The sequence below is a fragment of the Lissotriton helveticus genome, chromosome 4_2, assembly GCF_964261635.1.
Source record: "Lissotriton helveticus chromosome 4_2, aLisHel1.1, whole genome shotgun sequence".
Taxonomy (NCBI): domain Eukaryota; kingdom Metazoa; phylum Chordata; class Amphibia; order Caudata; family Salamandridae; genus Lissotriton; species Lissotriton helveticus.
The window spans coordinates 119,210,331-119,354,509 of NC_136064.1; the positions used below are offsets into that span (position 1 = coordinate 119,210,331).

General features: G+C 43.3%; 1 protein-coding gene across 1 annotated transcript; it reads right to left on the reverse strand.

The window, feature by feature from the left end:
* Nucleotides 1-49,667: 49,667 nt before the first annotated feature.
* Nucleotides 49,668-107,277, reverse strand: LOC144752078 (nicotinamide N-methyltransferase-like). Its single transcript, XM_078640029.1, has 3 exons — nt 107,121-107,277; nt 61,378-61,570; nt 49,668-50,294 (listed from the first exon to the last, which is right to left on the reverse strand). Exons 1-3 carry the CDS (start codon nt 107,275-107,277, stop codon nt 49,877-49,879), a joined length of 768 nt encoding a protein of 255 aa, XP_078496155.1. The 3' UTR covers nt 49,668-49,876.
* Nucleotides 107,278-144,179: the final 36,902 nt, after the last annotated feature.

Genomic DNA, 144,179 nt, shown 5'->3' on the forward strand with positions numbered 1-144,179 from the left:
GAATATCCCAAACTTTGATCAGACCCATTCCCACCCTGGAAATGGTCAGAAACCTACTTTGAAAAAGGGCTGAAGTAACTCATCTTGCAGGATGAGGAAGGGAACGGATCACTCTGTAACTTGCAGGCGATGTAGAGGAAGGAGATAACAATGATGAGATGTGCATTTGCACTTTGGGCACCTTTGCCCTAGTATTGAAGTTTGAACCGTGTATTTTTATACATTGAGCAAGGAAGCTCCAGGAATATGACACTTAACATGTCCACTTGCCCGGCACAGATTTCCAAATTGGTGACAAAGAGTGCCAGGTCCATGTAAAACAGGGGCTAGGTTGGGTCTTGCTAAAGTATGAGCCTCCTCCGCTATACCATTAGATATATTCATTGGAATGCTGGTGAATAACCATCAAAGAATTTGGTTTACTAGAACACATACAATTTTATTGACATGCAAACTATTTATAATCATAGGGAAGAGAACTCATCAAGCACTGATATCATGTCAAAATTAAGCCCAATCGATGTAATAGAACAGCGGATGTGAGGTAAATGAGTTAAACATGCTGTTATACAATATATATACATAATGCTCCTGCTTCACTATTATAATGCAAACATTTCGACCCATAAGTGTTGTTTGTACAGTGTCATCATCAGGACGGAAGAGGGGAAACACCTAAGGGAAGGAAAACACGCATCAGTCGGTATATGCGATAGAAAAAGATGGCTCATGTATCAATTTGACATTGACACGAGAATAAACCTACCAATTGGATAGTGTTCATGTAGTAACTGTAAGAACTTGGCCTGGTATATGATGTTCACTATTCTAGTGAGCACCTTGCACCAGTCCAAACAACCCTTATGGTGATGGTTGTAAAGTCAACCTTATAGACCAGCTATCCTAGTGGTTGCATGGACAAAAGCAGTCTGAGGCTAAACTCAAGAGGGCATGTGAAGCCACCTGTTTTACCATATGTAATCCCTTTAATACCAAATGAAAGGACACCACACAGGTTATATATTCAAAATATATGTATTTATTTCTAAAACAATCCTCTGTACTCTTTATGAGGGCAGAAGCACAAGCGCATAACAAGTAACTCAATATAACATACAATAAGTTGCCCAATATGGAAAAGCCCAGGTGGCCCGCTAAACCATATACTAAAATAGTGGTATAAGAACCACGTCACGAACAATGGTAAGGCCTCAGGCCTTGGGAATCGCTGGGACTACACTGGACTAACAATAGTTAGGAAGCAGGAGGCCCACGGGATGCGTGTGCAGTGTCTAAACACACACGCGTGCACACATAGAAGTCAATGGGTGCGTAAAGTTAGAAAGTTAAAGATTTAGGAGTCTTCCGACTGGACTAGGAACTAACCACTTGAAACTAGGACAGTAGGATAGTCAAGCTTCACAGGAGTACCGGAGTACCCATGTTACCTCACCCACAGGACGCGGGTGCATAGGTCCCACAGTGTGTCGGGTTTCGTCGTGGATTCCTAAGGAGCCTTGGAGAAAAGACGACCAGGAGAGAAGAGTCCGGTTGGATCCAAGGGCGGATCAAGGATGAAGAGTACCTGAAAGCAGAGGTGACAGAGTCTTCTACGTCGAGTAGGATGTCGAAGGTCCAGAGTTTTGTATTAGAGTTTCAGTCAGGATAAATCTAAAGTATTGAGACTCAGCTCCTACCTAAATACCAAATATAGGGGCTGGATTACCTGACAGGTCCCTCCTATGGGTGGGACCCAGGAAGGGGGTGGTAACACCCCTTTCCCTTTGTCCAGTTTCACGCCAGAGCTGGGGCTGGAGTGCCCCAGCACTGGTTTGAACTGGACTATGCATGGGACATCTTGTGTGCCCCAGGCAGTGTCTCGTTTCATTCAGTCTCGGGTGGTGCTAGCTAGGAAACCTATTGTCCAAGCCTCCCTCGCTGGAAGGGCTCCCAGCAGCAGGAGGTCAGACTTGTGTCTGTGGCAGCAGCATCCATTTTGTGATGCTGAGGCTCAGGTTAACATTCACCGAGATTAGTAGGAACAACATGTCTTCCCCCTCTAGAAGGGTGGAATGCTACCCCGTTGCCAGAACTGGTGAGGGGGTAGTATTCCAAAGCATATGACACCTTACACAACATGTTTTGATAACGCCAAACCAAAGTTAGCAATAACCGCGAGGATTAATGCACTTAAGAGTATATGGTATGGCTATATCATAGAACAGCTATAAGGACATGGTTCCGAAAGCTGCAGACAGGCTCAGATCATGCTAGAGCCTCATCTCACATAAAACCAAGCACTTTGCCTTCAGGATTGCTAAGGCCTTCCATAGGAGTGACTTATAGGTGCATATGTGTCTATATATAAGGGTAGGTATAGGAATACTACACCTCAGCAAGGGGTGATTACATCACCTTGCCCCTGCTTAGTGATCAGCCAGTTGTATCAGTTTGGATGGCCAGCCAGGGGTGGCATAATACATGCTGCAGCCCCTGTTAGGCCTTGGGTGCGCCTATGCCTGGGTACCTATGGTACACTATACAGGGACTCATAAGAGTGACGCAAATCCCAATTGGTGATGAACCTAAAGTACATGGTGTTGAATTTAGAGAGAGAACAGCAGGGCTGTGGGTCTGAGTAGCAGGCCCACAGCCACATTAACTTGAAAACCAGTGAAGCAAAAAGCAAAAAGCAGACCCTACTTTCCTACAGTAACTGTCAAACATTAAATACTGGAGTGAATACACAGATACATCTGAATTAAAACATGCATCCATAACTGACTAGATTGTGTTCATAGGCAAATTACTACAAGACACAGCTGCAGTTACATTCTATATTGCCCAAAATGGTAAAGTACTCACCAAAAAACAAATAATTGTCTCTATTAGGTATATGTTGGAAGAATGGTCCATTATTGGTCAAGCAACTGTGGGTAAACCAAATACGACTTATTTGAAATTGAAATGAATCAAATGAAAAGTGTCAACCTCCCTAATATTCTGTTTGTACTGAAAGGATAAAATATGAATTAAAAATAGATCAAATCACTCAATCATGCACCCACAAACACAAATACAAGTCACCCAAAGTAAACATGAATCCAGTCAAAGAGTACACACTTCTGTATGACTCTGTTTGTACTAAAAATCCAGATGTGCCCCCAATGCCCATTAGAGAGCATGAGTAGGAGGCCGCAAAGGAGCCACAGACTGTGACACTTAAATAATGTCTTTTACTTCTTGTTCCTCATTGCAGAATACAGAAAGAGAACACATGCTTAAGATATGGAGAAAAATTGTGAAGGTATATTGTCACTGTGTGGCTGTTGCGATGAATCACAGGCTTACCCATATGATGTTGCCGAATGCCAACAAAGGTGTCCGCTCTGCTGGGATGTGGCAGTGAATGGATTAGCAAACCCTTCCTAAAGACAAAGGAAGCTAGGACATACACATGGAGAAATAACCATTGAACCAAAAAACATGTAATGTTCAACATTAGAAGTAGTAGTCCCCAGTGTGCAGTTAGCAATGTGACCCAAGATGCCCACCCAGCTATGGAGCTCTGTGCCGCACTCAAGGCCACTGATGTGATTTTGGCGGTACCGGTGCCACTTTCAGCTCTTTGAATTGTGTTTTCATGTGTCCTAACACCTGTCCTTCAGAAGGATGACTCTAGTGTGCGTCTCGTTACTCATTGACCCTCAATCAATCAATCAATCAATGCATTTATGTAGCGCACTACTCACCCGGAGGGTCTCAAGGCGCTTGGGGAGAGGGGGTCCGCTACTGCTCGAACAGCCAGGTCTTGAGCTGCTTCCTGAAGGCGAGGTGGTCTTGGGTCAGGCGGAGGTGGGTCGGGAGGGAGTTCCAAGTCTTGGCGGCCAGGTAGGAGAAGGACCTTCCTCCTGTGGTGGCTCTTTGGATGCGGGGGACGGCGGCGAGGGCATGGCTGGTCGATCGAAGCTGGCGTGTGGGAGTGTAGAAGTTGAGGCGGCTGTTGAGGTATCTTGGGCCTTGGTTGTGTAGGGCTTTGTGTGCGTGGGTGAGGAGACGGAAGGTGATTCTCTTGTTGACCGGGAGCCAGTGCAGGTTTCTCAGGTGTCCGGAGATGTGGCTGTGTCGGGGAATGTCGAGGATGAGTCTTGCTGCGGCGTTCTGGATCCGCTGGAGTCTCTTCTGGAGTTTGGCAGTGGTTTCGGCATAGAGTGAGTTGCCGTAGTCCAGTCGGCTGGTGACAAGGGCCTGGGTGACCGTCTTCCTGGTCTCGGTGGGGATCCACCGGAAGATCTTACGTAGCATGATCAGGATGTTGAAGCGCGACGAGGAGACGGCGTTGACTTGTCTGGTCATGGAGAAGGAGGAGTCCAGGATGAAGCCCAGGTTGCGTGCGTGGTCTGCTGGTTTGGGTGCGCTGCCCAGGGCGGGGGGCCACCAGCAGTCGTCCCAGGCGGAGGGTGAAGAGCCCAGGATGAGGACTTCCGTCTTGTCTGAGTTCAGTTTCAGGTGGCTGTTCATCATCCACTCTGCTACGTCTGTCATCCCTTCGTGTAGGTTGGCTCTGGCGGTTGCGGGGTCGTTGGTGAGGGGGAGGATCAGCTGGGTGTCGTCGGCGTAAGAGATGATGTTGAGGTTGTGTTGGCGTGCGATGGCCGCAAGGGGGCTCATGTAGACGTTGAAGAGGGTGGGGCTGAGTGATGATCCTTGTGGTACGCCGCAGATGACTTCGGTGGCCTCGGATCTGAATGGAGGGAGGTGGACTCTCTGTGTCCTTCTGGCGAGGAAGGAGATGATACATTCTAGTGCCTTCTCTTGGATTCCGACGTTGCTGAGGCGCTGCACTAGGGTGCGGTGGCAGACAGCGTCGAACGCGCGGAGAGGTCCAGGAGGATGAGGGCCGCAGTTTTCCCGTTGTCGAGCAGGGCTCGGATGTCGTCGGTGGCTGCGATGAGGGCGGTCTCGGTGCTATGGTTGGCCCGTAAGCCAGACTGCGAGAGGTCGAGGGATCCATTCGTCTCGAGGAAGGCGGGCAGTTGCTTGTTGACGGTCTTCTCGATGACTTTGGCCGGAAACGGGAGGAGCGAGATGGGGCGGTAGTTTTTGAGTTCGGTGGGGTCCGCTGATGGTTTCTTCAGTAGAGCGCTGAGTACGGCGTGCTTCCAGCTCTCCGGGAAGGTAGCGGTGTCGAAGGAGGTGTTGATGATGTCCCGCAGGTGGGGTGCGATGACGGCGTCGGCCTTGTTAAAGATGTGGTGAGGGCAGGGGTCGGTTGGAGATCCGGAGTGAATGGAGTTCATCGTGCGTCGGGTTTCTTCGGTGTTGATCGGGGTCCAGGCGCGGAGGGTGGTGGGGGGTGCAGGTTCGGTCGTGGGGTGCGTTGGCTGTGTGATGAAGCTGTTGTGTATCTCTGCGATCTTGTTGTGGAAGTAGGAGACGAGGGAGTTGCAGAGGTCTTGTGATGGTGTGATGTCGTTGTTTCCGGCGCTGGGGTTGGAGAGCTCTTTGACGATGTTGAAGAGTTCCTTGTTGTTGTGTGCGTTGTTGTCCAGTCGTTCCTTGAATGCGGTTTTCTTGGTGGTGTGGATCAGTTGGTGGTGTTTTTGAGTGGCGAGCTTGAGGGTGGTCATGTTGTCTGGTGTTGGGTCTCTGCGCCAGGCTTTCTCGAGGGCTCGGCAGTTCTTCTTGGAGCTCTTAAGTTCGTCGGTGAACCAGGGTGCTTTCTTACTGCCCGGTCTGCTAGGCAGGGTCCTCAGGGGGGCGAGATCGTCTGTGCAGTTGCTGATCCACTTTGTGAGGTTGTTGGTGGCCTGGCTGGGGTTCGCTGAGCTGGCGGGGGGGTCCTGGCTCAGGGATGCGGCGAGCTGGTCGGCTGTGATCTTGTTCCAGCTTCTGCGTGGACCCTGTTGCTGGTGGTGGTGGATTGTGTTCTTTCTGAAGCTGAAGTGGACGCAGCTGTGGTCCGTCCAGTGGAGTCCGGTGGCGTGGCTGAAGGCGATGTTCTTGCTGGATGAGAAGACGGGGTCAAGTGTGTGTCCGGCGTAGTAGGTGGGGGTGGTCACCAGCTGCTTGAGACCGAGGTTGGCGAGGTTGTCCAGCAGGGTGGTGGTGTTGCGGTCGTTGTTGTTCTCCAGGTGGAAGTTGAGGTCCCCGAGGAGGATGTAGTCAGCGGAGGGGAGGGCGTGCGGGCTGATGAAGTCGGCGATGTCTTCGCTGAATTTTGTGCGTGGTCCCGGGGGTCTGTAGATGAGGGTGCCTCTGATTACTTCTCATTACTTTAGGTGACCCTTCAAGCTATCTAGCGGCCACAATTTTGTGTTCCAGCCTGCACACTTTCTCCTCAGAAAACAGCATGCTTTATTCTGGAATGTGTTTTTTTTTAATCATGTTCATGTACTTTCTCTCCATTTTTCATCATTGAATGGTATTTTTCTAATGGAAGGAACATTTAATGAAAGGTATTCTGCTACCTGTGGGATGCTTACACTAATTACTGTACTTAATCATATAAGTAGTTTTTGACAGTTGTTGTGCTGGTTCATGGGCAGGAACAACAAATTATCATGCACTATAAAGTGACATTCTTCGAACAAACCAGTCTTTTGCTCCTCCCATAATATTTTCTTGTTTAATCACTAACAGCCATCTGAGGAACTGGTGCAGATGGTGTCATCTCGTTCCACAACTTCACCTACCACTGCACATAAGGCACAGTTATCTTCATCTACCAACAAAAGAATTAACTGGACCCACCCTTCTCCTACCAAATCTTTGTCCCCCATATCCTTGGACATTGTTTTGGAGGAGATACGTTTGCTAAGACCATTTATTAAGGAGACAAATACCTGTCTACAAACTCTGGATAACAAATGGTCATCTATGGATTCTCGCTTATCTTTGGTGGAGCAACAGATCTGTGATGTAAAGGATTCATCAATCAGAATTACATGCTTGGAGAAAGGGGTGTTGCAACAAAATAAATCATTGAAGGACCTTGAAAATAGGAAACAACGCAATAATCGATCTCTTCACGTTGTGTACTTATATGCCATTGCAAACTGACAGCTCTAAGATGGCCCCAAAGAAAGGTGCAGCCAAGAGAGTGGCCAACGAGAAGAAGCAGCTTTCCTCCAATGGAGTGTCAGCCCAGACCTTTCTTGGGCAACTTTGTGTGCCTGCCACACTGGTCTCTGGGGCGCAAATTGGGAGCTGCACTCCTTTATCAATGGCCCTACCCCAACCTAGGCCCAAGCTCATGTCTGGTATAGAGGCATTGTTAGAACTGGGATTTCTGGTTGGCTAAGGCTTACGCCAAAGCCAGGCAGAAAGCACCATTCTAGTCAGGGCAAGGGGGTCACACGCCAAGATAACCCCTGCTCACCCCCTTAGTAGCTTGGCACGAGCATACAGGCTTATCCCGGAGGATATGTGTAAAGCAGTTGCGCACGCATACAACAGCAACAACATCCTAGGCACACCACAAAAGGAACTCCACACAAGGTTATATAAAAATAACTTCTGTATTGTCAAAAAACACATCAGATAGTAATCACACAATATACATTGTGCCAACTGGCACGGGCAATATTCACAAGGGATTATGTACAAGACAGGGCCACCTGGACCACTGTCAAAATCAGCACTTAGCTGAAATACTGTTACAAATAGCACTTTGTAGATCATAGAATAAGTGTAGGACAAAAGAACAATTATAGGTAAGAACCCATTACACATGTTGCATCACAACATTCAGAGGTGTAGGGAAGGAAAACAGATGATGCATAAACATACATTCAGCGTTGTAGGTAAGACACATAATGCATAAAACACATTCAGAGGTGTCACAGGCATAATGGTATTGCACATTACGCATAACTCACATTTGGGCCTAACCAGTATAATTACAGTATGCAATCTCCTCACTAGTCTAAACACATTAGACTCTGCCTCCTAAGAATAAATCATATTTAGGAGCTTGACTCACATAGTAAAAAAACATCTCACTAGCATAAACCTACTTAGGTAAAATAACCTCATAGTCACATTGCGCAAACATCACCTTAGGCACTTACTATCATAAACATAGCAAAATCACATTGCGCACAAATCACATTAGGGCCTTGCGCCCTACCCACATACCAGCCCCCTGGCCAACTGGCCATCCAACAAGGGGACTCAAAAAGCCCTGTGTCCAGAATGTCAGGGCGCGTTGCCACGCAGCGCCAGTCAGAGGTGCGCCACCGGCGCAAAACCTAAACATTGCAGCTGCCCACTACTTGCTGGGCAGCTGATGACAATCACAAGGGGCATAAACGCTGCAGCTGGCACTTAGTGCTGCACAGCTGTGGAAGGCCTGGCACCACTGTTCCATCTCTGTCCCACACAGGGACTCTCTCTCCCTTGGCGCCTAAACGGTGCAGCTGCCCACTAATTACTGGGCAGCTGGGAAACAGACAAAACTGCGACAGGGATCTCACTTGCCCTTAGGAGCAAAACTGCGCAAAGGGTTGGAGCCATCTGGGCTCTGCAACAGCTGAGGGGCGTTTGGAGCCATCTGGCTCTATAAATACACATGCCCCCTGAGGGAGCCACCTGGCTCTCAAAATAACTGGGGCCTTCTGAGGCAAGAACACGGGCCCCCGGAGCCCTTGGAACCCCCACTAGGGCTTTAAAACACAGATGGCCCAGACAGAGCCACACAGGCTCTCCAAACAGTCACAAGTGCCCCCAGAACTGGAGCCACGCGTAGGCTCTTGAACAAATATGCCCGCACGAGCCTCTCTGAGCTCATCAACAAATGGGCCGCCTGAGCCTCTCTGGGCTCTGGAACAGATATGGCCCCCTTAGAGCCTCATGGGCTCTACAACAAATATGCCCCCACTTTGACGTTGGAGCCTCTCGGGCTCTGATGAAATACCACGGAGCTTCGGGGCTCTAGAACAAATGCCCCACTTGTCGGAGCGGCCCTCTGCCAACCGGGGCCGCTCAAAGCAAAAGGAAACTGCCCCCGGAGCCGCAAGACCGGAGCAACACTCACCAACTGCTGCTCTCTCCCTCAGGACTGCGGGGCTCACCAGCGAGAGTCTGCTGGCTTCCCCAGACCCGGGGAAGCGGGGGAAGGCATCGGCTGGCCTCCTCTGGGCAGCGCGGGGCTCTCCTCAACCACCGGAGCCCCGCCTGCACCCTCGGCCGCCCTCTTCTCCTCGCGCTGCGGCTGCGGAGGCGGGACTTCCAGGCAGGCCGTCAACACTTCCGGGTCGCCGCGGGCAGCACGGCGGCCCTTTCTTTGCAATCACTGGCGGCGCTTCGGCCCTAGGAGGGGTAGGCTCCCTCGGGAAGCACAAAATGACGGGGGCAATGCGGGGTGGCACCCGCTCAGAAACTGCACAACTACGGGCAAAAAGCGAGGTGGGCACTCCCGTCAAAACGAGCCAAGGGGGGATCCCCACGCCGGGCAATCCTTTGCATTGGATGCATCCCAGCGTGGCAGGTCTGAGATAAGCACTCCCTCAGAAGAAATAAAGCACCCTCTAGAGCTAGGGACCCAATAAGTCCAGCAACAGGTCCTTCAGGAGTCCAGGACACCAGCAGTCCAGGACATAAGGTGAAGCACAGCAGCTCCCAGAAAAGGAAGGTCCATCAGGTATCCAGGGGCTGGGCAGGGCCCAGGGAGGCAAGCCTTCCCCTGGGCCCAAGAAGTAGCACGCCCCTGGCAGGCTTCAAGTCAGATATAAGAACACTTTGTAAGGGGACACAGCCCCTTTTTATACAACAAATCCCTTTGTCTAAAAGTGCAGGGTGGGGGAAAAACCAGGCGCAGCTGGTTTGGGAGCCCCCTTGATGAGCTCAGCCACCCCTCCCATTCACTAGTCAGGCTAGGAACATCAGTCGCACCACAGGGGGCGGAGCCATCCAGACTCCTGGAGCCAGGCTCCAGCCAATCACGTGCCAGCAGTCTCACTACACACGCACACCCATGTCTAGAAGTGGCACTTCCACACTAGACACATTCATGCCGCATACATCATTACGCAGCATTCAATCTCACGAGTTCGCACATACCAAACTCTTCCCTGCACTCCCCACACATCAGGAACTACCATGGTCACACATATTCCCCAAGCCTACCTATGGGAGGTCAGGTCACTCACCACACATACACAGAGAGCTCACGCACTTTACACTGTACCAGAGTGAAAAAGTGCGCAGAGGACTAAAATCACCAATACCAGGTCACAGAAACAGGCTAGGAAAAAGCTAAAAGTTTGGGGGTGAACCTGCCAAAAGGGCCAGGTCCAACAGGCATCTACTTCAAACTCGGTAATGCCAATGAGGAGTGATGTTGAATTGGATTTGTCTCTTTAGCAAAGTAGTACCCGACCCTTTCCGCAAACTCACCTTAGTGAAGAACAACAGCCAGAGTCAGCAATTGTAAATCTTGCTGAAGTAGAAGTAGAACAGAAGATTGAGCTTCCTGCTGAGAAAGTAGAACTCCCGCTTTCAGAAGTTCCATTGGCTACCAGATCTCCATCAAGAAAAAAGAAGTGTACTCAACCATTTTCTCTAAGCCCCCTTCTGATGAACTAGACATGGATTGGAACCTGCCTCAGTCTGATACATGCCTTTAGCTGGTGGTTCTCTACTGGAGTTGGTTGAAGCTCAATTGACAGAAACCCTGCGGCCGCACTACTTGTTTGGCAGTGGAGCAGTGTAGCTAACTTATAGCCATGCTCTTGCTCCGCCACATTATAAAGGACCGACAAAATGATTTTTTTATTAGCTATTTATGTTATTAACTTTTAGGGAGATTGTTATTTAGTCATCTAATTGTTGCTGTCAAATTATTATATGTTGGCAAAGTATCACAATACATGAATGTATTTGTCAGGATAATAAAATCTCAAAAATTATGGATTGCAAATGTCAGCCCTGAGATGGGTGAGGACCAATGTTTGTGCACTAGACTCAGTAAAACATAATACAATTATCTCAAGATTAAAAAAAAAGATTTAAAACAACTTTCTACTGGGATTACAAGAGTGATGGTATTTTCTTTGCTTGGGGTCATAACTCTCAAATAATTTGTATTTCTGACTGTAGTTCTTTGAATGGGGATGGTAGGATTTCCAGCATACACACTGTTAACCAGTCTTGTCATTGTTGGTTCTTTTTAAGTAACATCTGATATTTCATATGCAAAAACATCAAAATAGCCACTTGAGACATTAGGCATGAATACAGAAATTGGGATTATATGGTCACTGTTAGATACAGGTATCACAAAGAGGTAGCATTCACAACTAGTACAGAAGTTGCCAGCTGTTATAGGTCACTACCCCAACAGGAATGTTGACACAGCACTGGCTACACAAATGGGAACAAGAAGGAGTAGCCACAGTGGGGACACTGTTTGGAGATGGGATGCTGCCGAGTCACACAGACTTTGCAAATGAGCAGAGCTGCCTGATTCACTGTTTCTCACACTTGCAAATATCATTAGATATGTCAAACTGCACTGGGTTCCAGGAGGGACAGAGCCCTCAACATATGAAATTGTACATTCACTTTATCTCATGGGTAATGGTGGACACTTGATATGATGACTATACCAATACCTATGCACGCACTTAGCAATATCTCTGTCTCAATTCCAAAGCCAATAGGAACTAGGCATGGGCAGGGAATTATGGGACAAAGAATGGAATTCTGTTGTTGAATTCCACCAGAAAATCTCCTGAAATCCTAGATTCAGATTTATACAATACTCATTTTTACATTGAGCCTACCTCACACCACATAATCTACATTCTATATTTCTCAGTGTCTCTGCGGCTCATCCTAGGTACACTGAACAAGATGCTGAACTATTGCATATGCTATGACCCGGCCTAACCTTTTCATTCTATTGGGCATATATCACATTTTATGAGGTAAAAGCAAGATTGGCAGATCGGACTCTTCTCCTAGAAAACTGTCTAATAACAAAGAGGTATACGCCAGCATCCACCCTTGCTGTCTTGTTGTAGAGAGAGGATATGGAGAGATGGGGAATGGTGAAGAGTGGAGCGCTCCACAGGGAAGAACACCGTGGGTTACGGCAGAGGCAAGCAGCCATGGACTGGGATTCATACTAGAGTTCTTTAAAGTCCTGGACTTGCCTATTTCTGGAATTGGTAGTGTGTGTGCACTGTTTGCAGTTGTACAGCAATAGGACAGCCATGAAAACTCTAAAACATGACCTGGTTCGAAAAGATGTGATGGCATGGATAACTATGCTTGTTGTATTATTGAAGAATTTCTTTTCAAAGCAACACATGCCGTCTTTTCTGATCTCATTCCTCATTGTAGTCAGTAGGTGGGAAGAGGGTACGGAGTTTAGAAGTTCACCAATTTATGGGGTTTCAGGACAGATAATATTATCAAATGCTACTCCTGAAATTACAAATTTTTTCAATGATTATGATGCCCTCTGTTAATCTACATATAGATGCAGTATATGGTACAAGTACGATTGAACACTGTCCATTGATGAAGTACCCAAATGTACTGTTATTTGGCCCATATCAAGCCACCTCATTTGGGACCCAGACATAAGCTAATCAGTTTTGACTCTGTTCCAGTGGGAAACTGCAGCCCAAACAGAAGCAACCCTGAGCCCCGTGTCAATGCGTGCACTCCGGAGGGCATGCTCACATCAGGGACCCTTTCTGCCGATGCCAGAGCAATTCAATGTTCCCCACCTTCTCACTTATATGGATTACTAGAGCGATCAGATGTGTGTCATCGGCCTCTGTAACATGAGCCCCTGTTTGAAATGTTGTGTAGCTCCACTCCAGAGATCACATCCAAGTTGTTTCTAAATGCTGGCTGTTCTATTTAATGTGGAGTGCAGTGTTTTAGGGCCTCCATTTCTGTCCTTATCTGTCACTGCTTTGCCTAATGGTATAAACATGATTACTGAAAGCAACTCCAAGATTCCAGGAAACAATCTTACCTGAGTGAGCAACACTGGAGCGAAACTGGGAAAATTGGGAATTCTGACCTAGGCCTCCAATATAGGTTCAACACGATCAAAAAAACACAGTTGTCTTTGTGCGTTTTGAAGATATATTGTCATTGAAATCTTTGAACTTGCATATTTATGGTCCTACCCTGGTTATCTGACCTCCCAGGGCTATGACTCAGCTGCCCTCCATGCACTAAACCCAGAAGACACAACAACTGCCAGCTGTCAGTGTTGAACACCACTCATGGCCAGTTCTCCTGATGACACTGCCGCCACACCTTCACCCACCTCCGGGCCCCGACAGCTACAGAACACCCACCCACCAGGAACCATCTCACACAAACTCCTGAGATGCATCCTCCACAATGTACGCTCCCTGCACAGACAAGCAGTTGAAATCTGGGACCTCCTAGACACCCTGTCACCAGCCGTCACCTTCCTCACAGAAACCTGGAGCAAGTGCGCTACTGACAGAGCGAACACCTTCTGCTGTCTGAGACTGATGCTGCATAGAATGTACTCTGAGTTTATTGGCAAATTTGATGGCCATGGCTGCTACAACTCTAAAAAAAATGATGGTGCCGCTGCAGCCTGTGGGCCGCATTGATGAAGCTACCATTCAGGCAGCCTGGCGGCTCTAGGTATCATTTTCCCTGTCACAGCTCCATGCCACCAAGTTAAAAATACAATACTGTATTGGAGTTGTTGAGGCAATGGTCAGGAGCGTTGCTTCTCCTTGTTGCCCTGCTCGGTGTCCCTCTGGTCCACGCGGGGTAGTGCGAGTCAGCCTCAGGGCTCGTGATGATGTAGTTTAGGAGGCTGGCATGCCTGACTTGCATCAGGCAGGATGTTTTTAACGAAGTTCTGTCGAGCTTCCAGGAAGACATTGTGTGACTCCAGACAAGGCTCTGAATCAGATCAACGTGTCACGGTGAGTGCTGTCTCTAAAGGTAAAGCTCAGTCTAATAAATCATTCCACGGTCTAGCTCACTCATCGTAACGTCTGCTTCTGGGAACATCTGCCTCATCTGTCCCCGGTCACAGCCCTGAGGTCTCCGGACTGCTCGTCTGACCAGAGCACTGGACTGTCTGAGCAGCCCTGAGCAGAGCAGCTGTCAGCAGCGATGCTCTCCACAGCTTACTGTACAAAACCCTTATTCCTCTGTCCTTGTCTGTCAGAGGCCAGACGGGATCATCTCCTGCTCAAGTGAAAATGCCAATAGAAAGAGTGTGTGCATACGTGCAGAGACGTTTTAAGGCAAAGACAAAGTGGGCCCTGGTCCAGGGCCACAGCCTTTCAGGGGGCCCCCTCCTTGACATAGCCACCTTTGTTCTGCAGTGTTACCATGATGACCGTGGTCAATTTTAAACAGATTGTTTTACACAGCGTTTTCCTTTAATTGAATTTTATCGAGGGCGAAGGGGGGTTTTTACAGTCATTTTTCAGGGAAAAGTTTGTTTTTCAACAATAGCTAGATTCAGGGCCTCACAAACGAGAAATAGGTGGGAGCTACAGAGATTTTTTGCAAAAATATTAGTGAGCTGGCGCTGTATATTATTATATTGAAAACAGGTCACCATCCTTGAGTATTAAATGTAAACACACATAGATTATGGACCAGTGTGCCTGTGCACTTTGAGTGACCTGGCCAGAGAGAGCAGGAAAGAGCAGACATTTGATCATGACCCCAAAGCTGTTCCTAACAGGGGCCCTGAAATTACATTTTGCCCAGGGCCCCGGAACTCCTTAAGATGTACTTCTGTGTGTGCTCTGTACCCTGGGCTCTTGTTGGGTTTCAGTGTGCAGATTGCTGCCCACTCTCTAGTCCACTGGATTAATCAATGCTTCCCTTCTACTAATGACATTAAAAGGCAGACTTCGAGGCGCTGTGTGGCTTTTTGCATTTATGTGGTGCTCGCACTGTGCAGTCGAGGTAGTTAACAGGTTTGCATCAGTCATTGCTTTCTCACCAATTAACATTAAATAAACAGTAAGTAAAGTGGTAATTCTGAAGAGAGTAAGTATGTCGGTGCAGAGTTATATTATTGTAGTGAAGGGAAGGAGTGGATGATTCCAGCACTGAAACTGTATACTTATAACACCACATCTCGACTAAAAAACTACTAGAACAGCGTCAGCCCCAGGCAGCATTATCCCAGCAGCGTGACCTGTTCCAGGCGGGGCAGGCGCTACAGAGTTCAGTGATGTTTCTGTTTACAGAGAGATCCCATAATAAGGTACTGTTTAAAATACAAAAGAAACGGTTTGCAAATCTAAGTTGCAATAAGGTGTTCCAAAGCCACACATGGTCTGGCAAATGTACAAGATGTAATGTGTCTGTGGTTCTGAAAGCAACTGCAATGGCCAGAACAGGTGTAAACTTATGGAGAGTGTGACTGGAGTGAGGTTGCACAATAGTTTTACAGCATGATCAGCTTTCAAAGCTGCAGTAGAACAGCGCCTTTCCATTTCAGGAGCTTTTCAGACATTTCAAGACCTTTTTACAGCTTCTTCTTGCTCATATGGATGTATTTCATATGTTTATCCATTATTACCATGGACGGCATTGCTTGCTTCAGCTGGTGTAGAAGTGTCACTTTAAGGGCCACACAATGAGTGGTTGAATGTTACTCATAAGTACGCGGAAACTATAAAAATGTCACAAATAAGCCATCTGAAAACTTGGAGCTCAGAGTGAGCGAATCATGCCCTCTTTGATTTGTGAAGCGATTGATGAATATAAAAATGTATCTGGACTTTCGTCAATGGCAGAGCCAGTGCCCTCATCTGGATCCCGATGGTGGCAACTTGCTCTTATTTTCCGGCAAAACGCTTGTGTTACTGTGTGCTACAGTATTTCATGGCCGGACAGAGCAGGCCCTGATGACCCTTCCATTTCTGGTGCTTTGCAGCCGTCTTGAGCTCGTCTTAGTGTTTCTTGTTGTTCAAATGGTAATTTATGATATTGATATTTTTCCTGTGTATTCACTGCTTGATTTTGCGTGCGAGAAACTGTCAGACTCATAGTCATTGAAGTTTTACTCATAATTACACGGAGATTATGAAAATGTCATACAACCTTGACAGCTATGGTATGTAATTATGGGCATGTTCAGAACTGCAGATACATAGTGTGTGATAAGGATGTCCAAGTCCCCACAGAGATAGTGTGAGTTTATAGGAATGTCCAAGACCTCACATAGATGGTGTGAGAGGTAATGATGATCAAGTTCACACAAAGATAGAGCATGAAGACGAGGTTCAGGTCTCCACTCAGATAGTGTGTGTGGATAATGATGTTCTAGTTTTCATACAAATAGAACTATTACAGGAGAGTTCAAGCCCTCTCAGTGATTGTTTGTTAAGGTAATCATTTTCAAGTCACCAAAAAGATAGTGGTTGATAATAATGTCTCCATAAAGAGTGTGTTACTGTAATGCTGTTTTAGTATCAGAGAGATATTGTGGTTCTAATTCACAAAGGTAAACTTACACTTTTGTGTAGGTTTACGATTTTTCAAAATTCCCATGGAATTTTACAAGTAGTATCTTTATGACTGAGGAGCATCTGCACTCGCGGCAGAGACAACACACATAACAAGGTAGGGAGTCCTAAAAATACAGCTCATAAGATTGCTCTGTGAATTGCAAAATGTCATAAACTTACACAAAAGTGTAAGTTTACCTTTGTCATTCAGGCCCTGTGTGATTATGGGAATGTTTAAGACCTTTCACAGATTATGCGTGAAGTTAATCCTATTCAAGTCCCCACAGACAGTGTGTGGTTAGTGATATGTTTGAGTCCTCACAGACACAGCATGTGGTTTTTGGGATGTTCAAGCTGTCACAAAGACAGTATGTGTTAATTACAATATTCAAGTACCCCCAGAGATAGTGTGCAACTATAGTAGTGTTCAAGTCCCAACAGTGAGAGTGTTTAAATAATCTTCATGTCCTAACACAGACAGCATGTAAAGGTAAGATTGCTCACATTCAAACAGGGATTACAGGCATGTTTAACCCTGCACATACATAGCGTTACTATAGTGATGTTCAAGTTTCAAATAGATTGCGTGTAAAGTAAAGAATGTTCAGGTCCCCACATAGATACTGTGGTCCTGATTCAGAAAGATATAGTTAAACTTTTGTTTAAGCTTACAATGTTTTGCAATTCACAAAGGCATTTTTACGAGTAGTATCTTTAAGACTGCAGAGCCTCTAAACTCGTGGCAGAGATGCCACACATAAAAAGATAAGGGGGCATATTACCAAGCAATAGCGATAATTATCGCTATTGCTTGGCTAGAGACAAAATTTTACCGCTGAGCTACGGCGATTTTTATCGCAGATAAACCTTGGTATTACCAAGGTTTATCGCAAATGCGATAAAAAACGGCCGCAATGCATGAATATCGCTGAAAAGTCAGCGATCTTCATGCATTACCGAGCTAATGCTCCTAGCCATGTTATCCACCTCCCATTGGATAAAATGGCTAAGAACTGCTCAGGGCAGGTGTTAGCTTTAGGAGATATTCGCGCTTAGCGCGAATATCTCCAAAAGTTGGTAATAGGAGATAGCGATGTTAGCGACTGTTTCCAGTCGCTAACATCTTGGCACGCCCACTTTGCATGTCATTAGTGATAAATATCACTGACATGCAAAGTGGGGCCCAAGATGGTCGCTATCTCCTACTAGCTGTCGCTAACTGGTGTTAGCGACAGCTAGGTAATAGGGACATCATTTTATCTCCGCTCTCTTGGCTTTTAAAGCCAAAAAAGCAGAAATAAACCTCCTTGATAATATGCCCCAAGGAGTTGTAACGATACTTCTTGTAAAATTGCATTGTGAATTGCAAAATGACATAAACTTACACAAAAGTGTGTGAATATAATGGCAAAATCATCCCATAGACATAGTTTGTGGTTACTGATGTGTTCAAGCAGCCACAAATACAGTGTGTGTTTATTATTATGTTCAAGTCCCCACAGAGATAGTGTGCAACTATAGTAGTCTTCAAGTCCCTACAGTGACAGTGTTTAAAGATAGTCGGCATGTGCTTACGCAGATAGCATGTGAAGGTACAATTGTTTGCATTCAAACATGCATTATAGGCATGTTCAGCCCTGCACATACTAAGGGCTAAGCATGGGCGCAAAATGCGTTCCGCTCGTGGATTTTGCAGATTTGACAAATGTGACAGATGGGGCAGGTGGGCAATTACCCAACTCTGTTTTAACAATGTGAAGCTTGTATCCTGTGTTGTGTATGGGCCTAACAAAGAAGATCCTAGAATATTCGAACAGCTAAATATAGCTTTATTAGACTGGGAGGGAGAAGTAATAATTATGGGTGACTTCAATTGCATTCTGAACTGTCAAACGGATACTACACGTCCGGGTAATTACAAACGAATGCCCAAAACTAGAATATCTATTTTAGATCTATGTAAACTACACAATGTCAAAGATGTATGGAGTTCGCTATATCCAAACTCTCCCGGCTACACATACTATTCAGCTCCCCACAGGGTATGTTCACGTTTAGATATGGCTTTTGTTTCAGATTCACTGATGAGATCCACATCAATGGTAATATTTCCACGTATAACATCCGATCACAAGCCTATTATGATTGAATTTACTACTTCTTTGAATCGTAAACCTCCGAGACCTTTTACATTTCCCAGGAATTTAATATCTAATACGACTTTCATTTCACAACGTAAACAACATATTACAGAATTCCTGACTATTAATAGAAATACTGCTTCATGCTTAACAGTATGGGATACATGTAAAGCCAGTATCCGAGGGTTTACGCAAACTTTTGTCTTGAAACAAAATCACGAAAGATTCAAACATAATTTATCCCTGACCTCTGACATCGTCGCCGAGAAGATAAAGCTTGTACAAGCTCTAAGAGATAACCTATCCACTCTGGATATCAGTGCAAATCTAAGCCAGCTAAAATGTAAGACCAAAGAAATTCTCCTAAAAAAAAGAAGTGCACAGATCCATAAATATAAACTCTCACAATATGAGGGTGGAGACAAAATCGGGAAAATTTTAGCATTTAAAGTAGCAGAGGAGAGAGCGGAATCTACGATCTCCCAAATTTTTGGGGTTGATAATAAGAGATACAATCAGCCAGATGATATAATCCAACAGTTTGCTAAATATTATGAAACTCTGTATACACCGGGGAACATGCCTAATGTTCATATAATTGAGAATTACCTAAAATAAAATTTAATGAATAAGATAACAACAAACGAAGCAGAGGAACTGACTATAGAAATAACTAGTGAAGAGCTAAAGGAGGCTATACAATCATTGCCTTTAGGAAAAGCCTCGGGTGAGGATACCATCCCTCTGGAAATCTATAAATTATGTTTGGACGAGTTAACACCCTTTCTTTTAGAAGTAATCATTCATATTGGCAGAACCGGGTCAGCCCCCCGTTCCTGGAATAAAGCCAAAATAATCTTTTTTCATAAAAAGGGTAAACCTAAAGAGGAGATGGGTTCATATAGACCGATCTCCTTGATCAACGTAGATGCAAAGATCTTTGCAAAATGTCTGGCTAGAAGACTTGCACCATTAATGCCTAAAATTGTAAACACGCAGCAACATGGGTTTATAACAGGAAGGGATACATCAGCTCATGTCAACACGGCAATAACAGTATTTGACATAGCAGAGGTAGAGGCTACCCCCCTTGCCATGATAATGCTTGACGCCGAAAAGGCATTTGATCGGGTGGGATGGGACTATTTATGGCATACAATGGGATCAAAGGGGTTCGGTGGAAATTTTTTTAACGGGATTCGGGCACTTTATGACAATCCAACTGCATACACCAGCTATGCTGGTCTCACGTCACAGTGCTTTCCAATTAGGAGGGGCACGCGTCAAGGGTGCCCCCTGTCACCCTTACTATTTGCCCTCTCATTGGAACCATTTTTAAAAGCTTTGGATACTCAGCCAGGAATAATACCCTTTAAGACTGGTAAGCAAAGCTTAAAAATTACTGCGTACGCTGACGATATCGCTATTTATTCGACTGAAGCAACTGAATCCCTAAGAGCTATCAACTTTGAGGCATCTAAATTTGGCATCGTATCAGGCTATAAATTAAATGCTCATAAAACCCAAATAATAGCTAATTTCGTCCCCCCTCAACCAGTGCCTGAAATATGTAAGATCGCGACTTATCTTGGAGTTAAAATTACCTCAAACATTAAAGAACTTAATACCATCAATTATAATGAATTAATGAAAACTACCATCTTGAATTTGAAAAAATGGCATCGACTCCCACTAAATCTAATTGGTAGAATAAATCTGATTAAAATGAAAATCATACCAAAATACTTATATTTATTCAGATCAATCCCTTTGGCGCAGAATAGGCTTTTTTTTAAACAATTGGATAGGATCTTTTGTAACTTTATTTGGGGGTACAAGAAGGCTAGGAGATCGTTAAAGACATTGAAAAATCAAATTGGATCTGGCGGTCTTAATTTTCCCGACATGAAATTATACTTTTGGGCTTCATTTGTAAGACGTATACGATCATTACTGAATGCAGAGGACTTGCTTTTCTATCATCATTTACTATTAAAGGGAGATTCTAAACAATTTCTATTCCATATCACAGATCCCAACTACTACAAACGGGTTAAATTCAAGACTGCACGGGATATAGTAAGAATATGGAAGGATATCCTCGGTTATTGTAAAACCACTATATTTCATTCTCAATTAATTTTGTGGAACAACCCTGGTCTTCCGAGCATATTTAGCGACGGGGAATCACGAAGGTGGCAACTGAAAGGAATAATGGTTTTGGGCGACTTATATAACTCTCAAGGCATATTGGATTTTTTTACTTTAAAACACTTATATGGATTATCCGAAATATATAGGTTTAAATATATGCAAATCTATGACTTTCTAGTGCAAAAGAACAGAATTAACACTCTGTCGAGCGGGGGTATTTGGGACTTCTTAAACTCTAAAAAAGAGAAATCTATAATTAGCTCGACATATACATTTTTTATAGGTTTAAGATCTGACGTCAACGATGTACTAGCTAGTAAATGGAATAGAAAATTTGGAATGAATTTTACAGGAAAACAAATAAGTGAATCTTACATTAATATCCATTATCACGTACGATCATCTAGCCTACGATTACAACAATATAGAACCATATATATGTTATATTATACCCCAGAAAATTTTTCTAAATCGTCCTCAAATAATATCTTGGGAGAGAAAACCAAATGCCCGAAATGTGCTGAATATGCGGCAGACCTTGTACATATGCTGTTTTCATGTCCAAAATTTAGGAAATTTTGGGAAGAAGTGGAAAAAATGTTAGTTGCAAAAAATATTCTTAGCTCTCCAATAACGGCACCTATGGTAATACTAGGCCCACATTTGACAAATAAGCCGCATCAGATACTGTTATCAGTTCTATTTTCATGTGCCAAATTAACCTTAGCCAGGGCTTGGATTGACCCTAACCCACCCAATGCTTTGGAATGGTGGTACTTGGTCAATGAAATGAAAATTATGGAGTGTACGTTGGCAGAACTTAGGGGTGCTCGATCGTTAAAGAAATTTGAGAAAATTTGGGGGAACCTAGAATTGAACTGATGTATCCAAAGACTACTTTTAATTGTTTAATTGTCTATTTGAGCTCTCTGATTTGACTTAGCGTTTATACTTAGTAATTCGAAAAGTGATCTATTTATGTTTGTATTATGTATGTCATATACTTGATGGATTGGAAAAACAAAAAAAAAAAAATCTTTTTTTTGAATGTTTTGAAGTCTTATACCAGGTGAAAATAAAATAAAACGTAAAAAAAAAAAAAAAGGATTTTGCAGATTTTCGGCAATTTCGCGATCCGCAAATCGCGCGAAATTGCCGAAATCGGCCCGCGAGTGGATTTGCGGATTTTTTCAACTCATCAGTGGCATCTTCGTGGACAAATATGCAGGGCAGGATTCATTCTGGCACGATGCTCCTGTCACAAAAAGTAAATCTCAACAGGAAGCACTTACAGATAAAAGCAGTTTCCCTAGTTGAAGCTCAAATTCGGTAACGTATCAATCAGCCCTAAAAAGTAGTGATCAAAGTCGAGGCTGGGCAAGTGTCCTTTATCTCCATATCTGTCGTCGAAAATTAGCTGTAATTTTCCATTTTCCAATTATCCATTTTGGCACCACTAAATATATATATCAGGCATGGCAGGAAGAAACGAGTCTAGTACATACATTTTACACAGCTGGATTACCTTAAATGAGTCTGCTGATGATTATATACTTCTGTACTAGTACTTATTTGTTTGAATAAAAATTAGCTGTAATGACTGTCTGTGTGTAGTCAGCTGATACAGGGCCAGGCGGAGAAGTGGTGTTGAGAGCATGGAATCAGCTCTGGAGCAGCATCTGGAGGAGACGTGAGGTCGGGGCAGGGGGAGTTAGGGGGAGGCAGGGGAATGCAAGGGCATGGTAGCAGTGTCTGGTTGAAAAAGGTGTGCGGCAAGTGAGGGATAGATAAATGAAGGTAGAGGGAGGAAGAGTGTTGGGTGTGATGGGGGTGAGGAGTGATGGAAGCGTTTAGGAAACTGGAGAGGGTAACATAAAGGAGATGAGGTGCAGGACTACGCTGGAGGAGGTGTGAGATTGCGAACAAGTTGGAAGTCAATGGGGCATTAGGTTAGCGGATTATGGGTAGGACGGAGTACTCGAACCGCAGAAATGAGAGCACCATGCAGGCAGCTCTAGTAAATGTGTTGTGGAAGGAGGCGGCTGAAGAGGATGAAGAATCCCTCCATTGTTGGGATCTTGTGTACTGACTAACAAGGGCTGAATCTGGGTTGCCGAGGGAGCCTTTCAGATGAGCATGCTGGTGTGATCTCTGTTCTTGCTCAACAAGCGGCCCAACTCACCTCCGACCCTACTGATGTACCGGTGGTTTGTCTTAAGTCGGATAGTGGAAACATCATGATCCAGAGACATGACAGCATCACAGTGGCAGTTCACAAAGTGGCATCCTGAAGCAACCACCTTCCTCACGTCCTCCATTTCTCAGCTGTTTACATTGTTTTTGGTAAATTAAAATGCTTTGCTCAATATTTTAAAAAAAAAGAAAATTAGCTGTAATACTTGAGGGAGGTCTTTGCATCTATGAATTTCCCGAGTGCCATCCCCCTGTAGCTCCTGTGACCAGGAGGCTGCTTTCTCTTCATCTGCTGCTCTGCTCACTCTCGGACCCTTTATACACAAGAGGCATGTAAACACGCATAGAAGCCCCGCCCGTTTGGCCCCGTCCACCACACACTAGAGGTACGAAAAGTCTTTCTGCCCATCCCCACTATGATGGCCAGCTCACTCAAGGGACCTCGGCACCTTTGGCGTGCTGGCAAAGTTACAGACACAGGTGGTCACATATTTGTGCAAATGGCAAAAATAATCGGCGAATTTGCGGGAACATTCGCGAACGCGTGACTTTTTTTGTCATTTTTCGCGAATTAGCAAATTTTGCCCATACTTACTAAGGGCCTCATTATGATGTTGGTCAGAACAAAACCACCCGACTCCTTGTTGGATTCAGTTCCGACTGACTCGCAGTCAGTGGTTCCTCCCGACTGATTACGGTGCTTCCAAACACCTTTCGGAAGGACTCCTATTGACATCAATGTGAGCCTGTGTTCCGACCGACAACACAGGCTCCTATTGTGAAAATGGGTGTCTGCTGAAAACCTTGCTCCCTGTTGCGGGCACCCCATGGTGCCTGCCACACTGTGCATGGTTTAACAGGGGTGTCCCTTGTATATCCCCTCGAGCCCTAACCGGAGGACTCAGGATGAAGGGGGGCTGCTAGGGGCCCCCAAAGTCAGTTTACAACAGCCTTTTTTTGTCAGACAGACCGAGTGGGAAAGGCTGTTGGAATCCGACATGGAAATCGGTCAGGCAGAAATGCTGGCAGTTGAGCTGTAGGAATTGGTTCCGACCGACTCACATTCTCCAAATGCCGGTGAGAACCAATTCGGAATTCACCTTCCGACTGCGAGCATCATAATCGGGATTGTTTCTGACTGAGTTGGGCGGATGATTTCCAACAAGGTCTAGGGGAATCCGACTGTCGGTCAGATGCTTCCGACTGACATCATAATGAGGATTATAGGAATGGTCAAGGCTTAAAAAGATTGTGAAGTAAATGATATTCAGTTACCCACAGCGATAGTGTTTGATTTTAGGAATGTTTAAAATTTCACAGAGATTATGTGTGAAGGTAATCATGTTCGAGTCACCTCAACAATTGTGTGTGAAGATTATGATGTTTAAGTACCGACACAAATAGTGTGTGATGATAGGACTGTTCTAGAGCTCACACAGATTGTGTGTGAAATTAATCTTATTCAAGCCCCCACAAAGACAGTGTGTGAATATAATGTTCAAATCTCCTCATAAATAATGTGTGGTTACTAACATGTTCAAGTCTCCAAAGAGATAGTGTGTAGTTTTTGGAATGTTCAGCCACTCTTGAAAAGTCTTCCCTGGCTGGCTGCAAATCCGCAAACACACCTGTTATAGATGATCATAGTGGGCAGTCTAAGACTCCTCTTACTCATGTTACATGCTTAAGTAAGAAAGGGATATCATGCTGAAGGGAGCAGGGTACCCATTTTGAATTAACCCAGAATGTCTATGTGGGCATGCAATAACTTGATAAGTACACATTAGTGAATAAGCTGGAGCTAGTACAGCTCAGAAACAGTGGTGTTGTGTTGCTACAGCAGGTACAACGGGGACTGTAGTTCTTTGTGCTCCTATTCTGTCTGTACCTGGGCAGACAAAATGTCATAAATAATGCAATAAAGTAATATTTCCTCAAAAGAAAAGCAAACAAGAGAAAGGAAGAACAAATGATGGATAAAGAGAAAAAGGAAAGAAAGAAGGAATATTTAAAGGAAGGATGAGTGAAAAGAAGGAAGATGGGTGTATGAGTGGGTGGATGGATGAGTGGGTAGATGGATGAGTGGGTGAAAGGATGCATGGAATGCATGGATAGTTGGATAGACAGGTGACAGGATGGCAGTGGTAAGACTAGGATGGATGGCAATGCGATGGATGGATAAATAAATGGAATTATAGGTGAAAGAATGGCAGAGTAAATGGCTGTATAGATGAGAGAGCGAATGAATAAGGTGGATTGACATGTGAAAGGATGGCAGAGGTAAGACATGGAAAGATGGCAGAGTAAAGCTGGATAGATAGGTGAATGGACAAGTGATGTATGGCAGAGTGGATGAATTAATGAATGGATGACAGAGTGGATAGATGGCTGAATGGATTACAGAGTGGATGGATGGAGGAGCGGACTGATATATGATGGATGCTGGATGGATGGCTGAATGGGTATGAATGGCACAGTGGACGGGTGGATGGATGATGATGGATGGCTAGAGGGATGGATGAGTGAGTAGATAGATGGTAGAGTGGATCATTGGATGGCAGCGAGAATAAATGGAAGAATGAATGGATGGATGGATGCACAGCAGAATGGATGGATTGCACAGTGGATTGATGGCTGGCAGACTGAATAGATGGATGGCTTGGATGTAATGGGGAATAATGAATGACCGATGAAAGACTGAATGACTGATACAATGTAAAGGTGAAATAGTGGGTATCAATAGATAGATAGAAGGTTGCAAGGATACCTTTTTTTTTTTTGTCCTCATATATGCCACCAGTTAATGACTGCTCTATAATAGGCGCTCTTCAAGCCACTGTCACAAACTGTCCTTTCCAGCCCTCGTGTTTGTGGATAGCTGTAGAAGATTGCCCAGAGGAATGGTCGTTACCCGTGCAACTTCCTTTCGGGTTGGTACTTGCTGCTAAGGAAAGACAGGACCACTTACCTCTGGCATAATCATTGGACTATTGTTACTTTTCGATCCAGGCATTCATTGCTGACCACAACCTGACAGCTTTCTCACCCCCACATAAAATATCAAATTTACTCACCGCGACGATGTATTTGTTGTTGTTGTATAGCTTTATTTCAAAATATTTCATTTCATAAAAGCATTGCAATAAAAACAAGTACAAGATAAAAGCAGTTATACAGTTTAAAATCAAGAGAAGAAATCATTTAAAAAAATAAAATATACAACAATGCTAAAAAACGTCCATCTTGGGACAATCATACGGACACATACTTGATCAACCTTAGGGGATGGAATGGGACACAACAGTGGGTAAGTGGGCCGATGGATTATAAATTGGAGCCATTACTGGAGGATCATCATCCTTGCGGATCTTATCCTCCAGGCCCACCCCAGGTATTTCGCCAAGCCACAAGCAAACAAGGGTTGGGGGTCTGATCTTAGCAGATATAGTGCCTCCGCATATGACCGTGTGCCCAGCCTCAGACAAAGCGGTTTCAACCATCTACGGCGGGGACTAGTATATGCGGGACATACAAACATTAGATGGAAAATGGATTCAACACTGTTCGTACAGAAAGGGCAAGTCGATACAGTTTGCCAGGGGGGTTTCCAGTTTGCTGTCCATGATCCCAGGGGCAGAACTCCAACCCTGAATTTAAAATACAGCGCCCTATCTGTTGGGTTAGAAATCACATCCAAATAACGTTCTCTATAGGGGCGGCCTTTAATCGACAAAAACTCCACCGCAGATCTACATAAGTTGGTTTGTTTAGCTCTCTCATTATCCACCCACGCCCAAAATAATTTCTTTAGTAATTGTTTGGGTGGCGAAGATCTGTTGGCCCAGGCCTCATCCAGACCGAGTTCACAAAGCAGACGCTTTACTTCCGAGAGCCAACCGATCTTATACCAACTCGAGGTGGAGAGGAGCTCACGGAGAGCATCTGCATAACTCGAGAGTTCAGGAACATTCCATATACGGGCCCACAAGAGAAGGGGGCGTAACTTCGCCTGCTCAGCTATGGAACGTGTACCAGTGTCAAATAGGAGAGGGAGAGTTGGGGAGCTATGAGGAAGCCTCATTAAATCTTTGTGGAATTTGTTCTCAAGATGGAATAGAGTGTCAAATTTCTGAGTACCCCACAACTCCGCCCCATACAGTGCCGCACTCACAGCTTTTGCCCTATAAATGTCTAGTATCACCCCGATAGGCTTAAGGGAAGAGGCACGATGTTCTTTTAATAGGGCGCCCGTGACCCTCCTATGAGCCAGAATGATCTTTTGATGGTGCGCCTTCCAGCTCATAGAGTCACAGAGGCGAATTCCTAAATAATCAAATTCCCTTACCCTTTCTAAGGGAACTGAGTCCAAAGATGGAGGGTGGACTGTCTTCCTAGGGGGATTCAACACCAGGAACTTGGTTTTGCTGATGTTGATAACCAAGCCCCTGGTGGCACAGAAGCCCTGGAACCTAGTTAGCAAGGTTTGAAGGCCCACCGGGGATTTCGAGATCAGCAGGGTATCATCTGCAAACAGGAGTGTTGGTATCTTCCTGCCCGCCAGGGAAGGGGCGTCTGCTGGTAGCTGGAGCAGATGCTCCACCACTCCGTTTAGATATAGTGAAAACAGAGTGGGGGCTAGCACACACCCCTGGCGGACCCCCCTGTCTACAGAGATGCGAGGTGTTTTTTCGCCCTGCGCACCCCATCTGATACGGGCAAAATTTTCCTCATGGAATTTAATAATTAATGCCAGCAAGTAAACGGGCATACCCAGACCCTCAAGGACAGCCCACAATTGGTTACGTGGGACTAGGTCAAAGGCAGTCCGCAGATCTATAAAAGCAAGATACAGACTGCCCTTGCCCAGTTTAACCACTTTCCAATACAGCATAAGAAAGCGGAAGGTCTGCTCAATTGTGCCGGTACCGGATCTGAAGCCGGCCTGAAAGTCAGATAAAACCTGCGCTTCGTCAGCCCATTGGAGAATCCTCCCTAAAACCACCTTCCCTGCTACCTTCTGGGTGGAATCAAGCAGACTTATGGGTCGGTAGTTGGCAGGATCGTCCCTACACCCTTTTTTAAAAATAGGGACAACTTCCGCGCCCCTCCAGGAATCCGGAAATCCACCGCCCTCCAAGGCCTCATTTAGGAGTTTAGCAATAAATAGGCTCCACTCTTCTATATTAATCCGTAGCAGGTCGCCAGGGACTCCATCTGGGCCCGCTGCCTTATTGGGCACGATACACCTGATTGCTACTTCTACCTCCTTGGGTGAAAAGGTAGAGTCAAAGTGTAAGCTGTTATCCGGTATTATGTAGCTATCGCCCCTACACTGACCCCTGGCCCCCAGAGAATTGGAATAGAGTTTTGAAAAATGGGCCAGCCAAGCATCCCCTGTGATGTTGCAGGTCAACAGTGAGTCGACTGGCCTATCCCTGCCTCTAAACAAGGCCCAGAAGGCCCTTGAGTCCTTCCTGGACCCAGCATCCATTAATTCACTCCAGAAATTAGTTTCGTGGGTAGCCCTTGCCACCTCTTGGGCTTTTCTGTATTCCTTCCTAGCGGAGGAAATCAAACCAGGATCTTTGAGGCCTACTGCTCGGATAAGGTTGCTTTTGGCCAGACGACAGGCAGATGAGTACCATTGATCTCTGCCCCTTAATGCAGTTCTCCTCTTGGCCCCACCCCCTCCCTGGGGAACTAAGAACAGGTTGCCAAGTGATGCGATGGTCTCCGTGAAAGTTGTTAGAACGGCTTCATCGGAGTCCAACGTACCCAAGGTGCCCTTGGCTTCCAACATTATGGTTCTTGCTTGGGCCATTCTTGATTCATCTAAAGCAACTTTGGCCCATTTCAAACGTCTCCCACAGTTGGAGGGGACAACTTCGTTAGATGATTTCCAGGTGGACCGGGGCGATGCTAGATCCCCTGCCTCCCATGGGAGAGCAAGTGATAAAACCAAGGGATTGTGATCACTGTCCGATGTTTGTAGGACCTCCATATCAAGAAAATGCTCCCACAAATTGTGGTTCAGCAATATATAATCTATTCTAGAGGTGTGGCCCACCCTATTGTAGGTGTGCGCACCCCTTGTGTCTGATTTGGAACAGCCATTTGTGGCTCTTAGGGCATATTCCAAACAGAGAGAATTGATATCGATAGCATTCTGTGACCATTTTTTGATGGGGTCTAGAGCAAGCAAGGGGATACCTCTCTTGGCATCGTCCTCCCAGGTATCCAAAATGTCTTCACAGGCCAGCGGTTCGAAGCAACAATTAAAATCACCAGCCAAAACAATAAAGGAATCAATATCACAACCCCGAAGCTCTTCTTCAACTCCAGAGGAGGATAGAGGAGAAGAGTTCCCCCCCCGACCCCCCCTAAGATACAGGTTAAACAATTCCATAATCCTACCCCCCGGGCACCGAATGGTAAGTCTCAGGAGATCTGGCGATTGAGTATTTATGTGTTTTATGGTAAGCCCCAGAGAGATACTGACCCAGACAAGAAGGCCACCAGAAGGGCGGCCTTTGCTGCCTTTAGACTTGGAGGCCGGCACTTGGTACGTCGCAAAACCAACCCTATGCACGGGCTCCAGACACCAGGTTTCCTGTAGGAGACAGATCCCAAAAGGCTCCACAAAGGAATTCCAGTCGGGTTTATTTAGGTTACGCACAAGCCCTGCCACGTTCCAACTTAGAATCTTAAACGAGGAACTGCCTACCGAGGTTTTACAAGGTTGGGCGGCAGTAGCTGGGTAAACAACATGGATACCGTCAAGCCGAGGATGCTGAGGATGGGCCACAGTTGTCAGCGAGTCCTGGGCTAACAAGATCGCTGCTGAGGAAGTACTGGCATTGCCATCGGGCAGGGGAGAGTACAGCAAGCCCTGAACAGGGGTGGCCTGGGGCATAACCTGGAGCAGGGGAACAATGCTCCCCGTGTCCATGGTAGTCAACAGTGGTACAGACTCAACCTCCACCTGCGTGGTGTTAGGTTTGAGTAATGGTACCGGCGCAGGGGATGTTACAAGTCACTCCACATCTTCAAGGCTGGCAAACCTATTAAAGGTTGTAATACCAGGCCAGCCACTAGTTGGATTGTGCTCCTTAGGGGCAAACCCCCAGCTGAACTGCTGGGGAACCAGAGTCCAATTACCCCCCTGAGGATGCACAATCCGGGGTGGATAGAAGAATGACAAAGGCCTCGGGGCAATAGAAGAGCCCCCATTCTGGCTCACCCAGGAGCAGATGTGGTTGGCCGTAAAAACATCATCAAAAGTTACGACTATGCAGTCCCCTGGGATTGATTTCCTAGTTGTTCCCACCCACGGGACTCTGCGAACCATTGTAACTCTGCTCATCCTACCATTAGAGATAGGTCTATAGGTATTGAGCCAATGCATAACTTTATTATGGAGGGATTGCTGGTGTTCATAAAAGCCATTCTCTATTTCCGGCACACCCGTCAATACTGCCACATAATCGTTGGCTTCAGGTGGAAGATCGATATATCCCCCTCGAAAGTTGCTCTTAAAACTAGGACCCCCCAAAGAACGGGTGTTAAATTTGTTTTGGGAGGTATGAGCAGAACGAGAACTAGACCTAGTGGGATTCTGCGTTCTCGCGTCGGCCGGGTTGACACGAATATGTGGTTGAGTAGTAGGGGCGCTTGAGGTGTTGGCCCTGGGCTGGAGAGCCGGGATTGCAATGTCAACTCTCTTGGTCCGTGGTTTGGGGATGGGCTGGGTGGAACAAGGCACGGTAGGATTAGGCTGCAAACCTGGGATGACCGTGGGGGGGGTGGTAGCAGCCTGGGCAACTCTATTGTTGTCTATCAGACCCTGGTGTTCAAGGCCTCTCAGGCCAAGAGTGGCCAAAGCAATAATGCTTTTCTCCATCTCTAGGAGGTTGTTCTCAATTCGAGAGAGCCTTAAATCCAGGGGAGACAATAAGCTTTTTAGGGTGTCCCAAACCACTCCAATAAATTCTCTTTCCCTCCCTTCTTGGTCATTTGGGGCAGAGTCTAATCTCCTGCTTGGTGAAAAACTACCAGATGCCCCAGAAGCAATCCCCTCATTGTTAGCGCACCAAGAGGCCTGTGGGGCGGTGAAAGGCGTCCCTGTACTACCATCAGCTGTTGTGCTACCAATAATAGACAAATTACCACCCCTATTTAAGATCTTTTTGTGTGGGGAGGATATGCTGGGTGAGCGTTTTCTTTTATTTGGGTTGCCAGGGATGCTGTCTAGTCCTCCATAAGTAGTGGAGGCAAAAGAAGAATCTGACGAGTTTAGAATGGAGATAGGGGCAACAGGAAGACTACCCACATCAGTTAATTGACCCTCAGGCAAAACAAATGGGCACAAAGGTATGAGGGGGGTAGGTGAAGCTGGGATGTTATTGACATCAACCTTAATTTGAGCTCCCTCTATGTTATGAGCACGAGTAGGAGTAATAGCAGATGCAATATGCCCAAGAGAAGATTTCTTATGGGTAGCAAAATCGAGTGACAGCTTTCTAGCAGCTTCTAGGTCAAGAGACACTCTAGTTTGCAATTTGGTGATTTCTTGGTCTATGGCAATGTTCGTTCGTGTAATAAAGTCATCCATAGGTCCATTCGGGGCCGGCCCCCCCTTGGCCGCCCTGTTGCGAGTTACACGAGTACACATGTGGGCTAACAGTGACTAGCAGCCAGGACCACGCTAAAGAACAGCCACAGATACCAACAACAAACAGATGGCGGGAAAAGGGTGACAGAGGAGGGGCCCAGACCAGACCACTCAGACCTCGAACGGCCTCAAACGGCCCGGTCTTTGCCCTGTCTTCGCCCGGGCTGCGTCCCGCGCTGCGGGAGTAAGGTGATGTTATGAGGCCTCAGGAGGGCGGGGGGCGGGCCAGCAGGGAGAGCGGACCGGAAGCTCTCCGTCGGTCTGGCAGGGACTTCTGGGAATTGAAGTCCCTGCACGCTCGCAGCCCCGCTGCAGCCACACGCCCGGTACAGCTTACCTCCTTGCCGCCTCGGTGCTCCTCAGGAATGTCAGGTGAGATGCCCGCCTCAGCACAGGGACGGGTGAAGGGCGAAGGGGCACCCGCGAAGCGGGTGCGCCGAGTTGTATTCAAATGAGCCGCTGTTGCTCTCTAGCAAATGACGCGCTGGCAGTGTGGAAATGCTCCGTTTGGCAAAGTGTCCCGCTAGTTTGGAGAACAAGCTGGTGTTTTGAGGCCTCAGGAGGGCGGGGGGCGGGCCAGCAGGGAGAGCGGACCGGAAGCTCTCCGTCGGTCTGGCAGGGACTTCTGGGAATTGAAGTCCCTGCACGCTCGCAGCCCCGCTGCAGCCACACGCCCGGTACCGCTTACCTCCTTGCCGCCTCGGTGCTCCTCAGGAATGTCAGGTGAGATGCCCGCCTCAGCACAGGGACGGGTGAAGGGCGAAGGGGCACCCGCGAAGCGGGTGCGCCGAGTTGTATTCAAATGAGCCGCTGTTGCTCTCTGGCAAATGACGCGCTGGCAGTGTGGAAATGCTCCGTTTGGCAAAGTGTCCCGCTAGTTTGGAGAACAAGCTGGTGTTTTGAGGCCTCAGGAGGGCGGGGGGCGGGCCAGCAGGGAGAGCGGACCGGAAGCTCTCCGTCGGTCTGGCAGGGACTTCTGGGAATTGAAGTCCCTGCACGCTCGCAGCCCCGCTGCAGCCACACGCCCGGTACCGCTTACCTCCTTGCCGCCTCGGTGCTCCTCAGGAATGTCAGGTGAGATGCCCGCCTCAGCACAGGGACGGGTGAAGGGCGAAGGGGCACCCGCGAAGCGGGTGCGCCGAGTTGTATTCAAATGAGCCGCTGTTGCTCTCTGGCAAATGACGCGCTGGCAGTGTGGAAATGCTCCGTTTGGCAAAGTGTCCAAATGTATTTGTGACACTCTGCAAATTTCGGGGGGGATACAGACTTCCATGCTTTGCATATCTCTCTTCTGGCAATGGTCATTACATAGAAAATAAACTGTGACAAGTTACTATTAAACACATAATCAGGTAATAGGCCGAAGAAAACCAATCTGGGTGTACATTGAATTGGGACCGACAGTACCTCTTCTAAGAATTTGCGCAATTGTTCCCAAAAATTAGCTATGTTAGGACATTCAAGAAACATATGAATGTCATTTGCGCTCATTAGGTTACACCTAGGGCAGAAATAACGCGCCACTGCAATCTTAGAGAGTTTCGCTGGGGTCCAATATACCCTGTACAGTGTGTATAAGTGATTTCTTCTTAGATTAGAAGGTTTGATTATCTTTTGGGATAATGAAAAAGAATCAATCCATAATTTCTCTACATCCTCAGCTATCTGAACTGTGGAAGGGTCCCATATTCTCGCAATTTCTATCTTCAAATTTTCTTTGTTATTCAATAATGTATTATACCATTGTGCCGTTTCCCTTTTCATTACTCTAGGCTGACTAAATAGTTCTAGAAATGGTTCCTCATCATTTATATCCCAATTTTGACTACCCCACCAGGCCGATAGTTGATAGAACTTAAACCTTGTTAAAGTCCCTCCAGTTATGCCCTCTAGAAATTCCCACTTTAAAGCTTTTGTTTCGTCGCATAAGTCCCCCCATTTCAGAAGGCCTGCTCTTTTTAAGGGGAGAGCCAATTGGTCCATTAAACATTCCGGGGTGCCTGGTGAGTCCCAAATTGGGGAGTATTGATGGTAGTATTGAATACTCAGCAACCTACACGTCTGCGACCAATAGTGTAGAGCCGCCTTTAGAACCTTCAGCCTAACTTTTTTGAAAATTTTTTTGTCACCAAATTTAAACAGAAAATAATCAGTACCAAACGGGAGATCTTGCAGCATTGCCTGGAATAGTATACTATTTGATGTGAAATCCAATTTATTAGCTAGTATCCTAAAGTTTTTAAGCTGGAAAGCATAACAATAAAATAATAAATCTGGGAGAGCTAAACCACCTAATTTTAATCCTCTCCTTAACTTCTTCCATGCTATCCGTGGAGATTTTGTTGCCCATATAAACGAGCCTATTCTACCTTGCAGATTAAGAATATCTTTTCTGCTAAAGACTAAGGGGATAGAGTTAAACAAAAACGTAACCTTGGGGAGAATGATCATTTTAACAAGATTCACTCTGCCGTAGATGTTTAAAGGCAGAGTGTTCCACCTGGACAGGAGTTTTTTAATCTCCTTTATCACTGTTTCCCAGCTAACCTTCGGGGTATCATCTATATTCTGGGTTAAATAAATACCTAAATATCTCATCTTACATTTAGCTTCGGGAATGGGAAGTAAGTTATTCCAACACATTACCTCGGTTTTCTCCTTGTTAATAGAATAACCTGAAATTGAGCCAAAACTCTCCGCCAGCTGAAATAGCCTGGGAATTGCTACAAGGGGATTTGAGGTGTACAACAGAAGATCGTCTGCATATAGTGCTGTCCTAATTAATAATTCCCCAATTTTAAATGAGGAAATAATAGAATCATGCCTTAAAGAACAAACAAAAGGTTCAATATAGATATCAAACAGCAGTGGAGACAAGGGGCATCCTTGCCTTGTTCCTCTGCCAACACTGAACCATTCAGACAAACCTCCGTTGACCAGAATCTTGGCCTCAGGACCTCTATATAAAGACACCACACTATTGATAAAAATTTCAGGAAAGCCAAATTTCTTCATCGTTGACCATAAATATTTCCAGTTTACTTGGTCAAAGGCTTTCGCAGCGTCTATTGCGACAATGGCCAATGTTTTTTTATTTTGAACTGCATAGTCAATAGCTCCAATTGCCTGAAATGTAAGTTCATTCAATTGTCTGCCCGGGATAAATCCGCGTTGGTCCGGATGTATAATGGATTTAATCACCTTAGCGAGCCTGTTTGCCAGGATACCTGAATAAACTTTTAAGTCTGAGTTCAGTAAGGATATGGGGCGGTATGATTCTATCCTTTGCGGGTCTTTGTTTGGCTTCGCAATTAATGAAATGGTTGCTTCCAGCCAAGAAGACGGAATTTGCTGGCCTTGAATGAAGATTTCATTGAAAAGTTTGCGCATTGGAGCAATAAGTTCATCCAAATTATCCCTATAGATTTCTGTTGGAAGCCCATCTGGACCTGCAGCTTTCTTTCTTGCCATTTTCTCAACTTGAGATCTGATTTCCCCCTCGGTAATTTCTTTTCCTAAAAAAGATATTTCTTCATTACTCAAACAAGTTAAATTTTTCAGAATGTCCAGGTTTTCTATTTCCTCCGATGAAATATTCAATTTTTCACGATAAAGATCTTCATAGAAAGATCTGGCCTCCTCTTTAATATCTTCGTCCTCAGATAGAACAGCGCCAGTTCCTCGTTGTATTAAAGTTTTAATGTTGTTTCTGGTCCTGTCAGATCTGGCTTTCCAGGCAAGTAATGATCCACATTTCTCCCCATATTCAAAATTGCGCAACTTGCTTACCTCCCACTTATCTCTTAATATTTTTTCAGAGTGTAATCTATGTTGAGTTCGTAAGTCATCTAATTCTTTTTCCACCCTCGATATTTCAGTTCGATCATTAGAGATGGCATAGAGAAGTTGCTGCTCTTTTATTTTAATTAAATTGAGGTTGTCTACTTCTTTACCTTTAATTAGCTTTCTATTCAAGGCCATTTGAGAACCGTATATACCTCTTAAAAAAGATTTAAGAGCGTCCCATATAATCCGGTTCGGAGCTGAGTCATTGTTAAATAGGAAGAACTCTCCTATACTTTTCTTAGTGCTAGTATTGAAATCTGTTTTTAGTAAAACGGTCCTGTCCAGAGTCCACCTGAATTCTGATAAGTTCCTTTTTTTCATGCTAATACACAACTTAACCACCGAATGGTCTGATAATCCATTCGGAATATATGCAATAGAATGTATATCTGATAACATTGCTCTATCAAGCAAGAAATAATCTATCCTGGAGAATTGGTGTTTTTTTTTGCTATAGAACGAGTACTCTCTCTGGGAGCCATGTTTGATTCTCCAGACGTCACACAGCGCATACTCCTTAATGATATTATGTAGCATACAAATCGATTTTTTTGGGCTATTATATCTGGCCTTTGAAGTGCGGTCTAGCTCTGCATCCAGTAGCAGGTTAAAATCTCCCCCTAACACTATAGGGATAGAAAATTGTAATAAGTAACTTGCTAGTTTATGGAGAAAACATGGGTTATCTTCATTCGGGCCGTAATAGACCCCACATAAGAGTTTAACAGTGCCCACTGATACCACTACCGCCAACCACCGCCCTGTCTGATCTGTAGCCCAATCATGGACAACTATTCCTTTATTGGCCCGAATAATGATTGCCACCCCTCTCGTTGTACCCAATTGTTTTGAGCAAAAAATGTCCTGAACCCACTTGTGTTTTGTAAAAATATCTCTACATTTATTTACTTCCAGGTGAGTCTCCTGTAAAAAAATTAATGATGCTCCAGAATTTTCTAAGAAGTGAGAAACGTTGAATTGTTTCTTATAACTCCCTAATCCGTTAACATTCCAGGAGAGGATTGTAGTTTGGCTAGCTTGCATCATATACTAATTTTAAATTTTGACTGTGGCTAATAACAAAACGTAGTACCTTATAAAAATGATAGTTATTAACAAAAGTAAAAGGCTTTTTTTATGGTGCATGAGGACATTTTTTTTTTTTTTACCCCTACCCCTGGAACACCCACCCACCCTCCCTTGGGGAACCCTTCCCTCCTAATTGGCGAAAATACGCCCTAAGAGGCCCTTTTCCCTGATTGCCCTACCCTAAAAAAAATAAAGAAAAACATATGTACGGGTCTCATTCCCCTATCTCACCTATTGTTTTCGTGCAAGCTCTTAACTTAATTATGTGTAGTGGAAACATTATATATATATATATTTGTTTTTATATTTTTTTTTATATATTTTTTTTTTTTATTATTATTTTTTTTTTTTTCCCCCTTTCATCTTTCCCTTTCTCTCTTTTTTTTTTTTTTTCTCTTTCCCCCTTCTTTTTATTATTTTTGTTCTTTCTTTTTTTCCCTTCCTCTCTTTCCCTGCACTTCATTACAGACATACTCTGCCCTCCGCTAATGGTAGATTTTTGGGGAAAAGAACCTATGAACTGTCTCTGATTAAACTATTCCTCTTGAGCCTTCATTCTATCAAGAATAGCATCTACTTCCTCTGGGAATTGGCATGTGTACATTTTATTGTTCCACATAATTTTTAAGAGTGCTGGAAATTTCATCTGTACATTTGCCCCCATGGAACGTAATTCTGGCATTCTAGACCCTAACTCCCACTGCCTTTGAGCTGTTTTACCGCCAATGTCAGATCTAATGTGATATGGGTTAGCTTGAAAGTGTAGGGAAGTACGTGATAAGCATCTATTCAGGATCAGTTCCTTCACACTGTATGTTTGGAAGTATACCAAAATCTTCCTGGGAGCCTTCCTGTCTGGATGTAACCTAAATGGGTCTCTATGTACCCTCTGGATTTCTGCTTCTAGGTCAATATCCGGATGATCCTTGAGAATATCTGCACGTAGTAATCTTCAAACAAAACCTTTTATGTCCTCCACCTCGGCCCCTTCCGGAATTTTTAAAATCCTCAAATTGTTCCGGCGAGATTGGGTTTCCAATCTCTCTAAATCCATAGACAGAGATCTATTCTGGGCCTTCAAGACTGTTATATCTTTCGAATTGATGTTTGAGGTCTCTGAGAGTGTTGAAACCTTCCCTTCCAGCGTACTGGTTCTAATATTGATACCATCAATTTTTGCCTCTAGTAGATCAAATCTGTCATGCAGACGCTGTTGGTTTTTTTCGGAAGTCTCAAATCTACTTAGTAAATCTCCTCTTAAAGACTGCAGAAGAGATCCAAGACTCTCGCTGCCTCCACAAGCCCCTTCCTCCTCAGTGTGTAGAGGTTGGGGTTCGGGTTCGGCATCCCGCGTGATGGTTTCCGGCTGCTCCCTTTCATGACTCAGTTCTCGGTTAATGGTGCTTGGTAAACTAACTGAGGTTTGTGCAGTTACATCAATTACATCGATTGCCTTGGTTGTAGAGACTGCTTCAGCTGTTCCTTCTAACGTGTCAGCCGACTCCAAACCCCCGTATTTATTACTCAAGGGGAAAGAAGCTAAAAGCGAGGAGACTGCTACCTGAGGCAAATTATTTAAACTCTGCCCCTTTTCGCTCCCTCTTTCCGTTCCAGCGCTATCCGACTTGGAAGACAGTGCATGCTCCATTATCTTGAAGTAACTCTTAAGTGACGGGGTACCCCTAGGCAAATTAACTTTGGATTGTTTTAAGTCTTTGGTCTTTCCCTTCTTCGCTCCCCCTTTTCTGCTCTGTTTGCCCGGTGAAATTGGCTCTGGACCCTTACTACTCGCCTCGACCAAGTCCGCAGTGTTTAGGACCCCTTTTATCTTAAGCTCCCTTCGAGAGCGAAGCTGGTATCTGTTTTTGGTAGCCCTCTTCTGTTCGCTGATAACTACTCCCACCTTGGGAGGTTGTTCAGGTGGATTCACTGAAACGGGCCCTTTCGCTGTATCTCTCTCCCTGGAGGGGCTCACGTTTCCCAAAGCAGATATTACAGGAGGACCCCTATCTGCATCCATGCAAACTGTGGACTCCCAACAAGATACTGACACAGGGAGATATGAATAGAGCTCTCTGCTTACAGCCCCTGTCAACCGATACCATAGGGCTGCTCTCTTGCGGAGCCCGATACTATAAGATCTTACCCTGGGTTTTAAACAGACTGCAGTCAGCTCTGCCGGGGGTCGTATAATACTGCCACTGCTCCCATTCTTGGTGCACTGAAGTCCTGCACCCAATGCCGGCAATGACGCTTCTCCAGAGACCCGGTGCAGCTGACCGGTAACCGGCTCCCTGGTGTACCGCCGCTCGTGAAACCAATCTTGCTGTTCTCTCATCTGCCAGGTGATCCGCGTCGGTCCTAGAGCCCTCTCCTTTCCGTCGCAGAACTCACTGCTCCCTGCTCCCTGCTCACGGTTTCAGCGTTCTGCCTCTCTGCCTCTCCGTAGTCACTCTCGATCCGTTTGGCGCAAGGGGAAAAAAAAAGGTAAGAGGGAGAGCTTAGTTGCCGTACACCCGAGAGGGAAGACGAGGTACGACTTCTCACTCACCTATGCACTCAACATGATCCGCTGTAATTCCGCTGTAATCCGCCAAAAGTAGAGGGAAAGAGACCCGTAGAAAACTCGGGTTAGGGCTTCTGGTTCAGAGCCTCGCAGCAGCCGCTAGCCTGCCGCCGCCATGTTCCCCCCGACCGTTTCCACAGCCGTTTGTTGCAAGAATACCTGAATAAAAGAGACAAGGGAGCTCTTCTAGGGCAGGTTGGGCTCACTTACTTGGTGCCATCAGAGCTTTAGTTTAAAATCGACAAGTATGTTCATTTTCTGGCTACTCTCTTGTTCAGAAACATAGAGCTGTGTTGCCACCCTGTGAACATGGGGCAGTGCTATATAAACATTTGAAATATTCCATTGCACTCCCTTGGATAAACAGTAAAAATGGTACAGCACCATATTTTCAAAGAGTCGCAAGCCAATGATGTCTTTTTAGTGTGATTCTAAGCATTGAACGACAGTGCTAAGGCAATCTAGTAGTGTCTTTTGTGAAATTTATATACAACGAAGCCCTCTAGTACAAACTTCAACACAATGTCAAGAGGCTAAGGGTAAGCTGTGTCAAGTGGATATTTTTGCAGAAATTACATCTATGTCAGCAAATATCCTAGGCTTTTCTGTATATCCATTGTTTGCTCCTGGTTTCATCTGGTGGTATAACGTCATGCAAAGGCAGGACACATTAGTTAAGTAGATCTGGCTTTGTGTGGATTACAGTTGTGTGTGCACTGTTCCCACCCTGATAGTGGGTTTGTGAGTAAATCATGGCTGTATTTATTTAAAATACTGTCTTCAGCTTAGCCACTAACTTAGACTATTTCCATGCTCGGCTGTGAATTTTCACTTTGTATATTTAAGCCTTGACATTTAATGACTCAGGAGAATTTCTGATCACTTTTGACTGTGAAATTGTAGCTGTGTTTACCATGTTGGACACTTATGGATCATGAGGATGTTTGGACACCTATGACTGTGTAATTATCACTTCATTTATTTTCTCTTGCTCTGATATTTCCTTCACGTGTTACTCTTGGTTGTTTACATGTACCCTCTTGCCACATATATTGTAAACTACTTTGATACGCCCGGTGGTCATGTTTGCGCTATATAAAACTTTATAAATAAAGAAATGGTGAAGCAACAGAAGCCACTTCTCACATACTTTTGTAAATGCCTCATTCCCACCAGTGTTGTTCTTGTGTCACTCCACTTTAAAGCACTTTACATGAGCACCAGTTAAGTCATGTACAATTTCTTTAGGCACAGGGTGATTAGGTGATTTGACCAGAATCACAGGATGTCAAGCTAACATCAAGAACTGAGTTTGAAGTTTGCAGCTCTAGCATAACGCCACATCCTCTCCACTCGTCCGGAATGAAGACCTTCTCACTCATAAGGCAGGTGGTTGAACACAGCCTATGCTACTGCAGTATATTGTAGTTAAACTAGTATGATCTTGGAAGGCAAACTATATTTTTGTGCACCACAGAGCAGAGCAGAGAATTTGGTGCTGCACTTGTGTTAATGTTGGACACAAAAATGCATTTTGTTGGTAAAGTTGATTGACTTCCCCCATGCCACACAAGTACACAATCAAAATGTGAGTAAATCATGGCTGTATTTATTTAAAATACTGTCTTCAGCTTAGCCACTAACTTAGACTATTTCCATGCTAGGGTATGAGCTGTAGGTAATGTAGTGCAATTACATTCCAAAACAGACACACTTCTACTGTTTTCTGCACGCGCCCATATCCATGCTATGGTTGTTTCTTCTTAAATGTAAATCAATAATTTTCTAGGCTCACCCAAAATGTTAACTGTAGTGCTTCATTTTAAAAAGTACTGCCTTACTTAAATGACAGTCAAATTGCATCAACATTCATGCTTTAATTCCTATATATGTGTGGTTGATTCCTTGCTTAAGGTAAGTTTCCAAAACTTATAAGCACTCTTAATAGTCTGCAGTTAAGCGAATCCCACAATGTCTGCTCCCAAATGCTGACCAATATGATCATAGACAACATATTATGCCAAAGAATTATTCACTTCTAAACAAGACATTTTTCACCCCCTAAATGTGATATACTTGTCCATTCTTTATGCACTATATGTCTGCGGAGAAAGCCCTTTTTCTCTTAGTGAAATATGAGGCTCTCCAGGAATGAGTCGGTTTTATACAGAATAAGTGTATAGTCATGTTAAGGGCTTGGAGTAGCTAAAAGAGTTCAGCTGTGTCCATCAATTATGGGCTCCGGACGTTTTGATATTTATGTATGTTATGCCGTTAGCAAATGTTTTTGATTGGTGAGGCCCTCTGTTTTAAATGCTTCATTCCCTGCCTAGTTGCTTTCATGGTCCTAGGTCAGGCACAGCTCATACCGCTTCTCTTTCCAAAGGTGCGCTCTTACCAGCAGGGCTCATCTCCCACTATGGGAGTGGAATCAACTTGAGGAGGTTCAGGTACACCGGCCTATTCACTTGTTAATGGGAAATGTGTTATGTGCATGGGCCATTGCCCTGAAGCCCTGCCTGAGTTTCTCTTCCAGGCAGATGATGGTAATATTCCCAATTGAAGGAAAGAGTAAGGAATATGAGCACACAGGCAGTTCATCTTCTCAGTAGGTCTAGACAGCCTGCGGCTACCTCATGACAGATCTTGAGACCTGAGCAGTAGTTTATATCATCCTCATCCATGGCTGTGGTTTCATTAGTAGACTTGACCCTCACACAAGTTCTCATGGTAATCGTGCCTTCTCAAGGATCTGGAACTCCCTCCACCCAGAACTCAGGACACATCCTTCCACGTTCCTCTTCAAGAAAGAAGCCAAAAGGCTCCTAATGAAGAAATTCTTACTTCAGTCTGTCCTCCACACTTGATGCCATGCCCTAGCCGTTGATCCGTGGCCCGGCGGCCTGGACCATTTGAATGCTCAGACTTTTCATGTCTGTGAATTTTCACTTTGTATATTTAAGCCTTGACATTTAATGACTCAGGAGAATTTTTCATCACTTTTGACTGTGAAATTTTAGCTGTGTTTAACATGTTGGACACTTAAGGGTCATGAGGATATTCGGACACCTATGACTGTGTAATTATCACTTCATTAATTTTCTCTTGCTCCGATATTTTATGATTAATATTCCTTCTCTTTGGTTACTCTTAGTTGTTTGCATATACCCTCTTGGCTCATATATTGTAAAGCACTTTGATACCCCAGGTGGTCATGTTCGCACTATATAGAACTTTATCAATAAATAAATGGTGAAGCAACAGAAGCCGCTTCTCACATACTTCTGTAAATGCCTCATTCCCACCAGTGTTGTTCTTGTGTCACTCCACTTTGAAGCACTTTACATGAGCACCAGTTAAGTCATGTACAATTTCTTTAGGCGCAGGGCGATTAAGTGATTTGACCAGAATCACAGGATGTCAATCTAACGTCAAGAAATGAGTTTGAAGTTTGCAGCTCTAGCATAACGTCACATCCTCTCCACCCTTCCGGCATGAAGACCTTCTCACTCATAAGGCAGGTGGTGGAGCACAGCGTATGCTACTGCAGTATGTTGTAGTTAAACTAGTATGATCTTGGAAGGCAAACTATATTTAAATACACAAGAAGGGCAAATTGAAGTGGACATCATCATGAGGGTGCCCATTTTACAGCAGAACATTGCACCTTAGCTGAAGCACTAAATCCAAACTGTAATAAGTGTGGGTGCCAATGCAGTAGTAAGGGCACTGTGAGACCAAATGCAAGCTAGGGATTTGGTCTCCTATCCATCTCCCCTTTTTTTGTTTTTGAAACATACCCACTCATTAGGGTGAACCAGTAGTCTGTGCCTCTGCACCTACTTCACTACGGTTGATATATATCAGAGTCTGCATTTTATATTTGAATAAGGCCAAGGAGGCTCTGACAACTTCTTTATATACTGTGATCAGCAGTGGCAGCGTCAGTGATTTTCCTTTTCCCCACCCCCTCCGTTGATAGTGTTGACCCCTCACAAGCCCCCCCTACTGCCACCAATAAAAATAAGTGTCATGATGTGGTCTTTTTTGGCTGCATCATAGTGCTTTTACAATGTTTTAATTTCAATTTCATTCATGAGGCAGAGCAGGCACTCTGTGTACAACAGGGCAAAAAAACTCTGTCAAAGCCAGTAGCTGTCTCGTAGGTGACACCTGTTGGCTTTGCCATTGCTTGTTATATGATCATTCTTCACCCTTCTATGAGAATGAAGCTGATTTATTTTGTAAAGCATTAGGAACAGTTTGTAAATTAAGGAATTCAATTAACTGTAATTTCACCTAATGGCAATATTTGAATATATTTTCTTAGAATGTCACTAATTTTCTAAGAACATGCTTTCTCTGTTAAAAGTAAACTTCTCTTTGCTGTGGGCATGACATTACTGCAGTTCGGCATCTGATAGAGCATAGCTGTTAGCATAATGCAACTCTAGGCACTCACTCATATAGTCATCATCTTAAGAACGTATTCCAAAGTGCATATTAATATGTAATCAAATCAAATCAAATAAGCTTTATTCGATTGTGACATACAACCATAAAAGCACAAGATATACATAACAAATTTACTATAACTCTTAACAACACACATCCATTTAAAAATTAATAAGTATGGCGAAAGCCATCACTTTAGGATAGCGAGTTAAACAATTGGCGGCTATTGGGTACAAAATCATCAACAAGACTTGTTTAAGAAAAGAAAAAACACGTAAAACATGCTCAATCCCAGTATGACAGGGCAGAGCTTTAGCAGTGGCATGAATATTTAAAAACTCAAGAGTATACATTTTAAAGTGCATGGTGCATAGATCATCATATCAGTCACTAACCTTCTATATGGGAAAAAAGATTCATGGAATCATCATGCTTTTTCTGGCCTTAATTGAGCTAAGGATGAAATTAGCAATAAACAAGCAAATCCATCGTTAGTAATAGCAACATAGCAGCTTTAATAGTTCTAACCCCGTGTCTCTCAAAAAGTGGTTTGAGAAACATAATTCTGAAAGACAGAAACAGGTCGCATAAAAGTAGAAAGTGCATAGTGCTCTGCTTGGAAATCCCATCACATGGGCAGGGTAAGGACGGATGCTGTTTCAAAGTTGGAAAGGCAATCAGGTGATGCACTGAAACCATCCTTAATCTAATCAAAAGAAAAAGATGTGATGGTCTAGTAACAAAAGAAAGATACGCTGGGAAGCCCATCGTATCTATATACATGTGATAAAACTGATACGTAGACTGTTTCATGACTTTCGTTTTCCTGTTTACTATCACTCCCGAAAGATAGGTACTTTTCAAATCCGGTTTAGACATTAATTGAGAGTCATTAAAATTACCCAGACATGATATCTTAAAAAAGTCATCATATCATCTGGTTAAGTATCTGAGCCATGGTATCTTAGAACCATACTCCAGTTTCAAACAATCATTTATAATTGCTTTAGTAAAAGAAGTTTCATCTTTTGACCAGATTTGTCTCCAAAGCTGTAGGGGTCGCAGGGCTGTTAGTTCACACAAATACTTCGCCCTACTTCCCTATGTACAAATTCCATTGGGGCCGAAGCTGAGAGGCACAAAAGCTTCTTTAAGAATAAATTCTCTTCAGTTTGTAGATTTGCACATGCCTGGAGGCCCCATATACCCACCCCATATAATACAACCGAGGTGCATCTGGCCTTGTAAATAGCAATCATGTCCTTAATCCGCCTGTCTACTAAATTAGAAGCAAATTTAAAAACACTATTTATACTCCTTTTGAGTTTGGCCTTAACGTTTAACTTCTCATCATTCAAACCCCCATCAGAGGAAAAAGAGATACCTAGGTAACAAAAAGATTTCACCTTCTCTATCTGGTTACCCTCGACTGTGAAAGGTTTTAAACTTTTAATTTTGGGTCCACACACCATGGTAAAAGTTTTGGACTTATTTATCAACAACAGCCTCTTGTTGATAAAGGCTGCAAACCCACTGAGGAGCTTCTGCAGGCCCAGCGGGGTTCTTGATAGCAAGCTGGCATCGTCCGCATAAAGCAGAACTGGTACCGCAGAACTGGTACTGCCTTACCATCGATCAACAGACAATATTCCTGAATAGTTTTAAGGGCTGCATCCACATCGTTAATAAATAAAGTAAAAAGCAAAGGTGCCAGGACACAACCTTTGGCGTATGCCACGTTTGACCCTAAAATTAGGTGTACAATCACCCAGCTGACCATACCTCACTTTAGTTGACAGGTTCTCATACAGCCTAGCTCAAAAATATATGATGGCTTTGGGGGCACCGAGGTTAATTAAAACAGGCCTTAGTACCCCATGATTCACCAATTCAAAGGCACTGCTTAGATCTACAAAACATAAAAACAGCCGCCCCTGTTTAGCTTTTGTATAGTTCCCAATTAAAAGTTCCAGGTTGATACTCTGCTCTAGAGTACCAAGACCTTTTCTAAAACCATACTGGGATTGACCTAAAATATCATTATCCGAGACCCACTCCTCTAACCTTATCAAAAGGACTCTGCTCATTAACTTTACCGAGAAGTTAAGAGAGAGATGGGTCTGTAATTCTTTGCTTCTGATTTCTCCCCCTTTTTGTATATAGGGATAATAACGGATTCACCCCATGAGGGGGTACATCCCTCCTTCACTGCCGCATTGAAAACCCTAGTGAGTATGGGTCCCCATAGGTCCCCATAGGTCAGGAATTGATTTATATACGTCACTCACTCATCTAGTCATCATCTTAGGAACGTATTCCAAAGTGCACATTAATATGTAATCAAATTTATATTGTATCATGTTTTAATGCACCATCATTCTTTAATTGCCTATAAGGATCAAACCACAATAGTGATGTAATCTGGGATCCAAATCGTATCCAAATTGCTTGTCACAATGTTTATCAATTTTTAAACTCAAATAGTCTGAATTCAAAATTTTCATGTAAAGAAAGTTTTACTTTATTAAATTGGGAAAATGTTACTTTGCATGAAAAATATTTTTTAACCCCGGGTTTTGCAGCTTTTCCTTTGAAATATCTGTGCTTTCTGCTGCTAACTTGTGTTCCTGGTGAACAAAGTGTGTTTAAATGCAAAGTGTGTTTAAGGCTGCAGTACCGCCTCCTGTCTACGGTGGCAGAGCTGAGCAAAAATATAAACACACTTTATGAAACACAGGTCCCCACAAGACAATTGTTTTTAAAGTTGTACAAATTGACACAGATGTTCCTGAAGCCATTTCTTATCATTTAAAGGACATTGCCTTGTGGGGACCAGGGTTCAGGTCCCCACAGTGCAATCAAGTCCCCACAGCGTGAGTGTATTATCACACCCAAGTCCCCACAAGGATAGTAACACAAACCCACACACACACACACACACACACACACAGACACACCCAGACACACACACACACACACACACACACACACACATATATATCTGCTTACTTCATTTAGCTCATGAACTGGAATTTTTGTGTGTTTGCAGTGCCTCTCTTTAGGTTTCCTTCATGGATACAAGCATGTGTCACTCCTCTGGAGAGTGTTCTGTCCCCCTGAGGATAGTGTGTGTTTATCCTGTATCCATATGGTATTTTTTTTCCTTCTGAAGATTAATTGATTTATTTTATATTGCAAACACATGTGAAACCAGTCCAATTAGGCCAGAGAAACAGAATTGAAGTCACAAACATGTATAGTGATAAAGCATGTCTGTTTGTCCTCTTTGAAGGAGCCAGATGATGCAGTGACCCTATACATCGTTCAATGCATTCGATGAGTGGGCATGCAGTGGAATTTCTATTCAGGATACTGTGAGAACATGATGATGCATGGAGTGTTGAACCAGGATGTTGTGAGAATGTGGTAGTGCGTGGAATGTTGAGCCAGGATGCTGTGAGAACATTGTTGTTTATGGAATATTTAGCCAGGATGCTGTGAGAATGTGATGGCTGGGTCCAAACTGGGGTGGTGTGGTGAGAAATAGAATTATGGATTTAATCCAGATCCTTGTGACTGGGGGTGAATGTATGCATTGTCAGCATTCCGCCATCAATTGTTTTTTTTTGCATATGACACCCTAACTGGGAAGGGTGAGCCTAGACATAAGTACTGTGTTCACTTCACCACTGAATTCAAGCTAGCATGGCTGATGAAGGGTGATGCCCTGAAACCTATACCAGGATGCTTGTTTCCGGTCTAGGGAGGACCTGGCTTGGCAGTTCGGGCTGGTCTGTTCCCACAAGGAACAGGGTCAATACTAATTTGCATATGGCTGGGTCCAAACTGGGATGTGTGGTGAGCAAAAGAAAGATAGATTTAACCCAGATCCTTGTGACTGGGGGTGAATGTTTGTATTGTCAGCATTCCGTCCATCAACTGTTTTTTTTTGTTGCATATGTCACGCTAAATGGGAATGGTATGCCCAGACCTGGGTCCCGTGCTCACCAAACTACAGACTTCTATATAGCCTGGCTGATGAAGGGTGATGTCCTGAAACCGGTCCAAAGATGCTTGTTTTCGGTCCACCGAGGACCTGCCTTGGTAGGTCGGGCTGGATTGTTCCCACAAGAAAGAGGGTCAAGACTGATTTGCATTTGGCTGGGTCAAAACTGGGGTGGGGTGGTGAGCAAAATAATGATGGATTTAGCCAAGATCCTTCTGACTGAGGGTGAATGTTTGCATTGTCAGCATTCCGTACATCAACTGCTTCTTTTGCATATGTCACCTTAAGTGGGAGGGGTATGCCCAGACGTCGGTCCCGTGCTCACCACACCACTGGATTAAGGCTAGCCTGGCTGATGAAGGGTGATGCCCTGAAAACTGTTCTAGGATGCCTGTTTCTGGTCCAGGGAGGACCTGGCTTGGCAGTTCGGGCAGCACTGTTCCCACAAGGAACAGGTTCAAGACTGACTTGCATATGGCTGGATCCAAACTGGGGTTGTGAGGTGAGCAAAATAATGATGAATTTAACCCAGATCCTTGTGACTGGGTTGAATATTTGCATTGTCAGCATTCTGTTCATCAACTGTTTCTTTTGCAAATGCCACCCTAAGTGGGAAGGGTACGCCCAGATGTGAGTCCCTCGCTGAAAACACCACTGGATTCAAGATAGCCTGGCTGATGAAGGGTGATGCCATGAAACTGGTCTCAGGATGCTTCTTTCCGGTTTAGGAAGGACCTGGCTTGGAAGTTCGGGCTGGACTGTTCCCACAAGGAACAGGGTCAAGACTGATTTGCATATTGCAAGGTCCATACTGGGATGGTGTGGTGAGCAAAAGAATGATGGATTTAACCAAGATCCTTGTGACTTGGGTTGAATGTTTGCATTATCAGAATTCCGTCCATCAACTTTTTCTTTTGCATATGTCACTCTAGGTGGGAAGGGTATGCCCAGACATTGGTCCAGAGCTCACCACACCACTGAATTCAAGCTAGCCTGGCTGATGAAGGGTGATGCCCTAAAACTGGTCCAAGGATGCTTGTTTCCGGTCTACGGAGGACCTGGCTTGGTAGGTCGGGCTGGACTGTTCCCACATGGAACAGGATCAAGACTGATTTGCATATGGCTGGGTCCAAACTGGGTTGTTGTGGTGAGCAAAAGGTTGATGGATTTAACCCAGATCCTTATGACTGGGGGTTAATGTTTGCAATGTCAGCATTCCGTCCATCAACTGTTTCTTTTGCATATGTCGACCTAAGTGGGAAGGATAGGCCCATACATGGGTCCCAGGATGCTTGTTTCTGATCCATGGAGGACCTAGGTTGGGAGTTTGGGCTGGGCTGTTCCCACAATGAGCAGGGTCAAGACTGATTGGCATATGGCCGGGTCCAAACTGGGGTGGTGTGGTGAGCAAAATAATGATGGCTTTAACCCAGATCCTTGTGACTGGGGGTGAATGTTTGCATTGTCAGCATTCCATCCATCAACTGTCTCTTTTGCATATGTCGCCTTAAGTGGGAAAGATATGCCCAGATGTGGGTCCCGTGCTCACCACACCACTGCATTCAAGCTAGACTGGCTGATATAGGGTGATGCCCTGAAAGCGATCCCAGGATGCTTGTTTACGGTCCAGTGAGGACCTGGCCTGGCAGTTCGAGCAGGACTGTCCCCTCAAGAAACAGGGTCAAGACTGATTTGCATATGGCTGAGTCCAATCTGGGGTGGTGAGCAGAAGAATGATGGATTTAACCCAGATCCTTGTGACTGGGGGTGAATGCTTGCATTGTAAGCAATCCTTCCATTAAACTTTTCTTTTGCATGTGAGAATTTGATGATGCATGGAATGTTGGTATTTGTGTGCAGGGTGAATCTTGCAGGTTAATTACAGATGGAGGAGAAAAAGGAGGAATATCAGGACCTACCAGGATGTCACTGGAACCTAAAAGCCTGACATGGAGCACAGAACTTTCCTTCTATCTGGGTGGCGCAGAAGATTATTTTATAATGACTTTGTCACCCAAACGCAATAAAGATAGTTGTGTGAGGGAAGCAAAAGTTCATCATGACTTATTTTATTTATCAACTACTCACTAATATGCTTATTCTTTTTTGTTTCGCAACATTGCATGTTTGGCTTATTAAAACACTTGCAGTTTCCAGGCAGTAATCATAAATCTTAAATTATACTGGAGGTTCAAGGGCTGTGATGCTGCCTTGTCCCTCGCGGTTCCCGCAGTACCGCATTTATGTGTCAGAAGACATCTCTCATTCTTTACGAGCTTTTAAAATACAAATAGCAGCAAAATCTGAAACATCATATGACTTGTGGAGTTGCCGATGACAAATGTGAAGGTCCACAACAACATAACCGGCCTCGATGACAGCATTCCTCACAAACTCGTCATCGAGGCACAAATGGGGACACTTAACGGTGCCAGCCATGAAGTACGTGCATCCGAGGGTGATGCTCATTAACAGATGCCCCCCAGTTTTCAGCAGTGAGGACACATTTTTCAGGGCACCGCAGAAGGTCTTCTTGTCTGTCACAAAGAGCTCCATGCAGTGTGTGAGCAGCAGACAGTCAGCCTGCGGCAGGCTTATGGGTGACAACGGGGTACTGCTCAAGACATCACACTTGAGAACTTGCTTGGCTTTTCTGCGGACTATGTTTAGTTTCTCTTCACTAAAAATGGAAACATATAAAAAGAACAGCATGATTAGGTGTGAGAGATAAAAGAAAACAATCTTGTTATTCTTCACACATAGCAGTAAATTCTGACAACTAATTTGCATCCTACACATCTGTTAACCACATCTATGATCAGGACGGTTCCCAACTGTCATGAGTCACGGTAGTCGTGTGCTTATGACAGCCGGGAGCCGTCCGAACGTTGCCGCTCCGCCCATGCTCGATTAATTACCAGCCTGTGAGGAAGAATTCATCAGTGGGCGGAGTTTGGATGGTTCCCGGCCATCATGAACACATGCCCACCGTGATTTATGACGGCCGGGAGCCGTCCTGGTTACCCAAGCGCCACGCCCAGCCCTGCCACCCTTCGCACCACGGGGAAATTTGACACGCGGTGAAGGGGTTAACAATCTGTGGTACATAAACTAAAGGCCAATAACTGTTGATTCTTCCCTCAGTTGTTTTTTATTCAACACAATGATGTCAGGTTTGACTTTCTGAGTATATTCCAGCCTGGATGTATTTGAGAAGGACATATTTTTGATTGTGTTAAGATAACCCCACATCTTTTTGGATAGGCTTTAATGTGGATTCTTGATAAAGCTTTAGGAGATGTTGCAACACGGGACATTAACCTGATAGGTTAAATTATAGGTTTTGCCATTGGTGCAGTAGGAACAGTGTGCAATGGTCACTAGGCTAATGTGCAAGGTGCAAGTCCTAAAAAATGAAGTGGTGGGAGCAACCAAGCTAGGCATCACATCATGTGACAATGGCACATGTCATCACAGGAAGTGGCATCAAAACCCATGACCTCAAAGAAAGTGACATTACAAGAAGTGTTACCATATTTTAAGACCTCATGAATATGTTTAGCAGGTCTACCATGAGTACATTTGAGACTTAATAAAACTTAACAAATTACACTTGTTGAGTACTTCAGTCAGTGATTTGAGGTCCCTGTCTGAAGAAATGAACAGCTCAAAATTGGGTGAAGTTTGGTGTCTGACTAACTACAGTAGATAAGCCTTCTGAGTGCTACTAGCTGGGTATGCCAAACTTGGCGCCAGAGCAAAGCACAGTCCAATACTAGAAACTGCAACTGTGAATGTCATAACTATAAAATGTGTTACTTTACCCAAAATACCAACTTTATATACGCTGAAAAAAATAGCACACTTTAAAGTTTATAAAAAATATATAAGTTGCACATTGCAGTTGGTATTCTGATCATTGTAAACAATTGTTAGAATTGGATATTTTTCACATATAATAATTCAGGCATTCTGTACCATGCTATATCACCATAAGCTTCTTAGTAACTAGTGAGACCTTAAAGAAATCCTGTGTATCAGGTACTTTTTGTTGTGGTGGGCAGGAGGAGCCACCTTCCAGACTGAGTGTCATACACATGGCGATGAGCACTCAGCCATCTGTTAACACAAGGATTCAAAGGTGGCAGAGGAGGGCCTATGAGATTTATGAACGTTAGTGAAGAATGACGTACAAAACCAAGACACATTTGTAAGGGTAACATGATCAAGTTCTTTGTGAGAAGATATCTTTCTTAGACACTTGTAGTCACTGGTGATGTGTTTATACCACTCAAAATAGGTTGCAGTTTGTCTGTAATCTCATTCCACCGTTGTCAATAGAGTCTTTGAAACTTTCTAATATAAGTTTATAAATAAAATAGTCTCTCGTTCATTTCTTCGAGGGGCCTGCTAGGAGGGTGTTTCTGCGGACAATAGTGTAGCCAAGATTCTAAAGCACTTGTCTAGCATACACAAATTGTCCATGTATGCTCTGTGGGTGCAGCGCCTTCAGCTTTAATCACACAGCATTAAATGTCCTAGGAAAAAGTAGTAAAAGATGACAAAAACAACATGTCTGCATCCAAGAATCAAGTGGTCAACATCAGTTAATGAACAATATAAAGGCCTAACTATAGATAAGGTAAAATATTGAACAGAATGTTGAACTGATTAACTACTCAACTGTTTTAGCTTAAAGTTTACTACTGCAGACACCACTTTGTAGCATGCAGATCTGTTTGAATCTTAGCCACACCGCATTAGAGTTTCACCATTGTGGAAAACTGATGTAATTTGAATTAGGAACATATAAAGTTATGAGACAGGTGTATAGATGGGAGTGAGATCCTAGTAACTTCAGAAAACAGCGCTGAACCTTGTCAGACAGTTCAATTCAATTCAATTCAATTTCATTTATATAGCGCGCTACATACCCAGAGGGTCTCAAGGCGCTTGGAGAAGGGTGGTGAATTATTTGTCGAATATCCAGGTTTTAAGTTGCTTTCTGAATGTAAGGTGGTTCTGAGTGAGGCGAAGGTGAGTGGGAAGTGAGTTCCATGTTTTAGCCACCAGGTAGGAGAAGGATCTTCCTCCCATGGTGGTTTTGTTGATGCGAGGTACAGCAGCAAGGGCTTGGTTGGAGGAGCGTAGCTGGCGGGAGGGGGTGTAGAAGCAGAGTCGTGTGTTGAGACAGTCGGGTCCAAGTTCGTAAAGTGCTTTGTGTGCGTGGGTTAGGAGGCGGAATGTTATCCTCTTATTGACGGGGAGCCAGTGGAGGTTTTTCAGGTGACCAGAAATGTGGTCATTACGCGGGATGTCCAGTATGAGTCTGGCTGAAGCGTTCTGGATGCGTTGGAGTTTTTCTGAAGTTTTGCGGTGGTGCCGGCGTATAGGGTGTTTCCGTAGTCCAGTAGGCTTGTAACCAGTGCGTGGGTGACCGTTTTTCTAGTTTCGGTGGGGATCCAGCGAAATGTTTTTTTGAGCATGCGAAGAATGTTGAAGCATGATGACGAAACGGCGTTGACTTGTCTGGTCATCGAGAGTGAGGAGTCCAGAATGACGCCCAGGTTCCGTGCGTAGTCAGTCGGGGTGGGCGCTTTACCAAGGGACTCTGGCCACCAAGAGTCGTCCCAGGCAGATAGGGAGGTACCTAAGATAAGGACTTCTGTTTTGTCGGAATTCAGTTTCAGACGGCTGAGCTTCATCCACTCGGCTACTTCTTTCATTCCTTCATGCAGGTTGTTTTTGGCGGTGTTTGGGTCTTTGGTGAGTGAGAGGATAAGTTGAGTGTCATCAGCGTAGGAAATGATGTTGAGGTTGTGTTGGCGTGCGATGGTCGCGAGGGGGCTCATGTATATGTTGAAGAGGGTGGGACTGAGTGAGGATCCTGGTGGTACTCCGCAAATGACTTCAGAGGCCTCTGACTTGAATGGTGGGAGGCGGACTCTCTGGGTTCTTCCGGCAAGGAATGAGGTGATCCAATCCAGTGCTTTTCCTTGGATTCCGATGTTTCTGAGGCGTTGTAACAGGGTGCTATGACAGACTGTGTCGAAGGCTGCGGAGAGGTCGAGGAGGATGAGGGCGACTGTGTCTCCATTGTCCAGTAGAGTTCGAATGTCGTCTGTTGCTGCGATGAGTGCGGTCTCAGTGCTGTGTTTGGCTCGGAAGCCGGACTGTGAGGAGTCGAGGGATTTGTTGGTTTCGAGGAAGGCGGCGAGTTGGTTGTTGACAGCTTTCTCGATGACCTTGGCCGGGAATGCAAGGAGCGAGATGGGGCGGTAGTTTTTGAGTTCGGTGGGGTCAGCTGTGGGTTTTTTCAGAAGGGCGCTAAGTTCGGCGTGTTTCCAGCTTTCCGGGAAGGTGGCGGAGTTAAGGGAGCAGTTGATGACGTCTCGGAGATGTGGTGCTATGATGGAATCTGCTTTGTTGAAGATGTGGTGAGGGCATGGGTCTGTGGGGGATCCTGAGTGGATGGAGTTCATCAGGCGGACCTCTATTCCTAACTTGTAATCGAAATTTGTGTCCTATTAGCCGGCTATTATCAATCAATAGCAAATGTAAACTTCTTCAAGTCTACAGAGAGTAGAGATGAGATAACTGAGTATGAGCCGGGTCTTTTTCAAAAGTAAATTAAGAGAAAACCAAGCTCGCGGTATTAGACCTTAAATTAAGCATTCACTCGCAAGGATATTCGAAAACAAAAACATACAACGCGAGAAAGGGAGGCACTGCCCCTTACCTATCTGTCGGTACTCCTAAGTTCGGCATCCGAGCCGATCGGGGAGGTGGCGGTCAGTATTGGTGAAGGGGATTATATCCTAGAGTGTGATTGGTCATAACCCAGTCACATGGTACATGACCGGGGATTCGAAGAAACATGAAATTTGATAGGCCCGTAAGGATGTTGTCACCAGCCTATTACCGAAGTGTATTGGTTGCAGTGTAAACAAAGACTGCTCGACAATTTTTTTCAATCGGCAGATTCTTTTAGTGCAAACTTTATGTATAACCATACAGTGTGCACGTTGGAACATATATTATACTGTCAAGGGACAGCATGAATTTCTACTGGACCTCCAACGCCTGATGAATAAAAACGTGAGGTTCTGTGTGTACCAGCGTGTTCGTGCATAAAATGTCTTTAACATGTAGTGTTAAGTTCCTTGTTAAAGCCGTGTGAAATTAATAAAAAAGTACCTGCTAGGAGAGGTCCCTCTTCAGTGCAAAAGCGAAGGCAAACTTTATGTATAACCAGGGAGTGTACAAGTGGGAAAATAAATTGTACTACCAAGGGACAGCATGTATTCCCAACAGACCTCCAACGCATGATGAATAAAACACGTGAGGCTCTGTGTGTGCCAGCATGTTTGTACAGATAAAGTCTTTATAATGTATTGATAAAATCCTCGTTCAAGCAGTGTGGATTTATATGAAAAAAAGCCTAATTGGACAGGTACCTCTTGAGTGCGAGAGAAAGGGTATACACTAAGACAGGCGTGTACCGATAAAGGGACCTCTCAAACTAGTCAATAAACACGTACTGAGGCACCTCCTTATTATTATGAGTGGCTAAAGGCACTACCTGGCAAAATACCGATGACAAAACAGGAAAACCATCTCACAATTGATTAGTCACAGAGTCGACCAAGGTATATCATCATTCAAACCCGAACGATTAGTGCCCAATTTAAACACCCACTTCTGCTCCTTAATTAACAGAAACCTGGACACATCTGTAACATGGGTGGGGATGTAAGGCTGTTCAATCACAGTCCATTGAAAAGCAGTCGATGGATGACGTGCTTCAAGAAAGTGATTGGTTAGTTTGGTTGCCTGTCGCTTGCACCTGATTGTGCTCTTGTGTTCAGAGATCCTGATCTTTATTTTACGGGTTGTCATCCCTATGTATTTTAACCCACAGGGACAAGTGATGAGGTAGACAAGATTGGTACTATGACAATTCGTAAATTTTGTCTGATTCCATGGTCTGGAAGTACCAATATCAATTTCAGTGGATTTCCTTGTCTGAGGACACGCCTGGCATCCACCACAAGGATGATGCCCGGTGACTGGGGGAAGGTCCAACAGAGAGCCTAGAGCCCTAGGTCTCTCTTCCCGTGGTCGTGTATGGATCACACGATCCCTGATGTTTGTTCCTCTTTTGTATGAGAACAGGGGTCTTTGCATTGAAAAATCATCTGAATTTAAGATGGACCAATGTCTATTTACCATCTTTTGTATGGTGTTGGAATAAGTCCCATAGGTGGTCACAAAAGTAAGTCTCTCAAGTGGAGGTTTTTGTACAGTAGGTTCCAAGAGAGCCAGACGGTTATTGTTGTGTGCACGTTTCAGAGACCGTTGCACTAATCTGGATGGATATTTTCTCAAAACCAGTTGTTTTTTCAGAGCCCCGGAATGTACCTGAAATGCTTCAGTGGTTGAACAGTTTCTTTGTACCCTCAAAAACTGCCCATAGGGTAGATTGTCCCGAAGGGATTTAGGGTGATGGCTGTCAAAACAAAGCAGGGAGTTTTTCGCCAAGGGTTTTCTGTACAATTCCAATTGTAAACCATCAGGAGTGGCTGTAATCAGCAGATCTAAAAATGCTAATTTGTCCCTTCCAATTTCAATAGTGAAACGGAGAAAGTTGTTTCAATTGTTTAGCCATACAAGAAATTCTTTACACCTCTCCTCAGTCCCTCTCCATACCACTAGGACATCATCGATGCACCTTTTCCATGTTTTGATACAATCAATGAAGGGGTTGGTGGCTGCCAGTACGTGTTCTTGTTCAAATGAATGAACATACAGGTTCGCCAGGCTGGGAGCGTAAACGCTCCCCATACTGGTACCTGATACCTGAAGGTATATCGAGTCCTCAAATTGAAAAAAAATTATTTTTCATGGCCAGAGTGGCACAAGCCATGATGAAACTGGCTGGGGTAATGCTTCCAAGGGCTCTAGACTGTAATAAAAGTCGGATCACATCCAAGGTCTCATCCAGAGGTATCGAGGTGTATAAAGCCTCTACGTCAAAAGACACTAGGATGTCAGTACCCATATCAAACTCCAAAGTGGGTAAAAGACGTAAGACATCAATAGTGTCCTTTAGATAAGTAGGCATCTCTCGTACCATGGGACGTAGGAAATGGTCAACAAATGTCGACAATGGTTCGAGGAGTGACCCAATCCCCGAAATAATGGGGCGACCCAGAGGTGGTCTCTGCTTTTTGTGCACCTTTGGGAGGGCATAAAAATAAGGGATGATTGGATGCGTAGTGCAAAGAAAAAGTGCTTCCTGTGATGTTATCCATCCCTCGGATAAAGCTTCTTCAACCATGATCTGGATGGTGGCTTTCAATTCTTCCGTAGGATCTGTCTCTAACAGGCGATAAGATTTAACATCGCCTAATTGTCGCAAGCATTCATTGCGGTAGGTGCTACTGTCCAAAAGGACAATAGCACCCCCTTTGTCTGCTGGCTAGATGGTCAGCTGGGCATTCATAGACAAAGTCTTGAGTGCCAATTGTTCATCTTTAGGGAAGTTGTTGTAACATTCTTTCTCCTGCTGTGTAAAGAGGTTCTCAATACTCTTCTCAATAGCATGTTCAAAAGCTAGAACTTTTGGAGGCATCAGATGGGTAGGTGGATGAAAAGTAGATTTTCTCTTCAACCCAGTGTTGACATCCTGTATTTAATTTCCTTGTTTATTCTTAAACAAGAAATGTAGCCGGATCTTGCGTAGGAATTTCGACACTTCGAGACGAGTCTCGAAATGATCGTTCCTAAAAGTGGGAACGAAACCCAGACCCCTATTAAGAGCCTTCTCTTCAATCTGGGTCAGTACATGGTGGCTCAAGTTGATGACGAGCCCGGTTCCAGAATGGTCGGAGCCTGTTCCTTGTTCTTGGTCGTCGCACTCCTCAGGTTCCTCCCTGATGTTGTTGGAGGGCTGTAGTGTACTTGGGGTTGTGATTGACCTCTTCTCCTGCCTCGGGACCGGGGATGACCTTAGCCAGAGATACATACATTTCTAGGTTGCCTTCAGTGTTTCTGCATTTTGCGTACTTTTCACTTTAGACCCTCAGATATAATGTGTTGTTACAAGTAGATGGGGAACATATTGGAGCTAGGTCTTTAAATCTCCCTTAGGTCCCAACCACTGGTTTGTATTTTTTTTTTTTTAACTCTGAATTACATCAGTCTGCCAAACCTAAAAGCATAATTACCAGGAAAACTACCTTTGTGATTGTTAAGAATACAGTAATTCCCAATCTTTGCAGCAATGGCCAGAATTCCCCTGTGGTGCTGATAAATTTGACGCATGCGCAGTTGGGACGGCCCTCGGTGGTCCTCTGCACATGCCCACCGTGATGTCAGGCGGCCTGGGGCCGTCTGACACATGGAAACGGTTAATCAGAATTCTCTGCAAACCTGAATTTTTGAGAAAGTCATATTTTCCTCACATTTTTATGTGGGAAAGTTACGGAACCACCTTCCCGGCATAAATTTCAAACCACCCAGTGTTCCTCCAGGACTCCTGATAAAGATGCTATCTCACTTGTGCGGGTGGGCCAAGTGCCCGCAATAGGTAATGGCCCAAAACATATTGTGAGGTATAAAAAGTATTGTTCACAAAATGACCTGGCTTTGCAGTGGGGGTCATCTGTGTTTTTAGTCCCGGACTCAGCAGACATCTAGGGAAACCTACCAAACCCAGACAGTTCTGAAAACTAGACACCCAGGGGAGTCTAGGGAGATATAGCTTGCTTTGATCCCCAATGTTTTTTTACCCAGAATGCTCTGCAAACCTCACATTTAGTTAAAAAACTATCACATTTTCCTCACATTTTTGTGTGGAAAAGTTGTGGGATCAGAGGCCCAAAACAAATTTCCTACCACCCAGTGTTTTCCAGGTTTCCTAATAAAAATGGTACCTCATTTCTGTCAGCGGGCCAAGTGCCTGTGACAGGGGAGGGCCCAAAACATATTGTGTAGACATCAAGATGACCTATCACAAAAAAACTTGTTTTGCAAGGAGGCACCTACATTTTTGGTACTGGGCTCGGCGGCCATTGGGCCAAATCTACCGAACCCAGACGATTCTGAAAACTAGACACCCACACGAGTCCAGGGCGCTGTGCCTTGTGTGTATCCCTAATATTTTATTCCCCAAAATCCCCTGCAAACATCACATTTTGTTAAAATAAAATCACATTTATGTATGGGAAAGCTCTGGGATCACCTCCCCAGCACAAATTTCCTACCATCCAGCATTAGTTCACGTCTCCTGATAAAGATGCTCTCTCAATTGTGTGGGTGAGCCAAGTGCCCGTAACAGGGACGCATTGTGGAGACATCAAATTATCTATCACAGTATGACCTGGTTTTGCAAAGGAGGCACCTGTATTTTGGTCCTGGGCTTGGTGGCAATCTAGGGTAACCTACCAAACCAAGACATTTCTGAAAACTAGACTCCTGGAAGAGTCCATGGATGTGTAGCTTGAATTTTCTTACAAGAATACCCTGCAAACTTCAAATTCCTTATATTGTTTACACATTTCTGTGTGGGATCACTGCACCAGCACAAATGTCCCCCAGTAAACCCCTTTGTCTCCTGAGTAAAATTAGACAAGCCAGCTGGTGGGTGTCAACAGATGTGACTCCTCTGAAACAAGTTTATATATAGAAAAAGCATCCTTGCCTTGGAACGAAATTGTTATCAGGCCGCTGTTGTTTATTTTCCACAGATAGCTGTGTCGCCTCATGGACGTAATAACAAACATGTTTGTATAATGCACGTTAGGGTCTTATACATGATGGCAGGCACTGTGATAATGTTCCCACAAAGTCCTCTGTGTCAGCAAGGTCTGTGTTTCCAAGAAACTAACCCAAGTGCCACAAAGGCAAATGTGTCAAGAGTCAATGTGACAAAGTAAATGCAACTTTAGGAAAGAACTGTGTACAAGTAAAATGGCACTATTTCTTACCAGGCTGAGCTCTGGCACATGACAATACAATAACAAAGTCTGAATTAGAATGTATGAATACACCAAAGAAGCCAGCAATGTCACAGGCGCGCAGGCTCTTCTGTATTGTGACAAACAGGCAATTATTCCAATGCTGAATATGATGACGAAATGTCCCATCACCTCGGAAAAGGCTCTTCTCCAGGGAGATATAAATCCACGGATATCAAATCAGACTTGAATTCGGAGAGGACTGAATGAGGGCTTATACCATTAACCACCACAAGTTTTTAAAGTGTGAGCTCCTCTTCAGAGAGACTAAAAACCAAGGCTCCTATTACAATTTTGGTGCAACTCCTAAATCAGGATCTAACACAGTTTTGAACCTGCATTGGAATTTTGCGTATTGCAGTTACACCAATCCCATAGGGCTTTTTTCCAGGACTATTTTATCCTAGAAGAACTTGTCTCATAGTTTGTGGCAAACACTGCACATTCTACTATGCATAGCTCAGAAACAAGTGACATTACCTGGTATAAGTGAAGTATCCCTTACTGAAAATTCCAGAATGTAGAATAGCTCATAATTGAATTTCTGCTCAATATTACACCCTTTGGTATTGTTACTTTCGGGGTGCATTATTATCGACTAGGACACACATATGCTTTGCACAAGCAGGCTTTGAAATGTCAAATACCAATCTTTTTGTTCAATCTAAAGGACAATTGAACTTCCTTTCTCAGAATATGAATTCACAAGTACCATGAACACCTGGGCCCATGTCACAGATAAGGTACCCTGCCATGTTCAGCGTTGGGCACAGACCAGGTCAGTGTTCACTAGTACAATGATGCACAGCTGTGAGAGCAGTCAAAATGTAGTGCCTGCCCTGGGGGCAGCCCATCAGTGAAAGAGACCCAGCAGTTTGAGCAACCCCTTTACATTTCATAATGCTGGTGGCATTGTGGCCTGCTCTTGAAAGGGGCAGACATCTCTCCACAGGTGGGCACAGCGAGTGACAGCACCCCTCGCTGCAGAGAAATATCTTGGGGTTTCATAGGATCCCCCTTTCTTCCTTCCATGGGGCTCCCTATGTGGGCTCAGGGCCTAGATCCCACCTCTTTGTGGAACACAGTCAGTGTGCCTTCTGACATCGTCTTTACTACTGTACATTTAACATGGCATGAGTGCAGAGGCAATGTGTGTCCTCATTTGATTGGCTGCATGTGAAGTAATGCCCGCTTGAGGTTGTGCCGGGGCTATATATGACCGAGCAGAAGCTGTATTCGCTAAAGGAGCTGTCCAAGCTTATGCAATAATACCCTTCCTTAAGGGTTCAACACGTGTGTGCATATGTGTGTTGCACACTTGGGGACTTTTGATAATAAGCTCCTTGATCTACATCCAGGACTTGTGCAAATATAATAAACGCAGACGCTTGAGATAATATGTACTCCTCATGGTCTGTACACTGCTAGTGTGACTCCAAACTTGCATGAAACACACTTACTTGATAGAGGTGAACGTATTGTATGTGCAGAACCTATATCCTGAGAGCAGGGGTGGAGGGTTTATATTATTGGGGGAGTTGAAGGTGAGTAAATACTCTTCAATCTGACTCAAATTTAGCTTCAACTTGCAATACAAATCTGTACACATATCCTTACACTCTACCCTGGCATGTGTGCCACACTCTGTGAGCACTCAAGTTCTTTAGAAAGGATATAAATCAAGACTTGAAGAGGGAAACAAATAGGACAATCTTATTCTACATTAGAGTACTTATTACATACCAGTTTCCCTGCTTCAGTATATCACTCAAGTCCATAGCATCCGGTTTGTTCTTCAGCCATTTCTCTACCTCCTCAATGGATTCATCGTGCGGGAAGGCAAAAATTATCTCAGTGAAATAGTCACAGATTGGTACAGTATAATAGATGAAGGGGGGCAAAAATATTTGGATCAGAGTATTTCCTTCAACAGCACCTGTTTAGAGAAATATTCAAAAGTTAGAGCACTGGATATCTATAACATGATTCAAATGACTGAAGGGGAATAAACAGACGTATACCTGGTCTAATAATTCTTCCTACATGCTAATTTATGCAGCATCAGATCTTCTTCTGAATGGAACTCTTCCTAGAAGGTTATTAAAAGAATTTGGGAACACATCTGTTAGGAGGGTGAGTGACTTCAGGACTGCTGTTGAGTCAAGTACAGAGGATCTGTAGGTTACAAGTTTTAATCCCTGATCATTCCTTCCTTTTGAGGTTTGTAAATTGAGTACTCTTAATTTGAGTAATAGCAACAACTCTAACTTATGGTACTTAGAAGCAGTAGAGGTGTGGTATGAAGAGTTAAATAAATAATTGCGTATTGTTACACACATTAGAATGTGAGACTTGTGCAAATATTAACTCTTAGAATGCCAGAATTTGCTGAACTCTAGGGTCCAAAAATGAGACTCATCTCATTGTCAGCATTTTGTTATGTGTATTGCTCCATCAAAGTGAAGACCTTCACCATCTCTTACAGAGGACCGCAACAAAAAATCTTTATTTAAATGAGATGTGACGGCTTGTAAGGAAACTATTAAAGATAAAGTTTATTCTTGACAGACTCTCAGGGAACAAAGGATTTGCAGGGTCAGAGTTTTCTAAATGTTGAGAACCATATCTGAAGAGGTGAATGGGTCAGGTATAAAATCTTTATTTGGATAAAAGAAAAATATCCTTAAAAGCATTACAAATTGAATCCACAAATTGGTACATTGTAATTAAAAAACGTAAAAACATATTTTTTCACAGTTGAATCAGTAAAAATCTATCGACGCCTGTTACTCGAGTTATATTACACCTTGAAAATTAAAACAATTGAGTATTAGACAGTGATAACACTTAGCAGAGAGCAGGAAGAATTGATGTGCAGGCGTTTAACAACTAGGACTCATGATTTTATACTTAAAACTAAAGGCTAAAATGCAGCTTGGTTTGGGTCGCTAGGCGGAACAGGGCGGGGGATTGCTGCTCCTTGCGCCTTTGCTGTAAAGATGCAATAAGCATCCCGAATATATGTTGTAATGGCGATATACAGAGCTATGTTTTCTGGGCACAGAGAGGTGATAATTGCCTGTCTACAGGTCCGAACACCCAAACTGTTCCACTCTACTCTGAGTTTACGCCTGCGTTGGGACGTAAGTGCGGGGCATAAGCAAACCACGTGCTCTAGCGTTTCAGTTGTCATACCGCACCCTCTGCAAGTTAAATCTTCCGGGGTACGCTGCCATATAGGCAGATCTTTTCAAAAACGCCAAACCCCCAATCTAATGGCCAGAAAACTCCGCTTTAAATGCAATGAATAAGTACAGGAGAGGTAAGTAGCCGGAGATATGCGCCCATAAGAGTTCATGACTGACCATGCATGACTGCGTCTGCGGAGTAGCTCTTTGTCCATAATAAGTGAGCACATTCTCACGCTCTTTTTGATACATGTTTTAAATGCTGTCATGCTGGGGTTGAGAGCCCATAGATCACCCGCCGCCATTTCGCGGATAGAGTCTGTAAAAAGGCGCCATACGAGCCCCCAGGGTTCTTCTGACTGATCTCCAACCAAACTAGAGACTCTAAAGTACCTATATCTGCTTTTCTAAGTTTGTGACAAAAGTTTAGATATGTGCCGGTGTTGAAAGCCTCATGATTTAATAAGCCAAGTTCTAGCCTGATCTGGGCAGCAGAGGCGGATTTGGGCAAATGTAGCACTTTTTTGTAAATCTTGGTCACAAGTTGGTTCAGGGTTGTGTTTAGCTTACCCCTAAATATGAATGGGTCAGGTATTCGATGCACCATTTCTAAATTATTCATTGAAACTGCCATTTTAAAACTAATCTGCACAGTTTGGAGAACTGGGTTAAAAGTCCATTCTGTATTTGTATCTAAGGTTGCGTGGTTACTTTAAGCTGTGAATATTATGAGTTTTAAATAGCTATCTGACTAAAGCATTGAAGAAGCATTGAAGAATATAGAAAAAAAATCCTTTGGTCATTGTTTTGGTATTAGGAATCTGGGACCTTGGCATCTAGTGTCTGTTTTCCTTTGCCATAACACCCATTTAGGTTTGGCCCTAATAGGAATGCGTGGTTTGTAGGTGATGGGACATAGACTAAGGAAAATGCTCTTGGGCATAGTACCAAACTAGGAGCTCATGATGAACTCTTCTGAGTAGTTGCACTGTTACCCTACACAGTATAATACAAGGAAATGTGTAAGATATCTTCTTAGGAAGGTTCTAGTTTTAGGGGGACACAAAAAAAAGAAAAACAACCTTTGTGGCAATCAGATTTATGTTACACAAGATTATTCAAGCAGGAACCTCTTGTCATTAGAAAGACTTATGTCTCATCTGGGATTGTGAACCAATAATATTTTCCTGTGGACAATACTGCTTCTTTGGAAAGATACTTTTTAAGGTTAACCCTGCCTCCCAATTAACAATCATGACCTCGGCAAAAGAAGCAAAGAGGAAGACCAACTTTGATATATTTTCTCGGTTTCACTGCCTCCTCTTCTGGCTAATGTCCACATATGATCACAGAACATCCCTCTGGGTATCGGTGATCAGAGAATGATCAATACAGTTCAGGCCATAAGGGCATTCACCTATGTACTGGGGACAGAGTTCAGCATGCACCGCATTCCTCTGATAGTGTATAGCCTTTAGTGAGTCTTGGGTTGATTGTGACAATTATGTCATGAAAATACTAATGAATAACTTGGAGTTGAGCTCCGATTTGAATTGTTGATGTGCATTTACAAGAAAATATTGCAATACAGTTGAGACGGGAAGAAGAATCCCAATGCTACCAATCCCAACTTCCACAAACATCAACCCCAACCACCTGCTCACTGCCTGGGACCAGCACACGAGACGGAACACCACAGCCATAATGAATTCCATCCACTCATAAGCCCCTTCAAACCCCTGCCAAAACTTCGTTTTCAACCTTGGGAGAAAAAAGCAAAAAAATAAACAACAATCTCACCAACATTTTCAACCTTTCCATCACCACAATCCTAATCCCAGACTAATTGAAACATTTTGGGGTCAAACAATTTCTCAAGAAACTGCCTGCCAAACCCAGCAAACTCAAGTACTACCATTCCATCTCTCTGCGACCCTTTCCTGTCAAATTCCCCGAGAAGGCCATCAGCCGCAAACTCATTAAACACCTGGTGAAAAAGAGTCCTCTGGACCCCTCCTAATCCGGATTCCGAACCAACCTCAACATTGAGACTGCTCATCTCATGGCCACAAAGAATTCAGAACCCTCCTTGACTGGGGCAAAAAGGAGGCGCTGATCCTTCTCTGCTGCCTGCAACACCATAAACCACCACACCCTTTTAAAGAGGCTTAATTATATTAGAAATCCTCAATTGGATTGCTTCCTTCCTCAACAAAGAACCCAGAGTACCTGGCTACTGCATTTCAGCTCAGAATCCAAAACATAGTCTGCATCATCCCTCAAAGCTCGCCCCTCAGCCCTACACTGTTCAACACCTACATCACCTCCATGGCCAATATCATTAGATGGACTAAACATCATATCCTGTGCAACAACATCCATCTCATTCTCTCAGTTTCAGAAGACCCATGCACTGCGATGTTCAACTGCTGCAGGTGCATGATGATCATCACCCACTGGATGAAAGATAACTGTCTAAGACTCAACACAAACAAATCAGAAGTGCCCTCCACCTCTGCACCTCTTCCTCTCTGTATCAATTCAGGAAAACACTTACTTCCTAAGCAGAAGAGGTCTCAGTGCTCAGATACCCTCTAGGGTAGTTAGCCCCATTTTAAAAGAACTGGTTGACTCCATGCTGATAGTTTCATTAATAACTACTGCATCCAACATCAGAATTTCCTATATGTATAGCTGCATTCTCGTTCTGTTCACAGCTTTCAAAACATTCCACAAATAAGTCATATACATACAGGGACCACTGACTGATTAATTTGAATATTTTGGCTCAATTATCAGTCGCTGACTACATTTTACTTGTCAACAACATGATTCCCAAAGCTGTTACTAGCCCATGTTCATGGTACATAACGGATCAATGGTTGGTGCTTGGAATTGCAGTAACAAATATTTAATGCATTTGTTTGTCTTTCATTACAGCATACATTTCTGTTGTGTTATTGTTGCTTTTTTAATCCTCAAAGTAGAGTTCAGGAGGACATTGAGGGGAAGAGGACTCATCCTACTTGTGGTGTCCATGACAATTGCATCAGCTTCAATGAACACCAAATCTGGGGATACTTTAACTACCGGCCACAAAGAAATAAGAACCCTCCTTGACTGGGGCGAAAAGGAGGCTCTGATACTTCTCTGCAGCGTTCAACACCATTACCCACCATACCCTTATAAAGAGGCCTAATTATATTAGAAACCCTCAAATGGATTGCTTCCTTCCTCAATGGAGTATCTGACTACTGCATTTCAGCTCTGAATACAAAACAATATGGCTTCCATTATCAAGTATAGTGCTGCAACATCTGGGTTGAAATCACTTGTATTCTTTCATAGTAAAGTCTTCAAAGATGTTTGCAGCTGTATATTCTTCCTCCATGGAAAACAAAGGAAGTGTTGCCTGCTAACCAGCACCTTGAAAAGCAACAGTAATTATGATATCTTTGGCCAGCCTTTATTTAACCCTTTTGCAGGAGACCCAGTGTGCAGTGATGCACATGTAGTTTGCAACTCGACAACTGTTCTACACGTCTTTCGTGATATGGACTAATGAAAAATACTCCCCTAGATTGCTTCACCAACCAATTGCAGCACTTGATGGTGTAACACTTGCATAGCAGCAGTTAAAAAACTAGATCCTGCTCGGAACATTGGAATTTGAGCATTCCCTCTCTGTCCCCCCCAACAAAAAGGTAGGAGGTCAAGCGCTAACATTTTGCCCAGATTCCCCTCATGGGTTTAGAAGAACAATGACTCCATGCTGAACATAGACTTGAATAATCGATTATTGGGTCTGTTGTCTTTGTGCGGCTCCCCCTTCAACTGACCTACTGGGAGCAGGTAGGCTGCTCGGATGTTTTGAGCTGACCATGTCCCTCTTTTCCATATACCACGCTAGGATTTATGAGTGTGATGATGGCATACTAAGAGTGACAGTCACAGTGCTGCGTCACATGATAACAGCTTCTTCCTTATCACTACCTCTTTCTCCTCTCTCTGAAGCAACTATCATTCTGAAGTGCTCTTCCCATATGATAGCATGTTGTTTTATTATATGGGCAAGTTGTCTGCCATCCACATACTGTACTGTCGACCTCACTTACCACAACACACTGGTTTGTTGGAAATTGTGAAATCTGCAATGTGGCATTCATGGAGTCTGAGTGTGAAGAAGCCTCATGAACCCACACAAGTACACAGCCACACACACACACACACTGGCTCCACAAAATGATGGTGGCCCACATGGCCACCTGAGTGGGCCATTGCATGCCATCAGGAAAGCAGAAAGAATTATGCAAATTTTAATCAAAATAAACAATATAATAACTCCACAGCAAAATGAAAACAGCCATGAAAGACTGAACTGACTGAGACACAACCAGCCCCAGGCTGAAATTACCAGTGCAAAAAAAATATTAAAAAGAGGCAAAACAGCATATTAATCACCCATCTCACACAAACACATACCTTCACAATGGTGGGAAGTACACGAGAAAGAAGAAGAACAATTTCTGGCTAAAATAACGTGGACTCCTGGATGCACCTCACACTGAGTCACCAAGAGGCACATGCAAAGAAAAAAAACACAGAACTTAGCATGAAATAAAGTCTATCTATGGCCCCCTTCTGAGAGCTCAGTTCAGAGAGCCACATGGCAAGCAGGCGTAACTGGGCCCAACCATGATGATTGAGGCATTTAACCCTTTATATCCCAGAGTCTGATCTACTATGAATGATTGACAGCAAATGAGACTGAGGCAAACCAAATCACACCTATCACTTGTAGTGAATTCATTAGGCTAAAGGGGTGCACAGAGCCAGAAGATCAGCCTTCCAAGCTTCTACACAGGAGTACAACTCCATGATACTGTTACAAAGAAATGATCAGCACACACCTTTCATCATATACAGATTAATTAACTCAAAAAGTCTACAGACTCGTTTAAAGTCCTAACTAATGTCCTTCAAACAATCTGCTCAGAGTGCACATATCTGTCTTTATCAGTTCACTTAACTCAATTCAATGCCATATAATAATTTATTAGCCTACTAACAATTTGTATTCAATTGGTCACAGGTAGGTTTGACAAGCTATACCTTTTTTTCTTAGGGGAATCACTGGGATTTTCAATGTATGCTGTGTTTCTCAAAATACATTCAAATATTTTATTGTAACACCAAAAATGGTATTCAGTGCAGGTTCCTAAACGTATTGTACTATGTGTGGTATATTAATTTATACATAATATACCTTGATGTTGTGTTGACACCTGTGTACATTTCTGGTCATGAACGTCTTGTACGTACTTGCCATGAGAGTCAAAGTTCACTCTGTGGTTTGGTAGCCAATGAAAGCAGTGCAAAGCTGAGTTTTATGACCTGTGCCTCTTCTTGCTAAATGTATAATATCAAAGACAAAAATTATTTAAAGTTATTTAGGAAACTATCCTTCATTTTTCACCGAGAACGTCCATAATACATTAAAAACCAGGTATCAATTAATGTACCTCTGGTCATTATGTATTATTCCCACAGGTCAAGCTTGGCACTACTTGTCAGCACATAATGTCCAAGCCCATGATGGAGTCAAAACCAATCAAGAGTATGGAGAGGGAACAACATATAACCCTCCGACACAGCCTCTCGTTTACAACCCCACTTATCAAAATATCAGAATTTTTTTTTTTTTAAATGTTTATTATTGCAGGAAGAACATCTTCATCAAATTAAAATACAACAAGAACGAAAAAAAGAAAATACAATTTCTCCTTTAACAACTAAAGCAGGGAATAGACACATATAGTTTCAAAAGTACTTTTAACAAACCATAGTTAGGACAGTAGATTTAACACTGGTCTCTAAACATAATTACAGTTAAAAAAAGAAGGTTCCCCAAATTTTGTCTTTCTTTTTCAAGGCATTGGGTCCTCTAAGTCTTGCTAAGGAAAGTTCCATAACATTAATTTAGTTTATCAAGCTCCACCATTCCATTACACTTGGAAGATCTTTTAAGATCCAAGATCTAGCTATAACTAGCCTAGCACATGCATATACAATTGTTAATAGATCCCTATACTGACTATGGTTGTCTTGAATATCGGATCAATTGTAACGATATCGGCGGAGTATTAATTTCTTTCCTCAACAGAGCATCAGTTATCCCTTTCCAAAATATAGATAGCTTCGGACATAAAACCAACATATGCTCGATACCTGCTGCTTCCATATCACATTTCGGACATTTAGTACGATCGTTAGTCTGGTTACCACGTGTCCAACTAGTTATTCTTTGTGGAGTATAATATAGCTGAGTAACTGTTCGATATAGCTGGAGCCTTAAATTTGAGGATTGAACTACCCGGTTTATTTGGCATAATGAAGCTGAGATCTGTTTAGGGTTAATGTTAACTCCTAGTCTAGATGACCATTTAGCCGCTAGATTCCCACTGTCGTCCTGTTTGTTTGCAGTTAAGTAACCATAGCTTAGGTTTATAAGTGATTTAACTTTGTCTGAGTAGAGACATGTTATTGCATGTTGATGATGTAATTTATAAAGAATAAATCCTGTAGACGTAGGTATCCTTAAGATGGTATTTATTAGTTATAATTAGATAAAAGGAAGAAATAGGAGTAATGAATCAGGCCCCACCGGGAGCAGCATCCAGCTGCTCAGCCCACTCAATCAAACTGATGGCACATTCAAATCATGCACACAGTAACATTCCAATGACATCATACATACTCAGGCTGAGCAGCAGGGAATAATATGATCAGGATGTAACACATCTCCCTCTTTTATAACAATGAGAATAAAAGAGAGAAAGTGAAATTAATTACAATATGTCCTGATGGTGGTAAAATCAGGATTACTAATTAGCAATACATAGAAAATGAATAACTGTGAAATTATATCATATCAGGATTACTAATTAGCAGTACATATAAATGAATAACTGTGAAATTATTTCATGAATTGAATTGAGTAATCAACATTGAAATTGACTAATTATAAGTAATATCATGAATTAATATTATATCATCATGAAAGATGAATACAGGAATGATATCTTTTCGTATAAAACCAGAGAGTAATTATATACAACCATTCCTCATTACAAATAAAAACCCAATTTATCACTAATCACGGCAGTTGGCCAGACTGTCATGAACAGCAACAAAAGGGAAATAAATTAAACAAGGTGACGTCCCTATAGAATAACATTTTTAGGACGTAGGAGTTATCACGCTATTCAAACACTTTTATATAAAGTATAATGAAAATTACGCATAACACCTAATGCATGGGTATATGGTTTCCTTACAACTCTCTGTAATTGAACACCTCTTATTGAAAAGAGCACTTGCGTGGTTCAATAATAAAAAACGAGAATAAATTTAACTGAGGACTCAGTAGCCTCATATAATAAACATAACTGAGGACTCTGTAGCCTCATATAATTCGATCATTATGAAATGGAGCACCTCAAATTATGAGCACGTATGTGGCTCCGCAACATATGCATCTTAAAATTCCAACTGGAGAACTAAACTTCTGTAAATATAGGAGCGCCTCAAACTATGAGCACTTATGTGGCTCCGCAATAAATTTAAATACACACTAGTATTGAAATCTTCAAAGTATATCAAAATATACTCTAGTATTGAACTTCTCAAAGTTCAATCAATAAATGTAAACTCTGCACGACTAATCGCAGTAAAGTATGAACTCCTCTATTTATAATAGAGCACTATTAAATAAGTGGTTCATCAATAGATTTTAACAACTTAATGAACACCTCAAATTAATTGAGCACAAACGTGGTTCATTAACATCAATAAATTCAAACTTTGTCAGAACTCAGCATAGTAAATCTGACCCTTAAATTCAAGCATTGATGAAAATAATATAAATAAATTAATTCATCAATTTCAGCATTCAACAATTCAAGCAGTATAAAATTAATTAATCATTCAGAATTCAAATAAACCAATAAACCAATTTCTCAATTGCAGTACATAACTGTTCTATAAACCACTAGAACACAACATGTACATTAATGTATATATAAAAGTGACTGATGGAAAATAAGAATTTAAAATAATAAAAGTAGTCACCGTTGTCATATCAAATGTTGTGAATTGCGAGGCTTGAATATTAAAACAGTACCTTGTCTCTTGAAATATATATGAAAACATCTCAGGGACTTGCAGGGTTTACAAACTTAAAAACAACATAGCGTGCCAGTCGCTGTGACACGATGAAAAAACGATGGCAGATAACCTCAAATGCAAAGTATTAGGACAGAAATGCTGTAGAAATGAAATCGTTTTATCCTCGATCACTTCAGCGCATTAAGAACTTATCTGTGTCCTTCACATCGGGAAGTGTTGATTAACGACGACAGCACGCAGCAAACATCTCGCTGTCAGTCACGAAAATGCTCTTCAACAGAGGCAGTGACTCATTTGCGGTGACTCATTGGCTGACGTCAGTAGCAGAGCGCGAGGAGAGCTTCACTTCGCCAACTCCTCGGTACACTAAGAAGACGTCATCACAAAGGCTGAAACAGGGAAAGGCAAGGATCGCTGCTGATAAATGGCAGTTTAACCGTCATCTCCAAACCGGACGGTGAGTGTCAGAGACTAAAATGAAAAGTTAAGTAATTTTCAATGAAAGTCGCAGCTCCGTTTGTTTAAGCGCGCTGGCATCATTCATCACCTAAGCACTGCTCCAATTAACCTCCCGCTTTGATGAAAACGGAAGCCTCAGAGTGGAAAAAGGTCGCAGCCCGTTTTCATATTTGCATGAGATGAATTAAATGAGTAAAGTTCCCTTCTTCAAAAATGCCGTTCATCCGCTTGACAGCTATAATTCACACTTAACCTCAGAGGTCCATAAACAAAACAGTCGCTTCAGATAGTTTTGCTGAAAGGTTGACACATTTGCCCTTGAAATATAAATAGTCATTTTAAATTGCTGAAATGTTCACATCTTTGCCCTTGAAATATATATAGTTATTTTTAAATTGGGCTTTGAACATCTTGACGTTCTTGTAAATAAATCTGCCATTATAAAATTCAATAAGTTCTTCAAAGTACAACGCTTGAAACATACCTTTTTAGATGTTTCTTGTAGGCTGTCAGATGTGACATGACACCGGTGGGGCATCAAAAAGCGTTGCTTGTCTTTATTTAAATAGTCTTTTTCATTTCTTGTAGTTGTAAATTGTAAATTTTGTTCCTTTACGCGTAGTTCTTTCTTCATCGTCGCCATTATTGCATGTTGATGATGTAATTTATAAAGAATAAATCCTGTAGACGTAGGTATCCTTAAGATGGTATTTATTAGTTATAATTAGATAAAAGGAAGAAATAGGAGTAATGAATCAGGCCCCACCGGGAGCAGCATCCAGCTGCTCAGCCCACTCAATCAAACTGATGGCACATTCAAATCATGCACACAGTAACATTCCAATGACATCATACATACTCAGGCTGAGCAGCAGGGAATAATATGACCAGGATGTAACACATGTTAAAGAGTCCGAATGTGATACTTCTACAATCCTCATCTTACGAAGTAGAAAATCCCTGATTTGGATATATTTAAAATACATATCCTCATTTAATTCAAATGTAAGCCTAAGTATGCCAAAATCTAGAAAACCGTTCGGGCCATAACGGTCTCCCAGAGTAATAATTCCATGCCTAGCCCATATCTTCCCTACAGCGTCTGAAAAAATACCTGGTAGCCCAGGATTGCCCCACAGTCTAAGCTCGGCATTGTAATAAGAAATTCTTTCTAGAGTCATAATTTGGTCCCAGATTTTCTTGATATGTCTCGTGGTCTTGAATTTAACTCTTTTGAAGTAGTTAGGATCATTTGCGTGAAATAAGAATTGGTTGCAGTCAGGTCCCAGCATATAATGGTGGTAGAATAACGAACTATCGTTTTTCAACAAGCTTCGTATACGCAAAGAAAAAGTAGCGAAATAATATAATCTAAAATCAGGAAACATCAAGCCTCCCTTTTCGATAGGTAGCTTCAGTAATTTGATAGGTCTGCGGGCTTTTTTATAGCCCCACACAAAATTGCTACAAATACCTTCTAGTTTCTTAACAAAAAGTTTGTTAATTTGTAAGGGGATTGATCTAAATAAATACAAAAATCTTCATTTTAATTAAATTAATACGCCCCACTAGACTAAGCGGAATCGTGTGCCATTTTTTTTGAAGTAACGTGATTTCCTTCAGCATGGAGTCATAGTTCATAGTTATCACCTTGTCTATATTAGCTGCCAGCTTGATTCCAAGATAAGTCGTGCTTTGGCATAGACCCAGAACTGGTTCCTATGGTTTGTGGTTAGCAATAACTAGTGTCTTGCTTACGTTAAGTTTATAGCCGGACACATCTCCAAAATTTCCAGCCTCTTGTATTATTGCCGGAATTGCTGTAACCAAATCAGTAGTGTATATCGCTATATCATCTGCATAAGCAGTTATCTTCAGATTTTTACCCCCGTGTTGTGCAGGTATAATACTATCCTGAGCTGTTAATGCATTTAAGAAAGGCTCCAAAGATATCGCAAAGAGCAGAGGGGACAGAGGGCAACCTTGCCTTGTTCCCCTCTCTATCAAAAACGTAGGTGACTCCGTTCCTCCATAGCTGATCTTCGCCCGAGGTGCATCGTAGAGCGAACGTACCCAATCAAAATAGTGGGGACCCTCGATACCAATTTTTTTCAAGACCTCCCACAAGTACTCCCACCCCACTCGGTCAAATGCCTTTTCCGCATCTAACATTACCATCCTGAGTGGGGTGAGAGTAGTTGAGGCGACATTGAAGGCTGTAATTGCCATATTTACATGGGCTGTAGTATCTCTCCCAGTCACAAATCCATGTTGTTGGGAGTTAACTAAAACTGGCATTATGGGGGCTAAACGTTTGGCCAAGATTTTGGCAAATATTTTTACATCAGAGTTAATCAAAGAAATCGACCGATAAGAGCCTTTAAGAAGAAAGCTATTTTTGCAATTTTCCAAGACATAGGAGCCATTCTAGTCTCAGTTATAGAGTCCATCACTGTTTCCAGAAGAGGGAGTAGTTCCTGTGTGCATACTTTATATAACTCTATAGGCAAGCTATCCTCACCTGTCGCTTTACCAGAGGGTAGGGCGAGAGTTGCCTCATTTATTTCAGACATTGTTATTTTGGAGTTAAGCTGCTGCACAGCTTGAGTGTCCATAGGTGTAGGCATATACTCGTCAAGATACTGAAGTATTTTAGCAGTAGTGGGGACATTGTCGGGTGTGTATAATTTGCGATAGTATTTAGTAAATTGGTCGAGGATCTGATCTGTTTGTTCATAGTTGCATAGATCTAAGCCTTTAATTTGTTTAATCCTAGTTCTAGTTTCTTATCAGCGGCTTTGTATGCAAGAACTTTGCCAATTCTGTCCCCTCCCTCATATTGAGCCAATTTATATTTATTCTTACGGTCTTTAACTGAGTTATCAGTAGATTTATCAGAGTTGTTGTTATACATTCCTGTTACTTCGCTTTTATCTTTTCCTTTGTCCTTATTTTTAGTAGCGATAGCAGTGGTATTAACTTTAATGGGAGTTTTTAGAGAAAGTTGAATAACTTGCTGCTTACCAGTTTGTTTATCCATGTGGCGGGGCATCCTTGCTACCACTGCTGGTGAAATCGGTTTAAATATTGGAGATCCACTCCATCATCCATGGGAGTGCCCCTGTTTGCCTTGCTCTTGATGTTTTTGGGGGCCATCAGCACAATATATCTGTATCTTCAACAGCGTAGTTGCTAGAGCCAAAGCCAAAACCAAAGCCAAAACCAAACACCTGGTATGTCTCCTCCTCTTTCTACAGCGCCCAAACAGAGCCTCGAAACCGGTTCCTGGCTGCAGTGCGGTCCCTTTAATGTTTTCAAGCAGTTGAAACAAAACACTTCGAGAAGTCTGAGAAGTCCGAGAAAATAAAACAATGTCCCGTGAATCGCCAGGGGAGCCAGTTGAGGCAATCACTCTATCGCCATCTAAGCATAGACCCTCCAAAACAGGTGTTTTCACGACTTTGTATTCCCCCACCGCAGCCTCTGCCGTTTCTGCCCGCCGGTGTTCCGAGCACACGCTGGCTCCTCCTCTTCCTTCAAGCTCGCTGCGGGCGCTGCTGTGGGTGCTGCTGGCGCCGAGCCTCCCAAGCGTACCAGACCTCCGCCCTCGCGTCTCCCGAGCCTCAGAGACCAAGCTCAGCACACCTCCTGACCTGCAGGTACGTTCCGCTCAGAAAGTTAAAGTATTAGAGTGGTGATTGGTAGCATATGATATATTGTTACATTAAAAGCCTGAGACTTTGTAGCCGGTAGCGCCGGTAGTGCCGTGTAAGCTTTGTAGCGCTTAGCAGACAGCTTCTCTGCACCTTCTGTTCCTTCTCCGAGGATCGTTTTTTTTCCTCAAGAACCTAAACATTGAATATCAAGCCATGACCACAGATAATTTTCGGGAGCATAATCAGCATATTCAGTCGAAAAAAGCTCGAGGGTCAAGGGTTCACTGTGGGAGCACCCTCTCCGTGGCGTCTTCACTCCGCCATCTTGCAACCAGAAATATCAGATTATACAGATTTCTTATTATGTACAAAAGGGTAGTCGTGTTCCCTGATAGGGAAACACCTGCATATGAAATTAGACAATTAGAATATAAGCAAAGTCAGTGGCGTGAAACAAATAAATTAATTATTGCTGTAAGTACAGCAGGGTGCTTGACTAGCTAAGGAGCACTCACTACCCAAGAGTCCTTAAATAGCACATTGCAAAAACAACCTGCCAATTCCAAACTCAAAAAACAAACTAATATAGCACACTCTTGATATGTATTGCTAAGTCCTACACAGGAAACAATATTATAGACCAAAATAAATACAAATTCAATGAGACAGTCAAATAAATCCCAGGAATTATCTATGTCAGTCCAATCCTAAACAAGATTTGATGAACAGTCCACGAGGCTTCAGTATAAAATGTTCTTTTTAATGATTTTTAAGATCAAATTCCCAATGTAAATGACAACCAACACGTGTTTTGTCAGTACTATTTAGTACTCAGACTTTCTCAAGGCTAACAGGAGGTTTTGTTGGATCCAGAATAACCCCAAATGTAATCGAGGGTTTGAAAAGCACTAAAATCAAGATCCAGGCATCATCATCAATTACAGTCAAGGAAGTCTCCACTAGTGGAACAATGTGGTGTGCTGAAAGTATGACACAATAATGTAGAAAAAACGCAGGCTCACGTCATCGGATATCTAATGTGCAGTTACAGTCGCACTATACTCATTCCCTTTATGCGATGTACTCCTTACAGGAGGTGAAACCAAAAACAGCAACACAATACGTAGTGCCAGACAAAGCCTCCTGTACCTAAAAATTACAGAGTGGATTACAAGTTGAAAATGCCAAAGAGGACCTCACAACCGTGATACGTCGGGTCCTTGTGAAAAAATGAATCACCGTAAAAGTCATTACACACGGTAACGCACCCTTGTGGGGTGACTTTGCCGTTTTTTTCAGCTTGCAGAGGAGCAAAGGAAGAATACTGCATGCAAAAATCAGACGCAGTTATGAGTTTTTTCTCCAGGTCTAGAGTGTTCTGGGTGAACTGGCATGAAGAGAGGTAGAGGTTCGATGTAACTGTCTCAACATCAAAGAAAAGAGTTTTGCTCCTCCAAAGGTAAAAACAATGGATTTGAATCATTTTTTTGTTGGTGTGGGAGGTGGTGAATGCCTAGGTGTGAGTTCTGTGCATATTGAGGATCAGTGGGGATTATAGTTGGAGTATGAGGAAGAAGTTAATGAAATGGAAGAAGGGGCGATACCCAGTTGGAACAAATAAAGGGATTGCAAGAGAGCTGAGGGGGCAGACAAGGGGTTTCTAATACTTTTCCCAAGTGTCATGTGTTACAGGGAGGGGAGACAAGCAGGCATTCACTTGTCAGATGATGGGTCAGGAACAGATTAGAAGCAAAAGACAGAAGTAAGTAGCCATCACCTGAACCATCAAGCACATTGAGAACAGGTGAGTCAGTGGAGGAAAAATTGGGATGCTAATAAACGACTTCACTAAAAAGTCAAGTTATCTAGACCTATTGCATTGTTTAAATGTGTAGGCACAGAATCAAGTACTGTCCACAGATGAGAAAATTAAAGAGAACAATGCAAAAGATGATGACTAAGAAAATGAGGTCATTGAGGGGAAGTCCAAGTCGGATTTGGAAAAAAACTGAAAAATCTAAAGAAGAAGGGGAAAAGAGTGCAACTGATGGCTTAAAGTGTTTGGGGGCTCATCTGAGCAATGCAACTAAGGAAAAATGTGGAGGGGTAAATATGTGGATCTTTGCAAGCTTCTGCATAGAGAGATACAATTGAAATAAGGTTCTAGAGAAGAAGCATGTGATTTAGAAAAAATACTGAAATTTCCCACAACAATTGACACATGGCATCAGAATTATAAACATTTGCTAGTGTTTATTGTGAGAAGTTTCTGGAATGAGCAATGTCAATATACAAATACATTGATACCATTAGTAAGGCCCACATGAAATCTGGGGGTTCTGCATGGTTACAATATTAAAAAGAGTCTCAGGCTCAACTGGTGCTAAACCATGGGGGGAGGTTGACAATGAATTATGTGTGCAATGGATGTATCCACAAAGACCCCCTCCCACCATGTAGGAGCAAGCAGCAGTTCTTCCCCGGTCCACTCTTGGCAGGCCACTTCAGGGGTGTGGGGACATGGAACAGAAGACAAAATCCCAATTCTGGTGCCTTATGGAGTTTTAACAGGGGATATTGTCCACGGAATCCCTGCAAGTCCAAGTATGAATGTAAAAAATATAGGGGAAAACATGCAATCCTTCCATGTTTTGGGGAGGTAGTGGCCAATAAATTTAAAACATTTGAGTTACTGGATAAAAGTTTACTCTAATAGGAAGGAGGTGACAAGGTTGGAATGTGGTTTTATATACTTATAGGTTTGCGGACGTGAATGTCTTCCTAGCAAGAGAAGATACTGCAGTGCAGTTTGCATCAGTGGATGTAGCCATTGCATTGGCCAGAGATGTGGGCCCAGGAGCTGAGTTGGCTAAATGTGATATTAAGTCAGCCTTTCGATTTCTACCAGTTCATCCTTGGGACTTTTCTCTGTTATGTATTCCATGTGCCAATCGATTGTACATAGACAAAGGGCTGCCGATAGGCTGTGCATTTCCCGCAAGCTGTTTGAGGCATTCAGTACATTTCTGCAAAGGTGTTTTGCTCACAGAACAGGTCACAAATTGGTCAATCATTATTTGGATGACTTTTTGTTTAGAGGTTCAGCAGGTACCCAGGATTGTGAGAGAGCGCTCCATCATTCTTAGACTATGGCACATGAGTTAGAAGTACCTTTGGACCCCTAAAAATCAGAAGCTCCCAACATATGTCTGTTGTTTTGGGTATTGCATCTGATACAGTCAAGATAGATGCAAGATTGCAGGCTGTGAAAGGTTAAGTCATTGTGAAATTGCAGAGGCAAAGTTGTCTTCAAAATTATGTTTGAAACGTATTAATTGCCTACTGGGGAATCTGTACTTCTCTTGTTGTGAGGTGAGGGCAGGAAGAACTTTCTGTAGGAGGGTAGGTTATGTCTGTAGCCATGTTGCCACATCACAGGAGCTGAATTATAGCAGCAATTAGGGCAGATTTTGAAGTATGGTTGATGTTTCTGAAAGCTTTCAATGGTGTCACCATGTGGTCTTTTGATTTGGATTTTGTATGCATGTTGCAGATGTTTTCAGATGCAGCGGGTTCTAATGGTTTTGGCTTATTCTGGGAAGGCAGATGGTGTGCAGAACACTGGATGGTCAAATGGGTCAAAGAACAGAGGAGCATTGCCTTTTTTAATTCTTCCTGCTGTCGGTGGCCTTGTCAGTGTGGGGTTCAAAACTTGTCAACAAAACTTTGACAATAATACTGTTGTGGATTTGGTTAATAGACAAATAGCCAAAGATAAAAACTCTTCTAAATCTATTGCAGGGAGTTATGTTGGGTTGCTTGATGTAAAATATTATTTTCAGAGCCAAACATGTTGCAGGTATGAATAATAGTAACGCAGACGCATTGAAAGTGGCAGAGATTATGTGGTTTGGTACTCGGAGCAGATGTGCAGAAAACACATATACCGCAAGAGGTATGGGAACTAGCAGATTGACAATGCTTGAGTTTGCGGAGAAATCACTAGCAGTGAGTCCTAGGGGGATAAGTGCATCCTGTAGGTATCAAAAATGAAGAAGGATTATGGCTGTGGAGCTTTTTTGTTATCGGAATTGTTAGGTAGAAGCCATTTCGGCGAGCTGAAAGTTGAGGATGTTTCCACCTCAGGAGAAACAATTTAAATATTGTAATAAGTAAATGCACGAAAGCAACATATAACAAAATTAGTGGAAAGATTTCAAGGCAGCTGTGGGAGCAATTTCAGGACTTGTTTTGAAACACGGAAATGGTACCTTCACAAGTGCTTTGGGTGATGAGGAAAGCTCTTTGTCAAATTGAGGAAGATCTTTTCTGTTTAGGTACTCATTCTTTTAAAATTGGTATTGCGTCTGAAACAACAAGATTGGGCTTTTCCATCAGTCATGTTAAAAGATTTTTGCTTGCGTTACATTAGGGACATTGCAGATGCTTAACCTTTATATGCTTGTTATATCTTGTTTCTCTTTCAGGTCCTGCAGGAGTTTACTTTTCTATTTAGATAATCAGACACACTTTAACTAACTGAGCCTCGAAGCAAGCCAAAAAGCAACCTTTGAATGAAATTTAGGCTTCTGCTGCAATAAAATCCACATTAATTGGTGGGCGTGGGAGACATGAAATGGGACAGCTGTTACTGTGGTAATCTCATTTGGCTTCTGTATGAATGTGCCCAGATGTTTTGCTTTTTCATTTGGGTGAAAATTAATTAGTCAATTTATCTGGTTTGGTTTTGATTAAAGATATCAAGACGGTTTTAGAAAGTGTGGCTAAATCTTTGGCTGGGATGAAGATGATATTCACTTCTTTGGTTCCTAGGGGAGTCTGGTGTGGCGCTGAAAAATTCACTGCATTTGAGACTGCTGGATGTAAAGGCAATAAGGAAATGCATCATTTTTGCAGCATTAATAGTGCAGGTCGGTTAGAAAATACTGACTTAAAGAAAGAAGATTTTCAGTTTTTTAGAAAGGATGGAGTTCTAGGAGTTCTAGGCAATGAGCTACATTTACTCAACATCAGGGAAAAGATACGTCATTAACCGTGGCTATTAAAAGTGGTGTTAAAATGTTTTAGGCTGTTCTGGTGACATTCTGGTTTTCTCTGGCACTTGTTATCTTCAGGGATGTTTTGGCTACAGATCTAATGTATCTCTCCCATTCCCCTCCCTTTCCTTCATGTCACTATTGGGGGAGTTTCCTTTTTTTTTTTTCTCTGCTGTTTTTTGGGCCGGTCATGAAAAATACTTTGATGTTGAAGTGCAAGTTAAATACCTGTGGCGGGATAGACGTAAGGGACCGGAGACCAGGTCTTGGTACGTATGATTTATTTTCTTAAAGGTTTTTTTAGGGTGGGTGCTACGTCTTTCTCTCATCAGCTGAGCCGGATCCATTTTATATGCGGAGGAGAAAGAAACAGGGCGTCAGGTATGCCTTCCTCAACCTCAATTTAATTACCCAGGGAACCGAGAAGTGCAAGGATCACTGCTGTACTGTGGTGTGATATTTACAAGTGTTGCTCACGCTTCAGTAAGTACGCGAAATATGGGGATTTCAGGTGAGGGGCGGGGGAATGGGTTTGTGAATAGGTCTCAAGAGGCTTTAAACTCTCGAGTGAAACACCCTTAGAATCGGCACTACACCGAAGGGCTTCCCCGCCTATCTACCCAGCCCGAGAACCAAGCTTGTACCTGGTATAGCCACGCTCCTCCGGGAACGTGACTCAGCAGCGCGTGGTCTCGTTGGCCTGCAGGCTCTGTCAGGGGTCCCTCAGGAACTGGTCTTCTCTCTCCTTCGCTGTCTGCTGCTTCTCGTCCTCAATACTCCTCTCCGAACGCTGTCAGGACGCCTTCCTCTTTTTCTCCTCCAGTGTCGTCACACGCCCATTGTTCTCCTTCCTGTTTCTTATCCACTAGGATTGTACTGATGTTGTTAAGGGGTGGGGCTTCCTCATACTGGAAAGCCCAGTTAAAGGTACAGTCGACATTTTCCTCCTTCAAGGCTGGGTATAACGTTGTGTTATCCCAGCTCCACTTGTCCTGTGGAAAACAAACAGAAGTTGACAATAGGGTTGAGGCAGTCCACCATTACTATGGTAGTCTTGGGTGGGCGGCGGGCTCTCCGGGTCACAAGACCCTTTGTGTAGATTGAGAAATTGTAAGTGTTGATATAGTGATTAGTCACTTAAAGAAACTTGCTCTTCACATCGCATTGCAGCACAGTGCTGATGATGATCAAGTCTGATGATGAAGCATGACACCCAGAAGGGTGTGTGAATGCCCCATTTCCAAAAAGGAACTGCTCCCATAGTAGTGCCTCCTTTTCGCTGACCTGCTCCCCTTTGTCCCCCTTAGGAACAGCATACCAGTTTCTTTTGAGATTAACAGTGGAGCATGTATGCTAGACCTTTATGCACTCAAGGTTCCCAATTCTTTGATGAAGCAAGAAATGATCCACATATTCGGTTAGGAGCCCTGTGAGGGACCCCGTCCCAGAAATAATGGGTCTGCTCAGTGAAACCTGTGCTGTCTTATGGATTTTGGGCAGAGCATAAATGCAGGGATATCTCGGATGTCTAACCTGAAGATATCTGTGTTCCAGGTCTGTTAAAAGGAATGTACTATGCCAATCCTTAGTCAAGCATTGATATGTTTCTCTAAATCTCGAACAGGATTTCCTTTTAGCCCCTCATAGCACATGTGGTTACAAAGCAGTCTCTTGATCCCATTCAATAGTCTTCCTTGTTGATCAGAACAATATTCACCCCTTTGTTGGCGTCTCATATTACAATTTTTTAATCAGCTCTTAAGAAGTACAACATATCCTTACTTTTCTTTTATAGGTTATGTTGATGTTTATATTTGTGTCTATCTCAGTGGGAATTTTCTAATTTGCACAAATCAGAAGTCACTCTATGGGGAACCTTGTCCATTGCAGTATCTTGTGCACTCAGGGGCATGCACTTTGAAGACGACCTCAACGTACTGTTCAAGGTTAAATCCTCTTGTACATCAAGGGCATTCACTATTTGTCTTAGATTACCACAATCGTATTTTTCCCTTGCAGAGGCAATAACTTATATGTCCCTTAGGTCAGAGATGGAAAAGGTTGACATTTCTGTTGCTTTGGATACAACACACGGCACATGGGGGTGTTCTCTGAAATATTGTTTTCATTTTAAGTTGAGTGTAAATCTGAAAGGATCTCAATGTATTTCAAGAAAATTACATTTCTCTGGGAGACGGAAACTTAAACCCTTACTAAGGACATATATTTTATGTTGTAACAGAGCTTTTAATTATCAATGTATAATTTTCAATTCATTATTGATTAGCCATTGATTTTGGATTGAATCGCCCAATCACAGACTGGACTGCATTGATCAGGTTGGTAAACTTGTTTGGATGCTTGTTCTTATATTTCTGCCCTCCCCTTCTGATTCTTCTCCTCTGCCCAAAAATGTACAAAAGTGCCACTGACAGAGTTAGTGAATTCAATTGCCCTACTAATACTTTACTAGTACTACTGACAGTCTCTTATCTCCTCCGAGTCCTAGCCCATTATTCTGCCTCCCCAAAATGTTTATCTTACCTGTGATTCATGTTTGAGAATAGGGGTAGGCACAGGGCTGGCTGCATGGCAAATGGCTATTAAGGTTGGGTGTGGAATGGAATCCTGGATGGATGAAATATCATCGTTGTGCTGGTAGCAGTATTGGTACACACTGGAAGTAGCAGCATATGAAAAAAAAGGAAATGAAACATTGAGTGGCCTGAGCGTAGCATTAGAAACAGTACGATAGGTAGTACGGTAGAGGACAGTGCCATAAATTGTAGCCTAAGCAGTGCTATTCAAAATATAAGTACTAGTTGCGTGGAGTATGGCTACTATAAGAAATAGTATTAAGGCAAAGGACACAGCAAAGTAAGCATTAAGCATTCGATTTGTCACGTGTAGGAGGAGGATGTTGTTGATGATCAATCCACGATGGCGCACATGAAATTCTGATTTGAATGATTTTTCTGTTGCTTTGACCTTATCCTCCCCAGCAAGTGTGTGGAATTTATTGTTGTCATTTAGTCACACCTTAATGAAAAAAACACACATCCCAGGGGAAGAGGGTTAGGGTTTGAAAATTGGATGGGAATGGGGGTTTTTGGGAAAGTTTTGTGGAGAGAGGAATAAAAACACATGATGGACAAACAACAAATGAAGAAAAACGCATCATTGGACTTGAAGATATCCATAAATCTTTTAAGGGACATAAAGGAAGTGCACTACTGCTTGCATGAAGTTGTTTTCAAAATGGATGGTTAGGTTACTGAAAAGTAGTACTTACTACAACTTACTAGTAACTATGAGGAAACAATTTGACAGTACAGGGCTGCAGTAATTACGCAATGTCACTTGTCTCTCTGCCCTCAGAGAGAATAAACACTTTTTAGTTCATTAAATTTCTTTTAAAAATAGCAGAGAAACTTATCAAATAGCTGGAGGGATGAATTTGAAGCAGAGGGCAAACAAACACACAGAGTCACACTCGTAGAAGTTCACGTTCACAACAATAACATTTCAAAGATAAGGAGAAGTGAAGAGGATACTGTAACTGTATGTTGTAGTTGTCCTATAGAATTTTTGAAGTTGCATGCATCCAGCCATTCCTCCTATTTGCGGTACTCCTCCATTCCATCTGATGCTCCGTCGATCAATCTTGGTGACCAGACACACTGTCCACTGCCTGCCTGATGCGGAATTGCGGATCGCTAATTGTAAGTCTGAGTTAATCGTTTGTTCCATGGCACAGGCTAAAAGCCGGCCTGTAATTGTTGATGGAAAAACAGGAAGTGATATTAAAACACCACGGAGAAAAAAATATAAGGTACGCTGTTTAGTGCAAAAATAACACTTTCAGTTTCAGAGGTGACAGTATTACATACAAGCATCATTTCGAAAGTGGGTACCCTGAGTCTCCTTTTCAAGGATAGTAATTAGTAACTATGGGGAAATTTTGCGTATCTGTGGTCCGCAAATTCGCGCGAAATTGCAAAAAAATCCATGAATTCGTGCGAAATTGCAAAAAAATCAGAGAATTTGCGGATGTTCCAGCAAACTTGCAGATTTTTTAGCGATTTGCCTAACTGTTACTGGAGTACTTTCTACTGGCTAATCCAGTAAGTGGTACCTCGCTGGTTAAATGTATAGTTCTTTTCCTGCACTACAGCTGCGTAAAGTGCCAGAAGAGTTGTCTCCAGTGACATCTGCAATAACGCATTACCGGCAATGTTAGCCTAAGCGCCGTGCTCACAGACCCCTCAACCCACTCACAAAAATATAGAACAGCCCCCCAAAAACATGCAATACTGCTACATTGCAGAGGCCTAAGTTAAAATTGTGCCAAAACGCACTCTGAAACTAGGCCCAAAACACCCCATTTCCACTATGGATTTTCTTCAAACTACTTGCAATCAAAATTAGACCTTCCCAGCAGTGCTTCCAGACCCCTCAACCCACTCCCAAAAATATAGAACACCCCCAAACAGCCCCCCAAAAACATGCAATACTGCTACCTTGCAGAGGCCTAAGTTAAAATTGTGCCAAAACACACTCTGAAATTAGGCCCAAACCCCCCTTTTCCACCGTGGATTTTCTTCAAACCACTTGCTATCGAAATTAGACCTTCCAAGCAGTGCTCCCAGAACCCTAAACCCACTCCCAAAAATCTAGAACACCCCCAAATAGCCCCCAAAAACATGCAATGCTGTTAAAAAACACCCCTTTTCCACCATGGATTTTCTTAAAAACCACATGCAATCAAAATTAGACCTTCCCACCGTGTCTCCCAAACACCTAAACCCATCCCCAAAAATATAGAACACCACCAAACAGCCCCCCAAAAACATGCAATACTGCTACTTTGCAGAGGCCTAAGTTAATATCGTGCCAAAACGCACACTGAAACTAGGCCCCCAAAAACACCCCTTTTCCACCATGGATTTTCTTCAAACCACTTGCAATTGAAATTAGACCTTCCCAGCAGTGCTCCCAGACCCCTCAGCCCACTCCCAAAAATATAGAACACCCCCAAACAGACCCCCAAAAACATGCAATACTGCTACCTTGCAGAGGACTGTTAAAATCGTGCTAAAATGCACTCTGAAACTAGGCCCAAACCCCCCATTTTCCACCATGGATTTTCTTCAAACCACTTGCAATCAAAATTAGACCTTCCCAGCAGTGCTCCTAGACCCCTCAACCCACTCTCAAAAATATAGAACACCCACAAACTGCCCCCAAAACATGCAATACTGCTACCTTGCAGAGGCCTTAGTTAAAATCGTGCCAAAACGCACTGTGAAACTAGGCCCAAAACACCCTTTTTCCACCATGGATTTTCTTCAAACCACTTGCAATCAAATTTAGACCTTCCCAGCAGTGCTCCCAGACCCCTCAACCCACTTCCAAAAATATGGAACACCCCCAAACGTCCCCCCAAAAACATGCAATACTTCTACCTTGCAGAGCCCTAAGTTAAAACCATGCCAAAATGCACTCTGAAACTAGGCCCAAAGCCCCCTTTTCCACCATGGTTTTTCTTCAAACCATTTGCAATCAAAATTAGACCTTCCCAGCTGTGCTCCCAGATCCCTAAACGCACTCCCAATAATCTAGAACACCCCCAAACAGCCCCACAAAACATGCAATACATGCCAAAAAAACACCCCTTTTCCACCATGGATTTTCTTCAAACCACTTGCAATCAAAATTAGACCTTTCCACCGTGCCTCCCAAACCCCTAAAGCCATCCCCAAAAATCTAGAACACCCCCAAACAGCCCCCCAAAAACATGCAATACTGCTATCTCACAGAGGCCTAAGTTAAAATCGTGCCAAAACGCACTCTTAAACTAGGCCCAAACCCCCCTTTTCCACCATGGATTTTCTTCAAACCACTTGCAATCAAAATTAGACCTTCCCAGCAGTGCTCCCAGACCCCTCAACCCACTCCCAAAAGTATACAACACCCCCATACAGCCCCCCAAAAACATGCAATACTGTTACCTTGCAGAGGCCTAAGTTAAAATCATGCCAAAACGCACTAGGCCCAAAGCCCCCTTTTCCACCATGGTTTTTCTTCAAACCATTTGCAATCAAAACTAGATATTCCCAACTCTCATCCCAGCTAAGAAAATCCACTAAGAACCACCTACAACACACTCCAATCGCACCCTAAAAACACCCAGGATTGTGAGAGAGCGCTCCATCATTCTTAGACTATGGCACATGAGTTAGAAGTACCTTTGGACCCCTAAAAATCAGAAGCTCCCAACATATGTCTGTTGTTTTGGGTATTGCATCTGATACAGTCAAGATAGATGCAAGATTGCAGGCTGTGAAAGGTTAAGTCATTGTGAAATTGCAGAGGCAAAGTTGTCTTCAAAATTATGTTTGAAACAAATTAATTGCCTACTGGGGAATTTGTACTATCCTTGTTGTGTGGTGAGGGCAGGAAGAACTTTCTGTAGGAGGGTATGTTTGCTATGTCTGTAGCCATGTTGCCACATCACAGGAGCTAAATTATAGCAGCAATTAGGGCAGATTTTGAAGTATGGTTGATGTTTCTGAAAGCTTTCAATGGTGTCACCATGTGGTCTTTTGATTTGGATTTTGTATGCATGTTGCAGATGTTTTCAGATGCAGCGGGTTCTAATGGTTTTGGCTTATTCTGGGAAGGCAGATGGTGTGCAGAACACTGGACGGTCAAATGGGTCAAAGAACAGAGGAGCATTGCCTTTTTTAATTCTTCCTGCTGTCGGTGGCCTTGTCAGTGTGGGGTTCAAAACTTGTCAACAAAACTTTGACAATAATACTGTTGTGGATTTGGTTAATAGACAAATAGCCAAAGATAAAAACTCTTCTAAATCTATTGCAGGGAGTTATGTTGGGTTGCTTGATGTAAAATATTATTTTCAGAGCCAAACATGTTGCAGGTATGAATAATAGTAACGCAGACGCATTGAAAGTGGCAGAGATTATGTGGTTTGGTACTCGGAGCAGATGTGCAGAAAACACATATACCGCAAGAGGTATGGGAACTAGCAGATTGACAATGCTTGAGTTTGCGGAGAAATCACTAGCAGTGAGTCCTAGGGGGATAAGTGCATCCTGTAGGTATCAAAAATGAAGAAGGATTATGGCTGTGGAGCTTTTTTGTTATCGGAATTGTTAGGTAGAAGCCATTTCGGCGAGCTGAAAGTTGAGGATGTTTCCACCTCAGGAGAAACAATTTAAATATTGTAATAAGTAAATGCACGAAAGCAACATATAACAAAATTAGTGGAAAGATTTCAAGGCAGCTGTGGGAGCAATTTCAGGACTTGTTTTGAAACACGGAAATGGTACCTTCACAAGTGCTTTGGGTGATGAGGAAAGCTCTTTGTCAAATTGAGGAAGATCTTTTCTGTTTAGGTACTCATTCTTTTAAAATTGGTATTGCGTCTGAAACAACAAGATTGGGCTTTTCCATCAGTCATGTTAAAAGATTTTTGCTTGCGTTACATTAGGGACATTGCAGATGCTTAACCTTTATATGCTTGTTATATCTTGTTTCTCTTTCAGGTCCTGCAGGAGTTTACTTTTCTATTTAGATAATCAGACACACTTTAACTAACTGAGCCTCGAAGCAAGCCAAAAAGCAACCTTTGAATGAAATTTAGGCTTCTGCTGCAATAAAATCCACATTAATTGGTGGGCGTGGGAGACATGAAATGGGACAGCTGTTACTGTGGTAATCTCATTTGGCTTCTGTATGAATGTGCCCAGATGTTTTGCTTTTTCATTTGGGTGAAAATTAATTAGTCAATTTATCTGGTTTGGTTTTGATTAAAGATATCAAGACGGTTTTAGAAAGTGTGGCTAAATCTTTGGCTGGGATGAAGATGATATTCACTTCTTTGGTTCCTAGGGGAGTCTGGTGTGGCGCTGAAAAATTCACTGCATTTGAGACTGCTGGATGTAAAGGCAATAAGGAAATGCATCATTTTTGCAGCATTAATAGTGCAGGTCGGTTAGAAAATACTGACTTAAAGAAAGAAGATTTTCAGTTTTTTAGAAAGGATGGAGTTCTAGGAGTTCTAGGCAATGAGCTACATTTACTCAACATCAGGGAAAAGATACGTCATTAACCGTGGCTATTAAAAGTGGTGTTAAAATGTTTTAGGCTGTTCTGGTGACATTCTGGTTTTCTCTGGCACTTGTTATCTTCAGGGATGTTTTGGCTACAGATCTAATGTATCTCTCCCATTCCCCTCCCTTTCCTTCATGTCACTATTGGGGGAGTTTTCTTTTTTTTTTCTCTGTTTTTTGGGCCGGTCATGAAAAATACTTTGATGTTGAAGTGCAAGTTAAATACCTGTGGCGGGATAGACGTAAGGGACCGGAGACCAGGTCTTGGTACGTATGATTTATTTTCTTAAAGGTTTTTTTAGGGTGGGTGCTACGTCTTTCTCTCATCAGCTGAGCCGGATCCATTTTATATGCGGAGGAGAAAGAAACAGGGCGTCAGGTATGCCTTCCTCAACCTCAATTTAATTACCCAGGGAACCGAGAAGTGCAAGGATCACTGCTGTACTGTGGTGTGATATTTACAAGTGTTGCTCACGCTTCAGTAAGTACGCGAAATATGGGGATTTCAGGTGAGGGGCGGGGGAATGGGTTTGTGAATAGGTCTCAAGAGGCTTTAAACTCGCGAGTGAAACACCCTTAGAATCGGCACTACACCGAAGGGCTTCCCCGCCTATCTACCCAGCCCGAGAACCAAGCTTGTACCTGGTATAGCCACGCTCCTCCGGGAACGTGACTCAGCAGCGCGTGGTCTCGTTGGCCTGCAGGCTCTGTCAGGGGTCCCTCAGGAACTGGTCTTCTCTCTCCTTCGCTGTCTGCTGCTTCTCGTCCTCAATACTCCTCTCCGAACGCTGTCAGGACGCCTTCCTCTTTTTCTCCTCCAGTGTCGTCACACGCCCATTGTTCTCCTTCCTGTTTCTTATCCACTAGGATTGTACTGATGTTGTTAAGGGGTGGGGCTTCCTCATACTGGAAAGCCCAGTTAAAGGTACAGTCGACATTTTCCTCCTTCAAGGCTGGGTATAACGTTGTGTTATCCCAGCTCCACTTGTCCTGTGGAAAACAAACAGAAGTTGACAATAGGGTTGAGGCAGTCCACCATTACTATGGTAGTCTTGGGTGGGCGGCGGGCTCTCCGGGTCACAAGACCCTTTGTGCAGATTGAGAAATTGTAAGTGTTGATATAGTGATTAGTCACTTAAAGAAACTTGCTCTTCACATCGCATTGCAGCGCAGTGCTGATGATGATCAAGTCTGATGATGAAGCATGACACCCAGAAGGGTGTGTGAATGCCCCATTTCCAAAAAGGAACTGCTCCCATAGTAGTGCCTCCTTTTCGCTGACCTGCTCCCCTTTGTCCCCCTTAGGAACAGCATACCAGTTTCTTTTGAGAATAACAGTGGAGCATGTATGCTAGACCTTTATGCACTCAAGGTTCCCAATTCTTTGATGAAGCAAGAAATGATCCACATATTCGGTTAGGAGCCCTGTGAGGGACCCCGTCCCAGAAATAATGGGTCTGCTCAGTGAAACCTGTGCTGTCTTTTGGATTTTGGGCAGAGCATAAATGCAGGGATATCTCGGATGTCTAACCTGAAGATATTTGTATTCCAGGTCTGTTAAAAGGAATGTACTATGCCAATCCTTAGTCAAGCATTGATATGTTTCTCTAAATCTCGAACAGGATTTCCTTTTAGCCCCTCATAGCACATGTGGTTACAAAGCAGTCTCTTGATCCCATTCAATAGTCTTCCTTGTTGATCAGAACAATATTCACCCCTTTGTTGGCGTCTCATATTACAATTTTTTAATCAGCTCTTAAGAAGTACAACATATCCTTACTTTTCTTTTATAGGTTATGTTGATGTTTATATTTGTGTCTATCTCAGTGGGAATTTTCTAATTTGCACAAATCAGAAGTCACTCTATGGGGAACCTTGTCCATTGCAGTATCTTGTGCACTCAGGGGCATGCACTTTGAAGACGACCTCAACGTACTGTTCAAGGTTAAATCCTCTTGTACATCAAGGGCATTCACTATTTGTCTTAGATTACCACAATCGTATTTTTCCCTTGCAGAGGCAATAACTTATATGTCCCTTAGGTCAGAGATGGAAAAGGTTGACATTTCTGTTGCTTTGGATACAACACACGGCACATGGGGGTGTTCTCTGAAATATTGTTTTCATTTTAAGTTGAGTGTAAATCTGAAAGGATCTCAATGTATTTCAAGAAAATTACATTTCTCTGGGAGACGGAAACTTAAACCCTTACTAAGGACATATATTTTATGTTGTAACAGAGCTTTTAATTATCAATGTATAATTTTCAATTCATTATTGATTAGCCATTGATTTTGGATTGAATCGCCCAATCACAGACTGGACTGCATTGATCAGGTCGGTAAACTTGTTTGGATGCTTGTTCTTATATTTCTGCCCTCCCCTTCTGATTCTTCTCCTCTGCCCAAAAATGTACAAAAGTGCCACTGACAGAGTTAGTGAATTCAATTGCCCTACTAATACTTTACTAGTACTACTGACAGTCTCTTATCTCCTCCGAGTCCTAGCCCATTATTCTGCCTCCCCAAAATGTTTATCTTACCTGTGATTCATGTTTGAGAATAGGGGTAGGCACAGGGCTGGCTGCATGGCAAATGGCTATTAAGGTTGGGTGTGGAATGGAATCCTGGATGGATGAAATATCATCGTTGTGCTGGTAGCAGTATTGGTACACACTGGAAGTAGCAGCATATGAAAAAAAAGGAAATGAAACATTGAGTGGCCTGAGCGTAGCATTAGAAACAGTATGATAGGTAGTACGGTAGAGGACAGTGCCATAAATTGTAGCCTAAGCAGTGCTATTCAAAATATAAGTACTAGTTGCGTGGAGTATGGCTACTATAAGAAATAGTATTAAGGCAAAGGACACAGCAAAGTAAGCATTAAGCATTCGATTTGTCACGTGTAGGAGGAGGATGTTGTTGATGATCAATCCACGATGGCGCACATGAAATTCTGATTTGAATGATTTTTCTGTTGCTTTGACCTTATCCTCCCCAGCAAGTGTGTGGAATTTATTGTTGTCATTTAGTCACACCTTAATGAAAAAAACACACATCCCAGGGGAAGAGGGTTAGGGTTTGAAAATTGGATGGGAATGGGGGTTTTTGGGAAAGTTTTGTGGAGAGAGGAATAAAAACACATGATGGACAAACAACAAATGAAGAAAAACGCATCATTGGATTTGAAGATATCCATAAATCTTTTAAGGGACATAAAGGAAGTGCACTACTGCTTGCATGAAGTTGTTTTCAAAATGGATGGTTAGGTTACTGAAAAGTAGTACTTACTACAACTTACTAGTAACTATGAGGAAACAATTTGACAGTACAGGGCTGCAGTAATTACGCAATGTCACTTGTCTCTCTGCCCTCAGAGAGAATAAACACTTTTTAGTTCATTAAATTTCTTTTAAAAATAGCAGAGAAACTTATCAAATAGCTGGAGGGATGAATTTGAAGCAGAGGGCAAACAAACACACAGAGTCACACTCGTAGAAGTTCACGTTCACAACAATAACATTTGAAAGATAAGGAGAAGTGAAGAGGATACTGTAACTGTATGTTGTAGTTGTCCTATAGAATTTGTGAAGTTGCATGCATCCAGCCATTCCTCCTATTTGCGGTACTCCTCCATTCCATCTGATGCTCCGTCGATCAATCTTGGTGACCAGACACACTGTCCACTGCCTGCCTGATGCGGAATTGCGGATCGCTAATTGTAAGTCTGAGTTAATCGTTTGTTCCATGGCACAGGCTAAAAGCCGGCCTGTAATTGTTGATGGAAAAACAGGAAGTGATATTAAAACACCACGGAGAAAAAAATATAAGGTACGCTGTTTAGTGCAAAAATAACACTTTCAGTTTCAGAGGTGACAGTATTACATACAAGCATCATTTCGAAAGTGGGTACCCTGAGTCTCCTTTTCAAGGATAGTAATTAGTAACTATGGGGAAATTTTGCGTATCTGTGGTCCGCAAATTCGCGCGAAATTGCAAAAAAATCCATGAATTCGTGCGAAATTGCAAAAAAATCTGAGAATTTGCGGATTTTCCAGCAAACTTGCAGATTTTTTTGCGATTTGCCTAACTGTTACTGGAGTACTTTCTACTGGCTAATCCAGTAAGTGGTACCTCGCTGGTTAAATGTATAGTTCTTTTCCTGCACTACAGCTGCGTAAAGTGCCAGAAGAGTTGTCTCCAGTGACATCTGCAATAACGCATTACCGGCAATGTTAGCCTAAGCGCCGTGCTCACAGACCCCTCAACCCACTCACAAAAATATAGAACAGCCCCCCAAAAACATGCAATACTGCTACATTGCAGAGGCCTAAGTTAAAATTGTGCCAAAACGCACTCTGAAACTAGGCCCAAAACACCCCATTTCCACTATGGATTTTCTTCAAACTACTTGCAATCAAAATTAGACCTTCCCAGCAGTGCTTCCAGACCCCTCAACCCACTCCCAAAAATATAGAACACCCCCAAACAGCCCCCCAAAAACATGCAATACTGCTACCTTGCAGAGGCCTAAGTTAAAATTGTGCCAAAACACACTCTGAAATTAGGCCCAAACCCCCCTTTTCCACCGTGGATTTTCTTCAAACCACTTGCTATCGAAATTAGACCTTCCCAGCAGTGCTCCCAGAACCCTAAACCCACTCCCAAAAATCTAGAACACCCCCAAATAGCCCCCAAAAACATGCAATGCTGTTAAAAAACACCCCTTTTCCACCATGGATTTTCTTAAAAACCACATGCAATCAAAATTAAACCTTCCCACCGTGTCTCCCAAACACCTAAACCCATCCCCAAAAATATAGAACACCACCAAACAGCCCCCCAAAAACATGCAATACTGCTACTTTGCAGAGGCCTAAGTTAATATCGTGCCAAAACGCACACTGAAACTAGGCCCCCAAAAACACCTCTTTTCCACCATGGATTTTCTTCAAACCACTTGCAATTGAAATTAGACCTTCCCAGCAGTGCTCCCAGACCCCTCAACCCACTCTCAAAAATATAGAACACCCCCAAACAGACCTCCAAAAACATGCAATACTGCTACCTTGCAGAGGACTGTTAAAATCGTGCCAAAACGCACTCTGAAACTAGGCCCAAACCCCCCATTTTCCACCATGGATTTTCTTCAAACCACTTGCAATCAAAATTAGACCTTCCCAGCAGTGCTCCTAGACCCCTCAACCCACTCTCAAAAATATAGAACACCCACAAACTGCCCCCAAAACATGCAATACTGCTACCTTGCAGAGGCCTTAGTTAAAATCGTGCCAAAACGCACTGTGAAACTAGGCCCAAAACACCCTTTTTCCACCATGGATTTTCTTCAAACCACTTGCAATCAAATTTAGACCTTCCCAGCAGTGCTCCCAGACCCCTCAACCCACTTCCAAAAATATGGAACACCCCCAAACGTCCCCCCAAAAACATGCAATACTTCTACCTTGCAGAGCCCTAAGTTAAAACCATGCCAAAATGCACTCTGAAACTAGGCCCAAAGCCCCCTTTTCCACCATGGTTTTTCTTCAAACCATTTGCAATCAAAATTAGACCTTCCCAGCTGTGCTCCCAGATCCCTAAACGCACTCCCAATAATCTAGAACACCCCCAAACAGCCCCACAAAACATGCAATACATGCCAAAAAAACACCCCTTTTCCACCATGGATTTTCTTCAAACCACTTGCAATCAAAATTAGACCTTTCCACCGTGCCTCCCAAACCCCTAAAGCCATCCCCAAAAATCTAGAACACCCCCAAACAGCCCCCCAAAAACATGCAATACTGCTACCTCGCAGAGGCCTAAGTTAAAATCGTGCCAAAACGCACTCTTAAACTAGGCCCAAACCCCCCTTTTCCACCATGGATTTTCTTCAAACCACTTGCAATCAAAATTAGACCTTCCCAGCAGTGCTCCCAGACCCCTCAACCCACTCCCAAAAGTATACAACACCCCCATACAGCCCCCCAAAAACATGCAATACTGTTACCTTGCAGAGGCCTAAGTTAAAATCATGCCAAAACGCACTAGGCCCAAAGCCCCCTTTTCCACCATGGTTTTTCTTCAAACCATTTGCAATCAAAACTAGATATTCCCAACTCTCATCCCAGCTAAGAAAATCCACTAAGAACCACCTACAACACACTCAAATCGCACCCTAAAAACACGCAACAATCGAAAATTAACATGGGCGCCTAAGGCAACGGTTTCCCTTCCTCGACTTTGCCTAAACACACCCTTCCCATCAATCGATTCATCCCAAATTTCCTGCACAACCACCAATTCCCTCCCACCACTCACAGAAGCCCCGTTCCGCTAGCTCAACTGGAACACCGCATACACACATTTCCCTTGCGCCCCAAACTATCCATTGGATAACATGGCAAATCGCGTCTTGACACAAAAAATGGTGTTTTCAGCACTTTCACTACTTCGATCCTCTTAAACCTTACCAGGACACTTGTTCCAGTGATTCCCAGTGATTATCTGTAAGGCATAACAAAATCGATCCACTGAAAGGTGTACGACTTTTCACCCAAACACACGGGCCCGCAAAACACCAAAAAGGCCACAATTCGGCCAATTCTGGACCAAAAAACGCCTAACTGCCCTAAAACCTTGCCAATATCATTATGAATGAGCCTGCATTGAGCCCTGAGCCCCAGACTCCAGGAACCCTACAAAATTTAACTCAAAAACCCTAGTTAACTGCACTGAACCCCCAAAACAGCTTTAAACCCTAGATATGCTTTTTATGTCTGTGTCAAAGAGCCTAGGTATGCTACATCAGGTTGCTTCACTCAGTGGTGCCTGCCTTGACCGTCTGCATGGCCCTGCCGCAAGCATGGCCCAAAACTCCATTCCGCTCAAGAATTTGCGAATTTTCGGCGATTTTGGGAGATTTGCGGATTGTGAATTTGCCGGTGAAAATCCGCAAATTTCGCGAGCAGAGCGGATTTTTGGGTCATCGTTGTGGCAGGGCCATGCAGACAGTCAAGGCAGGCACCACTGAGTGAAGCACCCTGATGTAGCATACCTAGGCTCTTTGTCACAGACAGACAAAGCATATCTAATTGTATGCAGCACGCCACATAGCCCCAATTTTACATGAACTGCTGTCTGGACTCTGCCTGGCATAACAACACTACACTGCCTCGACCACTCCATACCATGACTAGACAGACCTGTAGTTCTGCTGTAATAGTTGTTGTAGACTGGTTTACCTGTTTGCCACTCACGAATTGGCCATAGTTCTTCCGTAAACCGACGCTGATGATCCATCCATCCCAGTGAGCGATTGTAAAGAAAAAAGATATATTATTTAATCAATCATCATGGTATATTGGCAAACAGTGAGTCCAAGGACATTTTGAATATTGGAAAATGCAACGTAGTGGCCTCTGCAGTTGAAGTACAATTTGAATTAAACAAGGAAAAAAAAAGCAGAGTAGACTTGAGTTACATTTAGTGTGTAAAAGATTAAATAATAACATAAGACATATGATTCATTTCATGCACAACAAACAAACCGCAATTGCTTTTATCAGAGCCAGACAGCCATTGCTGTCCACTGCATGCCATCTTCTCATTATTCATTACCTGTTCCACTTTTTGTCCGCATCTTCTTCTGAAAGTGAGGGCCCACAGGGCAGCCTCTCCTGTCAATTTCAGAAGTAACTGTCAGCAATCAGCAAGCATGTAGTCAGTAATTCCAGTCCCACTTGAGTGGACTCGTCTACGAAGACAAAGTTTCTTGATTCTGCTTAATCCAGCCATCTGCCTTGAGGGAAATAGATAGGGGTAGTCTGGAGGAGGAGGATAGAGGAGCATGATTGAGTTGTGAACTTGTGAACCTCAGGAATGCAGACTGCGGCACCTTCAAATCAATAAGGAAATAAGATGAAGACAGTGCTGCGGATGGACTTGTTGTGATTAGGTAATTAGAGTTTTGTTGTGGTAAAAGTTGCAAAACAAAAAAAGACACACAGGAATAAAAGTGAATAAGGACGAAAAAAAAGGAAGTCATTTTCAGGCCTCGGTGTCAGGGAAGTAGAGCTCGTCCTCAAACTCTGTGAATTGAGACAGGAGTTGGTCAGCTAAATTCCTGTGTGCATTCACATATTTTGTAATCTGGTGGTATGAAGTGCTGATTCATCTTGATCATTGTTAACCTCTCCACATTTTTGGGCGAGAGGCGGGTCCTTTTTGAAATTACAATGGCACCAGCAGCACTGAAAACACGTTTAGAAGACACGCTCGAGAGTGGGCAAGACAAATAATTTAGAGCCCAGTTGGTGATCAGTCGCCATAGAGGCCTTTTCCCATTCCAATACAGCAATGGGTTCTGATTAACAAAGACCTCTGTTGGGTCATCCAGATAGGCCTGCACCATCAACTCTAGGTTCTCCAGGGTTGCTCCACTTTGCCTACCATCTGTGGCCTTTGCATCACTGGAACGAGCAAACCCTTGATGAGTTAGCCAATCCACTTCTGGCAATATTATGGCTGGGCTTGGTGCAGGTGAGGATGATGATACGGTTGCTGGTGTCGTAATGGCTGGGAGGGAAAGTGACTCCCATCGGCCACAGATTCAGAAGTGGAACTTGACGCCGAATGGCCTGCTGATTCACTAGTACTTCTGCCGGTTCTTTCAATTTTCTGCCGCTCTTTTCGAACTGAGTGGCTGACAGAGCTAGCCAATGTTTGTACTTTGAAACATCTGCTTCATTAAACGGAATGAATGCTTTTGTACCGAGGATCTAGAATAGTGGCACAAATGTAATGTGACTAATTATGTATTTTTTTAAGCCTTTCATTGTCAACTAGGCGGCTTAATAACCTCTCTGCCAACTGATATGCATATTGCTTTTCAGCATCATCTCGGAACGTTGAAGACACAGCCTTCAATTGGTGCTCTAGCATGCGCAACAATGGGATAGCTTTGCCCAAAGTACAGTCCTCCCTGCTGACTTCACGCGTGAAGACCTCAAAAGGAGGAAGCATGTCTGTCAGCTTTTAACTAGCTTCCATTCCTCCAACACTAGCCACTTGTCTTTAATAGTAGAACCCAGTGCAAAGACATACTGATTGATTATGACCCACTGCTAAGACAGACGCTCAAGCATGTAGAAGGTTGAGTTCTAACGTGTTACCACCTCCTGGATGAGTCCTCTGACTGGCAGTCTATGTTCACGTTGCATGTTCCTCAGCTGCTTTCGGGACTTAAAAGAATGGCTGAAATGTGTGCAGATTCTTCGGCAGTTGGTCAGTAACTTGCTGACTGAGTTTTCTTTTTTCAAGAAATATTGCACAACAATGTTAATACGCACAGATCACGATCTTGGGTTACTATGGGCCGAATCAAGATGACCCATCGGTGTTGGAGTCTATTTTCTCACATTTATTGTCCTTCCCAGAACCTACTATCTTGGCGGGGGATTTTATTATGGTGTTGGATCCTTCTTTGGATAAAACTCCTAGTAGTAGACCTCAAGTCCACTCTAAAACCAGGGTATTTCTGCTTGACAGTATGAAGCAATACGGGTACACAGATATTTGGAGAATGAGATCAGGACGGTGCAGGGTACCTCTTTTCGGAATTATAAGTATCATCACCAATCAAGAATAGACTTTATATTAATTAGCCATAAACTTGTGGATTGCGTCAAGAGTATCCAATATCTCCCCCCCATCTATCTGACCACTCAGCCGTATCTATGGAACTTATTGGATTCCCTAAAATCTCCCCTAAAGCTTGGTCTTTTGACTGTTCCTTACTCTCGTCACCTGACAATATTTCTTTTTTATTGTCTGAAGCTCGGAGCTTCTTGCTCATTAATGGAGGTTTGGCTGCGACTGGCATTATATGGGACTTTTTTAAGGCCTATTTGAGAGGTCTTATTATAAATAGAGTCTCATATCGAAGGAAACAATACAGAGAAGAAGTAGCAGGTATTGAGGTGGAGATACTTAAAACTCAAGCCATTATACATCTGGGTGCTACTTCCTCTGATAGTGTTCCTTCAGTATTACGTAATAGACTACTTTTCTTAAAAGGTCAGCTTAGCTCAGTCCTAAATCAGAGAATCCTTAAGAAATGGGAAGCTAGTAAAATAGCTCATTTCGAGTATGGTGAAGGAGCAGGGAAGTTATTGGCCTGGAAGGCGAAAACTGATCAGGTTCGCAACAATATAGTGTCTATTACTTCTAATAATGCGGTATTTTCTTTAGATGAAGATATCAGGAGAACATTTAGGGAATTTTTTCAAGATATTTAGTATGAAAATAAGAACGTCGATCCGGACGATGTTGAGGACTGGTTGAGAGAGATTTCCCTCCCCTCATTATCCTCGGAGCAACAAATCTTCTTAGATAGTGTCATTACAGAAGAAGAAGTTAGGGTGGCTATCCAGAGCAGTAAAAAGGGTAAGGCTGCAGGCCCTGATGGTCTGCCAGCTGTAATATATAGGGCTCTAGAACAAGAAATAGTTCATTTTTTAACTATACTGTTCAATCAAATCTTGCAGGAAGGCTTGTCACCCCCTGTATCGTGAGACAGCACACCTATAACCCTGATTTTAAAACCAGGGAAGCCAGCCTCCTGTTGTGGGTCATATAGGCCGATCTCCATCATATAGGCCGATCTCCATCTTGAACGTGGATTATAAAATCTTTGCTACCGTTCTAGCACGGAGATTATGCCTAGTGGCACCAGACATCCTCCACCAGGACCAGAAGGGGTTTGTCAAGGGCTGTTAACTATACGAACTGACATACGATCTCATAGGGGCTATTGACATGGCAACGGCAGACTCCCTCCCTTTGTCTGTTTTGACGCTCGACGCAACCAAGGCCTTCGACAGGGTAAATTGGTTGTACCTGTCGGGGGCCTTGGCCAAGTTTAACATCGGGGAGGGATTTCGTCGAGCAGTTGGACTTCTTTATCAGAATCCCTCTGCTTCTGTATTAGTGAATGGAGAACTTTCAGACCCATTTTCCATCACAAGGGGGACGTGGCAGGGCTGCCCTCTTTCCCCTCTCATATTTGATTAATACATATAACCCTTTGCTCAGCGCTTGAGGGAAGATATTAATATCAAGTCTTTTATATATAGGGGATGGGAAAGAAAAGTTGCCCTGTACACTGATGACATCCTGATCTTCTCTTCAGATATACAGACAGCAATTCCAACTGCTATTAACCTAGCCCTGGAATTCGGGGCAATATCTGGATATCAGGTTAATGCCTCTAAGACAGAGGTAATGGTTTGGAATGATCATGTTGGTAATTTAAACATACAGACCAGCTCTAGTTTCGGATATCTAGGACTTAACATAGTTAAAGATATAAACAAAATTGCAATAACCAACCTTACAGCCGTTGCAAAAGAATGTCGTAAACTTATGCGATCATGGTCGAATCTCCCTTTATCAACGTTGGGTAGAGTCAATCTTATCAAAATGACCATTTTACCAAAAATGTCTTTTTTATTTAATACCATTCCTCTTTTTCTAGATTCAATATTTTTGTCGACATTGCAGGGAAAAATCACCTCTTTTATTTGGGATAAACATATCCCAAGGATCGCTTGAAAGAAACTTAGGAGGCGCAGGGAGAAAGGAGGGCTAGCTGTACCAGATCTGCAAATATATGCGAGGGCGTTCCAACTTCCTCATGCCAGAATGCTTTTAAAGATGCCTACTAATTTTGGTATAGGTAGCCTGTTTTCAGCATTGCTCAAAGGCGAAGGTATTGTCCAGTCAGGATTTCTGTTCAAATTTGGAGATCCAAAATTCTTCAAAAAGGTTAAATTGAAGATTTTACAGGGATTGGCAAGAACATGGGCTAAACTAAGAAACTCAATAAAACTGGGGTATTTCTCTAGCAGGTCGCCGTTGTGGGGAGGACCAGGGAGCCCCGGGTGGTTGGAAGATAGCTTGGCTGGGCCGTTAAAGGACGCAGGGCTGGTGCTTTGAGGGGATTTGTTTGTTGAGGGATGTCTGCTTCCTTAGGAAGTGTTAAAAAATCTAATTGGGCCACATTTTTCAAGATTTAAGTACATACAGATAGCTAGTTGGGCTCACTCTTTCACCCTACACCCCTCACGTAGCAGCAAATATCCATTAGGAGGGGGGAGCCATCTGGAATCCCTCCTGTTAGATAAGCCCACGATTTAAAAGGAGGTTTCCCTGTGGTACAATCAAATCCTGGAAGAGCTAGAAGGTGACTTCCAATTGCCAGAGTAGTTGTGGGGTCTTACTTTTCCGGGTTACAATGTACAAGATCTGTGGCTAGCTTCGTTTAAGTTATTGTAGGACATTGTTAAGCCTGCATGGTTGCGTAGGAACCATCTTTTTACTCTACACAGAGCTTATTATTCCCCACAAAGATTATCAAAATTCTCTCAGGGCGCCCTGGTGACTTGTGCTAGATGTGGATTGGCAGCTGCATCCGATGCCCATATGTATTTTGAATGTAATCTATTGACACCGTTCTGGGATTCCTTGAGTAACCTACTTACTTCTGCATTGGGCTTTGAAGTTCAGATCGATCTCCCTCTTGTAATCTTTGGTATTATCGATGGGGTCCGGAGCCCAGCTAATAATCTCCTTTTCAATTCTATCATATTGGCCAGAAGGGAGATCTGTAAAAAATGGAAAGACCCAATACCACCAACTCTGATGGACTGCCGTGCTACGGCCCTACAGATATCAAAACTGGATCTGGCTAGGGCAGGTAACCAAAACAAAAGATATTTTTGCCATTTGTTTAATTGGGACCAATGAGTTGTCTGGGTTATTTTTGTTGTTTTTTTCCCCCGGTCAAATGATTACGCTGCTATGGTTCTGACCTTCCTGGTTTTGCCGTACCAAGGTTGAGCTCTCGGGTGCATTGGCAGCATCTCCCTGACTTCCTTTGGTTTCGCTGGTGTTAGGCCTTCGGAGTTATTGACCTTGCTGAGGGTTGATGGAAACCTGCACTCTAATCCCTTCCAGTTTTATACGGTGGCAGCATGTCGATCTCTTAAGGTTTCTTTTTGCACTGAAACCATGGTGGAAAATGAGGACACAACCCCCCCCCCCCCCCCCAAAAACCAGTGTTAATACTGTGCGCCAAACACGGCACTCTGAAATAGCCACCCTCAGGCATGGCCTTAACTATATTACTGCCATTATCCGTGGAAACATAACCAATCATGCACTTTCTTGGATGCAGCCATTCATAGACCTTACTCTGAAACTCATCCAAAATGTTTTGTGCAGTATGAGATTTGTCCATGGCAAACATGGCTACTGTTGCATGTTTCCGAGTAGCTTGAAAAACTGTGTTCGGGTCAACACCTGCATTTAACTTGTCTCTAACTCCTTTAAAAGAGACCAAGTGTGAAGTGATGCACATGTAATCAACGGCTTGGCAACTGGTCCACATGTCTGTTGTCAGGTGGATAGTGTGAACAGCACTCTTCTGCCAAGCTGCACCAATCACCTCCAACACATCTTGATGTAGTGCTGGAAACGCAACTCTGGCAAAATAGGACCTGTTAGGAACCTTCCATTTAGGGCAGACTGTTGCCACAAATTCTAGAAAACCTATCCCTTCCACAAAAGAAAAAGGGAGAAGGTCCAGCACTAGCATTTTAGCCAGCTTTGCATTATATAGACGTGCCGTTGGATGGTTGCGTTCAAATGGCTCCTCCGACCAAAACATGCTTCTAATGGTGGTCTGGACCATTTTATGTGATGATGATGATGCAGACTTCTTCAAACCAGTTAGGCTCATTGATGTACTTTTTCGCATTGGTGTCTTACCCAGACTCTTAGTGTGCCTCATACATGTTGCAGGGGTAGTGGGTGTGGGAACTACCACTGCAGTGCTGCTGCCAGGGGTACTGGGTGTACCAGAAAAAAATGTCTGTTGCTTCTTCACTTCCCCCCTGCACTATCAGCCCCTCGTCATCATCAGATGCAATATGAATGGATACATTGGGATTTGTTGTACTTTTGTATTCCCGGATCTTCCTTAGGTGCTCCTCCCAAATGATAGTGTGGTGTTTTTGGAGATGACCTCCCTGGCTTCCGGTACAATAGTTGGTACCAAGCTTACCCCGACTAACTACACTTTTACAAATTGAACAAACAACCATGTTTTCCGCCTTTTTGCTAACACTAAAGAAGTCCCAAACTGGGGACTGGACCTTTCTGCTGGTGGTGGAGGTGCTACTTTCAATGCCAGATGAAGTGGAGGATGGGTGAGGCTGAATATGACTCTGTTTTGCACTTACAGCACCACTCCTTGAGGTAATGGAGGTCGAGCTGGATGGAGGTCCCTGCCGGCCCTTCTGATGAGAAAATAAAAAGCAGTAGGTCGTGTTTGTGTAGTAGTTAACTGCATTGGTGGTGGTACCAGTGCCACGCCACCCACATCCCGCTCAGCAGCACTTCGGGATAGGATCATAATGTCTGTCTGCATGCCCGCTGGGGCTGGAGTGACGACTGTGATGACTGGGTCGTCGTCAGACTATTCATCAGCAGCAGAAGACACCGCTTCTTGTTCGTCATCATCACCCACAAGTGGAAGCCTTGCGGGAACCTTCCTTTTAGGCTTAGCTACCTTTGTCGGCTCATGGCGTGCCTCACTCTCAGACTGCATTGCTGGGTTCCAATCAACATCAAGATCATCAGAAGGAAGGGGGCTTGAAGAAGAACTTGTAGTAGTAGCGCTCCTTGACCTTTTTCTTGCTGGGGATCTGGAAGACAATGGATCATCATCAGGAGGAGTGGCTTCCTCGGATGATACCCCCGCTTGAATCTTCATTTCCTGATGTGCCCCTACTTCTGGAAGAACAAGCATTGTGGGTAGTTGTGCCGCTCCATGCGCATCTAGTTGCGCCTCTTCTTGCGCCTCTACATACGCCTCTCTTCGCGCTTCTACTTGCACCTCTCCTTGCTACTTGCGCCTCTCCTTGATGTTTAAATTTAAGACACCCCACAGAAAGACTTGGCCCATGCACCACTCACTACCCCTGGGCATAATGGATGAAAGCAAGGCAAACTGGGTGCAGGCTTGAGCACACTGCCTTGCTTCAAAATGGCCCTTCGACCCCCACCACATGACCAGGCCCTGCCTGGACCAGGCTTCAAAATGGCCCTCACCCACATCGCCAGGCCCCAACAACACCCCAAAAAGTCAAAAAACACAAACAAATCACCCCAATCCAATGCCATTCATGCCCTCAATGATGTTTAACTTCAAGACAGCTCACAGAAAGACTTGGCCCATGCACCACTCACTACCCCTGGGCCTACTGGCAAGTGTGGCTTTACAGGCACCCCAAAATTAAAAACAAATTCCACATATAACAGTGAGCTAAAATTCCATGACATAAATGAGATTTAAGTTCAACAAAACTTACAGAAACAGTTGTATCATGCACCCATGACTAACCCTGGGCCTACTGGATACTGTGGCTACCCACAATATTTTTTTTTAAAGTTGTGAAAAAGTTTTCAAATTGTAGTTGCAGCAACTGCAATGCCCCAAACAAACAACACCAACTTACTTGTAAAATCTCAAATACAAAAGTGATCCAAAAACTCTAAAGTCCAAAAAGTCCTCAAATACAAATATCCAGCAGGAGCCACAAAAGTAATCCTTCCAGCTCCAGATCCAAAGAAAAGTGACCAGGAGATGGACAAGCACTGGGAGGAGCCTGCTGGACCGGAACAGGAAGTTGGAGGCTCTGGGGCACTTCCTTCCTCCCACCCCCCACCCAAAAAATGGACTCCTTGCACAAAAAAGTGCAGCTAACTGTCAATCTGAGGGTTATTCTGATAAAAAATCATCATTTTCAGAAGGTTTATGCTGCCTGCGGTGGATTTCTTGTCCAGAATTGCAATTTTTGCAAGTTGGAGAAAGTGAGCTGTTCAAATCTACCGCTGCATCTACGTGTTCGCAATTGTTTACTCCCGCAATGCGTGATCGCGGGCCCTTATGACGTACTCACGTTGTCAAACTCTCGCTGTGCAAGATGGCGGGCCACGATGACGTACTAGCGGTCGAAAAACTGTAAAGCGATCATGCAGAAATATCCAAAATGACGCAGCACACGCAAACCGGATGAAAAACAACTCAGAGAACTGAGAATCACAGTAAGTCAACGCAGCGCGCACGATATTGTATATTTCAAGCGCCATCTTGCGAATTGCGGATTTTGGGCAAATTTGCGCGATTTTCGGAACGCGAATTTGCCAAAAATCTGCTAATTTCATCAACGGAACGGATTTTACGCCCATACTTAATAATAGCTCGGGTGGGCGTGGGCAATAAGAGCATGTTTCCTTGATTAAGCTTTAGATAAAAAGAAACAATGTCATGCTGTAAAGTATAACATGTGGAATCATCTGCCTTTCCTTAAACTAGTTTGCCTAGAAATCTGTAGCTTGCATTATGGTATAGCTACAAAGTTTTTATCATAATAATTTTTATTGCATTTTTACATTGTATTGAGTGTTTTTATGGTAATTGGATCCATCCATCCATTTGGGCGTGTATCAGTTTCATAATGTCTAATGGAATTGTTTTAAATGTATTTTTGTGTGCTTTTATGTCACTAAAGATCTGATCTTCTCTCAACCCTCTTCTACCTCTACCTAGAACCACTTTGTGGGATTCTAAGAAACTCCGGGATTCTCTTCTATCTTTATACTGACAATACCCAAATTTATATGAAAATCCTATACCCAGAGGTTGGTGCCCTGCTTTTAAATCTCTCTTAAAGATACAAAACTGGATTTCCAACTACCATTTAAAACTCAACCCAATTAAATCTTTTGATTTCACCTCTGAAAGCAAAAATTCTAGTACAAGAAATGATGGCCAACTTTCCTGCCACTGTCACAGGTGTCAGATCACTTGGCCTTACCCTTGATAATCGTGTCAATCTTCAGAGCAACATAGCAGTCATGGACAACAGCACACATAACCAACTGAGGCTCCTCAAACAATTGATTCCAGAACAAGACCTCAAATAGTGGCACAGTCTCTCTAGACTAGAGCATGGAATTGCCCTTCTCTAAGGCGTTCCCAAAGTTAAAGGTTCTCTTATGGGATGAAGAGCTACATAAATGTAGGTCAGACCGCTTAATGGGTGGGTTTTTGGATTTTAAGGCTGTCATGTTATTTGAATAATTTCTTGATAAGATTGAGTGTCCGTTAGCCAAACAACTGTATACACAATTCAGAAATAGAATCTTTCCAATTAACAGCTTCTGGGAAGTTACGTTTTGTGCCAATACTCTTTGTCAGTCATGCCATCTGGAGATTGAAACTTTGCACCATTTCTATTTTATTGCAATGCTTGGACAAATTATCTCAAAAAGTAGTCTAAGCCCATCTGTCACCACTTAGGAGTTAGGTATGAGTATGCTTTGAGAATCATGAAATCACCACATTTTTATCTTCTGCATGGATTACATGGAGGAACATTTTAGAGTTCAGGGCTGATCATTCATGGAATGTGATTGACTCTACAACTAATGTGCATTACTACTGCTGCTTCTGTGATATTTATATACAGTATACAGTTGTGTTCCCTCCAATGCATGTTTCACACCAAGAGGATTTTTTAATAATAGTGTACGCACTCTCTTTGTGGAATTCATGTCTTTGCAATTTTGCACAATGTAGTGGTAACCCTCATGGGTCATCCTGCCACTGTGTATAATGTGATCAAGTGTCATTTTGTGGTCAATAATGCTGTATTTATTACAGTGCTTTCAATTTGTCTTGAATCTCTTTTCTAACTGATACAGGAGTTTATTGTCATTGCTTGGTTTTGATGACTTTACGTTGTTTTTAAGCATCTGTGAATCCATACTAAACTTTCTGACTGATATAAATATTTCTCTAGTGACGTGATAATATGAGAAATACATTCAAATTGCTTCCCAGTACTACTTTCCAAACAGTAAAATGACACATCTGGACATACTATAGAAGCAGCACAATTAAATAAAGGAAATATATACAACCCCTATATTCTTCTATCTCAAATTGTCCTTGCCCCTGACATTATTATCCACTAATTCCACACTGACCTGCCCTGAACCCTCTAATCCAAACTCCAACCCATTCAGAATACAGAAAATACAAATTTAAAAATGAGCACAAATAGTGGTGCCTGCCCTCTCTCAAACAGCAAACATTTTGCAACATATGGCATTGAACGTACTTGAGCCCCAAAGAGTGAACATTTTAAAGCTAGATGATGCAATAAAAATAGGAGATAAAAAAATTAATTTGACTTCCCCTAGGAATACAAATCCACAATGACCAAGCGCTCAGCACTGAGCAGAACCAAGTATATGGTAAAGGAAGAGAAAGTTCACACTGTATGTATTACAGTCTCACTTTTAAGGTAACATCTCTCTTACATAATATGAAATACAAAATTATGCATTTCTCACTCAAACATTACCCAAACTGTTTTCTTGGACTAAAATAAATCACGTCAAAATAAACATTTATCAGTGCATTCCTTAAGTATTTCTGTCTTGTGTTTAACTTGACCACATTGTTCCTGTTCTCCAACAATATCATTTTTACCTTAATTGCAGAGACAGTGGTGGTAAATGTTTGGCAAATAATGGGAAGAACATCCAGCAGAAGGAGATGCAAGGTAGGTCAGAACATTGCTGAGTTACTCAGGTTGAGTTTATCAACTCAATCAGAACATATAAAGAATCATATAGTCTGTGGACATGAAATAACATAGATAGTCCATACCTCCGGATGTGAAAATCTTGACGAAACCATCAAACATCTCAGTTAAATCATCAAAAAATTCAGATTGCTGGGCCAGGTAGGTTTGTATATACTGTTTTGAATCAAAATATTCATCATAGAATTCCTTTTCAGTAACAGCAGAGGCCATTTTTTCCATTGCAATATTCTCCTGCTTTCAAGAAATGTTACCTGTACTCACTTTATATTGGAAAAATCTACAATTTGAATAATGTCTCTTACTGCATTTGCAAGTTATTTGTAGAATGCCTGATCACCTGAGGGGGTATCCTGAAGCTCAGCAGGTGTGAGTATAGGTGCACTTAGAGCCTGGGGAGATGAATCGAAAAGCCAGGTATTCAACTTCTTACAGAATTTAAGAAGTGAGGCGGAGGCTCCCATGTGTGGAGTCAGGCCGAGCAACGCTTTTGGATCTCTGGAATGAGGCGTAAGCTCCCATGTGTGGAGGCAGTCTATGCAATGCTTTAGGGGCTCTTGAGAGAGGCGGAGGCTCTCATGTGTGGAGTCAGGCCGTGCAATGCTTTTGGGGCTCTGGAGTGAGGCGGAGGCTCCCATGTGTGGAGTCACGCTGTGCAATGCTTTAGGGGCTCTGGAGTGAGGTGGAGGCTCCCATGTGTGGAGGCAGGCTGTGCAATGCTTTTGGGGCTCTGGAGTGAGGCAGAGGCTCCCATGTGTTGAGTCAGACCGTGCAATGCTTTTGGATCTCTGGAGTGAGGTGGAGGCTCCCATGTGTGGAGGCAGGCTGTGACATGCTTTAGAGGCTCTGGAGTGAGGCGCAGGCTCCCATGTGTGGAGGCAGGCCGTGCAATGCTTTTGGGGCTCTGGAGTGAGGCGGAGGCTCACATGTGTGGGGAGAGGCCATGCAATGCTTTAGGGGCTCTGGAGTGAGGTGGAGGCTCCTATGTGTGGAGGCAGGCTGTGACATGCTTTAGAGGCTCTGGAGTGAGACGGAGGCTCCATGTTTGGAGTCAGGCCGTGCAATGCTTTTGGGGCTCTGGAGTGAGGCGGAGGCTCCCAAGTGTGGAGTCAGGCCTTACAATGCTTTTGGGCTCTGCAGTTAGGCAGAGGCTCCATGTGTGGAGGCATGCCATGCAATGTTTTAGGGGCTCTGGAGTGAGGTGGAGGCTCCCATGTGTTGAGTCAGACCGTGCAATGCTTTTGGATCTCTGGAGTGAGGTGGAGGCTCCCATGTGTGGAGGCAGGCTGTGACATGCTTTAGAGGCTCTGGAGTGAGGCGCAGGCTCCCATGTGTGGAGGCAGGCCGTGGAATGCTTTTGGGGCTCTGGAGTGAGGCGGAGGCTCACATGTGTGGGGAGAGGCCATGCAATGCTTTAGGGGCTCTGGAGTGAGGTGGAGGCTCCCATGTGTGGAGGCAGGCTGTGACATGCTTTAGAGGCTCTGGGGTGAGGCGGAGGCTCCATGTTTGGAGTCAGGCCGTGCAATGCTTTTGGGGCTCTGGAGTGAGGCGGAGGCTCCCAAGTGTGGAGTCAGGCCTTACAATGCTTTTGGGCTCTGCATTTAGGCGGAGGCTCCATGTGTGGAGGCATGCCATGCAATGTTTTAGGGGCTCTGGAGTGAGGTGGAGGCTCCCATGTGTGGAGTCAGACCGTGCAATGCTTTTGGATCTCTGGAGTGAGGTGGAGGCTCCCATGTGTGGAGTCAGGCCGTGCAATGCTTTAAGGGCTCTGGAGTTAGGCGGAGGCTCCCATGTGTGGAGAGAGGCCGTGCAATGCTTTAGGGGCTCTGGAGTGAGGCGGAGGCTCCCATGTGTTGAGTCAGGCCGTGCAATGCTTTAGGGGCTCTTGAGTGAGGCGGAGGCTCCCATGTGTGGCGTCACCCTGGGTATAACACTACGCTACGCTAACAGAGCATAGGTAGTTTGTACTACTTCACACTCCACAAATTGCATGTAGCACAATACAGAAACTGTGCTTAATCTTGTAGCGTAGCAGATACATCAACAACATCCTCAGCTGCTTTGATAAAGTAATTTTACATGCTAAAAAGCACATAACGAGTTTACAAAAGTGACATTTTTCTATGAAAACATTAGGCAATGAGAGAGGTGATGATTTTGGGGTCCCCCTAACCTAGGGTGAGGAACAAACAATTTAGACTTTATTAGCACAGTTGGATATTTTTCTTTCAGCACCTTTGATACAAGTATGCCCCATTCAGAGAAATAAAGGTTACATTTTGATATAATGAGAGCCGTAATTTTGGATGATACCCAGGTTACTAGAGTGGCCTGATACGGATTACCGCTCTTAAATTATATAGCCTCTATATAAGAGGTTGGCAGATGTTTTAGATCTTCCTGTGCTGCCAATAGTTTCAAGATATTAGCTCTATTTAAGATATCATTGTTACCACATGATTCACTAAGGAGTTGAAATACTGTTTTCGTGTTTTCCCTTTGAGACCCCTCCATATGCATGAGCTTTTACCATATATCAACATCTGTTAATGGTTTGTTTCCAATGAAAGTAGATTTATTTACAAGTGTTTCTTCTTTAATGATAGTTAATAATGGTTTGTGTTGAACTTGTGTGACAGCTCTTATATGAGATTGGCCATTTGTACATTGTTTCTACTAAAGGCTGGTTTGCAATGGAGAGTAGATGTTTCTAATGTTGGTCACTGTCCATAGAAGACTCAGTTAAACTGGCTTGATCAGATATTTGCTGTTTCTGCGAGGTTGTTCATTGCTGTAACTCCTGGTAATTTCATGACCTTTTATAGAGCTGTATGTTTACTTGGCGTATGGGTGTCAACTTTTGAGCTTATTATACTTGAATTAATATGTTGCATGCATTATTTTTTGTAGATTTGTTGGGAAGCTGCCGAGTTGAAATCACCTCCATTTAGGTCTTGGTAAGGGAACAAACCATTTGTTGTTTGCCTTTGTTGGAACTTCTAAAGCAAGCTTTTAACATTCAACTGCTCTCCATTAGCAGGAAAAGTTATATTGTTATGCGGATTTGTATTTGTTTCTGATCTTCTTGATTGCTGAAATATTAGAAATAATTTCTCAGTCGACTCTTTTAGTTTGTTTGGCTTTTCAATTTTCTCTTTCTTTTTATTTTGTTTTCTGATTTTTTTCTGTTTATTCTTTGAAATGACATGTTCCATTAAACAATTTGACATCATACTTTTATTTAGAATAATAATTTCATCAGACAATTCTGGTGCATTATATATTATATTATACATTATATAATAACAGTTACCAGGTCCACAGACTTAGGACTTTCACAGTCATTGTTACCACAGGGATCCTGATTATGATCCATATCAACTGTTATAATGTGTTTGTTTTGTGGTTGTTGCACATAAGTATTTCATCGAGGGGATATTTTTTGTGATAATTTCTTAATGTCTGTTGTAGATTTGGTAAGATTATTATCCATGTTTAGATGGAGTTGTGCCTTAATAATTTGTATCTCTCCTACCAGTCGGCACACAATTGCTGGAAATTATTGTATGTTTTCAATAATTAGGCTAAAAGTATAACACTGGTTAAGTTAGTCGTACTGTTCATTAACTGTTTATGTTTCCTTGGCCTCCATCAATAACTCCATTATTGTAGGCTGTATTTCTTCAAAGCAAGAGTCAATGGCTGCAGTACATTGTGCTAATGATACCAACAGAGCTATCTGTAAGTCAAATTTATTCGATCGGTATTCAAGAGCCTTTGATGTTATATCTAGAGTCTAAAACAAGCAGAGATAAGTATCTGACTACATGACTCTACAATATTTGCAGGTAAAGCTAGAAATTTAAGGGAGTATGCTCAATCAAATGCACTAATTTATCACTTTCCTAATACATTTTAAAATATCAACAATTTGTATAAATGCTCATACAACAAGCGAAGATTAACATAGATTTATTCTTTATTCTGAAGCATGTATTCAGTCCAATCAGCTTCCAGAAGACATAATAAATAATATCACATGAAACCAAGATTACCAAATTAACAGCCAGCGCGTTTCGTCCCCATCCGGGACATCATCAGGGTTTTTAGTGTATGACCGGAATTACCATCAATCAAAAATTTTTTTGAAAATCTACCTTACCATGAGCTAACCATGGAATACTCAATGCCTGGTCTAGAGACAGACAGTAGTCAGGAATCAACCAAATTAACTTCAGCTCCTCCTATTCCAGCTCTTTATCCAGCACAATAGTGGGATTAGGGTGACTCGGTCTGAGACATAATCAAGCCCTAATTCTGCATGCACAGAAAATGCCAGGGTGGACTGGGGGACCTGGAACAGCTTGCAGAGAAAGTTTTTCTCCATAGTCTGAATCCAATCCACCTTAGTGTACCCCCAAACCTTGCTACCATATTGCAGCTGTGCGATACACTTAGCTTGCTATAGTTTTTAAACGGTCCCTTGGTGCCCTGGAATGAAGACTATGTGCAAAACTATAAACTGCCCCATGATTTTTTGGGGACTCTGATCTTTTGGCCTCCACCAGTGGTTTCCAACAGTTTTTTGTATCAAATAGAACTCCCAAATAGGGGAAGTCATTGAGTTTGGATACAGTAAATGTCTTACTGCTGGTTGATTTGGGGCCCACTCCCAATACATAGGACTTTGAAAAACTAACCAAGAGGTCCAGGAGTTCCATAAAAAACACATACTTGGCCAGCAGCAAGTCAGGCCCCTGTGCAGTCAGAGACATCAGAACCGCATTGTCCACATATAGCAAAACAGGATCAGGACAGCCAGTCAACACCAATAGGATTGCGGACTCTAACCAACAAAGTTAACAAGGTGTAAGTATGCACCCCAGTGATCCCACAGCCTATTGCAAATGATCAGGTATGTTCTGCTCTTTGAGAGAAATGCACCAAGGCTGAGGTCATTGAGTGTAGATCTGATAAAATGCCACAGTACTAGGATCGACCCCCAGCTCACTAAGCAGAGCCCTACATTTAGCTCAATTTACCTTATCAAAAGCAGACTTCAAATCCATAAACTTGAGATGTAGGGACTCTGGTCGAGCCACAGTGCATTTATTGATGAATAGATGGAGGCTGAGGCATTGGTCTGCAGTCCAACTCCATACCCTGAATTCATACTCTCTTCTGCCCAGTCAGACAGCCTATACAACACCACCCTCCCCAGAACCTTAACAATAGCATTCAAAAGTGAGATTGCCCTATGGCATTGTGCGTTTTCTTTTATCAACCCCTCCTTTGCAACAGTATTTAAGACCTGCGTTAATAGCGGGACATAAACCTCAATATTAGGTTTAAAAAGATCTGGCCGGGGGCCTAGCTTCTGGACAAGGCAATAATTTGTTGTTGGATTTCATCTAATGCGAAAACCACTCGGTGCCGATTCTCTATGCCCCAGGAGTTTTACCACCTATCCCATCCCCACTCAATATGAGCCATCCAAAGTTGCCACGGGATATGATGACATAAAAGCATGCCAGGACCAACAGAGAAACAAGGCCTGTTCACACCACCTCAAAAAAGGCAACTATCCCTGTTTCACAGCCTTGAAATAGCTCGTCCCAGGTTGACTCATGTAAATTGTATCCACACTCCTTGTGAGCCAGCTTGTAGGCTCGCCTGCAATATCTAATCAATTGCCAGTCCCTCTGGGACTGCTTCAAAGCTGCCTTCAAATCGTGCAGAGTTTTTGAACAATCCCTATCAAACCATTTTGGGATTAGTGACTCCTGAGTGCTGGTGAGTGTGGGCATCAGGAGTTTGCAAACCCTCAGAATCATGCCTTCATATGCTTCTAATACCTCCTCCCGCATCCCTGTCCAGCAAATGGTAAAATGATGCAGACAAGAAGAAAAAAATAGACATTTGTAGATGCTGAGGGTCCACCAAAGTACAATTCTGCCTTCTGCCTTTGTCCAACAACAGACAAGTTCATGAGGACACCCCTTTAATGTTGTTTTGGGCCTACAGCAATTTCCAGGGTTAGGTATAATGAATTGGGTTCCCTAAAAGGTAAGAGAAAGACATTAAAATGAGAAATGAGGAGATATACACATGCCTACACATGCCTAATAGCAAGATGATTGCTGACTGAGCAGGGCCTCCTACCTGATGACTATCCCTAGTGAACCTAATGTCAATCGGGGAGAGGGGTGTGTGAGGGCAACAGAGGACAAAGGTTTCTTTCCCCTCACCAGTGGGTATCCTTACCTAAGATTTTCCTTTCTTTCCTTTGTACTTTTTTCTTTCTAAATGTATGGGTGACTTTTCTTGCACCCTTAAGTGTGGGTGACTTTTTGCACCGCATTTTAGGAACTGTGTCCATTCATTGGTATACATAGTACAATTCTGCCTTCTGCCTTTGTCCAACAACAGACAAGTTCATGAGGACACCCCTTTAATGTTGTGTTGGGCCTACAGCAATTTCCAGGGTTAGATATAATGAATTGGGTTCCCTAAAAGGTAAGAGAAAGACATTAAAATGAGAAATGAGGAGATATACACATGCCTACACATGCCTAATAGCAAGATGATTGCTGACTGAGCAGGGCCTCCTACCTGATGACTATCCCTAGTGAACCTAATGTCAATCGGGGAGAGGTGGCATGTAATTCAGAAGCAAGAGAATTGATTAAAGAAAAAAGAGAGATGAAGATAGAGGAAAAATTAACATAAAAAGGCAAGTAAAGTGCAGAAAGAGGCAAGAGAAGTAATGAAAGAAGCAAAAGAAGTGCCGAAAAAGGATGAAGTGTATGGAAGGAATCAAGAGATGTGCAGAAAGAGGTAATGAGGTGCAGAATGAGGTTAGAGAAGTGAAGAAAGAAGAAAGAGAAGTGCCCAAAGAGGAAAGATAAGTGAATTAAGAGGCAAGAAAGATGAAAATAGAGGAAGTAATGTACTTAAAAATGCAAGTGAAGTGCAGAAAGAGACAAGAGAAGTGCAGAAATAAGCAAGAGAGGTACAGAAAAAAAGCACGAGAGGTAAAGAAAGAGGCAACAGTGGTGCGAAAAAAGCAAGAGATGTGACAAAAGAAGCAGGAGAGGTGCTGAAAAAAGGAAGAGTAGTGCAGAAAGAGGCAAGTGGAATGCAGAAATAGCATGAGAGGTACTAAATGGAGCAGGAGAAGTACAGAAAGAAGGAAAAGAGGTGCAATAAGAAGCAATAGAGGTACAGTAAATGCAGGAACGGTACATAAAGAGGTAACTGATATGAAGAAATAGACAATAGAAGTGCAGAGAGAGGAAAGAGTAGTGCAGAGAGAGGAAAGAGAAGTACAGAAAGAGGGAAGAGAGTTCTAAAAATAGGCACAATATGTCATGAGAGAAGAAAGATAGGTGTAGATAGTGAAAGAAATGTGTAGAAAGAGGCAAATGAAGTACAGAAAGAGAAAAGTGAAGTGCAGAAAGAAGCAAGATAAGTGCAGAAAGAAGCAAGAACATTGCAGAATAAGGAAAAAAAATGCAGAAAGAAGCAAAAGAGGTGAAGAAAGAAGCAAGAAAGGTACAGAAAAAAGCTAGAGAGACGCAGAAAGGGTGAGAGAGGCACAGAAAGATAAAAAAGAGAACAGCAGAGGGAGATAGAAAGGTACCCAAGAGGTGCAGAAAGAATAAACAGAGGTACCGAAAGACACAACAGAAGTGCAGAAAGAGACGAGAGGAGAGCAGAAAGAGGCAAGAGACGTGCTGCTAGAAGCAAGAGAAGTGCAGAAATAGGAAGAATGTGCAGAAAGAGGCAACAGAGGTACAGAAAGAGGCAATAAAAGTGCAGAAAGAGACAAGAGAGGTTCGGATAGAGGAAGAACTGTGCATAAAGAGGCAAGTGAAGTGCAGAAAGTGGCTAGAGAAGTGCAGAAATAGGTAAATGAAATGCTGGAAAGAGGCAAGAGAAGTGCAGAAAGAAGAAAGAGGGGTGCAGAAAGAAACACGAGAGGTGTAGGAATATGCATAAATAGGAATACAGATACAGAAGAAGGCAAGATAAGTGCAGAAAGTGGCAAGAGAGTTCTAGAAAGAAGCAAGAGAGCTACCAAAGGATTCAAGAAGGGTAATAAAACAAGTATGTAAATGTAAATGTGTGTGTACTTGTAAAGCGCAACTGTCATCCCATTTCGGGGTCTCCTGGCGCTGTACGTATACCACTGTGGAACCCTTCCTGGATTTCTCTGTGAGATGTCCACTTCTGGGCACCCCCGAGGTGAAGCCAGGCATCCAAGCGCTGCTGGGGCCGTTGTGGAGATTAAGCAAGCTATTGCCCAGAGTCACAGAGTGGGACCCATGATTAGACTAGGCACCGAGGCGAAAATTGAATCCTGGTCCCGGGCCAGACCTCTGCATCAGGGTCTGCCGCTCTAACCATTGAGCCACGCTTCTCCACACATTATAAGTATAAGTATAGAGGTGGATACAGAAGCAGAAGAAGCGAAAGAAAGAAGGAAAAAGAGGTAGAAACATACAGAAAGAGACCCATAAGGTGTAGGAAGAGGTAAGAGAAATGCAGAACGGGACAAGGTAAGTGCTTAAATAGGAAAGAGAGGAGCAGTAATAAACAAGAGAAGTACAGCAAGAAGCAAGAAAGGTGCAGAAAGCAGCAAGAGTGGTACTGAAAGAGGCAAGAATGGTGCAGAAATGAGCAATAGAGGTGATGAAACCAGCAATACAGTTGCAGATAGAGGTAGAAATTTGCCAAAAGGGGCAGGAGTGGTGCAGAATGATGCAACAGAGGTTTAGTAAAAGGCAAGAGAGGTGTGGAAAGAAGCAGTAGATATGCAGAAAGAGACAAGTGCTTAAAATGCAACAGAAGTGCAGGAAAACGCAAGAGAGGTAAAGAAAGAAGCAAGAGAAGTACTGAAAGAAGACAAATGAGTGCAGAAAGAGGATAAAATGTACATAAGGAATCAAGAGAAGTGCTGAATGAGGCAAAGAAGTGCAAGATGTTTAGAAAGTGAAGAAAGAGGCAAGAGAAGTGAATAGAGAAGAAAGAGAAATGAAGAAAGAGGAAGAAATATACATAAAAAGGCAAGTCAAGTTCAGAAAGAGGCAAGAGAAGTGCAGAAATAAGCAAGAGAGGAACAGAAAGAAGCAAGAGAGGTGCAGAAAGAGGAAACAGTGGTACAGAAAGAATCAAGAGAGGTGATGAAAAAATCAGGAGAGGTAGAGGTAGAGAAATGCAGAACGAGGCAAGAGGCATGCAGTAGAGCAGGAAATGTATATATTGAAGCAAGAGAAGTACAGAAAGAAGCAAAAGAGGTATAGAAAGTAGCCTGAGAGGTACGGAAAAAGTAAGAGAGGTACAGAAAGAGGCAACAAAAGTGAAGAAAGAGACAATAGAAGTGCAGAAAGAGGCAAGAGAAGTGCAGAAAGAGGGAAAAGAGTTCCAAAAAAAGGCAAAACAAGTCATGACAGACGCAATAGAGGTGAGGATAAGGGAAGAAATACGCATAAAATGGCAAGTGAAGTGCAGAAAGAGGAAAGTGAAATGCAAAGAGTATCAAGAGAAGTACAGAAAGAAGCTAGAGGGGTGCATAAATAAGCAATAGAGTTGCAGAAAGAAGTACGAAAATTACAGAAAGAAGCAAGGGAAGTGCAGAAAGAAGAAAAAGGGGTGCAGAAAGAAGAAACAGAGGCGCAGAAAGAAGCAAGAGAAGTAGAGAAAAAAGCAAGAGAGTTGCAGATAGAAGAAAGAAAAGTTCAGAAACAGGATGGAGAGCTGCAGAAAGTGGCAAGAGTGGTGCAGAAAAAAAAAGAACTCTTGAAGGTGAAAGAAAGGTGCAGAAAGAAGCACAAGAGGTGTGGAAAGAATCAATGGAGGATCAAAAAGATGTAATAGAAGTGAAGTAAGAGGCAAAAGAGGAGCAGAAAGAGGCAAGAGAAGTACAGATAGAAAAAGAGAATTTTATATATAGGAAGAATTTGCAGAAAGAGGCAAGAGAAGTGCAGAAAGAGGCAAGAGAGGTGCACAAAGAGGCAAGAAAAGTGATGAAAAAGCAAAGAAGTGCAGCTAGAGGAAGAAATGTGATAAAAAGATTCAAGTGTAGAGCAGAACGTAGCAAGAGATTTGCAGAAAGTAGAATGAGGGGTGCAGAAAGAAGCATGGGAGGTGCAGAACTAGGCCAATGGTACAGAAATAGGAAGAAAGATGCAGAAGGAAACAAGATAAGTTCAGAAAGAGGCAAGGGAGTTACGGAAAGAAGCAAGAGTGCTGTTGAAGGATGCAAGAAGGGTGCTAAAACAAGTATAAGGGGTGGAAACAGAAGCAAAAGTAGCAAAGAAAGAAGCAAAAGAGTGCATAAAGAGGAAGAAACATATGGGAAGAGACAAGTGAGGTTTAGAAAGAGTTAAGAGAGTTGCAGAACGGGTTAGTACAGAAAGAGGAAAGGAAGGATCAGAAAAAAGCAAGAGAAGTATATAAAGAAGCAATAAAGGTAAATAAAGCAGGAAGAGTGCTGCTGAAAGAGGCAACAGGGGAGCAGGAACAAGCAATACAGGTGAAGAAAGCATCAAGAAAGGTGCAGAAAGAGGTAGAAATTAGTAAAAAAGGGCAAGAGAAGTGCAGAAAGAGGCAAGTGAAGTACAAAAAAAAGCAAGAGAAGTGCAGAAAGAAGTAAGATGGGTGAAGAAATATACAAGAGAGGTCCAGAAAGACACCAGAGAAGGGCAGAAAGAAACAAAAGGGGTGCGGAAAGAAGCAAGAGGGATAGAGAACGAAGCAAGAGAAATGCAGAAAGAGGCAAGAGAAGTGCAGAAATAGGCAAGAGAGGAACACAATGAAGCATGAGAGGTGGAGAAGGAAGCAATAGAAGTGCAGAAAGAGGAAGGAGATGTGTGGAAAAGTGACAAGGGAAGTACAGACAAAAGCAAGAGAGGTGCATAAAGAAGGAAGAGAATTACATAGAGCTGCAAGAGGAATGCAGTAAGAGCAAGAGAGGTGCATAAAGAGGCAATGGGTACAGGAAGAAGCAATAGAGATGATTAAAGAAGCATGAGAGGTACAGAAAGAAGGAAGAGACATGCAGAAAGATGCAAGAGGAATACAGAAAGCACAATAGAGGTACAGAATGAAGCAAGAGAATTACAGAAAGTAGCAAAAGAGGTGCATACATAAGCAAGAGAGCAATAGAAAGAGGCAATCAAAGTGAAGAAGGAGACAAAAGAAGTGCAGAAAAAGGCAAGAGAGGTGCATGAAGTTAAAAGAGAAGTGTAGAAACAAGCAGGAGAGGTGCAGACAGAGCAAGTCAAGTGCAGAAAGAGAACTGCAGTAGGAGGAAGGAAGGTACAGAAAAAGTACAAGAGGTGCAGAAGGACGAAAGAAAGGTACAGAGAGTTCCAAGAAAAGAGTGCATAAAGAGGCAAGAGGAGTGCAGAAATAGCCAAGAGAAGTGCAGAAAGAAGCAATAGAGGTGCAGAAAGAGGATGACATGTACAGAAAGAGGAAGGAGAAGTACAGACGGAGGCAAAGAAGTACACCAATAGTCAAGAGAAATGCAGAAAGAGGCACGTGGATTGCAGAAAGAAGCAAGAAAAGTGCAGAAAAAGCACAAGGGGTGCAATAATAAGAAAGAGAGGTGCAGGAAGAAGCAGCAGTAGTGCAGAAAGAAGCAAAAGAGTTGCAGAAAGAAGCAAGAGAGGTATAGAAACGAGCAAGAGATGTGCAGAAAGAGGCAAGAGATGTGACAAAGAGGCAAGAAATGTACAGAATGAAGCAAGAGAGGTGGAAACAGAAGCAAGAGAGGTGGAGAGAGAAACAATAGAAGCTAGATAAGTACATAAAGAAGACAACATGTACAGAAAAAGGCAATAGAAGTGCAGACAGAAGAGATCAAGGTACAGAAATAGGAAGAATGTGCATAAAGAGGCGAGAGGGATGCAGAAAGTGGCAGGAAGGATGCAGAAAGTGGCAAGAGAAATGAAGAAAGAAGCAAGAGAGGGGCAGAAAGAAGAAAGAAAGCTACATACAGAAGCAAAAGAGATACATAAAGAAGCAACAGAGGTACAGAAACAAGCAAGAACAGTGCAGAAAGAGGGAAGAGAAGTGAAGAAAGAGGAAAAAGAGGTGCAGAAAGAATCAAGAGAGGTTCAGAAAGAAGCAATAGAAGAGCAAATAGAAGCAAGAGAAGTGCAGAAAGAGGATGAAATATACAGAAATAGGACAGAAAATTACAGAAAGAGGCAAAGAAGTACACATAGAGGCTAGTGAAGTGCAGAAAGAAGCAAGAGAAGTGCAGAAAGATGCAAATGAGGTGCTGAATCAAGCAAGAGAAGTACAGAAACAAGCAAGAAATCTTCAGAACGAAGCAAAAGAAGTGAGAAAGAGGCTAGCAATGTACAGAATGAAGCAAGACAGGTGCAGAAAGAATCAAGAGAGTTGCAGAAAGACGCAATAAATGTGCTGAAATAAGCAAGAGAAGTACATAAAGAGGACAAAATGTACAGAAAGCGGCAATGGAAGTGCAGAAAAGTAGCAATGGAGGTACAGAGACATGAAGAGGGATGCAGAAAGAGGCATGTAAAGTAGAGAAGGAGGTAAGAAAAAAGCATGAAGAGGCAAGGTAAGATTATGAAGAAGCAAGCGGTGTACAGAAAGAAGAAAGAGAGGTACGGAGAGAACCAAGAAAAGTGAAGAGAGAGGCAAGAGGAGTGAAGCAAGAGGCAATAGAAGGGCAGAAAGAAGCAATAGAGGTGCAGAAATAGGAAAAATATGCGGAAAGAGGCAAGAGGGGTGCAGAAAGTGGTAAGAGAAGTGGAGAAAGAGGGAAGAGAAATGCAGAAAGAGGCCAGGGATGAGCATAAAGAAGCAAGAGAGGTACAGAAAGAAGCAAGAAAAGTGCAGAAAGCGGGAAGAGAAGAGGAGAAATAGGAAAGAGAGGTGCAGAAAGAATAAATAGACTTGCAGAAAGAAGCAAAATAAGTGCAGAAAGAGGATGAAATGTACAGAAGAGGAAAAAGAAGTGCAGAATGAGACAAAGAAGTACAGATAGAGGGAAGAGAAGTGCAGAAAGAGGCAAGTGAAGTGCAGAAAGAAGCAGGAGGGGTGCAGGAGGGGTGCAGAAATAAGCAAGAGAGGTGCAGAAAGACACCAGATAAGTGCAGAAAGAAACAAAAGAGGTACAGAAAGAGGCAGGAGAGCTGCAGAAAGAAGAATAAGAGGTACTAAAAGCAAGAGAAGGGCAGAAAGAGGCAATACATAAGGAGACAGGAGAAGTGCAGAAAGAAGCAAGAGAGGTGCATAAGGAAGCAGTAGAAGCAAATAAAAATGCAAGAGACGAGCTGAAAGAGGCAAACACAATTTAGAAAAAAGTTGGAGAATTGCAGAATGAAGTATGAGAGGTTCAGAAAGAGGACAAAATGTATAGAAAGAGGCAAAAGAAGTACAGAAAGATGCAAAGCAGGGCAGCAGGAAAAATGAAAAGGGCAGAAAGTGGCAAGAGAGGTACATATAGTTATGAAAGCAGCCATCCCTATTTTATACACTTTACCACGCTCGCTGAGGGTGCTGCTGTAGCAGTCTCACATTATGTAACTCTCCTTGACCCCGCCATCAATTAGAGGAGCTACCCCCGAGGGCTGACAGACGAGGGCCAGGTCCTGTCACAGGAATCTACTGGTGGGAGCATTAGTGAGGGTGTTGGAAAGCCGGTGTGCAGCTCCAGCTAAAACTGCTAAACACACTTAATGACTTAATCCCATCTGCATGGGTTCTGCACACCCTTATTTACCCCTGTGTTTTGGAATTTCATCCGGTACTGCATCTCTGCGGGTTAATGTGCCTGATACACAGAAGGGTGTTTTATCATTTGTATTTATTGTTGTGGGAGTTTGAATGCGTGAACAGGTATTGGGCCTGAGTAGGGTGACCAGAACATACTGCAACCCAAAAAAAGGGACATTTTGCAAAAATAGAGGAAGGACTACGAATTTACCTCAATAAAGAATGACTGCCCTCATCCCCATAGAAACACAGAAGAGGCACTAAGAAAATAAATAAAATGTAAATTTGAGACACCTAACCAAAATCTGCTGGGACAACTGTTGAAAAACCAGGATCATCTGGGAAAATCTGGCATGCCTGTTCACCCTAGGCCTAAGGTGATTCAGAGAGTGGCACGTGGGACACCTAGATCCAAGAACTTGTGGCAAGGGAGATTTTTGCTGTCTCAGCCTCAAGGTGGCAATGATGATGCACAAAGCAGGAGTTAGGGGACAAAGCGGTGACTATTTCAGATGTGCTCATCACTTGCCTATTCTTTTTGCATGTAGAGGCCTATCCCTGTGCAGGAGTGACTCCAGATCTAACGGGCACATGCATCAAAGATAATTGCATTCGCAAACGGTGCGAATCGCAATTTTCGGCCGTTTGCGAATGCAATTATCAAAAATGGAATGCCTCATGTATTTCGCAATTTTAGGAATCGCAATCATGTTGCAATTTCTAAAATTGCGATTGCATTTAAGAAATCGCAATTTCAGATTTCTTAAATGCAATGCATGATCATTTTTAAATTGCGAATAATCAATTTGGAAGCGGTAAATTAGCATGAGGTTGGACCTCCTGCTAATTTACCGAAAACAGTCAAACATGCACAAAAATGCATTTTTGAAAGTTGCATTTTACACAAACACATGTCCTTGGGACATGTGTGTGTGTGTAAATTGCAGTTAAGTTTAATTTCAGGGGTGCAGGGAGGAGTTCTTTGGACCCCCCTGCACCCTTGAAATTGCCTTTTCAAAATGCGATCCGCAAATTCAAAATCGCAATTTGTAAATGCCTTCCTATTGATTCCTATGGGCCTTTGGCCCATAGGAATCAATGGGAAGGGTTTTCCTTAATTGAGATTCGCAAATTGTGAATCACAATTAAGGAAAAATACCGATTCGGTAAAAAAATTGCGATTTATTCATGCATTGCCGTTTGCGAATCCTTAATTGCGATTCCTTAATTTTCGCAATTAAGGATTCGCAAACAGCAACATTGATGCATGTTCCCCATTATTTTTAAGTGCTTCTGATTTTGGCAGACCTGGAAACTGGGACATGGTAAAAATAGGTACTTCAATCAGCATCACCAGTTATGAACATATTGTAGAACAGGGATTTTAACACTGGTTTGCTGGCTTCGGTGTCAAATTCATAACCACTGGTCCACATCTCATGTCAAGTGGGGTATGCGGAAAACAATATTGTCGGACCACCGTTGATAGGCAGAGGAGCTCTGAAGATAGAAATCTTTTCAAATAAGGAAGAGTCTATTTATTTGCCTTTGCTTATTTCTTTCCAGTCCTAACAGAGATAGCAGAGCTACTGTCTAAATCCACTCTAGTTACTCTGTATACATTCTGATTTGCAGGGTTTTAAGTTGAGCGGGTCACTCCTGGTCTGTGATCTATCAGTAATTCAAAACTGAATTTGAAATGAGTCCTTAATAAGATGTTATTAAAGTTATGGTTGTAAAACTGATCGATTGCACAACAATAACTGTAAAAATAGTTAAGCTAAGGTAATTAAAGTAGGGGGAGAGGATGTAGCCTTAAGGCTAGAGCGGTCGACCTCAAAGCTTGGGAACTGGGTTTGAGTCTCGGTAACGACGCTCAACATCCTGTGATTTGGGGCAAACCACTTAATCTCCCCGTGCGTAACAAAAATGAACGTGTCCTCATGTAATAAAACTGGTGCACATGTAAAGCGCACTGATACCCGATGTCTCGGGTCTAGTACGCTCTATATAAAACTCTAAAAAATAAAAAAAACGCTTTCATGGCCTGGAGTGCCTCCTGCTTTCTGCTTGCAGGAGTCACTATTCGGAAAACCGAATGCAGGTTTATGTCTCCATATATTGAAAGGGCCTATTTATGTGTACGTATTAATCTGTTTAAAACTGACTACTTAGAACCAACCTTCTTTAAGATGCAATATGGCTGCCAAGCAAACAGAAGAACAAGGTCACCCAACTTCAGATGTCCTGCGCTGACGCGCCTCAGGCACAGTGTGCAGACAGCCATGTGTAGCGAGTCCTTACACTTTTAATGCGCAGGGCATTAGGCTGTTGAAGAAGTGCACCACCTATCATAGTTGCCACATTGCTAATATTCTTTCTTTCATTTTAATCTGAAATTTTTTGAATGCGTGCACTGTCCCTCTTCAGGGTCAAGTGTCACTCCGTTTAGGGCAAAAAAAATTAAATTTCTAAACTTTGAATAACATTTTCTCTTCCATTGATATAGATTGTCAAAATGTCCGCTACCCCATCCACTTTGCATAGTCTCTTGCATGGCTTCCCCTAACTTGGCACACATGGGCAAACAACTGTGAACGCGTGTTCTCACATTTCCTAGACACGCCCCCTCAGATATATGTGCACTGGGCATGGTGCATCCTTTACAGACACCCATAATGCAGCCAATGCAATAACTTCACCAGAAAGCCAGAGAGAAAGAGCTGCATACAGCGGTGTTCTTGTTAAAGGTGAAACTTGGTTCTGTGCTGAAAAACTGGTTGGAAAATGTCCCTTACTAGGTCAGTGGCATTCTGCTGGCTCCTTGGAAACATGCCATGTGTTTCCCTATCTCACCCTTGTATAGGTTGAGTGCTGGGGCTACTCGGTTGCCACAATCGGAAAACTCCCTAAATAAACAGCAGAACAATCCCACACAGTATCCAAGTATCACTCTTCACTTACTCTTTCTGAACCCCTCTTGCCTCTTCACTGCCGACAGTACCTTCATTGGTGGTTTTTGGGTTACCCCTGATTTCACCTCACATACACAGTCCACAGCCCTCTTCTTTTGCATTTTCATTGTGTGTTACATTCATTCTTATTCGAGTAAAACAGCCCTCATTTAAGAGAGCATTGCAGCGCTGGCCAAAATCATCTTCAAATGTTCAATAAAAGTATTTTTAATGGCACTCACTGCTCGGTTGTATGAGCTGTAACTGTGCTTGTTCAATCCGCTAATAAGAGATGTGTATAGACCTCACAACCAGAACCTAGGCCTAAACCCCCAATTTAGCAACATGGAAAAGAAATTGCACAAAAAATATCAAAAACATGGCCATTGTGAGAGGCCGCATCCGAAAAATGAAACGTAAATTCATAATGCAATGTTGCAGAGAAAGTTGGGATTTTCTGTAGTGTTACTCCGAGTGCATGTGAATCCATGGGGGTACCAGTAAAATGAGTATGGTTAATCGAAGCCTCAGGGAGTAAACCTCTATTGCTGAAAGCCACATTCACTTCGCTATCATGGATTCCAGCAGCAGAAAAAAGAGACCATTATAAAAAAGGAAGAGAAAAAAGCTGAGACTGATACCAAGAAATAGTAGGAGGGTGAAAAGAGTATCTTATACGTGGTGGAGGAATGCTCAGAATATTACAGATGAGGTGACTAGCTAGTATTCTCCCTGAGACCAAGTGGTAGATCAGAGATAGTGGGCACTCAGAGAAAGGAGAGTATTATTGCTGCAACGGACTGAAGGAGGGTATTATGCATGCGAGGGTGTAAGCAGAGTATTGTTGCTGCACCAGACTGAAGGAGACTATTATTTGTAAAGGTGTACGCAGAGCATTGTTGCTGCAACAGTCTTGAAGAGAGTATTATTCATAAGAGTGCATAAGGTGAGTATTATTGCTGTGACAGACTAAAACCCCAAAAATTCTCAGGCCCTGGGGGATGGGGTCCCAAGGGCACAAAAATAACAAAGGGAAGCCCCCCTTCCGAAAACAAAATTTAGAAAAAGCTGGCATATCACTGGAGACCCTGCTCCCTCCCTGCACTACTCTGCAAATGCACCCCCTGGAAGGTTCTATGTTGAAGGATTGATTCCTCTTCATTCCTGAGGGTTCCTGGGGACCAGCTAGCCCACCATGTACATCCAGTAAGCTCCAGAGAGTGGGGTTGCTGAGAGGTGGTCTGAGGCCATGCCTCTTTTTACACCACTCTGCAAATGCACCTCTTGGTGCACTGCTGGTGGGGCAATGAGGTCCTCTTGTGTCCTGAGGACCTCAGGTCAAAAGTGGACTTCAGCCCCCGAGCATGAGTGCGCCAGGAGGCATGTTTGCAGAGTGGTGTAAAAAGGAGGTGTGGCTCTGGACTGGGCTTACTAGAGATAACAGGAAGGCTAGTTGGCCCCCAGGAAATTCATCCCTCTACCAAGAGCACACCAGGAGGCACGTTAGCAGAGTTGTGGAGTAAGGGGGTGTAGCCTGTGTCCACCTCTCAGCAATCCTACTGTGTGGGGCTTACTGGATGTATACGTAGGCTAGTTGGCCATTAAGGACCCCCTGAAGTAAAGGGGTCTTCAATCCCCATCCAAGAGTGCACCAGGAAGCGTGTTTGCGGAGTGGTGGGCAAATCGGTCGTGGCTTTACTACAGTGATCTAATAAGCAACTAGGGTGCTAACATTCAGAATTTCTGGCAAATGTGTGACACATCTGAATGCCTTCTTGATGGAATTATAGTAAACAACTGAAAGAATTTCCTACTGAGGAGACTATAGTAAATGAGGAAATTAGGAAACTTCATAACAAATAAGTCTCCCAAGATGTCCACCAGAGACAAAAGAGCCCAAATGTAGCACAAATATCACCCAGATGTAGCCCAAGTATAGCCCAAAGACAGAATGTCCCAGAGTGTTCTAAAAAACAACTAGAGTGCTAACAGTCTTTCTTATGACAAAAGTATGGAACACCTGAAGCCATCTTGATTTGAATAAAGTGGTAACACTTAAAACATTTAATTTTCAAAGGAACAAAACGAGGGATTTCATTTTGCCATAATAATTATGATTAGTGCTGCAGAAAGAAAAATTAGGGTACATTTTGACTTCTCAAATCCTCTTCTATTTCATTAAAAAATTCTAACATGCAGACTGAAACATGCACTTTGAATACCAGCAGCAGACTTCCCTTGTGTGCAGTAGCTTTACTACAGTGATCTAAAGAGCAACTAGAGTGCTAACATTCAGAATTTATGGCAAATGTGTGACACATCTGAATGCCCTCTTGATGGAACCAAAGTAAACAAGCATTGAAAATGCAATAGGTATCGCCTTTGTTTAAGTTAAAGCAATTCTGTTTGTAATTAGGTGGCTTTTTAGCTTTGCCATTATTAGTGTTTTTCAAACTTTCATGTACATAACATGCATATGTATGCATATATGTATATGTATATGTATGCATGCATTTATATTTGTATTTATATAGACATGCAGATTACATATATGTTTATATATGTATGTATATATATCAATGCATATATATGCATATATATGAGCATATGTGTGCGAGATGAGAGAGATAGAGAGAGGTAGAGAGGCTAGAGGTGTAGAGGTGGAGAGGTCGAGGTAGAGAGGTACAGAGTAATAGAGAGTAGAGAATGAGTAGTAGAGAGTAGTAGAGACTGTAGCAGAGAGTGAGTAGTTGAGAGTAGTAGAGTGAGAAGTAGAGAGTGAGTAGTAGAGAGTGAGTAGTAGAGAGTGAGTAGTAGAGTGAGTAGTAGAGAGTAGTAGAGAGTGAGTGGTAGAGAGTAGTAGCGAGTGAGTAGTAGAGAGTGAGTAGCAGAGAGAGAGTAGTAGAGAGTGAGAAGTAGAAGTAGAGTGAGTAGTAGGGAGTAGGAGAGAGTGATTAGCAGAGAGTAGTAGAGAGTGAGTAGTAGAGAGTGAGTAGTAGTGTGAGAAATAGAGTGAGAAGTAGAGAGAGAGTAGTAGAGAGTAGTAGAGAGTAAGTAGTAGAGAGTAGTAGAGAGTGAGTAGTAGAGAGAGAGTAGTAGAGAGTGAGTAATAGAGAGTGAGCAGTAGAGAGTAGTGGAGTAGTAGAGAATGAGTAGTAGAGAGTAGTAGAGAGTGAGTTGTAGAGTGAGTAGTAGATAGTAGTAGAGAGTGAGTAGTAGAGAGTAGTAGAGTGCGTAGTAGAGAGTGAATAGTAGGGAGAGAGTGGTAGAGAGTGAGTGGTAGAGAGTAGTAGAGAGTAGTAGAGTGAGTAGTAGAGAGTAGAAGAGAGTGAGTAGTAGAGAGAGAAAGAGAGAGCAGTAGAGAGTTATTAGTAGAGTATTAGATAGTAGTCAGTCGGTGTCAGTCAGTCAGTGTCAGTCCGTGTCAAATGTCAGTCAGTCAGACAGTCAGAGTCAGTCAATCAGTGTCAGTCAGTGTCAGTCAATCAGTGTCAGTCAGTGTCACTCAGTCAGTGTCAATCAGTGTCAGTCAGTGTCAGTCAGTCAGTCAGTGTCAGTCAATCAGTGTCAGATAGTGTCAGTCAATCAGTGTCAGTCAGTCAATATCAGTCAGTCAGTGTCAGTCAGTCTGTGTCAGCTAGAGCAGCTGTACTGACCTGGTTCTTTGGCATTAAAGCAGCTCTGTTGACCTGGTTTCTGTGACTCTACAGCGGGTCTGCTGACCAGGTTCTCTCCCGCTAAAGCAGCTCTGCTGACCTGGTTCTCTAACTCTAAAGCAGTTCTGCTTACCGGGTTTCTCATTCTCTACAGCAGGTCTCCTGACCTGGTTCTCTGGCTCTAAAGCAGCTCTGCTGAGCTGGTTCTCTGGCTCTAAAGCAGCTCTGCTGATCGGGTTTCTCTGGCTCTACTGACCTGGTTCTTAGGCTCTAGAGCAGCTCTGCTGAGCTGGTTCTCTGGCTCTAAAGCAGCTCTTCTGATCGGGTTTCTCTGGCTCTACTGACCTGGTTCTTAGGCTCTAGAGCACCTCTGCTGACCTGGTTCTCTGACTCTAAACCAGCTCTGCTAGCCTGGTTCTATGGCTCTTAAGCAGCTCTGCTAGCCTGGTTCTCTGGCTCTGAAGCAGCTCTGCTGACCTGGTTTCTCTGTTCTACAGCAGCTCTGCTGACCTAATTCTCTGGCTCTAGAGCAGCTCTGCTGACCCAGTCCTATGGCTCTAAAGCAGTTCTGCTGACCTGGTTCTCTGGCTCTAGAGCAGCTCTGCTGACCTTGTTCTTAGGCTCTAGAGCAGCTCTGCTGACCTGGTTCTCTGGCTCTAAAGAAGCTGTGCTGACCCAGTTCTATGGCTCTAAAGCAGTTCTGCTGACCGGGTTTTCTGGGTCTAGAGCAGCTCTGCTGACCTGGTTCTATGGCTCTAACACGGCTCTGCTGACCTGATTCTCTGGCTCTGGAGCAGCTCTGCTGACCTGGTTTGCTCCCTCTAAAGCGGCTCTGCTGACCTGGTTCCCTGGCTCTGGAGCATTCTGCTGACCTGGTTCTCTCCCTCTAATGCAATTCTGCTGAGCTGTTTTCTCTGGATCTAGAGCAGCTCGGCTGACCTGGTTCTATGGCTCAAAAGCAGCTTTGTTGACCTGGTGCTCTGGCTCTAAAGCAGCTCAGCTGACCTGGGTCTCTGGTTCTAGAGCAGCTCTGCTGACCTGGTTCTCTGGCTCAAAAGCAGCTCCATTGACCTGGTTTCTCTGGCTTTACAGCAGCTCTGCTGACCTAGGTCACTGGCTCTACAATGGCTCTGCTGACCTGGGTCACTGGCTCTAAAGCAACACTGCTGACTTGTTCTATGGCTCTAAAGCAACACTGCTGACCTAGTCCCTTGGCCCTAAAGCAGCTCTGCTGACCTAGGTCTCTCCCTCTGCTGAAACATAAGTCCTTATAAACGTATCCTGCTGTCAACTACTAGCACTCTAGGAACCTATTCACTGTCTATGTACTTGCAGAATGAATCAGGCATTGAGACAAGCAGTGGTACAGTCAAATGTTCACAATGCATGCGGTCCCTTAACCCCTTGCAGACTACTGAGTCAGTCCTGTAAAAGTCAAGGTAATAGTCACGCTTGTCTGGAACCACTGTGAGTCTGTGTCCACTCCTACAATCCTCTTGACAGAAGCATGTCCTTATATAATCTCTCTGATGAAACATAAGAGCTTATAAACTTATCCTGCTGTCAAAAAATAGCACTCTAGGAAACCAGGCACTGTCTATGCGGTTGCAGAATGACTCAGGCATTGAGACAAGCAGTGGTACAGTCAAATGTGCACAATGTATGCGGTCCCTTAACCCCTTGCAGACAAATGAGTCAGTCCTGCAAAAGTCCAGGTAATAGTCATGCTTGTCTGGAATCACACTGTGAGTCTGTGTCCACTCCTACAATAATCCTGACAGAAGCATGTCCTTATATAATCCCTCTGCTGAAACATAAGCGTTAATAAACGTATTGTGCTGTCAACTACTAGCACTCTAGGCACCCAGTCACTGTCTATGTACTTGCAGAATGACTCAGGAAATGAGACAAGCAGTGGTATGGTGAAATGTGCACGATGTATGCGGTCTCTTAAACTCTTGCAGACTACTGAGTCAGTCCTGCAAAGGTGCAGGTAATAGTAATGCTTGTCTGGAATCAAACTGTGAGTCTGTGTGTTCACTCCTACAATCATCCTGACAGAAGCATGCCTGTATCTAATAACTCTGCTGAAACATAAGTGCTTCTAAAAGTATCCTGCCGTCAATTACTAGCACTGTAGGAACCCAATTACTGTCTATGCACTTGTTGTATGACTCAGGTATTGAGACAAGCAGTGGTACAGTCCAATGTGCTCAATATATGCTCTCCCTTAATCCCTTGTAGACTACTGAGTCAGTCTTTCAAAAGTCCAGGAAATAGTCATGCTTTTCTGTAATCAAACTGTGAGTCTGTGTCCACTCCTACAGTCATCCTGACAGAAACATGTCCTTATCTAATCACTCAGCTGAAATATAAGTGCTTATAAACGTATCCTGCTGCCAACTACTAGCACTCTAGGAACATAGTCACTGTCAATGCACTTGCAGAATAACTCAAGCATTGAGACAAGCAGTGGTACAGTCAAATGTGCACAATGTATGCGGTCCCTTAACTCCTTGCAGACCTCTAAATCAGTCCTGCAAACGTCCAGGTAATAGTCACGCTTGTCTGGAATCACGCTGTGAGTCTATCTCCACTCCTACAATCATCCTGACAGAAGCATGTCCTTATCTATTCAATCTGCTGAAATATAAGCGCTTATAAACGTATCCTGCTGTCAACTACTAGCACTCTAGGAACCCTATTCAATGTCTTTTCACTTGCATACTGAATCAGTTATTGAGACAAGCAGTGGTACAGTCAAATGTGCACAGTGTATGCAGTCCCTTAACCCCTTGCAGAAAATGAGTCAGTCCTGCAAAAGTCCAGGTAATAGTCATGCTAGTCTGGAATCATACTGTGAGTATGTGTCCCTCCTACAATAATCCTGACAGTAACATGTCCTTATCTAATCACTCTGCTGAAACATAAGTGCCCATAAACGTATCCTGCTGTCAACTACTAGCACTCTAGGAACCCTATTCAATGTCGTTTCACTTGCATACTGAATCAGTTATTGAGACAAGCATTGTTACAGTCAAATGTGCACAATGTATGTGGTCCCTTAATCATTTGCAGACCACTAAATCAGTCCTGCAAAAGTCCAGGTAATAGTCACGCTTGTCTGGATTCACACTGTGAGTCTGTTTCTGCTCCTACAATAATCCTGATATATTCATGTCCTTATCTAATCACTCTGCTGAAACAAAAGTGCATATAAACATATCCTTCTGTCAACTACTTGCACTCTATGAACATAGCCACTGTTTATGCACTTGCAGAATGATTCAGGCATTGAGACAAGCAGTGGTACAGTCAAATGTGCACAATGTATGCGGTACTTAACTCCTTGCAGACTACAGAGTCAGTCCTGCAAAAGTCCAGGTAATAGTCATGCTAGTCTGGAATCACACTGTGAGTCTGTGTCCACTCCTACAATAATCTTGACAGAAACATGTCCTTATCTAATCCCTCTGTTGAAACCTAAGCGCTAATAAACTTATCGTGCTGTCAACTACTAGCACTCTAGGCACCCAGTCACTGTCAATGCACTTGCAGAATGACTATGGAATTGAGAAAATCTGTGGTATGGTGAAATGTGCACAAGGTATGCAGTCTCTTAAACCCTTGCAGACTACTTAGTCAGTCCTGCAAAGGTGCAGGTAATAGTAATGCGTGTCTGGATACACACTGTGAGTATGTGTCCACTCCTACAATCGTCCTGATAGAAACATGTCCATATCTAATCACTCTGCTATAACAAAAGCGCTTATGAAATTAAATGAAATAAGAGTTTTTATAAAGCACGTGTATGCCGTGGCGTCTTAGCGCTGAACTATCAGAATACAGAAATAGAGGGAGTGAACAAATTAGTACAGCTATGTGTTAAAACAGCCATGTTTTAAGATCTCGTCTGAATTGTAGTAGGTTGTTTTGCGTTCTGAGATACAAAGGCATAGAATTCCACAACTTTGGGGCAAGGTATCGGAAACTTTTACCTCCCCATTATAATGTCCTTAGACAAGGGACTCTTAGCTAAGATGCCGAGTGAGAACGGAGGTTTCGTGGTTGAGCATATTGCCTTATGTAGAATACACAGAGACTTGAATTTAATCCTATCTGTAATCGGGAGCCAGTGCAGTTGTTCTCGAATCGCCAAGCTGATTGAACTAAATTTGGGTAAATTCAATAATAGTCGTGCAGCTGCGTTTTGTAGAATCTGCAATTTATGTATCACACTTTTTTTGGCTCCAAGATATAAAGAATTACAGTAATCGATTTTAGACAAAATCAGTGCTGTAACCACCCTTTTCCTGAGAGACATCGCTATAAAAGGGATGATTTTCCTACGGATTTTAATCGTATAAAAACAGGAGGAGGTAAAGCTATTTACCTGGTCAGATAGGGAGAGCTGATTATCCACTATGATCCCAAGGTTTTTAACCTTTTTTACTGGATAAGGGCACAAACCTGCGGTATCAGGCCACCAGGCGGTATTCCAGAGAGAGGAGTCCCCGCCAAAGGTTACTACCTCCGTCTTCCCAGTATTAAGCTTCATGCAATTGCTACGCATGCACCTAATGATACGGCTCATGCATGAATTGAAACACGCTGCCACATTTTTCAATGGATCTACAAGGGAGACGACAATTTGTGTGTCGTCAGCATAACAAATTGCTGTAAAGCCAAACGAACGAATAAGCTTTGCCAGTGGGGCTACATATATATTGAACAGGGTGGGCGAGAGTACCGAGTCCTGAGGTACCCCACATGGTATGAGGAAAGATTGAGATTTATGTTCATCTAATATCACTGTTTGTTGTTTATCTGCTAAACATGTTTTTATGGTATCTGCAGCCCTATCTATTATGCCTATTTCTGCCAGCCGTTGGAGAAGTATACGGTGATCCACCGTATCGAACGCGGCAGATAAATCCAGCAATATCAATATTGCCTTCCTGCCCTGATCCAATTGCACACATAGGCTTTCTGTAGTTGCAATCAAAGCAGACTCGGTGCGATGGCGTGGCCTAAAACCGTGTTTTGCTTGATCTAGTATATCATGTGCTTCTATAAAGTTTAGTAGCTCTTCATTTATTGCTCTTTCCAGCACTTTAGAAGGAAATTGTAAGGAAGTAATAGGCCGATAATTAGCCACTTCTGTGGGATCCAAAGTTGGCTTCTTTAAAATAGGTTTTATAATAGAATTTTTCCATTGCGTCGGAAAATGTCCTTGTACTAAAATAATATTTAGCAGAGGTTTCAGGACCTTAGCAATGACTTCTGGTGCCATATGAAAAACTGAGGCCGGTCAGGGATCCAAAGGAGAACCTGAATCGGTTGTCCGGATGAGATTCTCCACTTTCTCCTGAGTAAGATGACGGAATTTTTCCAGTAACATTTGAGTGTTTAAGACATCCAACTTACACGCAACTGGTCTGGGCTCATTGACATTAGTGGAGAACTCATCGTATACCTTTACAACTTTATCCTGAAAGAAATTAGCAAGCTTTACACAAAACTGATTAGCAGATTTACAATGATTAGTGTTGGCAAGCGCAGTGAGCTTAAAAACAGTATTAAAAAGTTCTCTGGAGGTGTTTTTGGCAGCCATAATTGTATCAGTGAAATAAGTAGTTTTTGCCTCATTTATGGCTTCCTTATAGTTGGCTAATGCTATACCATAGAGCTTTTTATCCTTTCCAGAGTATTCCTTTCTCCAACGTTTTTCTGTGGCTCTACAGATTGTTTTAAAAACTTTTAACTCAGAATTATACCAAGGGGCTGAGGATAATGTATTTGTATTTCTAGTTCCTATACTGATTTCTGGAGCTAGGCTTGCAGCAGCTTGTTCCAGCCAGCTGTTGAGACTCATCGCAGCTTGGTCTGGATCAATATCCAGAGTAACAGAGTGCGACTGCAACATACTCTGGAGATCGGAAGAATTTATGTTAGACCACGAGCTTTGAGTCTTCGAAGTGTTGATATTGAAGCTTCTATTTAATGGGCCAATTGTATGGATCTTGAAAATGTCATATAATGTCATATAACCAATCACCGGACCATGCAATATTCGCTATGTAGGTATGACAAGTAGGAGAGTTAAACATAGGATCTGTGAACAACGATCTAACATCAGGTGCAAAAAAGCAACTACAAAAATGAGCAGACATTTCCTTGAGAACAATCACACCACCAACGACATGCGGTGGACTGTGATTGAGCAGCTGAATACTGGCAGTAATATAACCAATCGTCTTTTTGAAAAGGTGGGTCTATAGAATGGGGACCCATCTACTCGGACTGAATGATGAAATTCCATGGAACTCTGTACTTCAGTATTTTCTCAAAAGTAGCCACTAGAATATCTTAAAACCAGCCCAACTTGAAACGGTACACTGTGATCACTGCCCCACCATAGTCCCGTCACCTGATTAATCTGCTAGGTATTTCATCAACTCAGGTCCCACTGCAGTCTAACACTATGCACTACTTGCACGGTGTTCTGGGTACATGACGTTAAAACGAAGCCATGCATTCTGCTTGTTGTTCACCAGGCTCGGAGCAACATCTGACCTGGACCCCTTTATTTTTATGGGCATTCCTGAAATATCCCTAGCGTGTGTCCAACATTTTTTGTATATGAACAAGCTTGTGTATTCATCCGAAAGAATGTAATTCTAGCTGGGTTCCGGTATTACGAACGAGTGAATTGGCAAACCCCCCCGTAATCTCATCACTCAAGTACACACATCTATTTTAGATTTGGCACCACTATTCAACTGTGAGCATCAGGTAGCGTTCTGTCTCAATACGAGCGTTTAGAACTAATAAAGTTACCAGCCTTGAAATGCTCGAGACACGGTCTCCTTGGTTACCTCCCCAGCCTTTCTCTATGACGCGGGCCCATTTGACCCACTGAGTCATGCCACGTTACAGGCCCTGATAGGCTAACATGATAAGGCGCCGCCCCCCATCCACGCGGGCACCGCCCCCGGGTGCGACTAGCACCTCGCTGACAAACATTGATAACCTGCTCCGCCGGCCCCGTTCTTGATCGTCGGGGTCCGGTCAGAGGGTATCGCAGGTATACTGAGGGTGCCTAGCGTTGAGGGCGTAAGTAAACTATTGGACGTTGGCGCTCCACATCTTGGCGGAGTATCACGAAGCTAAGTACTGTTTCTTCTTTTTCCTGACTTGTTGTATGTTTTCTCTCCTTTACAAAGGGTGTGCCAATTACGCTACCACCCCCTCCTGTGACCCATGGTGTACCCCTGTTACACCATCAAAGTGAGACATTTTAATCTTATTTCTGAGCGATCGACTGACAAATCTAGACATATTGATCGCTATTAGGAACATGTGTTTCCTTTTTAATAAACCCACAACCACCATATTATTTCTTCACTTATAGCACCCTGCACTGCCCAGAGATTAGTGCTTATTAACCCAGGGACAGAGGTGGTGATAAACATATCGTTATAGAGCCACATCTGTCTTTCCACTACGATTGGAGCACCATAGATCTACAAATGTGATTAAGACCAACCACTAACTGTCTGTCTTCTCCTATATGTATGTCTATGTCATTCTTTCTTTACAGGTGCAGAAACTCTAATGCAGGAAGCCTCCTAAACCAGGAGTTACTAGGAAGACAATCTCTTTTCCTTTTTTTGCACTTTTTTAACTCTTTTTCACTTGCACGTCCCTAGGTAAGGGTGGGCCTTAGCGTGTCCATACCGCCAGGGTTTAGTACACTTATAGAGTCCTGATGAATGCCTGGTAACTTTACACCGTTTCAAAGGCAGAAACATGTTGACTGACGATTAGGAAATAACCACACAATTAATTGTGGACTACTTTCCTACACACATTTTTAAAAATTGTCCTAAGTGATCACATATTAAATCAATTTTGAATACACTGAAGAAATGTTTAATCTCCTCACTACCATTTAGTCTATTTTCACTGCACGCCTTAACTCACAAAATCCTGCTCTGCAGTAGATCTGGCATCGAAGCACACTAAATAGGCACCCGGCCTCTTTAGTGGAGCCCAATGATGAAGCATGTCATCACTAGGTGGTGAGTGAGGGCTTTCCTAATTGACCTAAGTGAGGCCGTTTTTTCAATCCTTTTTGCTCCTTCGTGTGGTCTTGCTAAACCATATGACACTCTTTTTTGTTTAAAAGATACTACCGGGAATAAGAGTGTTGCTTACCTCTCCCTACCTCTCTCTTTGTTGACATACAGTCAAATGTGCACAATGTATGCGGTCCCTTAACTCCTTGCAGACTACTGAGTCAGTCCTGCAAAGGTCCAGGTAATAGTCATGCTTGTCTGGAATCACGCTGAGTCTGTATCCACTCATACAATCATCCTGACAGTAGCATGTCCTTATCTAATCACTTTGCTGAAACATAAGTGCTTATAAACGTCTCCTTCTGTCAACTATTTGCACTCTAGGAACCCAGGCACTGTCTATGCAGTTGCAGAATGACTAAGGCATTGAGACAAGCAGTGGTACAGTCAAATGTTCACTATGTATGCGGTCCCTTAACCCCTTGCAGACAAATGAGTCAGTCCTGCAAAAGTCCAGGTAATAGTCATGCTAGTCTGGAATCATACTGTGAGTCTTTGTCCACTCCTACAATCATCCTGACAGAAGCATGTCCTTATCTAATCTCTCTGATGAAACATAAGTGCTTATAAACTTATCTTGCTGTCAACTACTAGCACTCTTGGAACCCAATCACTCTCTGTTCAGTTGCAGAATGACTAAGGCATTGAGACAAGCAGTGCTACAGTCAAATGTGCACAATGTATGTCGTCCCTTAACCTCTTGCAGACTACTGAGTCAGTCCTGAGAAAAGCCAAGATAATAGTCAGTCTTGTCTGGTATCACACTGTGAGTCTGTTTCTGCACCTACAATCATCCTGATATAAGCATGTCCTTATCTAATCACTCTGCTGAAACAAAAGTGCATATAAACATAGCCTTACATCAACTACTAGCACTCTAGGAACATGGTCACAGTCTATGCACTTGCAGAATGACTCAGGCATGGAGACATGCAGTGGTACAGTCAAATGTGCACAATGTATGCTGTGCCATAACTCCTTGCAGACTACTGAGTCAGTCCTGCAAAAGTCAAGGTAATAGTCATGCTAGTCTGGAATCCCACTGTGAGTATGTGTCCACTCCTACAATAATCCTGACCAAAACTTATCATGCTATCAACTACTAGCACTCTAGGCTCCCAGTCACTGTCTATGCACTTGCAGAATGACTCAGGCATTGAGACAAGCAGTGGTATGGTGAAATGTGCACAATGTATGCGGTCTCTTAAACCCTTGCAGACTACTGAGTCAGTCCTGCAAAGGTGCAGATAATAGTAATGCTTGTCTGGAATCACACTGTGAGTATGTGTGTTCACTCTCACAATCATCCTGACCGAAGCATGTCCGTATATAATAACTGTGCTGAAACATAAGTGCTTATAAACGTATCCTGCTGTCAATTACTAGCACTCTAGGAACCCAGTCACTATCTATGCACTTGCAGAATGACTCAGGTATTGAGACAAGCAGTGGTACAGTCCAATGTCCACAATATATGCTGTGCCTTATTCCGTTGTAGACTACTGAGTCAGTCTTGCAAAATTCCTGGTAATAGTCATGCTTTTCTGTAATCAAACTGTGAGTCTGTGTCCACTCCTACAATCATCCTGACAGAAACATGTCCTTATCTCATCACTCTACTTATACATAAGCACTTATAAACTTATCCTGCTGTCAACCACTAGCTCTCTAGGAACCCAGTCACTGTCTATGCACTTGCAGAATGACTCAGGTATTGAGACAAGCAGTGGTACAGTCCAATGTCCACAATATATGTGGTCCCTTAATCCGTTGTAGACTACTGAGTCAGTCCTGCAAAGGTCCAGGTAATAGTCATGCTTTTCTGTAATCAAACTGTTAGTCTCTGTTCACTCCTACAATCATCCTGACAGAAACATGTCCTTATCAAATCACTCTGCTGAAACATAAGCGCTTATAAACGTATCCTGCTGTCAACCACTAGCTCTCTAGGAACTCATTCATTGTCTATGCACTTGCAGAATGACACAGGCATTGAGACAAGCAGTTGTATAGTCAAATGTGCACAATGTATGCGGTCCCATAACTCCTTTCAAAATACTGAGTCAGTCCTGCAAAAGTAGAGGTAAATGTCATGCTTGTCTGGAATCTAGCTGTGAGTCTGTGTCCACTCCTACAATCATCCTGACAGAAACAAGTCTTTATCTAATCACTCTGCTGAAATATAAGCTCTTATAAACTTATCCTGCTGTCAACTACTAGCACTCTAGGAACCCAGTCACTGCCTATGCACTTGCAGAATGACTCAGGCATTGATACAAGCAGTGGTACAGTCAAATGTGCACAATGTATGCGGTCCCGTAACTACTTGCAGACTACTGAGTCAGTCCGACCAAAGTCCAGGTAAAAGTCATGCTTGTCTGGAATCACTCTGTGAGTCTCTGTCCACACCTATAATCATCCTGACAGAAACATGTCCTTATCTAATCACTCTGCTGAAATATAAGCGCTTATAAACTTATTGGTAATGAAAATTATTTTATTATAAATTAATTATTAATTGGTAATTAATTATTTTAATGGATTTTTTTTTTAATTGGTCATTAATGTTTGTAATTGGTAATTACATTTTTTATTGGCAATTCATTTTTTTAATTGGTAATTACTTTTTTAATTGGTAATTCATATTTTTAATTATTAATTACTTTTTATTCATTGGAAATTATGGTTTATTGATTGGTAATTATTGTTTCCTAAAAATATTTTTTGTTTTAAAAAATAAATTTATTGTTTAACATTTTTCAATTATTAATCAATTGTAATTATTAATATGGTTTTGTTTTGAAAAGTATTTTAGTATTTAATATTTATTATTAGGTAATTAATATTTATTAATTAATATTTATTGGTATTTATTGTTAATTTATTGTTAATTAATTATTCAATTGTAATAATGTTTTTAATAATTATTAATGAGTATTTGCAAATGATGTAGAGGTATTTAAAAATTAAATTATTGATTATTTTATTTACAACACTTATTTATAAGTATGTTATATTTAACTTCTACGCTAGCCAATGCTTTCCATACTGTTGCACTCTCTGGAGAGAGAATAGTAATTTTTACCCCTACGCTATCCAACGCTTTCCCTACGGTTGTAAATACATTATACATTAGATTACAAAATATACTTCCTCAGAATGAATTAGTTTAGTTTAAATACTTTAATGCTAGCCTATAGAAGGAAATTCAAGTTACTGTAAGTACGGGTAAAATTACTTTTCAGGATCAGTAGTGGGCTGAAAGATGCAGCACGGAGGTCTCTCCTGATACCAGGTGAGTAAATTGGAATTCGTAGTTCGGCTGATGTTAGAGGAATATTTGTATGTTTCAAAAATAGACACTTAAAAACTTTTCTGGTGAAAATCACACAATAAATTCCTATGGAAGGAATTACAAGTTACTGGTAAGTACGCTTAGATTTACTTTTCAGGGTCTGTACTGGGCTCAAAGATGCAGCACTGAGGTCTCTTGTGATAACAGGTGAGTAAATCGGAATTCGTAGTTCAGCTGATTTTAGAGGAATATTTTGCTCAATAGTGAAGGAAGTGGGCGGGGCCTGAGGTGACATGGGTGAAAACACGCCCAATGGCGCACTTTAAGTTGGGGAAATAATTCCTCTTCAACCCTGAGGTCTCCTGTGGGCCAACTCGCCCACCAGGTACCTCCAGTATGCACCAGGGAGCTGCGTTGCAGAGAGGTGTTCAGCGGCCACGCCCCCTTTTTACAACACTCTGCAATGCAGCTCCGTGGCACTTACTGGAGGTACCTGGTGGGCTAGTTGGCCCCAAGGGGACCTCTGGATTGAAGAGGAATTAATTCCCCAACTTAAAATGTGCCACGAGGCATGTTTTTGAACATATCACCTCAAGCCATGCTCCCTACCTTAACCACTGTGCAAACGCACCCCATAGCGCGTTCTAAGTTGGGCTATTAAGTCCCCTTGCGTACTGGGAGTTCCTGGGGGCTAACTAGCCCACCAGGAACATCCAGTATGCGCCAGGGGGCTGCGTTGCAGAGAGGTGTAAAAAGGGGCATGGCCTCATTACACCTCTATGCAACGCCCTGCGGGTGCCGGCATTGCTTTTCTGCATTGGGAGCAGCTAACATGCTGCTCCCCATGCAGCATGTTAGCTGCTCTACCAAAGCAAACTACAGTGTTCCGGGGGTGGGTACCCCGGGACACTGCAGGAGCGGTCCCTGGGGGGGTGGCGGTCCCCAGGGCCACCACAAGGCTCCAGGACGGGGGAAGAGAGTAAGTATGTGTTGGTATCTGTATGAATGTGTGTCGTGGTGTGTGTATAACTGTATAGGTGAGTAAATGGGAGTGTGATTGATTCTTTGCATGACTGACTAGGTGTTTGAGTAACTCTATGGGTGAGTGGTAGTATGTGAGTGACTGACTGTATAGGTGGTTGAGTGCATATGATAGTGCTGTATTGATGAGTGACTGCATGTATGAGTAACGGTATGGGTAGATGAGTGGACGTGTGTGTAGACCTAGGAATCAGTGAGTGAGTATGAAGTGTCTGGTATTGGTGTGTCTATGACTTCAAAAATTATACTCTGCATTTTAGAGTGGGTATATCAAAGGTTATATTAGGGTGTGAGGCGGTGCATCAGATTATCACATGGATGATGTCATCAGTGACATCATCCTCTCCCGCAGAGACTCTAACAATGTCCACAAGTTTGCGCTCCAGGTCCACACACTCACTGACGACTACCTCACCTCTGCTGAACACCTTCACTTCCGGATCCACACCACCCTCAGAGGAACACACATCTACAGACCTGCCGGACCCCGGGCCCTCTTCAGTGACTCCATTGCCGACCTCGCCAGCACCCACACACTCACCTCCACAGACTACAACCTCCTCGGGGACCTGAACTACCACCTTGAGAACAATAACAACGCCAACTCAACCACTCTGATCGACAACCTCACCAACCTCGCCCTCCCACAACTCATCATCGAACCCAAGCATGCCACTGGCCACACGCTCGACCCCATCTTCTCAACAAGCACCCAAGTTGCCGTCAACCACACGACCGAACTCCACTGGACTGACCACCGATGCATCCACTTCACTTTCAAGAAACCAACCACATACCACCGCACCCAACAGCTGCCTTGCCACTGCTGGAGAAAAGTCACTGAAGACCAGCTGACCGCCACCCTCACCCTGAACTCACCCACCGACGCCGCCGCTCGAAACTTCAGACAGTGAATCGACAACTGCTCCAACACCCTTGCCCTGATGAAGAAACCCTTCAACCACCCCAGCAAGAAAGCAGCCTGGTTTACTGAAGAACTCCAGACCTCCAAACAAACATGCCGGAGGCTGGAGAAGAAACGGCTCCACGACCGCACACCAGCCAAGCAGCCCACAAGGATGCCATCCACAGACATCACCACCTCATCAGAACAGCCAAGAGATCGTCCTTCAAAGCCCGACTGGACAACAACGCACACAACAGCAAAGAACTGTTCAACATAGTAAAGGAACTCTCCAACCCCAGCGCCAACACCAACAACATCTCTACCTCGCAAGACCCGTGTGACTAACTGGCCACCTTCTTCCATCACGAGATCACCGACATCCACGACAGCTTCAACTCCTCATCCGCCCCGACCGCAACAGACCCCACCCCAAACGCCACCTGGACCAACTAGCTGACCTCCTGGTCCCACGTCAACGAAGAAGAAACACGCAAGGTCATAAACTCCATCCACTCAGGATCACAATCAGACCCCTGCCCACACCACGTCTTTAACAAAGCTGACAAAAACAATGCACCTCAACTGCGGAGGGTCATCATCATCTCCTTCGACACAGCGACATTCTCAGAAAGCTGGAAACATGCCGAAATCAACGCTCTCCTCAAGAAGCCCAAGGTGGACCCCAAAGACCTAAAGAACCTCTGGCCCACCTCCCTGCTCCCTTTCCCGGCGAAGGCCATAGAGAAAATCGCAAACATGCAGCTGACCTGCCACCTCGAGGACAACAACATCCTAGACCCATCCCAGTCCGGATTCAGATGCAACCACAGCACCGAGACTGCCCTCATCGCGGCCACAGACGACATCAGGTGCCAGCTAGACAAGGGCGAAACCTCAGCCCTCATCCTCCTGCACCTGTCAGCCGCCTTCGACACAGTCTGCCACGGCACACCAAGAACACGCCTCCAAGAAGCAGGAATCCAGAAGGAGGCCCTGGACTGGACCACGTCCTTCCTCTCCGGCTGATCCCAGAGTGTCCGCCTCCCGCCCTTCTGATCCGAATCCACTGATATCATCTGTGGTGTACCCCAGGGCTCATCCCTCAGCCCAACACTGTTCAACGTCTACATTGCTCCCCTTGCACAAGTGGCCCGCCAGCATGACCTGAACATTATCTCCTACGCCGACGACACCCAGCTCATCTTCTCCCTCACCAAGAACCCGCATACACCGCCAAAACCAACCTCTATGAGGGAATGAAGGCAGTCGCCGAGTGGATGAAGAGCAGCCGCTTGAAACTAAACTCGGAAAAGATGGAGGTCCTCATTCTAGGCCCCACCCCTACTGCATGGGACAACTCCTGGTGGCCGACCACACTTGGAGCTGCACCAACACCCACGGACCATGCATACAACCTAGCATTCATCCTCGACTCCTCCCCCTCCATGTCAAAGGAGGTCAACGCCATCTCCTCCTCCGGCTACAACACCCTCCGCATGCTTCACAGGATCTACAAGCGGATCCCAACCGAAACAAGAAGAACAGTAACCCAAGCCCTCGTCAGCAGCAGGCTGGACTACGGAAATGCACTCTACGCAGGAATCCCCGCCAAACACCTGCGATGACTACAACGCATCCAAAACCCCTCCGCCCGACTGATCCTCAACATCCCCCACTGCAGCCACATCACCCCCACCTCAGAGACCTACACTGTCTCTCCATCAACAAGAGAATTTCCTTCAAGCTCCTCACCCACCCACACAAAGCACTCCACAACACCGGACCAGCCTACCTGAATGAACAATAGACTCAACTTCCACACCCCCGCCCTCCAGCTCCGCTCCACCAGCCTCGCCCTTGCTGCCGTCCTGTGCATCCTACGAACAACCTCCGAAGGCAGGTTCTTCTCCTTTCTCGCTGCGAAGACCTGGAACACCCTCCCCACCCACATGTGGCAGACCCAAGACCTGCTCACCTTCAGACGGCTCCTCAAGACCTGGCTCTTCGAGCAGTAGCTGCACCCCCCCTCCTCAGCGCCTTGAGACCCTCAAGGGTAAGTATTGTGCTTTACAAGTTCACTGATTGATTGATTGATGTCAACGGTGATGCTATTTGAGATGTTATCAGTTATGTCATCACTGATGTCACTGACTATGTCATGAATGATATATTATGTGATATCATCAGCAGTGCATTGCGGGTGTGCGAGTTATAGTTAGCTCAACTAACTATAGCGGCCTAATTTCTCTGGTTTTGTACGATTGTAATGTCCTACTAACTATAATGTCTTTGAAACCCATGTTTTTTTCAGTGAATTTCAATTTTTTTTTTAAATGCTAATCTCTAACTATGATGTCCCTGAAACCTATGTTTTTTTCAGGGAATGTTAAAGGTTTTATAAATGCTAATTTCTAACTATAACGTTCCTGAAACCTATTTTTTTTATTGTGATTTTCAAAAGTTTTTTAAATTCTAATTTCTAGGTATTATGTCCCTGAAACCTATGTTTTTTTTAAGTGAACTTCAAAGGTTTTTTAAATGCTAATTTCTAACTATACCTACAGTGGTAGGGCATGGGCAGAAAGAGGACGAAAGGTGCAGAAAGAAGCAGAATACATGCAGAAAGAATCAACAGAGGTACAGAAAGACACCTTGTTTCGAAGTCATCCTGTGTCCCCAACGTTTTGTTGACTGGTACTAGGGGTAACTGACTCTGACTAGCCAAGCTCAGTGCCAGTCTTATGATGAAAGACACTTAGAATACAGATAAAACACCCACATGCACTAAGGTACACTATGGGGCCAATTACGATTCAGTAAAATGCTATCCAAATAGCCGTACATAGTTGTTTTCCCGTATGATTCGTATGCAGAACCGTACCCGTAGGTATGATGTAGTACAATGTGTACCCAGAGCAGTTCTCCATACGAATCGTACCAAAGACCGTACGACTCAATAATCCGTACGGATCACATTCGGAACGCACAGTACGAGATGGCTGTACGGATTGAAGCAGCATTTTCCGACCCAGCAAGTACGATTCGTATCGACAACACTCCGTACGACTCTTTTCCTACTGAAGCTGAAAACGTCCGTAAATGCAGATTACTACTCGAAATGGGCATGAAACGGACTCCCCCAGGTATGGTGCGTAAACCCCATGATTGCAGGGATACGGTGCATCAGGGTATGGTGCGTACATCCCTGGAATTCAGGGGTATGGTACGTATGTCCCCGTTCGTACATCCCATGGTCATAGGTATACGGTGCCTAGGGGTAAGGATCGTAACCCCAAGGTCGTAGGTGTACGTTTCATACACCCCATGCGTACACCCCTTGATTTTAGGGATACGGTGTATATGTCATAGTGT

What these genes read in the sequence shown, in the direction of transcription:
- LOC144752078 (XM_078640029.1), bottom strand. Translation starts at nt 107,277, where the DNA reads ATGGAAAAAATGGCCTCTGCTGTTACTGAAAAGGAATTCTATGATGAA. An exon ending in CAAGATTTTCACATCCGGAG is followed by an intron (nt 61,571 to 107,120) that starts GTATGGACTATC and finishes TTCTCTAAACAG; the next exon opens with GTGCTGTTGAAGGAAATACT. An exon ending in ATACTGAAGCAGGGAAACTG is followed by an intron (nt 50,295 to 61,377) that starts GTATGTAATAAG and finishes TTCCATTTTTAG; the next exon opens with TGAAGAGAAACTAAACATAG.